This window comes from Perca fluviatilis, chromosome 17 (assembly GCF_010015445.1).
Source record: "Perca fluviatilis chromosome 17, GENO_Pfluv_1.0, whole genome shotgun sequence".
NCBI lineage: Eukaryota > Metazoa > Chordata > Actinopteri > Perciformes > Percidae > Perca > Perca fluviatilis.
In genome coordinates this window covers 8,093,843-8,238,021 of record NC_053128.1, presented here as the reverse complement: position 1 = coordinate 8,238,021, position 144,179 = coordinate 8,093,843, and the positions used below count along the sequence as shown (strand labels likewise).

Sequence of the window (144,179 nt, the reverse complement as noted above, 5' to 3'; positions counted from 1 at the left end):
TAAAAACTGTTCATGGTGATTGAGTCGTCCTGCAGCCAGCTCCCGGTCCGGCAGATGGTCCAAAATAAAAAGCCCCCATCCCCGTCGGGAGACAACGGGGTGGCATCACAGCTGAGGGACATCAGAGTCTGGGGTTATAATACTTAACCAAAGGTTAATTACAAAAAAATACAACATTTTGTCCCCTTTTTATATTATAGAGTAGATGAAGAGAGCGCAGGTTGCAGCCGTGAGGCCAGGGAAAGTGTACGTGCAGGCAGCAACGAGAAGGAGCGATTGGATTGGATGTTGCTGATGTTAAAGCGCAGTCATTGTGTTTGTTTTATTTGTTTCATAATGACACTTGAGTTCATGAGTTTAATTCATTTTTTATTTTGTATTTTCGGGTTTACATAGACAGACAGATAGACAGACAGAATTCATGTCCTTCCCCCTCGTGTCTCGTCCTGAATTTTACCCATTCTCATCTGGACACCCTATCTGAGGACGAAAGATGCACCGGCAAAACCCCTACTCAAAAAGCGATATTACTAAATTTCATTTCAGACATTTTTTTTTTTACTATTTTACTCATATTTCAATTCAATTTCAATTTTTTCAATTTTTTATTTATTTATAGTATCAAATCATAACAAAAGTTATCTCGAGACACTTTACAGATAGAGTAGGTCTAGACCACACTCTGTAATTTCCAAAACCCCAACAATTACAGTAATTCCCTCAAGAGCAAGCATTAGCAGTGGCTATCGCGACAGTGGCAAGGAAAAACTCCCTTTTAGGAAGAAACCTCGGCAGACCCAGACTCTTGGTAGGCGGTGTCTGACGGGCCGGTTGGGGGTGTGATGAACAGTGGCGATAATAGTCACATTAAAGGTCACAGTGACGTCGAAGGTTATCGTGGAAGTTCATGTCATAGCAGGGCACATCGTGTCATACTGAGTAGTGCTGTCCCCTATACCGGATCCAGACTACTCTGTGCATAGGAACATCACAGCAGGGCGTTGCGGGATGTAGCGTGGCGCTGCAGAGCATGGGTGGATGCAGCAGGATGCAGCAGGATGCGGCCGGGATTTGCAGAGAATCACAGAGCATAGCTCTGCGAAGAAGAAACATAAGGACTCCGGGGAGTAAACTCCCCAGAGCTAGATTAGTAACAAGCAATTCTGGGACAGGATGCATACAGAAGTAACAAGTAGAGAAGAGAGAGCAGCTCAGTGTGTCATAGGAAGGAAACAGCCTCCCCTGCAGTCTAGAATTGTAATAGCATAACTAACTACGAGGAGAAGCAGGTGGGCCGGGTTCGGTGGACGCTGCAACTCCTCACTCCCTAACTATAAGCTTTGTCAAAGAGGAGGGTTTTCAGTTTACTCTTGAATGTTGCGACGGTCTCTGCCCCTCGAACCCAGACTGGAAGCTGGTTCCACAGAAGCGGAGCCTGATAGCTGAAGGCCCTGGCCCCCAGTCTACTTCCAGAGACTCTAGGAACCACGAGTAGCCCCGCATTCCGGGAGCGCAGTGCCCTAGTGGGACAATAAGGTACTAAGAGCTCTTCTAGGTATGATGGTGCTTGACCATTTAGAGCTTTGTAAGTCAGGAGGAGGATTTTAAATTCGATCCTAGATTTCACAGGAAGCCAATGCAGAGAAGCTAATACAGGAGAAATATGATCTCTTCTCTTAGTTCTCGTCAGAACACGTGCTGCAGCATTCTGGATCAGCTGGAGAGTCTTAAGGGACTTATTTGGGCAACCTGATAATAAGGAATTGCAGTAATCTAATCTAGAAGTAACGAATGCATGGACTAGTTTTTCAGCATCATTCTGAGACAGGATATTCCTAATTTTGGCAATGTTACGAAGATGGAAAAAGGCTATTCTTGAGGTTTGTTTTAAATGGGCGTTGAAGGATATATCCTGATCAAAAATAACTCCCAAATTTCTGACAGCAGTGCTGGAGGCCAGGGCAATACCATCCAGAGTAGCTATATCTTTCGAAAACGAAGTTCGGCAGTGCGTTGGTCCTATCACAATAACTTCCGTTTTGTCTGAGTTTAACATCAGGAAGTTGTGGGTCATCAAGGATTTTATGTCCTCAACACACGTTTGAAGTCTTGCTAACTGACCACTTTCATCTGGCTTAATTGACAGATATAATTGGGTATCGTCTGCGTAGCAGTGATAATTAATTGAGTGTTTCCTAATAATATGGCCTAAAGGAAGCATATATAAGGAAAATAGAATTGGTCCAAGCACTGAGCCTTGAGGAACGCCATGGCTAACTTTGGCGTGCTTGAGGGTTTATCGTTAATGTTAACAAATTGGGATCGCTCAGAGAAATAAGACTTAAACCATCTTAGTGCAGTTCCTTTAATTCCGACTAAGTGTTCTAATCTCTGTAACAGGATTGTATGATCAATAGTGTCAAATGCAGCACTAAGATCTAGTAAAACAAGAATGGAGACAAGTCCTTTGTCTGCAGCTGTTAGAAGGTCGTTAGTAATTTTCACCAGTGCCGTCTCTGTGCTATGATTCTTTCTAAATCCAGATTGAAAATCATCAAATAGACTGTTGCTATGTAGAAAATCACATAACTGATTAGCAACCACCTTCTCAAGGATCTTGGATAGAAAAGGAAGGTTAGATATAGGTCTATAGTTTGCTAAGACCTCAGGATCCAGGGTCGGTTTTTTCAGAAGAGGTTTTATCACAGCTATTTTAAATGACTGCGTTCTATAACCTGTTAATAAGGACATGTTGATCATATCTAGTAGTGAAGTGTTTACCACGGGTAACGCTTCTTTGGAGTCCTCGTTGGGATGGGGTCCAAGAGCAAGGTAGATGGCTTAGCTGAGGATATCTTTAACATTAATTGTTGAAGGTCTATAGGATAAAAGCAGTCTAAGTATAGTCCGGACTAGTCGTTGTTCTAGCGGTCCTGTATTTAAAGATGAACTGTTAGAAGTTGAGGGCAAAAGGTTGATTAATTTTATCTCTAATTGTTATAATTTTATCATTGAAGAAGCTCATGAAGTCATCACTACTCAGAGCTAGAGGAATAGATGGCTCAGTAGAGCTATGACTGTCTGTCAGCCTGGCTACAGTGCTGAAAAAGAAACCTTGGGTTGTTCTTATTTTCTTCTATTAGTGAAGAGTAATAGTCTGATCTGGCTTTTCTTAAGGCCTTCCTATAGGTTTTGAGACTTTCTTGCCAATCCAGACGGGATTCTTCCACTTTGGTGGAGCGCCACTTACCCCCGAGGTTTTGGCAAACTTTTTTCAATCTGCGAGTTTGTTCGTTATACCAAGGAGCTGTTTTCCTTCGCTTCATCGTCTTCTTTTTGAGGAGGGCGACAGAGTCCAAGGTCGTCCGTAGGCAAGTCGCAGCACCGTCCACAAATGCATCAACCCGAGAGGGACTGAGGTTAACATAGAGGTCCTCTGTTATTCTAAGGCACGACATAGAGTCAAATGCTGTTGTAATATCTTCCTTAAATTTAGCTATAGCACTGTCAGATAGGCATCTAGTGTAGAAGCCTTTATCTAGTTTAGTATGGTCAGGTAGCAAGAATTCAAAAGTAATTAAAAAACTTTAACCTAAGACTTTGGTAAACTCATTTCAAGCACCATAATAATTCGTACAAAACGATCAGAAGTTACCTCCTCTCTTCTCTTCTCTGGATTTTGGCAGCTGGACACTCAGAGGATACCGTTTATACACTGAAAGTATAAAAGTGGGGCAGATAAAAAATAGATTTTGAAAAGTGAAAATTTCACCACGCCAGGTGGAAAGGATGCATGTGGTTGAGAGTACGCCATGTTCAAACTTGCGTTATTCCTAGTTCAGACACGTCAAGCGGAATTTGGGAGTCGGGCCAACAGCGTTCTTGCTGACATAGCGAGGCTCTAGTGATTACACACAACTGTTAGCCTCACTTTAATGTATATTTACAATAAATCCCAAATCGAATATCTTACCACACTGCCTTTGTTCATTTTCATTTCATGTAGGTTTTTCAAATCAATGTCATTTTAAGTTTAGCAAGATTTCTACTTGTAAGAAGCCAAGAAGAAGCCATCTTCCAGTGACAATCATCTTCCAAAAATATTTTAATCTTATGTTTAAAACACTGGGGAGACGGTAGTTCCACCAGTATATTACCAAAGGGCTTGCCTTGATAATACTGTTCTCCATAAGATGATTTTCAGGTAAACGTTTGGCGTTATTTTTGATTAATTGATTAATCTAAATGCTCAATTTCTCACCTAAAGAAAATCTAATATAAGTTTGGTGACCAGGACCCTCCGTGTTTTTCGTGAAATAAGACGTGCTTTCCTCTGAACCGTCATCCCAAGGGACGATTGTTTGCGATGACGACGGCACACCCAGACCAGCTGTCAGTCGGATTTCACAGCTCTGGTACTTTTGTCGGTTTGGAATTTGGATGTATGTATATGTTAGATAATACATAGAGATTTCCAATAGAGGGGTGGGTTGGTCAGTTAAAAGACTTCAGATACAGCTGGTCTCGTGTTTCTTCAGTCATGTTTCATGCCCCTCCTCAATCCTCGGAGCAGAAAAAAGTGGCATTATGGCAGTCTAGTCTGGATCAACGGACGTACATTTCCAGGATAAAGCCTGAGATCCTGCGTGTCTGCTCTCTGTGGGCCTGATTTACTGACATTAGCACAGTTTGCGCTGCGTCTGTTTATGCGAGTTCGGTAATAGCGCACGCTATGCTTCCACAGTTTGCGTAGTATTTATCAACCCTGACACCAGTGGCGGATCTAGAAAATTTTACATGGGGGGGCAAAGGGGTAGCAAGAGATCTTGGTAGGGTGGCAGGGGAAGACGGTACATGGAAACCCTCATACATAAACTGATATGCCCTACTACGCCCCGCAACGCCCTGCTATGCCCTAAACTGCTATGCCCTAAACTGCTACAACTATTATTTCTATTCATAGTTCCATTATCTTTTTTGTTACTATAATTACCATTATTATGAATCATAATTCTCTATATCTGTATCCATCTGTATGTAACCAGCGACCACCAAGACCCTGGATATGTCTGATGTTTCTGTTGCACCAAATGCTTGCTCTTGGGAGAATTGTTGGGTCATTGTAACTTAAAGAGTGTGGTCTAGACCTACTCTATCTGTAAAGTGTCTTGAGAAGAGTGAACTGTTGTTGTATATGTAAATATTTACATATCTAACCCTATAACATATACAACAGAATGGAAATAGCCAAAAACTGAAAACACATCATGTCACAGGACATGTTATGTTACTGTACTGCAATTTATATGTAAGGAGAATATAAACCAACCATATGGTCCAGGGGTTACTGCAGCCTCCTCTTCCTCTCTGTCATCTTCATCCTCCTGATCACTCTCTGCCTCTGTCCCTCTCTCTGAACCTGCAGCCTCCTCTTCATCCCTCACAGTCAATTCTTCCTTTCCCTCTTCTCTTTCACTCATTTCTGCATCTCCTTCTGTGGTCTTCTCCTGCTCTGACCTGCCTGGTCTCTCCAGTTTACTGCCTTCTCCTTCTTCATTTCCCTCCTCCTCTTCCTCCTGTGCACTACTCAGGATTTTCTTGGCTGGCAATATCCCCACTTTTAGGCTTCAGCTAATATCTCCAGCTACTCTGGCCTGCAAAAGTCAAGATGTGAAAAGCTCTTGTTATTATTGTATTACATTACACTGTAGGGCCCTGTAGCTAATAAGTAGCCTAAAAAACATAACATCAGACGAGATTTATTACATGCACACATCAGTTATGTTTAGACTAGCCTTCTTAATCCCGTTGTATTTGTTGTTTTCCCAGTTTGACAGTAAAGTATGTTGCCTGGTTTAATTTGTGCAGCCGTATTGCCGTGATATGTGAGAGGAAGTGGATTTTATAGTAGCCTACTCCTTAACTAATCAAATGATCGGTCTCAGCGACCACTGTGTAGTGTGTTGTAACGTAACGCCACCGAAACGGCGACCCTCTGTAAACGTTATGAATTCAAACATGCCAGTTTGTAATATTCTGTATTATGCTCTTCTTGTCTTTACTGAAATCAAACTAATCAAACAGCAGAATGCGCTTACAACCCACGAGGGAGCAATTTGACTTTTGGCTAACAGACGCGCTGTTGTTGATACTGACTCGCCTTTAGCAGACATTATAATTATTACAAATTTAACTTTAGATGAAACGTGTGTTTTAACTTCACCTGGGAAACAGACTTCACTTTGAGAGGCTCGGGGAGGGGGGGCAGCTCAGTCGCTCCAGTCTTTGCCGGGATGCAGGGCCCCCACACCGCAGCAGACTCGCTGTGTGCGAGCCTGAATGTGCGAACGGCGCTCTGCACGTTTGATGCAGGGACGTAGCTAAGTATTTGAGGGGCAGGGGGCTAAAATTACATCTACAATTATTATTTATTATGAATTAATATAAATTAATTGTTTGTTTCAATGTTTTAAGAAGCCTGTGCACATAGTGGCAGTTTGTTTTTACAAGCAAAGTTTTTTGAATGCCAAAGTTAGGGGGGCAGCTGGGGGGGCAAGGCCCTACAGTGGGGGGGCAGCTGCCCCCCCTTGCCCCCTGTAGATCCGCCCCTGCCTGACACCCATCAGGCAATCAGCGTCTTTCTCCGCCCACTACACCGTAAATTGCGCTGTAGCAAAGCGGTACTGGTGCTATGATATGGCTGAGTGCAGACTGCGATATTCCCACTGCTGATGCTATGACTGTTTGAAATGATCCTGATGCCAATATTTGTAATTTAGCGAGGAGTTTAACAGCTGCTGGAATGGGATGTGAACGCTGAGTGGGAGATTCAATTTCATCTTTGATTTCTTCCAGTAACTCTAATATTGCATGGCTGCTTGATCTGTAACGCTAAATGATGTTGTGTTCACTGACAAAGTGTGATTCTTGTGTTAAAAATATTTTCAGTCTCACCTATGTCTTCGTCTGGCTCAAATTACTGTTGCTATTTCACCAGCGCCATAAAGGTCTACGAGGAAACTCGACTGCGGCTGGTTTAGACCTGCTTTTAAGAGGCGGAGAATTTCCCCTGCAGAATAGAGGCGCGCTCTTACAGACAGTCTTTGTAAATACCACGGAATATATAATTAGGGGGACTTTGCGCTTATCCTCCCACCTTTTGGGTGGAACTCCCACTTTCCCCACGACCCTCCCACGAACGCATATTGAAAGCGCAACTTGTCTCTTCTCGCTCATGTGGCAGACAATCTGCGATTTTACCTAAGTGCGCCCTGTTTGTAAATAGCCCGCATCGGTTACGTCCGTCTTTGCGACCAATTAGCGCCTGGAAACAGGCGCAAACGGCTTGATAAATCTAGCCCTATGTGTTGCCGTTCTCAAAATCCCTTTCGCTACGGGAAACCACAATAGCCTTCGAGCTAGCAATCTACCAGCTAAAAAAATGGAATTTGAATTGTGCAATAAGGCTGCTTGGTGCATTTGAGGAATGATTGTGAAGATTTACAAAAAAATATGTTTACTGCATTTACTTTCTAACTGGAACGTTTTGGGACTGATTGGAGGGATTAGTGTGGACGAAGTACACAGCAATACACTGGTAAGAGCAAATTAAGTTTCACCATGCATCCAGCTAATTTAAATAGCTCATCTTACTGTATTGTGTGAACAGTTATCTACATATAATATTGCATGTGACGTTTTCTTTTGCGGGGCGCAAATGTTCGACCAAAACAAGTTCCTTCCCGAGACTATTTTGCAGAGGCACTGTCCATGGTCCGGAACTTGGTGCCACCCAAGAGGAATGTGATTGGTTTACAGCAGACCTGGGCAATGTACAGCCCCCGGGCCACATCCGCACCTTTGGGCGGCCCTAACCGGCCCGCAGGAGGTCAATGAGAAGTCAGCAATCAAACGTAAATAATTGTACATCATGCATGGAATACACCTGCATTGCTTTTATTTTGAAGGAGAGTGTATTTTGTTGTTGCTTTTTTTTTTTTGTTCGAACGTATGCAGCTTCTTCTTCTCTGGTTGCAAGTCGCTATTAAAAATAAGTAGAAGAAGAACGGCAATATGTCTGACCCGGACCATGGATGTATTAAGAGAACGGTCGGACCCCTGTGTCGGCGAGCGGCGAACTGAGCACACGAGAGACGTTAGCGTGGACGTGAATGAGCCGTTATCCCTCAAAAATGTGAGCTCATGGGATTCCACAAAATCTGCAGAAACAGTAAGCCATTTTCTGAAGGGGAGTTTATTAAAGAGTGTTTGGTGGACTCTGCTGCGCCAATATGCCCAGAAGAAAAACGAGACGTTTGGGAACGTGCCGCCTGACATAAAATTAATATTGAGCAGAATTGAGTTCATCCCATTGGTCCGGCCCTCCACAACAGTCCCTGTTTCTCGTGTGGCCCCTTGGGGAAATTAATTGCCCACCCCTGGTTTAAAGAAATGCAAACAACCCAAAGGAAGGAGAGAGGTCTGGCAATGAGAGACTAAGGATTGATCAACCTTCACCATAGCTGCCGGTTCATATGAAATGGATGCTGGAATACTACCCCAAGTTCACACGATTCAACTCCCAAAACACCCTCGACGGTAAGAGCATGGAACACTTTAAGCATTTGGATCGTTCTTGCCTAAACAGACAAACGGACAATACTTTTTGTTGTTCAAGAGTCCATGGTTCCTATGGTTGTCGTGGACTCGTGACACATCCAAAAAGTATTGTACAGACAAGAATGCAGATTGACAATGGCCTCATGTAAAATAAAAGATGGCGCAGGATTTCTTCCTCGCACACCAAGTTGAGTCAGCAGTGCTCTCAGTGCTGCCACAGGTGGCCAGAAGCTACATAGTAGCAACACTGATTCAAACGGTTGTCCCTTTAATTTAATCTTTCAAGTAGCATGTTCCTAGGACTCCATTTTAATGACCCGAGTTTTTCGGGTAGAACCTAACCTATCTTAAGTGTTGACGCTTGCGCAGTATTCCAGTTGCGTTCGGTAACTAGGGTTCGTAGAAATGCGGTTCCTGAAACTGCAGCTTTCTTTACTGCAGAAACGTAGAAACTTGTGTACCGTGGCAAAGTGGTATAATGCTTCTGTGTAGCAGCTAGCTTCATTCATACTGTGCGATATAGACGTTTGCTGTTTAAGATAATACCCACTGTCTTTATCCAAATCAAGAATAATGGAGAAAAGCAGTTTCTAAACCTCCTGGTGTGTTCAGTCCCAGCCACTCAGCCGCTAACAGATTGAAAGTAGCATTCTGCGATCAATGTAACCTCATCAGTATGGGGCAGGTGATCTCTGCCTCTCTGTCCCATTGTCCACTTTGCTCATTATCTCACGTTCAAACACATATGGACACAGTGATGGGAAGTGTTCACTCAGGAGTTACATGTTTGTGTTCATGCTGGAGATGTATCCCACATATCTGTGTTGGTATGTGCATGTGATGTTGTGATACGGAGAGATGGGCAGAAATCACCCACTGCGGTTTGTGTGTGTGTGTGTGTGTGTGTGTTTGTGTGTCACAGGACCCTGTCATTCGATTACAGGTCACACTAATCTAATCATCCAGCTGTGAGCTCACTGTGCAGGCCTTTATGAAAGGGACTGTAGTGCTGCCGAGCACAGACCTCAGTCTGTCACCACGTTACCTTTTGCTCAATGACAAACTTTGTCTGGGCCGACTCTGATAGCCTGCAGCTGTTCCCCAGACTGATTATTGTGGGAGGGAGCGGGCCTTTGCTTCAATTTAGACACCTCACCCGCTCCGGTTAGGCATGTTAGTGTAAACAAGGAGTCACGCCAGATCTATCTGAAACCTGGGGGATGTCCAGGTGTGATTGAGGACAGAGGCGTCTCAGAGATAAAGCTGTTATCAGTGTGACTTACAGGACTGGACGGGACAAGCCACTCAGCTCCCCTCCCTGAAATCATATTGACAGGAAATGCAGCTCCCTCAGATGAACTCTGAGGCGTTTCGTCTGGTTTATCATTCTCGGCGAGGGTTGGCAGCTAATACAGATTTTCTCAGGCTAAATCAGCTGAGCTGCTTGGGGTAAAAGAGATCAATACTTTTCATTTTTAACACAGAGGGAGTATCGACCGCCATGACAAGGCCTCTTCAGTGGGCCCGGAGAGGCTTTCTGCGCCCCCGATAAGAGGCGTATTATTTTAATCATCATCATCTTTCATCCGCTCCTCTCTTATCTGCCGCCCTTACACAGGAAAATGGCTGAGGAGAGGGTGGCAGGGAGTGCTGCCGAGTCACAGATGCTAAAGCAGATTGTCTGACTCATCTCTGAACCTGTGACTTCTTATTTTGTACGCTCTTTGTGGAGTTACGGCCGCAGCTAATAGGATGACATGCTAATGCCAGGTTGTGAAAACGTGCTGGCATTCATTTATGAACACAAAAGCAGCACACAAGACACTGTAATCATAGACGGTAATAGAGAAAAAAGATGGATGCAGGGCTCCACTTACTCCCACTGTATAAAATAGAGAAGCCATCTTGTAATTTTGGAGCCAGAGTCTTCCCAATAGCGATCGAGTGGTGGAGCCGCGGTATCAAAGTCCCGCCCATACACCCTGCTGACAAATCGCGAGTCAATCACGGCTGTCAATCGTGGCGTTTCACCCAGTTTTTATAGCATCTAATAACTATTAAAAACCAACTTATCAGAAAAATGAACACTTAAACAAACCTCAGCGTGATCAGAACTACCTAAAATGACAGTAACCATTTTTTGGGAAAAATGTGTTTGACGTGACCTGTACTGCAGGCAGCCACCAGGAGGCGATCCAGATGTTTTGGCTTCACTTACACAGGCTGTGGCTAGTTCTCATGTTGTTAAATGGCCTCCACGTTTCCTTCACTTGCTTCCTTCTTCACGTCTTAGTCCGTCCCACCAAGGAAGCATGGGAGAGACTGGGGAAATCATGTGAGGACAGAGGGAACGAGGGAAGCGTCACATGTCCTTTCCTGTGAAGCGTCACATGAATTAACCAGCTGTATGGGCGGAGTTAGCAACGGCCTTCAGCTGCACGGCTTCTGGGAAGGCTGCTCTCGTGCATCCTCGCCCGTGTTGTAGTCAAGACCACCTCATGTCTTTATTTTCGTGGATTTAATGTGTAACTCTATGTTGTCTCGCACGCTTTATGCCTTCTCTTGGTCAAGTCGTTGTTGCAAATGACAATATGTTCTCAATCGGCTTACCTACAGTACAGGCCAAAAGTTTGGACACACCTCATTCAATGTGTTTATTTTATTTTCATGACTATTTAAATTGTAGATTTTCACTGAAGGCATCAAAACTATGAATGAACACATATGGAATTATGTACTTAACAAAAAAGTGTGAAATAACTGAAAACATGTCTTATATTTTAGATTCCTCAAAGTAGCCACCCTTTGCTTTTTTTGATAACTCTGCAAACCCTTGGTGTTCTCTCAATGAGCTTCATGAGGTAGTCACCTGAAATGGTTTTACCTTCACAGGTGTGCTTTGTCAGGGTTAATTAGTGGAATTTTTCCCCTTATTAATAAAAAAGCAAAGGGTGGCTACTTTGAAGAATCTAAAATATAAGACATGTTTTCAGTTATTTCACACTTTTTTACAAGTAAGTACATAATTCCATATGTGTTCATTCATAGTTTTGATGCCTTCAGTGAGAATCTACGTAAATAGTCATGAAAATAAAGAAACACATTGAATGAGAAGGTGTGTCCAAACTTTTGGCCTGTATTGTGGTTAAATAAAGGTTAAATAAAAAATAAAAAAATAATCTAAGAGTGTAGACTAGAGTGTATCGAGACCATGTCAAGACCAAGACTGTGAGGGGTTGAGACTGAGGGCGTTTTCACACCTGTAGTTCGTTTGCTTTGGTGAGGTAGTGAACTTGGAGCGATTTGCCCTCGGTCGGTTTGGTTTGGTTTCACACCTGGAAAAATCCAAGCGTACCAAAATGCGTCATTACAAATCAGGCAAGAACGTCCAGCCCTCTTATTGGTCGGATATGTCTGGGGGATGGAGCAATAAAGTAAATACAGGAAGAAGGTCCTGACTCCTCCTTCGCTCTGCCGGCATCTGTCTCCAATTTTAGCGGCAGCTGGTTTGACCACGGAGATGCGAGTGACGGACGGCGAGCTTGACCGCGGTCTATTTCTGTGAGAGAAACGCTGCAAGCTGCTACAGTCTGCTGCTCTGCTGCATCGCAGAATGCTAAACACACCTGACTACAGGAGACATTAGCTCAGACTTGTGGAGTATATATAGTTGGTGCGGTCCGAGTATGGATAATGTTCTTACCACAAACGAACCGCTCCAGAGTTGGATTGAAAGCGTACCGAGACCACCTCTTCAAGCAGGTCTCGGTACGCTCGTTTTGGTCCGCTTTTGGTGCGCACCCGAGATTGCCGCGTGCTCACCTGCGCAAACGAACCGCACCAGCGGGGCAAAACGAACTCTAGTTCGATTCAACCGAACTAAAGGCTGTCGGTGTGAAAACGCCCTGAGTCAAGACCAAGACCAAACCAGTGCCAGAAAGCCGGAGCTTCTCCTGTCTCCCGCATTTACTTTCTTTAAAGTGCGTGTTAAGAAGGGCGGGGAGAGGGGGGGGTTAACAGTAACAAATTTCAAAGTAGAAATGAGTTACGTTACTGGTTGCATTTCAAGCAGGGAGTTTTACATCCATCACAGCAATGATCTTAACACATACAATTAGACAATGCAGAGGCAATTTAGTCATATCCCTGCAGTTCTGGTCTTGAAATAAAATCCTGAGTCCTTCATCCGAGGCGGAGACGAGACCGAGTAAAAACGTGGTCGATTCCGAGACGAGACCGAGACCTCCGAAAAAGTTGTCTTTGTCTGATCTTGTGACTACAACACTGATCCTCGCTCACAGCTCCTCAGAGATCCCTCCTCCATCCTAGCTCCTCCAGGCTGAAATAAGAGCTTTGAGACGGCCTTCGCGAAGGAGGGCCAGAACGACTTCCGGTTCAAGCGAGAGTCGAAGAGCTATCAAATAAGAGACTTGGGATTCACATACATTTACCCCTGAATGTAACACACTCACGTGTAAGCAATAATACACAACTAGGTGTCCTGCTTCTGTATTTAAAAAGGCCCCCAGCGAGAATCAACACTGCCACAACGCCGTTTAGCAAGGCACTGAACCCCCACTTTGTGCAGAGCTGCTGCTGACACAGCGCTTTGACCTGCCAGTGGATGGGGGCGAGTGAAAAATAATTTCAGTGTCACCATCAGCTGTAATAACAGAGAGCTATGTAAACACTTCACGGCCCCGGGACAATGTAACAGTCTTATTATTGTTATTATTATAAGAAAAACATAAATGTTTGTATTCATGACCACATCCGTATCCATGCACACGCTGTGATGAAGCCACAACGTTAGACGGTACTGAAGCAGATCACAACAGCCGAGTTCCATCACAGAGAGACAAACAAACTGGATATTGTAATTTTATTCATTGACCAAATTGGCAGATGAAATACAAGCCATATTCATAAAGTGGCAATAAGAGGCAGAGGCAATACAAAGCTAATGGCTCCGCTAGCACAGCAGCGTTTATTGTTCCACTGCACTAATAGACCTCTCAAAGACAAACTATTGTTCAGAACCGGCCTTAATGTTTGCAGAAAATCACAGAATTATTCTGAGAGATGAAATGATGTGAACTTCAGTCGGGGGGGGGGTATTTTTTGCATTTTTCCTAAATGTAAAGTTTTCCAAGTACTGGATGAACACCAAAAGCCCATGAAACCCATTCAAAACCGTTACTTGTCCTACTACTGCATGTGAGATTTATTTTTCTCTGGCGAGGACAGACTCACAAAGTGGCAGCTCAAAAAACATTTAGGGGGCAATTCAGCGACGCTCAACCATATCTCTCTCTCTCTCTCTCTCTGAATGAGGAATGAGGGATATGGTGCGGAAAACATCTGCAGTTCTCTCCAATGTTCTCTGTGTCTCGGCTGCTCAGCCGGCCGTAGCTTCAAAAATCGGCTCTGCTTCCGTACGGAAGAAGCTATTTTTTTTTTTTTTTGCGAGTTTATTTAGTTTCGCTAAGAAAACAGCCGAGAGAGCTTAGCGAAGTTGCAGATCGCACCCGATTCAACATAGCTCGATCAAATTTGGGCCAAATGATCAAATGTATACAATGTAACGAAAACATGAACCTTGGTCCGGACCAGACTGATCTCATGAAGTGGCGACACGACACTTCGTATGCCATTTTGGCGTGTTATCCAGACGCATAATCGCTTTTTAGCGTGTTTATCAACGCAAATCGCCCGCCATTGACCTACATTGCGAGCAAATTTTCGTCTTTGCAAGTAGTATAAAAGGGACGTAGGGCCGCGTAAAACACAGGACTTTCACCCGTGAGAGCTGGGTTTGCGTCCTGCGTGTGGCGATTTTCAGCCGTTTTTATTCTTTTTTTTTTTTTTTTTTTAAGCCTTCCCCAATGTTTCTTTCCTAAACCCAACCGTTTATTGTCGTCCTAAGCGTGTTTTTGTCATTTTTTGTGTGTTTTTGACGCTTTTTTGTGTTACTAAAGCCTTTCCCTGTATTCTTTTCGTAAAGCCAACCTTTTTTTCTTCTTTTTTTTAAAATTTTTTTTGACACGCGTCACATTGTTCTCGCGATAGTAAGTCACGTTCTCGCGATACCACGCAACGTGGCGATGCATGTTTACATTTGCTGTATACAGCGTAGACATGCACGTGGATAGCTGAAAATGCTACAGATAACACGCCATTTGGCTTTATGAAAGTGGCGCTAATGTTTACGCAAAGTCATAATGCCATGTTGTCCGGACCATGGTTGGGACTTTCAGGTGTGAAAAGGCCCTGAGACGGAGATTTTACCCCTGGAAGCACAACGATTTGATAATACTGCTGCTCTGATTTTTTTAAACCCAATCTTCCTTCGTAGATGTGATAGACTAGAGTTCAGTTCAGTTCAAGTTTATGACCCAGCTCACTTCAGTCCATTATGGGAGTCTATTGTTTTTTTTTTTTTTGTCTGTCATGACAAGGTTACAATAACCAGACACCTCAATGCTGTGGAACGTTGATTACCTTGAGCTATCGCTGCCAGCTCCCATTCAGCCTTTCTATGAATCACGTCAGCCGCGTCCATTGTGTGACACAAACCAGACACGGAGAGGAATCGACTCACTTTGTATATATTTCTGCTGTCAGGTAAATGTCAAATGTCTAAGTGTCCGTTTCTGTGGGAACAGAAAACAATTTACATTTTTTTTAGAACGATGACTTGCTTTCTTGGGCCCAAAAGGGGACGACGTCTTTAACTTTTTGCCTGGATTCGTTCACTTCAAAACATGAATAGATAAAACTGCAACGATATTAGTCGAGAGACCTCTCTTCTGACCCCTGTTTCCACTCCAGGCAGCCACTGGCAGATTTACCCAATAAACCTTGCTGACAATTCACCAAGCGAGGGCTTTCACGATTGTAAAGGAGATTAGCTAAACAAATACCTTCACCTTTAGAGGCTAAATCTGTCTTCAAGGAGACTGGTGAGGGCTGAGCTTCTGTGCAGGGAAATAAAGGCAATGAATGAGACTAGCTACTGAGGGCATCCTGTGACTTGGAAATCACAAGTTTCATGTTTACAGCAATCTGTGTGTCATTCACTGTTGAAGTGTCCTTGAGCAATAGCTGAAAATAAATAAATGTGATTTGCTGCCAGGAGACTCCCCTCCTCTGGTATGTATGACCTTTATTGACTAATGCATAAATATGTATTTATTTAGCATTGCAAAGTGCTTTACAACCTCTCAAAATAAATACATAAGGAAGGGGAAGGGATGGTTAGTTAAAAAGTCTAACTGTTGTTTTCTACATCCACGACGTTCCGCTTCCCGGGATTGCTCCGGGACCACTGGAAATTCCGCAGGATGTCACTTCTTCTCGGCCGGATATTCGTTACCTTCCGCTTTAAATAAATAAATAAATAACGATAGCGGATGTGACAGTAGACAGATTGTTCATCCGATCACCTGCCAGGTATGTTTTGAAAGTGCCTGCCCTTTTCCAAATGGTTTCCAGGGATGATTCCTGAGGTTATGTATAGATAGATAGATAGATAGATAGATAGATAGACTTTATTAATCCCAAACTGGAAAATGTCTCTCTGTTACAGCAGCAAGTTACAAGGAACTACACACATACAGACAACAAACCATCTGGCTCATTAGGTCACATTACATTTCTTTATCCAATTTTTATCCAAATCAACTTACAATAAGTGCATTAAACCATGATGGTGCAAACTCAGAACAGCAAGGACTGAGTTCTTAATTTGGAGGCTAAAGGCAAACAACAGTTACCTTCACCTTACCTTGTTCCCCCTTTTCTATCTTTAGTGTGTTTCCCAGTCACACCTACTTGTATCATATCTTTACACAGGCGGTTGCTTTTTTATGTTGTTGGTTGTTGTTTTTTTCCCAGCAGAGTTGACTGTGAAGACACAAAAGATGTTTTGTGTCGTTTGGAAGTTTCCCAATTTGTATTGTGATTTCCTCCTCCTCGTATATCTTTTCTATGCCTCACTCAGATAAATGTGTTCCATTTTTGTCGCAGAAAGTAAGAAGCTCCGCTTTTAATTGTCACATTGATCTGCCTTGAATGGTACTTCACTGGCGTAGTAAGACGGAATCATCTGCTTTTGTCTTAAAGGGGCAGTCTGGCTCTTGAATTATTTGGAGGCGTAACTTTGAGTTAAAAACTTCAGTATATACATTATTATTCTTTGCGTATTCAGGGCTCTTTTGGAGGCTGGTGGGGGCCAGTAGGTGCGGCCAACAAACAATTTGTCAAATCACACATTATCACTCACGTCGAGCTTTAATCACAGGATTCAAGGCAAATCAAAAGTATATGTATGGGAAACAATACAATTCCGCATAGCATGCGTTTCATCTCATATTGTTGCACTGTTTCTTGTGAAAGGATTTTTTTTGTGAACCCTCTTTCAGAAGTCTAAGATGTTAACAGAGATTTCTCGACTGGACTCAGTGGCTAAGATGCAGATATTTTCGCTGCTTTCTTTCTCCACTGAGTCCTGGCTGTGCCGCTCTGCTGGGCTGGCGCAGACGCCTGTGATCCATCATTACCAGCCACGGGCAATGCAGAGTCACCTCAGCCCCACACTTCTCTGCAGGCCGTCTGCTAATTAGGAGAGGCAGAGAGTTGGGAAGTAGCTGCGGAGTAATAAAATCTACAAGTTACGCGTGAGCGCCCGACACGGAGCAGTGGTATTTTAGATTTAGCTCTGTGAGGGGATGTTTAAATATGCCGTTATATCAAAAGTTTTGTCCTGAAATAAGGCTTCCACTTCCACTGGAAAAAGCACAAAATGACTAAAAGAAATTAAAAATGTTTTTTACTGATTTTTGTGTGGGTGGGTGGGTGCTGATGACACACATGTTGCGAACACACAATTCCCAACATGTGTTCATGTTACAAATTGTATGTTTTTTATGTTGTTAAAATTGTGAAAAGTTTAATCCAGGAGATAACATGAGCTGGAAATTAAGGACATGATGACACAATTTTCATGTATGGACACCATCAGGTATAAGGTACAAGTAAATATTTCTCGTCATGTATGTTTCATATCTGTATGCAGCTCTGCATATTGGTGAAATTGCAGTTGAGCACTATGAGGCTGTGTTTTTGTGGGTACATCTCATCAAACCAGCTGCCAGACACCCATTTATTTTTCCCCAGAGCAGAGAAATGTCAGTAAATGTTGATGACTGCTTTCAGCTGATCTTTGGAGTGACACTGTCTGTGTCGCCCACATACCGCTGTTACCACATATCCCACCAATCGCTGAAATGCCACCGGTGCTACGCCTGGCAGCTGGTTCCTGTTGGCTGTCTGACAATTTCACAATAATTTGGTTGCTCGTAGGATGCCGTGCAGGAATTCTTGGCCCTGAGCCACACTTTGAAAGCTACAGATATACAAATGAGAAAGACTAGGGGCTGACAACTCCTATTTGGTGCTCGTTGGATTTGATTGAATACTGTTTCAATCCACATTTGTCAGGTCTAAATGTTGTAATTCAATAAAATCCTGGGATAAAAATACAATCTGCTAGCACTTTGATCCTTCATTTACTAGCATTCAGCGCTCAGAGGCATAGTGCAGTGATGTATTCAGCATCACAGAAACAACACTATCTCAATATTCTTACACTGATTTATATATGAAGGATCTACAGCCGTATATTATATATGAACTACATGAGGATTTAAAAAAGAAGTACTTTCTGTTGAGGCAACATTCAGTGTGTGCACATGTTACTGCCAGCTGAAGTTCAGGTAAAACTGAATCCTAATTGGTCGGCTTCTGTTTGATGTGAAGTGGGGTGGCACAGGGGTGACCAATAATCAGTTGGATTTTAATCAGCATTTTAATCAGAAAACAGCATAGAAAATCTGCTTAGAAATATAGGGACTTAAACATCCCATTCATTTCACTTGTTTTCAATTTAAACAAATTGTATATTCAAATACAATACACATTTTCTATAGGTTCAGTCTTCCACTTAAAAAAAAAAAACAATTTCAATGGTGGTTCCATGTTATTAGAATTTTGGATCTGAGGGGGGGTGCCACCCCATGCCCCCACTTCTAGCCCCGCCCCTGGCTCCTGACATCATCAAGTAGATTACGCGGCCATTCTGCAGCTCCGGTATCAGATTGGGTTTCTCCTGAGGAACAACAGAGTCATCCCTGCTTCAGGGCGGTATTACACACAACATGGCCACATGGATGTGGACGTGTGAACTTGACGCCCATATGTGATTGTTGAACATGGTAATTTGAACCCGTGGACATTAATCTGCTGCTTAAACAGCCTCCGATCTTCTGGGAAGACTCCTCACCAGATTTTGGAATGTGGCTGCAGCGATTTGCTCTCATTGCCATTCGGATACAGGGATGTCACAACCATTGGGCTAAACAGACCGAAAAATGCATCCTGTAAAGAATGGGGGGGGGGACATAAAAGACTACGTTTACATGCAGCCAATAACCCGTTCAAAACCGGAATATTATCAATAACCCGGTCGCGCAAGGCCATGTAAACACCGGCAAAAACCCGAATATGCTCATATTCCGGTTTTTAAAAACCCGAATATGCTACCTGGGTTACCCCTTTTCTAACCCGAAAGTTTGGTCATGTAAACGCGTATTGGCATATCCCCCTCAAAAGGAACATTGATTTGTGTTCTGCGCATGTTCTATTCGCAAGGAATCTTGGTCTTTTGAGTAGAGGAACTTCTTGTATGCGCCAGAAAACATAGTTATAATAATAATAATTATATACTGTAATAATATAGTTATATATATGTCAATGCAGAAAACCTGCACGCAGTATACCGGAAGTAAACAAGAAGTAGAGATAAACATGGCAAGACGCAGCACAGCACCACACTTTTGGAGCGAGGAGGAAACCAATTTCTTTATTAGTGTGGTGAAAACCATGAATATAATGTCTTTTGTTGACGGCAGAAAGTACGGAGATAGTGAGATTTATAAGAAGGTGACCGAAAAGTTATTGCGTCTTAATGTTGTCCGTAGGCTACGTCCAGACGCTAACCGTGCGTCGCCGTTTACGTCGGGATATTGCCAATTGATTACAAATTCCATGTAGGAGTAACTCTCTCTGCTCACGCATGTAAACGGGTTATTCCGAATGTTTCAGAAACCCGAATAGTGACCTTAACCCGACCATAACCCGAAAATTGACAGCTTGTAAACGTAGTCAAAGACACCAGGTTGACCACGTTAGCTTAACTAATGTTAGCCTTGAGTTAGCGTAACGTTATTGTTAAAGGTGCAGTAAGCGATGCTTCGCGAAGACTGTTGAATTATTTGAACTCAACTGCCAAATAAATACAACCCCTTTTGGTATTTTTTCTAGTAGAACGTGTTTACATGCTTTAATGTTTAAAAATGACCTGTCTTCACCCTCTGTCTGAAATGCTAGCTGCTTCCTATGTCTCTTATTTGATATCTCCTCGCTCCTCCCTAGAACCGGAAGTCGTTCTGGCCCTTCTTCCAGAAGGCCGTCTCTAAGCTCTTATTCCTGCCCTGAGGAGCTAGGATGGAGGATGGATCTCTGAGGAGCTATGAGCGAGGATACATGAGAGCAGCCTTCCCGTGCAGCTGACAGCCGTTGCTAACTCCGCCCATACAACTGATTCATGCGATGCTTCAGCGGAAGCACACATTTCCTCGTTTCCTCTCTCGTCACATTATTTGATGGCTTCCTCAGTGAGACGGACTAAGACGTGGCGAAGGGAAGCAAGTGAAGGAAATGTTAATGCAATTTCAGGCCCTGAGACATACCCCCTCTGAGCGCATTGCTCCCATGTTGGGATAAGGTTTGGCTCACTGGCTCACAGTCTGCATTCCAGTTCATCCCAAAGGTGTTGGGTGCGGTTGAGGTCAGGGCCCTGTGTGCAGGCCAGTCAAGTTCTTCAAAATCAAACTGGGAAAACCATTTCTTTATGGACCTGACTTTGTGCTCGGGTGCATGTTGAAACAGGAAAGGCTCTTTTCCAAACTGATGCAACAAGTTATAGGCGCAGTTGTCCAGAATATTGTTTACTGTAGTATAAAGATTTCTCTTCACTGGCTCTAAAGGCCTTAAAATCATGGAAAACAACCCATTTAGTGTTTTTCCTTAGTGTTCATTTTTGCCAGATGAATCCCTGTGCAAGGTTTCTGTGCTTAGTAAGATGTATTAAATGAAACATTAAATAATAGGACTCTGACTGCAAACCTCTTAAGCCTAATGGATGGGTTCACAAATACATTTCAAAGTCAGTTTTGACATGTGGTTTATTTATATGAAGATTTCATTTAGGTTGCATTTTATTTTGTAGTAAAGATTTTCACCAGGAATCATTTTAGAAAAAGGCTCTGACACGGGGTGCAAAGTTGAGCCCTTAATTAATGGCTCAAAAACTTTACATTTATATTATTTTTTTAACGTAAATGTATGCCTGTCACGGTTTGAGAGTAAAAAGTAGGACTCAAAGGCAGGAGGCCAGTCAGGCAGGTTAGCAGAACAAACAGCGAGCTTAAATAAACATCAGGCTGAATCCAAAAAAAATACAAGCAAACTGGAAACACTTAACACTAGCAGATACACTGAGAGCCAGGAACAAACACAGCCAGTCAGAGCCAAGTGAGCACTAATATACACAGGAAAAAAAAAAAAGAGGGTGCTAACGGGGGACAGCTGATGTGACTGACAAGGAACAGGTGAAACACATCAGGGTGGGGCGGACCATCAAAAAGTAGGAGAAAATACACAGGAAGGAAGTAAAACTAGACATGACACGAGAAGAACCTACAAAATAAAACAGGAAACTAAACAAAAATCATGACAATGTCTTGCTATGCAATAGAGCCGGAAGGATTAGTTAATTAATTAATTTGTCACTCGCAACAATTTTATGAATTGAATAGTCGTTTCAATAACTTTTAGGCATAAATCCGCTTCTCAAATGTAAATATATGCCGTCTCCTGAGTTTCTAAGTGAAAGGCAACTAGGCTTGCTTTAGTTTCTTGAAGATGTATACGTGCTAATTATCCGTGTCGTTTATGACAGTAAACCAAATATCTTTGGGTTTTGGTCGGTCAAACAAGGCAAGCTGTTTGAGTATGGCAACTTGGGCTTTATGAAATTGTTATGGGCACTGTCTCCCAATGTTCTGATATTTTATAGACAAAGCTAATACTAATACTAATACTAAATAATACTACTATACTACTAATACTCATAATAAATAAATAATCATTATTTGCGTGTCTTGTAGGAAAGATGAGGTCGTTTCACAACTGTTCCTCTGGTTATGTTTGAATCAATAATAAAGTCACTTATATGAAAAGTATCACATACTTGCATCAACACTCCGTATCTCAGTGTCTTTGCTTGCTCTACCCTGAAATTGCGCTTCAAATTATTAGATGTTTCCATTTTGAATTTGGGGCTGGGGGGGGGCTATTCCTCAGGCTGACCGCAGCACAAGTCATTTATTTTCAAAAGGCCGCCATCTTTATTGAAAAGTGTCTGTTTAGTTTTCACACAGATATTCCCAGAGGGGGATCAGATATCTGTCGGAAGCAGAGCCAGACAATGTATCCCCCCCCCCCTTACCCCACCATGACCCTGCCAGGGTGCACTCATAACCCTCCAATACATGAACCCTCCCCACCCACCTCATTTATCCGGCAGACACATGAGCTGATGAGTCCTTTCGATCATTGGCTTACAGATCAATTTTACCGTGCTTGGAGCAATTTGGTTTTGCCTGTCTGATCCACAGCTCCTGATTTCCAGTTATGATCAAGTCCCAACTTCAGCTTGAAATGCCTCAGATCAAAGGCTAATGAATAAAAGCCGGCTAAACTAACTTCCAGGGCCTTTTCATTCGAAGAACTAAGAGGTTTAAGTGTGTATAATTAATCACTTTGATAGAAATTAACATAAAGAGCTACTTCAAAGGGTAATTTCTAGCCAAGCTGATTTCTGCTTTTGTTTACAGGTCCCACATAGTGTACGGGAGGTTTTCCAGGGGTGGGGGGGCTGGGGCAGGGGGGCACTGGCTACAAAATCCTCAATGTACATACATTTCTTTGGCAATTTTCTTCTTTATTCCTCTCCCCAAATCTAATCATGGCTCCTACGGTTTTAACAATAAGTTAATTTCAGGCTGAAGAAATTGTGTTATGGGAATGGGAGTGAGCGGATTGATTGAAAGGGCAATGAGGGCCGATCAATGAGCGGATGAGCGCTGGACCTTTAACTCCACAGTGTGCGACTCCCCGAGGCAGGTTTGGCTCCGATTCTGATAACACCCTCTCATTTAGTCTTTGGGACGGACACCCACAGCTGGGACTCTTCCTAGCTCTCGATTGAGGTTGCAGAGATCTGATCCTGGGTCTGCAACAGTGGCCTCCACATGAACTGTATGAACCAGTGCCATGCACAGATTCAATGACCGAGATTCAAACATAACTGGTCCAAGGGTGGAATAAAAAGAGGGTGGAACTCTTCCTCCTTGCGTAATTCACAAAAAAGGCATTTAAGATAACCATAGGGACACACACTTGGGTCACTGGTCAACAGGGGCTGATATAGAGACAACTCGGGGTCATCAGAGGGGCATTTGAGGTGAAATGTTGGTCAACCAGAGGGGTGTTTGGGCTGACAAAAATGGGCTGGCCAGATGGGCACTTGGGGTTATTTTGGTTGACCACAGGGGCACTTGGGTTGGTCAGAGGGCATTTGGGCTGTCTAGAAAGGCACTTTGGTCGACCAGGTGTAAAGAGAGGCACTAAATGCAACCAACTTTGGGACAAGTTGGGTGACTAGAGGGGCATTTGAGCTGAATATAAAAGCACTTGGGGGCACTATAGTCAACCATGTGGGGATTTTGGCTGACCAGAGAAGCATGTTGGCCAACCAGAATACTGTTCTGTGACAGGGGCACCTGGAGAACTTTGGACAACCAGATGGCCACTTGGGCTGACTAGAGGGGAGTCTTGGTTGTCTACAAATGCACTTGGCTTGACCAGAGGGGTACTTGGGCTGATTAGAGGGCATGCTATGGCTGAACGGAGGGGCACTTGGGCTGACAAGAAAGGACAACTCATCCACAGGGTCATATGGGAGAATTGAAGCCCATCAGGCCCTTTGGTTGGACACAGTAGCACTTTGTTCAACCAGAGGGCCACTTTGGGCAGCAGAAGAACAGTGGAGGCTGAGCTGCTGGAGATAGGTCTCTCATGGGGCGAGGCACAACTAGCAGCTAATGATAGTGATAGGTGGAAGAACATTATCAATGCCTCATGCCTCAAAGGGGACCGACGGCATAAGTAAGTACAAAAGGCACTTTGGGGCCCTTGATAATAGAGCAAAAATGAGGCATGACACTGTCCCATTACAACAAAGACATACACATGTACATATATAAAGGCTACATAAAAGGGGCACTTCACCACATCACCACTCTCTGTACACGCCACTTGTATAAATGTACAGATCTGGTGAGCACCTCCCCCCACCGACATAGCTAGCATTCCAATGTCAGCAGCCCTCTGTTTGAAAGACTTTAAGCAGGGCAGGCTCCACGGGTCACAGACATTACTTACCTACATGCAGGGAAACATCACTAGGAAAACACTGATGGCGAGAAGTTTTTCCTCCATAAAAACACACAAGGTGTGTGTGTGTGTGCGTGTGTGTGGCCTTACACTCTCTCTCAGGCTTTTGTGTGCCAGTGTGAGTTTGTGTATTTGTGTCTGCAGAGGTCGTGTATACAAAAAAAGAGTTCAACCAGGTGCCACACACAGACGTACAAGTGCAGAATGGACAGGAATAATCCAGACCTCCCACGTCTTTCTGGCTCGAAGTCAGCCTGTCATCGTGCATCTTCCTCACACCCCTCCTCTCCCAACCCCTATTTCACCTTAATTTGTATATTTTTCACCACAGCCAAATCTTTTATACGACACTGTTCTTCAACAGCTACGCCCTGTAGCTTACGGGGCTGCATGCAAGGCCAGCTGGGAAGGTTCACACTGGAGTTTTAGACAAAGCGTTGAAGAAGGAAAGACACGGTAATAAACTGCTTCCTTGGGGGAGAGATAAACATTTACTTTTCCCTGAGGAGATGGCAATAGCATTACGAGCAGGAGGAAAACGAGGGAAAGAACAAAGACGCAAAAGTAAAAGGAAGTCAAATGGACAGTGAGAGTAGAAGAGAAAGATAGAAAGGGAAGTACATGACTTATCAATCTGTATATAACACACAACGTATTCCAACAATGGCTGACCTGTGTCTTTAAAAAAAAAAAAGAAAAATCTAAAAATCTTTTGAAAACTAGCAGAGAGGGGCTTGTAGAATGTTAAGTGACCATAACCATTACCAGGCATTAATCTGCAGGGCGGACAGGTTACTAGAACCCACTGTGGGCTTTGAGAAATAAGGAAGAAGCATTGCAAGCTTTGATTTGTTATGGAAAATTGAAATAGAAGCCCAGTCGGATCTCCCAGGAATTGCATTTCATGGAAAATGATTGCAATATTTGGATCTGATATGCAACCAAAACCTCTGGCATGTAGGAACTTAACCAGAGCAGTTTTGTCCTTACTTCATCCTTGACCGTAGCATTAACCAGCTGTCACTAATGTTACATTTATAAATGTAATTGTAGATCCATTCACTAGCAAGGACCACGCCACAACAATATGTAATTTAAAGATATAATGAATGCTTGATTATAGTGAATGTTCAGAGCAAGGGAATAGATTTGGATGGTGGGTGAGATTGAAAAGAGATGTCATCTGATTGGTTGGTCTGGGAGGATGTACTGGGGTGGAGTGAGACTCAGTGTGTGGGTTCCGTCTAAGATGCTTTTCATCCGAGCTGATTTCGAACCCCCGGACATTACCTAGAATGAATAGTAAGGGATGAAGGTAGGAGGGAAGGGGGGATGATGGGATGAGAGTAGGAGGAACAAGGGGATGAAGGGATGAGGGAGGAGATGATGAGTGGGTCAGAGTAGGGATGAATGGATGAAGGGATGAGGGTAGGAGGGAAGAGAGCGTAGGAGAGAAGTCGAGGTATCAAAGGGGAAGGGAGGGTGGGTCGAGAATGCGGAGACGAGCAGCACTGAGTGGGTTGGCTTGGAATATAAAGGCTGGTCAGTGATTAGAGGTGTGGTTGAGGCGTGGCCCTGCTCCCGTACCTAAGATAATTCATTAACTTCTTTAAATTAGCCTCTGAAGCCCAGTTCAGACCAAAGGTTTTGCAACGAGATAAAACGACCCGTCTCAGCTTGACTCAAGCCAGCTGATGTTGCGTCTGCGCCTCAGCTGCTCGAGTCTCCAGAGGTTTTAGAACGTAAGGGACGTCCCCTGTTTCTACCATACAATGATCCATAATCCAGTTACAAACTGTTAACGGTGGCTCAACGTGCGCCCGCGAGCACGTACGGTCGTGCGAGCTAGAGAGTGACTAAAGAGAGGGAGCGCCTGGGACAAAGCCGTGAATCAGACCAATTAAGCGTGTTTTCGCCAATTCATCACTAGAAATGGAACTGTAGCAAGCATCTCACTATCACTTACGTTATCCACATTCATGTTTAGACGCAACAAATGATATAATTAGCTACAAAAAGCCTGGAATTCGGAAGTTCAACGAGTCGTTGCTATGGAGATGATACACCGTCTCGTCACGTCGCATCGGTATGAACTGGCAGGTTTCAGAACGCCGCAGACCGGCTCGTTGCAAGTTCTTTGGCCTGAACTGTTACGGAAGATGATTATTATGACTGTATGCTAAATGGGTTAATGCAATACAGTTTATGATCCTTTTCTAGAATGGAAAGAAGTGAATGAACACATGGCATGGCTCACTTCACTGCTTGCAACTTCAAGACCTACAGTTTACCTAACCAAGTAGTTCCTTCAGCCAGTAGAAGCTGTGTTCACTGGGAAAAAAAAACACTAACTGAGATCCTGCTCAAACGTCTTCATAAATGAACGTAATCCAGACAGCGTGTGTTCCCTGGATGTTGGGCGTACAGTGTAAAAAGATACTTTGACACCAGAGACTAGGGTATGTGTCCCGCGTCCTGCATGCGGTTTGGTTTAGGCTACTAAAACAGTATGGTAAACACACCTTGTCTCGTGCTTCAAGTCCACTGTTAGTTTTGACACCTGATTTGAGTAAGTTTTCTTCTTTTGGCAAAAATGTGTGTTTATCTTTTGAAAGGAAAATGTGATGAGGCGATATGCAAACTTGGCTGCCGAAGCAAAGGACCAGGGCTTGAAGGTAAACGTGCGTCCAGTGGAAGTGGGCTGCAGGGGCTTTGTAGCTAGTTCCACCAGAAGGCTAGAATCAGAGGACAGGCTCAGCAGAAGACCATCAAAGACCTCACAACTACTGCTGAATGAGGCAGTCACTGGCTGTGGTTGAAGTCAAAGGAGACCTGTATGTATGCCAAGTGACTTCATAGAGCCTCCAGTGCGACACACACCCAGGTCTGATCAGCCTCAGATGGGCCAGCCTCGGATGAGGGTGTATTGTGATTAAAGGCCGAAACACCCAGTGAGGCCTGGGTGCACAACTGATGATGTGTCGTACTGGAGGCACCAGGAGGTCATCCCCCAATCCAACCCCTCTCAAGAGGACATCTCCAACAACAGTGCTTGTGCTGAATATCAAGGGATTGTAACATCTAGTCCTAGTAAGCATACTATAGTTTTTTTTTTTTTAGTCAAGAAAAACTAGACAGCTTTCTTTGTTGCGTACAGTTAACATGGTTAACATGGTGTCCTTTATGTCTATGGCGAGGTTATTCCTCCTTCAAATAGCTCTTCTTCCAGTTAGTAGCAGTATTTAGTATGCTATGGAGCCAAATTCAATAAAACACATGTCAGAAGAAACAAACATAAAACAAACACGTAGGAGGATGCCAGGGAAATGTTTTAAGGCCCATCCATGTCCAAACACCTTCAACAAACTTTTTCAGGAAAGAAAACAATAATCCTGAGGAAAAAAGAAAATCATAATTTAGAGGAAAGCAACATACTCAGAGTGTTCTGAGAAATATCCTTTGATTTATTGCATTTTATTTTTTGCAATTTTGCCTTTAATCATCCTCCGTACGAACTTAATATGGGTCTTTATACAAAAATGATAAAAGAGCTACGGTGAAGCCTTCATTAAAACAAATTAATCCACCAAATATAAGCAACTCAAGTCATTGCAGCAATTATTTAACTTGTAACAATTTATTTACTTCTCAGTACATGAGAGGAATATTGAAATGGATTTTTCTTTGCAGAAGAAAACAACTGCTAATGGAAGAGGACTGAGAGGCTGTAATGCCTGTGCGACAGAATAAACACTCAGCGGCACTTTGATGGCGCTGGTTTATTACAGATTGCATTCATAAAGAAAGAAAGAAAAAAAAATCGGAGCAATCTGCAGCTCTTATCGCTGCCGTCACTCTGCTCTCCGGGAGCACACGTGTGATTCAACGTCCTGTGGCAAAAACAATCTGATATACTGCCTATTAGGGCTGTGTATTGGCAAGAATCTGGCGATACGATACCTATCACGATACATGGGTCACGATTCAATATATTGCAATATATTTCGATAATGTGCGTAAGGCGATATATTGGGATTTGTTTATAGTATAATTTAAGAAAAACTAATATTTAAAAAAAGACATGATGTGCATAAAAGTAAAAGAAGTTTACTTTAGGTAAACAATTCAGTAAAATGAAAATCAAACTGCCAGTTTTAGATTGTAGTTCCCAGGTTCTTAGTGAGCTAATGTTTATATGCTAAAGTAGCCAAAGTTCAGCCATAGCTACATTGTTAGCTTCTAGTAAAAAGTCAGGCACTGCTAGGCAAGGACACTAGTGGTGCGTCTCAGCATAGCCATCTAGTGGTACGGGGTTTAAACACAACATAAATGTGAACCACTGTCTTACATGAATATTTTTTAACCTAAACTAAAAAAAAAAAGAAATTTAAAAAACCAACAAAAACAAATCGATATTGCGTTTTTGAAAATTGATACAGTATTGCGAAATAAAATATTGCGATACTCAAGTATATTGATTTTATTGTATTGAAACATGTTTCTGCGAACTATTTTAGTACAATATGAGATCGTATTCTGAACAAGCCGCCATGACAGTCTGGCTTTGAATTTCCGGAGAAAACAAACCCATGTGATGCGTTCGTCCAATCAGCTGCCGGTTTTCATTTTTTGGGCAACAATACAGATTAGCGCCGCCTGCTGTTATGGAGACGTATTACGTCTCCTCTCTTTGGTGTGTTCTGTGGCACTTTTTGGACCAACTCCGGGAGACTGATCAGTCCGACTGGCTTTTCTGTCGAGGGTCGGCCGTCTGGTTGCTGTGTAACTCCCATAATACGACTCGCAGGAGCGTATCATAAAATAGCGCCCCTAGTGGTGGCAGGAAATACAACCTCATATCTCAACCAGAGAACGTAGCTTGCTGGTTTGAACATAAACATTTTTAAACATAAACGTTGCAATTTTAAACACGTCTTTAACGTTGTGAAACGGTTGCAGTTTGGTTATGTTTAGGCACAAAAACTACTTAGATAAGATTAAGAAAAAGGTCGTTGTTTGAGTTGAAATCAGACGTTACTTCATAAAAAAAAACTTGCCACGGCCAATTTATGTTTAGGCACCAAAACTACTTGGTTAAAGGGTAATTTTGTTTGTTTTTGTCAACCTGGACCCTATTTTCCTATGTTTTTGTGTGTAAGTGATTGATAGTAACAACAATTTTTGAAATTGGTCCAGTATTAAGCGTGAACGCTGTAACCGGCAGACACAGACCGAGCTGCAATGTAACCTTATAGGGAAATGTGCATTGTCAAATTTGTCTACTAAAAGTGTTTTTTTTGCCACAGAATGGCTCAGATTATTATTCTAAGTGTCTGAGAACAGTATGAAAAGGATCCCTATGGAGATAGACCTTTAAAAACCTCTTTAAGACCTTTCTGTTTAACCAGAAACAGCTCTGAGGTCGCTAGCGCTAAACCCAACAGACTCCATTTAAAAAAGCAATACTTGTAGCGTGTATAGAGCCAACATTTTTTCACATGTAAATCTGTAAACTATGTGTTTTTGTCAACCAAAATTAGAGTTGAAAAGTGGAAAGGCAACCCTTTTCATAGATTTATTTTGTTTCTGTCGACTTTGAATGAAGCGTATTTTACGGTGCTAAAATTATTGTTTATTTACATGGAGTCTGGTGGCTTTGGCGAATTCAATTAAAAAAAAAAAGGATCTTACTCTTTAACAGAAAGATCGAACTCCTTAGAAATCCTTTCCATAATGTTGTCAGACACTTAGAATATTAACATGAGTCTGTCAATGTCAAAACAAGCACTTTTGTGAACATACATACATACAAGCTGCACAATAGCCCTGTTACCCAACATTGTACCCTTTTTGCTGACTGCCGACAGCAGCGAACTTGCTTAATACCGGACCAATGTCAAAGATTGTTGTTCCCATCAGTCACTTAAACACAAAAACATAACATAAAATCAGACGTGACTTCACTTCCTGATGGTTACGCACGCGGAAATTTGGCCCCCTTATATTTTCTCATCTTACTTCCTGCTCTGCCCTCGTCATAACTACTACGTCCACTATATGGTGTCGCCACTAGAAACGTAATCATAGATCGTAATTGCTGCTTGTACAAACGCGGTCTGGGAGCGTTTTATGGGGGAGGACAGTCTCCTCCGCGCATGTGACAGTTGACTCAAAGGGCCATGAGAAACATTAGGATGCACCGCTGTGCTGGCAGCCCCACTGACCCTGATTTATAATAAGTCCATTGTCTTGGGGAACACAGACGTATATCAGGCGCAAATGAAGTAGGACAGGCACTTTAGCTGGGGAGATGAGGTGATTATAGCTCATGGATTAGTCTGCCTGGGTGAGGTGGATCATCAGCCTGATACACACGCGCGCGCACACACACACACACACACACTTTTGAGTGTGTTTGTGTGTGTGTGTGTGTGTGTGTGTGTGTGTGTGTGTGTGTGTGTGTGTGTGCACTCGCACACGTTCATGCATGTACAGGACACACGGCACCCAACAGACAGTGTGAGGGGGATTTACTGTAAACAAAGCCCACAGGAAGATGATCATGCTGCTGGCGAGTTGGGTTCGGTCCAAATGATTTGATGAATGGTGGCATACAGCAGGTGCATGTCGCTGCGGTTTACATATATTTTTTGTGTTTTTTAGTAGGGTTCAGGTATGGACCAGTGGTGGAGGAAGTATTCAGATCCTTTCCTTAAGTAAAAGTATATCTATCTATCTATCTATCTATCTATCTATCTATCTATCTATCTATCTATCTATCTATCTATCTATCTATCTATCATTTGATGTGATATCTACCCAATGCCCTTTCTATTCCACTTCATTTTGCAGGTGATGACCCCAGAGCTTGCGTGCTGGTTAATATATAAAAAAACCTCATCAAAGTATCCATCCATTTAAGTGTTTCTTCTACAGAAGCTATTTCATTTGGTGCTCTGAGAAACCTAATAGTTTTTGAAATAAGTGTAGACACTGTGGCATCAGCGGCCAAACAGATGGATTCTGAACCATGCGAGATGGAGTTCAACGAGCCTGTTTAGGTGGGAGTAAACCAGGCCGTTTGTGAACAGGAGCCACAGTTGGAGGAGCGGCGGCTGTTCATTGTCTCTGAAAAGTTTACAACCGTCCCGTTGAGCCCAGCGGCCCTGAGAAGCTCTCTCTCCGTGGTACTGTTGTGATGAGGAGGATTAGTTCAGCAACCAGACTCAAGTGTGTCTGGATCTGCACTCACTCGCTAATGGACAATCTCCAAACCCCACCGGGTGATCTCTATGTAGTCTAAAATCATTTTTAGGGGGAGACCCTACAGGCAAAATCATCACTTTGACTTTCATATTTGGAGTTTTGGGGCTATTTTGCTTCCATAACATGTCTTCTTTCAGACTATTTGGAAAAAAACATCAAAAATACACATTAAGGCCTAGATGTTTATTTTACCACACTTGTGCCTTTAGATCTCTCCTAAATTCCCCAGAAGTTGGCATAAGATAATGCTTTATTTATCCAGAATACTTATAATAAAAACCTAATTGTTGTAATGTCAGTAGTCCAACGCATTCTCATGAACATGATTGTATGATATTGTAAGAAAAGTTATGCACGCTTAAACTAGAAGACCTCCGACTGGTCACGGGACATCGGCTACAGAGCTCCGTGCTACAGAACGGCAGATGATAGCTGTTTAAGTCGCTACAGAGCTCCGTGCTGTAGAGTGGCAGATGCTAGCTGTTTAAGTCGCTACAGAGCTCCGTGCTGTAGAGTGGCAGATGCTAGCTGTTTAAGTCGCTACAAAGCTCCATGCTGTAGAGTGGCAGATGCTAGCTGTTTAAGCCGCTACAGAGCTCCGTGCTGTAGAGCGACAGTTGCTAGCTGTTTAAGCCGCTACAGAGCGGAGGTTGCTAGCTATTTAAGCTGCTACAGAGCTTTGTACTACAGAGCAGCAGTTGCTAGCAGTTTAAGCCGCTACAGAGCTCCGCACTACAGAGCTTGGTGCGGCCACGGTGCTCCGCATGATGCTCCGTCAGGTCAGCGTTAGTTTGTGGTTCAGTTACCCGAGAATAGGTGACTGCGAAGCGGGTGCAGAGCACCGCAAGCTGCCGTTCATTTCGGCGGAGATTACGGTTAAGTTTAGGCAAGAAAGAGTGAGCGTTATGCGGCGGTGAAAGTTGAGTTTTGGCACCAAAAGGACAAGTTAAAATTAGGAAAAGATCGTGGTTTGAATAAAAACACCCCCAAGGAACACGCATTTCCTGGGTGAAAGTCTTTAGTTTCCCCCGGTTAAGGGAACTCAACTCCCTGGCTTGAAATTCGTGCATGTTAACGCCCACCCAACTACCCCGACCACCTCCCTACGTGGCCAGCCCCGTTCTTATACAGCTGCCGTCAATGTGTTGCACACAGCAACCAAAAAAAATTGTAAATCATATGAATTACAGTGCTTAACTTTTCGTAGCTTTTCAAATGTATGGTTCATGAGAACAGGCTGCAGTAATCAACTGGGGGAAGTGTCATGCTGATATCTGTTAATTAAATGTGTTACCCTATTCACCTGTAGTGTCAAAATGTATGGAATTTTACAGTCCAAATCTTTCAAGGCTCTGTTCTGAAAATGAGACTCAAAATCAGACTCTGAGCCAGAAACCTCCACTTCACTAGCACTTACATACACCAAACCTAGCAGTTTCATTCCTATCTATATTCTCAAGTTTTCTTTTTACTTTGTTCATATATCATTCATAGGCATTTATGCAACAATTTATACCTAAAACGTGGCGATTTTATTTATTTTTTTATGGCTGCTGACAGTATTTTCTGATTTATGGAGTGATAGAAAGGGATCTCCAAAATCCCCTCTGTAAAAACATTTGACTCCAATATGTCAACAAAATAAAAAAAATTTTTTGAAACTGGCTTTATCCAATGTATCCTGCTCTGGAAATGTGCGCGCACATTTAACAACAAAATGGTCTAATTTGCATATTTAAACATAATATTTCAAACTTGTAATACAAAAAAAGATTTGTCGTCATGTAAGAAATCAACTGGTGAAGTTTCATGGTGATATCTGTTAGTTAAATAACAAAAAAATCCCCTATTCACCTGCAGTGTCTCCCCTTCAAATCCCATCCAAACTGAGAAATAGTTCAAACGTACGGAAGAGGATTAGGGCCACATGTGAAAAAATGTATTTGAGTTCTGAGTTTAAAGTCAAAATTGTGACTTTAATCACAGAATTCTGAGAAAAAAAAAGTCAGAATCCTGAGATTAAAGTCAGAATTCGGACTTTAAACTCAGAACTCAAATACATTTTTTCACATGTGGCCCTAATCCTCTTCCGTACAAATGTTTCCTTCTTTAATGAGCAGCGTATTCTATTCCTGCAACAACAAAAAAGACCTCCTCAGACAATTCATGAAGGTTTTCCCATCACCACCACTACGTGGCGCATTGAGTCATGAACCCAAAGCAGTGCACAGCTTGCTGGAGACCTACAGCCCTGAAACCTGATGGAGGCAAAGTTTGAAATGTCTGTGAGACTAATGGGAGGCCAATAAAAATGCTCCAAAACGTAGTGACGCAAACTAGAAGAAATGAAAGCTGTTTTGTGCTGACATTAAACTGTGTGTCTGGTGTGGTCATTTAGTGCAGAATGGAAATGTAGTTTTCCCCCAAACAAGAGAAAACTCGGCCAGCTGACATATTTTACTGGTTTCAAGGCAATGTTTGCCAGTTAAACAAGAACTGTCAGGAAACCAGTTGGAAACTAGTTATTTATGGCAGGCAGAACACTGGGAGAGCAATGCATTTACTGACAACACAAATCATTACAGTAAAATTCATAAAAAGGAGTTCATTTGCATTAAAAACAACTTGAACTTTGGTTCAGTCAGACAACTCACGTTTGAAATGTTTATTATAACAGCAGAACATTGTGTGTGGCGGCCAGACTCCGACCTCATCACTCCCCGCAGTTTGGGTTTACATGAGATATTGGCGAGTGATGATAAAGTAGCTTCCCCCCCCCCCGGCTGGAGCCTGCAGGTGGATGCTGGGGCTGTATATATTTATACTGTATGTATGGAGTGTGAAGTGTTGTCCCAATAAAATCAACTTTAACCCTTGTGTTGACTTCGGGTCAAATTGACCCGTTTTCAATTTTTGTTTTATATCAGAAAATATGGAACGTAGAAATAAGCGCTGAAAATGTAAAGAAGAAAAATTTTACAATTTAAAACGTTGGAAAAAGCAAAAACAATGATGGGAAGACCGCACAAGATTTGAACTGGACAGATTGTACGGAAAAGGATAAGAGACAATATAAAAAAAATGTATTTGAGTTCCAAGTTGTTGTTTTTTCCTCAGAATTCAGACTTCATTCTAAGAATTCTTACTTTAAACTCACAATAAGTCTTACTTTCCCCCCTCAGAAAATTCTGAATTCTGAATTTAAACTCAGTGTTCTGACATTTTTCACACTGGCCCTCATCCTCTTCCGTAAGATTGTGATCGTTCCATTACAAGTGGAAATAAAGTTTATCCTCCGGCCTGGGAAGCACAGATCTCCCCCCCCCCGCCAGAAGGAGGGATGTTGTTTTTATAAACGAAACGCCCGTCATTCAACCCCCAAAGCCAATCAGACTGCGCGCAACCGTGAAACTGTACACTGCAAGAAATATCTGCAGCAACAAGCAGCTATAGTGCTGCAGCGGGCGGCTGCACGAGAAACCACATGGATGGAATTCATCATGAGTGCGTCTCTGCGCGTCTATCAAATGCATCCATTACTGCACAGAATGGTAACATTTGAGTTCCTCTTTTTAAAAGGGACATCTGTGCTTTGACCGGGTTATCTGCAACCTGTGAAAACGTGAAGCATCGCAAAAACTTGAGAACAAAGCAAGGCTGATCCATGATCCATTTGCATGATTCTTTGATTTCATTTCATCCCTAAGATTCAAACAAACAGTCTCTAAAGATCAGAACGCCACAACTGCAACAAAAAAAAAAAAGGCGAACATTTCTTGCAGTGTGGCCCTGGCTGACACAGAAGGAGGGAGGAAGGGGGGGGAGAGAGAGAGAGAGCGGTAGAGCGTAGGGTGAAATTGGTGGAAGCTAGGGGGTTTGTCCGGGAGAGAGCATGGCCGCAGGAGCCGGAGCGCTGCACACTTTTGGTTCGCTTCCTCCACAGTGATAACACACCGCTTTCTCGTGCGCTCTCGGGTGATGCTGCGGAGCCGCGCGCCAGGGAACATTTAACCCGGAGATCGTGTGCGGGTGTCTGTGTGTTTTACGAGAAAGGGCTTTTTTCCATTTACTGCGTGCGTTGTTGCTCGGCACGGCAGAAGCGCTCGTGCTGCCGAGGGTTCAGCCGGAGCTGAAGCTGCTGCTGCTTTAAGTCTTCTTATTCGTCTTCTTTTTGGAGGTTGATTCCCAGCGAACAGGAGAGACTCTGAAAGCTGGAGAGCGCTACGGCACAAGGACTGCGTTTCTGCTCTCTTTATCTTTGTATTGTGGGAAATTAATTCTCTGGTTTTTTTATTAGATTATTTTTTCCGCTGCGTATAGCTCCTCTCTGGGAAATCCAAGGCGAGTTGGAGAAAGTGTTCGCTGCGCCGCGCGGAGTTGAGCCGGAGGAAGATTGTTCAGGCAGAAATAGTGTGGATTTCCAGCGACTATATTCACTACTTGAAGTATCCTAGAACTGTTATATTTTTTGTTGTTGTTTCATTCTAAGCGAGTGGAGGAGTGAGCGTGTGGTGCTAAGTCGTTGACCTGACTGACAATCCGCAGACTGAGCAAGAAACGAAAGAGAGATATTTAGGCTTTTATTTCTTAGTTCCTAAACACCGAGGAGGGAGCTTCTACATCTGTGCGGGAATAAAACGCGTCAAGTGGACATTTCGCCAAACACTTCCAGCAGAAGCCTTTACAAAGCCGAGCCAGAGGAGAGAAAAAGAGAGCGAGAGAGAGAGAGAGAGAGAGGCTGGAATCAACCTTGGCTTCCCCGGAGTTCCAGAGCCAATATGCCGCAGGTGGAAATGATCCTCCTCTTCCTCACACTCATCTTTGCGATGTGTGTGTACGGCCAGGACCCGGCTTCCAAGGTGGTGACGGACCGCTACGCCGTGTACTGGAACCGCACCAACCCCAAGTAAGTAACCCCGCCGAGTGAGCACCGCTCGTCCGCAGGAACGCGCCCGGCACACGGGCGCCCTCCGCCCGCTGGAGGCGGCGGACTTCACCCTTGGCGTTGCCCGGTTGTTGCTGCACTCTAACCGGCTTGCAGCAGTTTGATTGTTGAGTGACTGGATGTGCAGTGTGTAGCCTGCACTCTGAGCCCCATTTAAAGACATCACAAGTTACCCACTTTAGAGGCTAAGCAAAACGCCACTTCATATAGCCTATTCGCATATTTAAAGAATATTCTGTTATTACGTCAATTTGCAACAAAGCCGTATTTTGATTTAACATTTGCCTTGAGTTATCACCATTGTGAACTCTTCTTCGGCGCACACACGCGCACACACGCGCACACACACACACACACACACACGGTTCAGTATTTGTTATGTTCCCGCTTGACTACAACCTTTATTTGTTTTTGTCTTCCCTGACGGATTGTTGTCACGCTTGCAGTTCATAATCCTCCATATCTGAACCAATGTTTGTGCAACACCGTAGCGGCATACATCATGACCTGACAGAGGGACAAGGCACTCTCACACAGGGCTGTCCGCTATTACGCACCATTACGCGCTATTACGCATTTGTTGTTCATTGTTTTTTCTGCACGTTCAGCTCGGGAAATGAAATATACGAGGAGGGTTGGTTACAAGCGCCGGCACAGATGCATTCGGCTGAGCTGGGCGCCGCGGCGTTGAAATAACGCCGAGTCGCTTGCAGTCTGCTGCCATCGATTAGAAATGACAGAATTGCTTTTGTGCCAAATGGAGACTCATCCTGTGAGACTCTGTAGATATGTTTTTGTCTTTGGATATATATATATATATATTTTTTTTTTTTTTTTTTTGTGGAGTTAAGAGTTTCTGTGGCTTATTCTGCTGTCACAGTGACACAGTGCTTTGCACAGAAAGTGCTCATTGAGTGTTTGGTTACTAAAAAGTGAAAAACTTTAGGTTGCTTTCCTGGTTTAAATTACTACAAGTCTAGTCTGTTCATATGAGCCCTGATCCTTCTAGTTATAATACTAAAGTGCCATTTCTCTTCCTAGACTCCCTCCTGAATGTGTCAGGACACCTCCCTGGGTGACTCAGTGCCATGGCCTTGGCACTGGAGCACTCAGTGATATAATGAGTGTGTGTCACTTTGTTTCAGTTGGACAGGAATTCTCTGCTCTGGTATTAGCTGGCTACAGTTTCGGCATGAGTCAAAAATAAAATAAAAGAACAAGAAATGATATCAACATTTGCTCAGGAGCGAGAAACTGGTCTGTTGGGCTGACAGGGTGTTAATTATTTGAATGCAAATGTTGTGGTGGTGACATCAAAGGCTGAGGGAGTTCCTGCTCATCCAACAGATAGATATCTGAGTCTGATAACGGCTTTCTGACCCACTCACAGGCTGCACGTTGTTCTGGGTTTTTTTTTCTCTTCTTTTTTTCTCTTGGCTTTCAAACCGAAAAGTCTTCAAAATCATACTACGATATCAATGGTTTGTTCCCTACCCTCTAATACGATCCACAGGAGCGTTTCATAACCTAACGCCCCTAGAGGTGACAGGAAATACAACCTTATATCTAAGGGCTGCATGTATTGAGAAAAGAGACAATAACATTGAAGAAATTGTTGAAAAAAAATCTCAAAAAAAGAGACAAAAACCTCAAAAAAAAAAGTTTTCAACGTCAAAAGGCTACAAATATCAGAAAAAGTGACAAAAAAGGCGAGGAAAACTCCAAAAGAAGCAACACAAACATCGAAACATACATTTTTTGTCCAAACAAAAAAAAAAACTTGAAAAAAGCAACAGAAATGTGGAAAAAAGCAGCAATAACTTTGGAAAAAGCCCAGAATGGATAATTGGAAATTACGCCTATGCTTATATCTAAACCAGAGATAGCAACGGTCACGGTTTTAAACACGTCGTTAACGTTATGAAATGGTCACAGTTTGGTTAGGTTTTGGCACAAAAAACGACTTAGTTATGTTTGAAAGATTGTGGTTTGGTTTCAAATTAGACGCTTCTTTCTACGTAAAGTTGAAAGATCTCGCCGTGTACTTTTATTTTCAAACAGGACTCGGACCCCGGTCCCCTGGGTGAAAGTCCTGTGTTTGTTTGACCCATCCACCACCCCAACCTTCCATCCCAACGCGGAAAATTTGGCGCTCTTACACTTCGTCGCCCTACATCCTGCTTAGCTCCCATCATAATTACTACGGCCACTAAGTTAGTGCCGCCACTACAAATGTAAATATGAGTCGTAATTGCTGCTTGTACAAAACGACTTACGTGGGCGTTTTCTTTTTTTTCTGGGGGAGGACAGTCTCTTTCAAACAGTTCCCAGTTCCCAAGTCTGGTTTCTTGGTTGCCATGCTCACCCATCCAAGGGTCCCTCCCCTCCCCCCCGCCCCACGCTGGGGCAGACAATAAGGGGGTACACAGGGGTATTTCAACTGCGGCCAAAGCACAGCGTGGTGCTCGGCCTTGTGAGAGATCCACACATGCTGAGGTCACACACTTGGTAGTAACCAGGCGAGTTGCGGGTTAAGCAGCACAGAGGGGACCGTTGTCAGGGTCAAAACCGGGGCAGTACCGCCTGCCATGGGGCCCGGGTGACGGTCCCGGCACGGCACCCCGCCTGGGCTTTGTCTCTGCAGAATGAAGGCTAAATAAATGAGTAACTCTAAATGACTGTCTCCTTTTCTCATTCATGACTTTAATCTAAACCTGACCCCGGCTGTATAATGTAAGAGAGGGCCGTGCTTAAAGCCTGGGGGCCCCCCCTTGACCTGCAGCAGAACCTAACAGTATTCCATACAAGCTCGCAGGGCCCCGGGGTCCCTGCTGTTTAATGTAACCATACTCAGTATTGGAGCTCAGGGAAACCTGCTGTGGTACAGTCCCAACTTCCAGATGAGCTTTCTCACCGCCCCCTCTTCTGCCTTCTCTGCTGCATATTTGACCAAAGTGGGGAGAAATGGCATCCGGAGCAGCAGTCCATACTCAGCCATTCATGAAATCCCCTGCAGGAGCTCTGGAATTGAAATGGGAAGTGAGTCGTGAAAAATAGAAATGCGATGACATTTTCGTGTTTTTCTATTGTTTCAAAGGGGGCTGAAAGGAACCTTTTCTTGTTGTTTTAATTCAGATAAACGTGCGTCCATGTTTGCTCTGCTTTCATCTTCCTGCCCCGATGCTTGTTGCTGATTAGGATCAGACGAGCAGGACTCTGAGCGGAGGAGAGGAGGAGTACAGTACAACCCTGAGGATGGCTCAGCTTCTCCTGGAGTTTGAAAAGCTTCCACATTGACAGCAAGTAGCTGTGCTTGTATAAGCTACCTAATGCAATTAAATGAAACTCCAGTATCTGGGGGCCTTGTTAGAGAGAAACTGCTGAGACACCATTGATGTAATGATCCTTAGTTGTTTTTCCGATGGCAGATCTCTCCAACATCGAACCAAAAGGGCTTTAGATAATTGTGCCATTTTGGTATTTATATGTCAAAGAGTAATTAATTTAGTGTAGATCCTGCGGTGAAAGCTTTGGCATTGTTCGGTCTAACTCAGAGTCAGTCCATTAGTCAAAGTGTGCAAATAGTTGCTATGCAGGTTTGGAAAGTCTGGGAATGCTTCTAATTTAGATTTAGAAAACTTTCACAAATTTAACAAAAACCTGGTAAGAGTACATGGCTAAACACTGAAGTGATTCCTTTTAGTTGTAGACTTCAAATGATTTTAGATACATTTATGGAAGAATAATGAGGTGGGCGTACTGCAAAGCAGTGTTAGCAGAATCTAGTTTATAAATCATACTTTGTTCCCCTTTCTAATAAGGTGTACTTTATAAAAAAAATTGTAACAAATGGATTTATTCATGTCATTGAATCATTTATTTCAGAACATGTAGAACAAAACCAATTTATAAATAACTTATTGACACTAACATCTGCAGACTTGCACTGTCTGTTCAGAATAAATCAAAAGAAAGGGATCCTTTTTTCCGTTGAACTGAACGATGACTCCTAAACCATGGTACGAACCGAACTGTGACTCCTAAACCATGTTATGAACCGAACCGTGACTCCTAAACCATGGTATAAACCAAACCGCGACTCTTAAACCATATTATGAACCGAACCGTGACTCCTAAACCATGGTATAAACCAAACTGTGACTCTTAAACCATATTATGAACCGAAACGTGACCCCTAAACCATGGTATGTACCGAACCGTGACTCCTAAACCATGGTATAAACCAAACCGTGACTCCTAAACCATGGTATGTACCGAACCGTGACTCCTAAACCATGGTATGTACCGAACCGTGACTCCTAAACCATGGTATGTACCGAACCGTGACTCCTAAACCATGGTATGAACTGAACCGTGACGTCTGCGTACCGTTACACCCTAATAGTTATTAAATCATTTATAAATAGATCAGAGGTTGTGGTGGAATTAGCTCTTTGCTAATGTCTGATCTATGAAGCATTAATAACTGATTTATTAACCATTATTAACCATACGTTACAACTTATAAACCCTTTATAAAGTATGCCATAAGGCATAGAAAGCTGTAAATGTCAAAAAGCTGTTAATGAATGGATTTTAGTACACCCACAATCAGACACCACTATATGCAGTATTATATATATATATATATATATATATATATATATATATATATATATATATATATATATATTTTATTAACATTAATAAAGCCATTAGTTACAGTTTAAGACTTTATCGTGTGTTTTATCAGATTTGATTATAGCAATCCAAACATTTGTCCTTTTTGTGTGATCAATAAAGTGCTATTAACACCGGTATCAACCATTAATAAAGTCATTAGTTACAGCTTTATTAGAAAGTGGCAACGATACAGAAGCCTCCCAATGAAGACAAGAAATCAAAACCCATAAAATAAAAGCTGTAGCTTTCATGGTTGAAATGCTCATGTAAGAAAAATGAGTCACAGATGTTCCTTGTCAGCTTTGCCGTCTGTGTCGGCAACCAAATGATGGAATAAAGTGCATGAGTGGGGTATTTACTGCTGCTCTGACAAGGAGCTATTAGCGAATTCCCTGCTCACCAGCTATTTAGCTGCTTCATTAAAACCCACGCGGGTCCATATGGTCCGCATGCAGGCGTTGCCCTGGCCCAAGGTGTTTATTTGTTGCTGATAGGCGGGATCAACGGAGAATCAGGGCCGAGTTCCGTCCCTAATCTCCCAAGCTGTTTGTGTCTCCGACGCCATGGAAACTGATACCCCTCGTCATCAAAGAACCTCATTGGGTGGGACTAAGGACCTGACAGCTGGGGAGAGGGGGATTCCAGCATTCAGGGAGAGCACTGTCACCCCAGGGGTTTCCTTTAATCCCTGATAATGCCCATCCAAAGCCTTCCCAAGCAGATGCAACATATTTCTCCATAAGACAATCAAAGAATCGTTTCAGTGGCCTGTTTGCATTTTGGTTCTAAGTGTGGTTGACTTACAGCAGTGGTTTCCAATCCTTTTTGGTCTGAGGTACCCCCACAGCCATGTCAGATGAACTCACGTACCCCTTCATCAGTTCCCAAGTTATGTTCCAAATGGAGAATGTCCTCCCCCAAAAAACGCTCACTTAGGTCGCTTGTTCAAGCAGCAATTACGACCTATATTTAGAGTAATGGCGCAGGCTAGTAATTTTGTTGGGAGTAAAGCAGGAAGTAAGGTGATGTACTATAAGAGCGCCAAATTTCCATGTAAGGAGGCAGGTTGGGTTGGTGGATGGGTCAAACAAAACATAAGGCTTTGGCTTCAGGGTTCAAGTCCTGTTTGAGAATCAGAGTAAATGGCGACCCTAACGCCTAACGTAACCGGAAGTGAAGTAATATCTTATATCTTTTTCTGAAACCCAACTAAGTAGATTTGGTGCGTGAACATAACCAAGTAATTTTTGTGCCTAAACATAGGCAAACTGTGACCTGTTTGACAATGTTTGGCACGTTTAAAACTGCAACCTTTACGTTCAAAACCGCGACCGACATTCTCTAGTTTAGATACAATGGCGGTGTCCCATATAAGACTGTAGGAACAAACAACCCAAATCTTCGGGCGGTTTGGAGGACTAATCGTCCAAATGTATAACACTATTCATTATATCAAAGTGGTCATTTATTTTTTTATACAATTAAACTGTCAGTATTAAGGTTGGTTTGGTCAGCAATTGACTAAAACTAGCATACTGGGCTACTACTACTTAAAACAAAGTTGAACATTGACCATCCATCCTTTAACTTTTAGCTTTATTTCAACCATTTATCCAGTAGGCTACTTAGAACTTATCATTTGAACTGTTTAGCCATTACTTCTGGCTATTTATTTCTACCCTTTAGTCATTACTTTTTGCTACCCGTTTTAAATTCTGTGCTCGCTTGCTAACTTGTTTTCTCTTACGTAAATGCAACATGCAGTGTTCTTACAGTTCACTGAATGTATATATTTTTTTAATCAAACCATAATTCAAAAATTTTCAAATTAGTAGCTACCCGACAATCTTGCCCCGTACCCCCCCCCTTGGGTACAAGTACGCCTGGTTGGGAATCACTGACTTAGAAGACCTCTCTGATGATCCAAACTGTCTCTTTCCTCTCAGTTTTCAGACATAATTAATTGCTTTTGGTTGAGCCTATAGCTCAGAAATGGTACTTAAGGTCCTTGACTTGACGCTTGCACACATTTCTTGTCATGGCAGAACAACCTCCGCTATTTCCTTTTCTTACTCTGCTCTCTTTTTAATCTCCACTTAAAGAAACAATAAACCACTTTTCACTCGGTGGACAGCTGATGTTGTGATAGTTTCCCAGTGGCATTGTGAGTTGCCCCGATCGCATTGTTCCCAGTGTTTACCCTCGCTTTCCCCTCTCAGCCTTTTCCCCGGCTCCCTGCCGCTCGGTTCCGCTTGGATTAAAAACCAGGCACAAAAAGGCAAACCGCGTCCAAATATTGACTGGACCTCAGGACCGCAGCCTCTCTCCCAAGCGCCATTGTTCCGCTCAAACTCAGCGGCCCATGGACGGCTTTTAGCTGTGCAGAGAGACGGGCCGAGAGCAGGAGACGGGAGATGATGGTTGCGGAGAGCGTGCATATGTTATCGGAGGTGGGGCAAGGGGGATTGTAACAGGACAGGACAATACAGTCGCTGGGGGTGAGAGAAACTTCCTCCTAAGAGGCCAGAGGCTACGACAGGGGAAACAGTGTCCAGGCCGCGGAGTCCCAGGGTGGGGTCAGAACCAATGTTTCCACCCTGAGGAAGTGTCAATCTCTAAAAGGCATCAAAGAGAGCCTGTCTGAATGTGATTTCCTGCAGAGCAGGGTTCAGAGAACTATCAATAAAGTGAGGATGAGAGGCTCCTTATCTGAGGTTTACCTTCCATTTTATTACAAAGTGCAGCAGCATTAAGCCTGCTCGCAGCACTTCAGTCTCTCAGTGCTTGAAATGAAAAGAGCGTCACATCGCCAGTGGTGGAATGGAACTAAGAAGATTTACTCAAGTGCTGTACCTTAAGTACAAATTTGACTCTTTTCGTGCCACTTTCTACTTTTACTCCACTACTTTTCAGATGGAAATGTTGTACTTTTTACTCCACTTCATGTATCCGACAGCTTTAGTTACTGGTTACAAACTAAGATTTTTGCACACAAAACACACGTAGTTTATAAAATATGTTTTATTTTAAATTAAACAACCCAACAATACAACAGACTTTTACTTGTAACAGAGTAGTATTAGTATAACAGTGTGGTACTTTCTCATATTGTGCCAGTTTGCTACCACTCAGAGTACTTTAATCAGTCGTGCCTTACGGAATGTACATAATAAGAGTGAGCTCCATAGACTCAGCTCTCCGCAGATTGGGGGGGGGGAGACAGTTGTCCTGTGGAGACACCCGACATTCCCCCATGCTCTCTACGACCCTGCCTGCAGAGAGAGGCCGCCCCCGCCTTCCCTTTACGCTCTCACTAATAAGGCGAGGCCCTCAGGCCGACGGGGCCTGATTGACAGGAAGCAGTGACGAAAGGTTACTAATAAGTGTGGACGCTTTATTGGTTCGCGGCAAGTGTTTCTCTGCATTTCTGCAAATGCACTGGCGGCTACAGTCATTGTGTTGCAGGTTGGTGCATTTTCTTTTCGTTTGCTGTTTTTTTTTCCCCTTCTTCATCACAAGCAATTTCCATGTTGAAAAAGGTTTTGAGCCCCAAAAGTATTGGTTTCCTAACATAAGAGCAACAAATCATCAAAGTGCAGCATGATCACTTTATTTTCCGAATCCAGCAGACGTCAACTTGTTTCATGAATTTTTCTAGAATTTAGTGACCGTAATCATGAACGGAATGGAATCGAGACAAATTCGACTTGAATTTAGAAAATCTGACGTCAAGGTGAACGAATCGACCCACGCAGTAGGACCCTTTCATCAAGGTTCCCGGTACAAATCAACTAGTTTCGAGAATTTTCTAGAACTGAGTCTCTTTGGAAGAAGATTGAAGTATTGACCGGGGTAAATCGTTGAACTGGAATCAAGAAAAAAAAATAATCACACTTCTAGAAAAATAATCTAGAAAATTCCATTTAGCAGAAGCCAAAAAGTCTGCCAGTGCAGCATGATAACTTAAACATGATTCCATTTCAAATCAACTACTTCAAGAATGTTTTTCGAACTTTTTCGTTTGTCGGTATCTTGATAGAAGAAATAATATGGGAGATCACAGCTTTAAAGAAAATTTATTTATGTATCGGCTTTATTTTAGAAATCTTTACTTAAAATGTGTAAAAACAAATCTAGCAGTGAAGCCAGATAACTTCCGTCCAATAAAAAAAAAACTTGTCACCAGAAAGTTCTAGAATTGATTGTCTGTATCTTGAAAGAAGACAGAACAAGTCAAATTGCTGCACAAGAGAAAACAAACTTGAATCTGACTAAAGTCCACTCAAAAGTGAAGAAAAAAAATTCAAACACTAAAATGTTTCTTGATCTAGAGAACCTGAAGAAAATCTGGCAGCGGTATGATTTTTCCAACCTGTTTTTCAATACAATAATAAACCTGTATGACAGAAGAATGATTCCAGAATTTAATTATCTTGAAAGAAGGGAAATTGCGACTTGAATGTGAAAAAAAAAAAAAAAATCACCAAACATATTAGACAGGTGGAAACAGGTTAAGATAATCGTTCTGTATTAGCAGATTTCTTAGCACTTGTTGAAGAAAACAACTTTTATGACTTGATGAGATTGATAGTGTCCTGATCAGATACTGTGTGAGCTTGCCATCCTGGGTTTGATATGCACGACAGTCAATGAATGGATTATAGGGGTGGACTTTCCAGGTCTAATCTCACAGTCTCACTCCACTGCACAGAGGTTCACTTTTCTGCCGTTTGAATCTTTTCGTGTGTGTGTGTGAATGCTGTTTAAATGTGAGTGGTGAAATGGCATCCCCCGTGTCTTTGTAGGCACCGGTGAGGGTATTAGCAAAGAGGCTCTAAGGGGCTTAAGAGGTCAGCCCTCCCTTTGTGTGGAGACACAAAACACTTCCTGTGGGACCCTTCACCCCTCTGTGTTCTCCCCCCAGAAAGCCAGGCCCTGCCTGACCATTCACATTAATCAGCCTTAGCTCCTAATGACTGCAGTAAAGCTTCGGAAAACGGCCTCTAAAAAAGCTCCTAAAGAGCCACTAAGCTGCTAACAGACAGGGCATGGCTGCTGCTGTTTGTAGGGCAGCACACAGTATCACAAAGAGTGCAGGGCGGCTGCTGCTTGGCCATCGCTACAGCCCCACCACCTCAAAAAAAAGTGAAAGGGGAGTCTTTCTTTGGTTTGGAAACTAGAGTCCAAAAAACAGTTTGACAGAGAACGCTACAGCTGCACTGAAAACAAATGTGACCAATAAATCTCTTTGTGTCATCGGCTGTAGAAGTCTTTGTTTCAGTCATTTTCTACATTTTGTCTTGATTCTAGTGCGACAGTTGGCCTTACTTTATGTCTTTTCTTCCAGAAATGTCTTTAAACAAGTTGCTTTGTATGGGAGACAGGCTGGAATAATGTCAACACTCATTCTCTGTGTGTTATTAACTTTTTTTTTTTTTTTAAATGGTGCATTTTTCTACATTTAGCCTTCATTCTAGTGCAACTATTGGCCTCATCCTATGTTTTTTCTTACTAGGAAAAGTCTTTTCATCTTTCCTCCAGACATTAAGGAGTCATATTAGACAACATGACTTGATAATAGGGAGATTCTTTCGCAGTGTAGATGTTAAAAGGTGCATTTTCTACACCATTCTAAAAGTAGAGTCAATATAAAGAATTAGTGGATCTAACTAGGCAGCTGCAACTAACGGCTGTTTTCATTGTCGAATTATTCTGTTGATTATGTTCTGGATTAATGGATCAGTTGTTGTGGTCTAGAAAATGTCAGGAAATGATGAAAAATGTCGATCAGTGTTTCCCAAAGCCCAGGATGAAATGCCCTGAAATGTCTTGTTTTGTCCACAGCTCAAATAGATTCAGTCTACTGTCACAGAGGAGCGAAGAAACTAGAAAATATTCATATTAAGAAGCCGGAATCAAAGATTTTGGACTTTTTGTTTTTTTCACAAGAAAGGACCCAAACCCATTAATGAATTACCATTAGGGCATTGGGAACTAGCAATAGCTATGAATGCTGTGATGCTGTACATTGGAGATGTGCTGCACAAATGTTTATGTCTAAGCATCTGCCCCTATTCAAATAAACGTGAAATGAAAATGAATGAAAAAAGTGGCCGATTAATTTAAATACTTGATGACTATATCGAATGATCTTTGCAGCTCTAGATTCAACAGCACTGAGTGAAAGAGGTCGGCGGTGTTTTTCTTTTGCATGTTTGGATTATTGTATGTAGGTGATATACCTCTCTTTGTTGGATTATTCAGCTTCACTTTGGACTCCAAACTGTTAAAAGTCTGCGGTTTTCGACTCGTTAGCTGGGATGTCAGTACGGGGAAGGCTTCGCTGTCTCTTCTGCTCTAAGACAAATGGGAGGCAATAAGAACATTGGCACGTCTGTAGATTGAAATCATATATGATTGCAGCTGAAATGTCAATTGGCTCCAAGTGTGATGATTTTTGACAGTGGGTGGCCAAACCTCAGAGTAAATGTTTCTGGAAGTGTATTTGGGTCACCGCGGCCTCTGGAGGGACGCCTGAAACTAAAGAGTATGTGTTCCTCCTCATCAGGGCCATATTTCCTGATCTTAAATGGCTGATGGCTCTTGCTTAGCTCTTTGTATATCTTGGAAGAAATTACGACAAAAGCTGACGTGTGAGCGCTTTGCTCTTCCCGACGATGTTTTTGTGTGAATTGCGTGTGATTCACAGCGCGGGCCCGTACGATATAGGCTAGGTTTGTCTTTCAGCCACGTAGGCAGACCCACACATCTCTTATGAGGCAAAAAATATGCTTTTGTGGGAGACGGCGCTGCGGTGTAATCGCTTAACGTTTCTCCGGTTCAAATTACTCGTGGAATCATTTGGGGTAAGATGTAGAGCGGGGCGATATGGAGAAAATCAAATAGCCCGATATTTTTGACCAAATACCTCGATATCGATATGGTGGCAATATTCTAGTGTTGACAATTGGTGCTTTCACAAAATATGCACAATGAGATTTATGATAATCATCAGTTATGTTGATTTAAAAACTATGTGGGCAAAGGCAAATAATAGAACAGCTACAACAGTCTGGTGTGTTCAGAAAATGACATCACTTTACTGTAACGCAGCCTTTAAAACCAGGAAAAGACACCACTTGTGTCATATCAGGATATTACGATATCCAAAATTTAAGACAATATCTAGCCTCATATCACGATATCGATATAATATCGATATGTTGCCCAGCCCTAGTAAGAGGGTTTTATGTGATGTAGCAGTGGAAGAAGCATTCAGATCCTTTACTTAAAAGTACTAATACCACACTGTAAAAATACTCTGTTCCAAATAAGTATAGACCGGGGCTGTTTTTTTTTTTTTGGCAGTTTGCAGATTGTCCGTATCAGCGTTTTATATGCCTTATAACAGATAAAGTTAATGAATTCAAAAGTGCTCTACTTTGGCTCGGCTACAGCTCTGTGTCTGTCCCTCTGCTCCAGTTCCACTCTCCACTGAGTCTGACTTAATGTCCCGCCCACAACACTGTCTGACTCTCTTTGACTCAGTGTTATGTTGAAAGTTTCTAATGTATTAAATAATTGCTTAAAGCATTTAAACTAAGTTGTGTGTCGGATTTTGTAACATTCCAAAAATCTTGATTTTGACTTAAAAGATTTGAATTTTCACTGTAAATGCATATCGGCTCCAAATATCGGTTATCGGTTTTCCGTTAATAATCGGTATCGGTATCGGCCTTGAAAAAAACCAATATCGGTCGAGTCCCCGGTTACAAGTAAAAGTCCTGCATTGAAAATGTTACTTAAGTAAAAGTATGAAAGTATCATCAGGAAAATGTACTTTAAAAGTATAAAAAGTAAAAGCACTTCAACGCAGGAAAATCCTCCCATTTTAGAAACTGGAAAGGATCCAAACAGTTGTGTGTGTTTAATAGTCTAATCATTTCAGCTGCACTTGTAGGCCGTTATATTGTCGGGTAGTTTAATTCATAATAAAACATATTTTATGAACTACATGCGTTTTGTCTGCAAAAATCTTAATCTGTAAAGTAACTAAAGCTGTCAGACAAGTACAGTACTTGAGTACACGTACTCCGTGACATTCCACCACTGATCTGATGATGGTTTGGAGCTGAACCGCAAAAGAGGACAAAGTTTTTTGCTTGTTTTCTCCGTTTTTTCAGCCACCCTGGGTGCAGACTAAGGAAAGGAGGGAGTGTGTGGGGGGGGGGGGGAATTGTCATGATTGTGTCTGCGTGTGAAGAACAGTTGTTGTTACATGAACTCGCCGTGACTTTGCGGGACCTTTTTTCGTGTGGCTCTCCGCTCCGTTGGGACTCAAAGTGTTTCCTCCTGTTGGATTTCAGCACACTTGGTGCCCTGGGTATCCATGAAATATTCAAAAAGCTGTTGTGTGATCACACGATATAGATAGAGCCTGGACAGACCTTCACACGCAACCTGGAGAAATCCAGGTCAGGGCCGCCGCCACTTTAATACAGGGGTCGACATTATGTCGGGCTTTTATTTTATGTTTCCTATTAATTTTTTTTTAACTAAATCTTTTCCTGGCCTGGCGTTGCCTTGATGATGAATGACTGCGATTAAATAGTTTTTTTTGTTGTTGTGGTATTTTATCATCGCACAACTTGAGTTGCAGGGTCATTAATTGAAATCTCAGACTGCCAACATGTGGAGCTACACTTTCCACGAGGACGTGGCTGACTTCTCCTCCTCATCGCCTTCCTCTTTTCATTGTGCTGCTGCTGCTGCTGCTGCGTTGGTGCGGGGAGCACAAGGCAGCCATTTTCCAAAATTCGGCTCCATTTTGTTTCAAGGAATATAAAAAAAGTAGGTTACGAATCCTGGGATGTCACTTGAGCATTCCCTGATCTTTTCTGATCTGACGCTCGACTACTGCAAAGAAAACAAAATCCCCTTCTTATACAGACACACGTGAATGACTCCATAGGAACTCATTTATGCCTGTTAACGAGTTATTAAAGTCGGATTTTCCTAAAAACTGGAAAATATCCATGTGGAGTTCAAATATTTCGTTCTTTTTTTCCTCAATTCTAGTGCAGTGTCATGCTTTTATTTTCTTCTTTTCTAGTTTCAAGTCAACCCCAAAATTTTTCATTTACATAGCCCACCATCACAAATCACAAATTTGCCTCAAAGAGATACAGACATTAATTTCCAGAAAATCGTCTTCCTTGGAAGTTCTTGTTATTGGTTTCTATTGGAATTAGGCTGGAAGTGAGAATTCTTTCTGTGCAGACAGACAGCTTCCCTTTGTGTGAAGAAAATTGAAGAAAACTTTGTGGCCTTTTTTTTTTTTTCATCTTTTGACATTGTATGAGCAGACGGATGAAGGCTGAACTTTGGGGGCAAAGCGAGAAGCAGCACTGCCAAAAAAATAAAAATAAAAGATGTACTTCCACAAACACGCTAAAATATTGGGGACTTTCTGCAAACCTATGCTAGTTTGAAACAAAACCAATCAAGCGGTGAGGAAGACTAAATGACTTGATTTTCCCAAAACCGCTATATGAAATCCGGCCATGACAAAACATCATCTCATCTCAAATGGAGCTGCGAAGCCGAATCCATTAGTTGTCAACTGATGAATTCATTGCCAGCTACCTTGATGATCCATTTATCAGTTTGAGTCATAAAACAAGTAAAGATTCTGTGATTCCAGCTTCCTAAACGTGAATATCTTTCCAGTTTCTTCTCTCCTCTGTGACGGTGAACTGAATATCTTCGAGTTGTGGACAAAACGAGACATTTCAGGACGTCACCTTGGCCTGATCGTCACCATATTGTTGACATTTAATAGACCAAACAACCGATCGCTTAAACGAGAAAATAACTGACCGATTAATCGACAATGCAAATAATCGGGATGAATAAAGTATCTATCCATCTATCTATCTATCTATCCATCCATCCATCTAGTTGCAGCCCTAATCTTCCAGGATATATAGTAAATCCAGGATGAAGGTTGTGCAGGTTGTTGAAGCTACGTTGGGTCTGACAGAGTCATGACACATCAACCCTAACCCTAACCCTAACCCTAACCATCAACTTGTCATGACTGACTATATTTCTATTTAAATCTTAAATCCCAGACTATACTCATATTGCACGATTCCCTCTGTGTATATTTTTTTGTAAATTTGTAAATTCTATTGTACTGCATACTTAACAGTATTTCTATTTTATATTTCTTACTGTCCTGTTTTTTATTCTTCATATGTTTAGATGTTACGTGAGTGTTGTACTTTGAGAGCAAAGATTAACCGGAGTCAAACTCCTTGTTTTTTTACGCAAACCTGGTCAATAAAGCTGATTCTGATGACAAAAAAACCTCATAATCTCTAATCTCATAAGCGTTTCTGACTTTATGACACGTTTATGACAGTGTCATGTCACTCTTATGTAGACACCTTCAAGTAAAGTGTAACCAAATAATCTATATAAAAAAAAGTTGATCATCCTTAAGTAATGTGTTTTACGGCTTCGCCTACCGAGCTCTGATTGACCTACTAACACATTGATGGCGGTCCACGCTGTGATGTGGTAGTTTGTGCGTGGCGTCCTATAGGAGCTGGCACCTTGGCTCCAGCGTATCACGCCGCACGGGCAGACGCTGCCAGCGCTATAGCGCTGATGATCCTCTTTTATGTCTTGGCTCCAATCGAGGGGTGGGAGGGGGTGGGGTGGGGGGCCGGAGTTATTCTAGTGCATAATTGATGGAGGAGTTAGAATAGCAGAAGTAATGCGATGAGAGGGTGCAGCCGAGCGGAGCGAGGGATCGCGTGCGTGGGGCTGCAAACATTGCAGGGGACGAGAGGAGGGCATCTGGCGGAGAACAGGTCCCAGCGCTGACAAGACACAGAATATGTCAGCGCTCCCTCGGCCAATCACAGCGTTCCTCTTTCCCCGCCCAATCAGATGCGGCTCCTCGGAGGTAGAGTACTACGTTCCCATGAACCGGGGCAAGAGACTTCTAGGAGCTCTTGTCCGGCTTCTGTTCCTTTATGATTTGTGGTTTTTTTTTTATTTTTAATTTATAATTTACTTCACTTTTATTCCAGAAAGCACATACAGGTTATGGCAAGGGCCGCACGGTGTGAGGAAAAATATGCGATTTAGTGATAAAAAGATATAAACTTGTGATGAATAAGTGTACTCAGTTCTGGATTTCTGCCGCTTGCAGTATTCAGCTAAAACACGACACGTTTGAAAAGAAAGAAAGCAAATCCTGTCCAACATTTTATTGAACAAACTGAACATTGAATAAACAATAAAAGACACTAAAAAAAAAGCAATGGCAGTTGCATTTTAATGTGGAGTTTTCGACCGATATGTCCTTTCAAATAACACAGAAAAAAAAAGAAAAAAAAAAATCGGTCACAATATTTCGCAGCCTTTTGCGATGTGTTTATTGCAGCAGTTGATGCAATTGATCTCTGAAGATATTGTGCAGCCCTAAAAAATAACTTAACAGGACTATGAGATTGTCTATCTATGACTATTGTTTTTTAGCCTAGTTTTGATTTACGAGACAAAAAACAGGTTCTCTCTACAGGTTTTGGTTACAGAAGATATTCCCCCCTAAGTAGTAAGAGCGAGAGAGACTGAGAGAATGACGGTTAGATTTTAAAGTGCAGTTTTCTGCTGATATTTTCTTTCAACCGACACAAAAAAAAAAATCTCGAAATGTCTTTCGCGATGTTGATATCGCGATGGTGGTAAAAAAAAAAAAAAAAAAACGATATATTGTGCAGCCCCCTAGTAATGACAAATGAAATATTGTTCTCAGTAATAGTACAACAGAGATCTGACATGTTTCAGGGGCCAGATATTATTTGTGGTTCCCAATCTGATTGGGATGTATAATTGAGATAATCACATTTTACTGGAGATTCCTTTAAACTGGAAAGGAATGTTGTAAATTACCAAGAGGGGTGCTTTTTTTTTGGGAGATGGGGGCTCAAGAAGGCTTTCTTTCTTTCTTTGTTTTTTCCCTTTCTTTGTCCCTGTAGTGGATTCTTACACGTCGGGCTCTGCGCTATCAGCGACGACAGGGTGGCTATCGCACCTAGACGAGCACCTACAAAAGAGAAACTAATGGCCCGACGAGCTCGTATTGTCCGACTCACAAAAAGGCGACCCGTCCCCCGTCCCGCTTCAAAGAGACTGACCAACTCTGAGGGAACAAACCCCCCCAAAAAACACAGGAGATGGGTTTCAGCCATCAGCCAACCTCGCCCAGAGTTTCACTCTGATTCAATGTCATGAATAAAGTTAAAAAAACAATAAAAAAACTAGAATGTCTGAAATTAATAATTTGGAATCTAAAATGATTAGGGGTAGAAAAGGTTTAGGGTTAGGGTTTAGGGTTTAAGATTAGAAAAAGGTTAGGGGTTAGGGTTATACAAAATATTGAATCACTGCAAAAAACAGTAAACGGTATATGAGTGAATTTGTTTAAGAATTGGAAGATAAGTCAAAAGAGTGAAAAGAAAATTAAAAACAAGCATTTCAAAAGAAACAAAAGTCTTTGATTAGTACTAAAAAACAAGAAAATCCTCACTTTACTCTGGTACTGAATTCATCCCTTCATAGTTATATTAAATTGTTATGACTTACAAACACAAGAGCACTGCAAAAAACTAAAAACTACTTCAAACCAAGCCAGTGGTGGTGAAATGACGGCACTCGTTTTCAGTAGAAGAAATTCATTTTGGGATTTTCTAGAAACGATAAAGTCAGTATTGTGGAATAACACAGCATTAAGTCAGAAAAGCCGACTCAAAACACCCAAATAACCTCATTAGCAGATTATTTGTGCATTTTCTTTTAATGAAATATGCTTCTGGAATTAAGCAAATTGGAAAAACTGGAGTTTTTTTTGCACAGTAATCAGCACACCTCCAATTACATTTGGTCTCCTATTTTTATTATTATTATTATTATGATGATTATTATATTATTATTATTATTATTACACAGAGATAATGACTCCTACATACAGTGTTTGTTGTGTATCCATTAGTTTTATATCCTGCCCTAATGTGCAAAATGTACAATCCGACCCAGCTAATGGGGAATTTATTGTAATTTCACGGGCACTGAGCGTGTTCTTTTAATTACCCAGAGTTCAGCGTGCTACTGTCTGAAACCCAGAGCTGTCCAGCGGAGCACTTAGAGGCCACTGGACCGCCACGGTGCCTATATTAAGGTCATAAAACCCCGGCTCATGAAGAAGTTTTATTTGTTTCCTGAGTGGGCCGGTTGCTCAGGTTTCCATCCCAAGTCTTTATAGCTCCGTGCTCATATTTCTGTCTCTGGTGGAGCTGACTAGTCACTTTTTAGTGGACTTTTCGCAAGTAGCAAAAAGCGTGGTCACCGAAAGTTCACAAATTATTATTTTTTTTTATTTTATTTTCGTTAATGGGGGTTTTTCGGCTTTGTTTTTTTACAACTGCAACTTTGGAATCTCTGTGGTACAGTATGTGGTGTGGTTTTACGACAGCGGTTAGAATATCTACATGACAGGGAGAACACATTCAACATAATTCATAGCTTAATATTTAAATGTTAAGGAAATCCCCCCCGCCCCAAAGGATGCCTTTTTGTTAGTATTATCAGAGTATCTTTGCCTGCATCTACACAGCTATTATGATTATTCATATGTCATGGCTAACGCACAATTCCTTCATTTGTATTCATAGTTAGGTATTTTAAAATGCTAATTTAAAAAAAAAAAAATATCTTGAAAGTAGAATTTGTTTCAAACAAAGATGTTATTTTGGCCTAAACATAATTATACATCATACTGTTCTTTGAAATGAAAATATATCAAAATCATACAATTATATTATACAATATAGTTTGTATCTGCATAGACGCATTTGCCCGAATAGGTCATATTGTACGTCTCCAGTGTGTGACATGTGACATCACAGTTCAGCCTAAAATAATTGAATTCTTAAATACTGTGTTCAAACTGACAGATAGGTATTAATTCAACCGCATTTTCACATAACAAACGATAAATTGGCTTCGAAATTTAAAAAAATGTCACGGTGAATGTATAGATTTTACATTTGTGATCATTTGATTTTGGATTTTTTTTGCATGGTTGTAGCTATAGTTCTGGAAATTCGTCCGATGTTTAGTCCTATGAGTGGTGTGAAACAACTTAAAAAAAATAAAAATAACCACTAATTGAAAAGCGAGCTGGTTTGTTGCGTGGTTGAACACGGTTGCGTTGATGCAGCCATGTGTCGCTGGCGCTGAGTTCCACGTCTGTCACTTCCCCTCAGTTTGACCGGTCTGAGCGTGTGTGGTTATGGACTGCAATGAAAAGGGGGGAGGGGGGGGGGTGAAGAATTGATCGAAGAAGAAGAAGAAAATGGGCCTGAAGTGTGTATGTTGAAGTCCTGTGACTGCTCATCTGGGTCACAAGGTTCTTCCAGAAGAAGAAGAAGAAGAAGAAGAAGAAGTGGTGGTGGTGGTGGGGAGGTCTAGACACGCGATACACGGGGGGGTTAGAGAAACACGTCACACACGTTTACCATCCACCAAGCCACTCCTGTACGGAGGCAGGCCCCTTCGAAAAATTTGCCCAGCAACCCAGCAGTGCGGTGGGATATGTGTTTGACACACTTTTTTTTTTATACATTTTTTTCCCAATCCGAAATCGCATTATTTTCTGATTATTTTAAATAACAGTGAAGACTCTGTCACTATACTCTGTATTGAGATGATTACAATACTTCAGATACATAGTCCCTGTGTTGAATTAAGAGTTTGAGGAGCAACTGTGGAGGCTGAAGCCCCAGCTGAGAGGTTTCTTTTTTATTTCTTTTACATTTGGTGATATCAAGTCTCTGACATTTGGAGCCTAAAATATTCCAAAATTAGGTTACACATCCTCCACACTACAGTGAAAATGCATAAATCTGCAAATTTGTTCCAGCCCCCCCCCCCACACACACACACTAAAAAAACTAAAAGAAGAAGGAAAAAAAGAATACCAGGGGTGTGTCCTCTCACAAAGTCACCAATCAGGATGAACCCGTAAGCCTGCGGCAGCCAATGAGCTGTGGAGGCAGGGAGCAGTGCTTTCATTGGCCCGTCGGTCGAGCCACGGATAACCATAACTGTGCCAGATACACCAGGGTAGAAATAACCCAAAATTCCTTGCTGCCTGAAGGGAGCGAACGCTCTTCTTAATGCAGCATGCTGAACTCATGCTGCACCAGCCTGCTGCTTTCTGGGGGACGCAAACTCAAATGCCAACAACCATCGGAGATAATCACTGTCTGTATGGTGTCTATTCGTCATGGCAAGGACACACACACACACACACACACACACACACACACACACACACACACACACACACACACACACACAAACACACACACTTGTGTCCGCCACAGTATGAATGTTACAGAAGGTTACAGGAAGCTGAGTTTGCTTGCTCTCTTTCTTGCTTCCTTACCTCCTCATTATGTCTTTCTCTCTCTCTCTCTCTCTCTCTCTCTCTCTCTCTCTCTTCTTTTCCTTTCAAGAAAGCTCCCAATTTTTTTTCCCCCCCAACAATCAACCTCAAACTTGTGACAATTCAAATAACTCAGAGTTAAAAAAAAAGATTGAGCACTACATGTTCTGTACAGTTTCCTTGTTAAAGAAATGACTATACACACACACACATATATATACACACACACACATATATATACACACACACACACACACATATATATATATATATATATATATGTAAAAACAAACAAAAAAATGTCTGTTAACTATACAATTTCAGATTTGGTTTTTAGCGTATATATAAACCCGCCCCAAATTGGTATTTGTGTACATGCTCAAATTTGTTATACACACCACAGAACAATATCCCAAATTCTATTATTGTGTCCCCCCTCCCGAACCCTTTAAAAAAAAAAATGTAATACCAAAGTTTTTATACCGTCTTTAGAGTTTGCTGTCCAAAAGCCAAAATCTCATGATACTCACAAATTGCCCAAATGTGGTTTAATGCTACCAAATTGTCTGTTATTTGGTATCCTCTTAAAACTTTTAAAAGCATCAGACTGTGCAAATGCAGTGCAAAAAAAATCTGTTATATACGACACATTTGTTACAGGGCCCTTATTAAAAACGTTCTTGGCATTATCCAGACATATGTTGTAGTTCATGCAAATCACCTATATTTGCTTGAGTGTCTTAAAACGGTGTCATTTAAGATAATCACAAAATTTGTTACAGTATCAGAATCCCAACATTTAGAGAAGCAGCCTCAACATTTGTAAGAATTCCAAAATGTGCATATAGGGCCCAAATACGCGGCCATAGCGCATGTATATAGCCCCAAAATTTGCTGTACTGTCCCAAAAATGTCCCAAACTGTGAAATTTATTTTTCACAGGATCCCCAAATGTGGTACAGTAAATCTGACATGTATTGTTAAGATCCCAACATTTATATGTTATATGGCTTTAAATGTATCCTGAAATAGACTATAGTGCACACAGATACTAAAATCCAGAGCAGTGGCCCTACAATTCGTTATGTTTGAAAATCCCAACATTTTTTAACAGTGTCCGAATATATTTGCAGAAGTTGTAAGTAGGGTTGTAAGCTTCTTGTCATGATTGAAAAAATACGTTTTAGTGCACACAAATACTACAGATTTGGTGTAGTGTCCTTAAAAATGTATTTGTGATAGTCACCAAATTTGTCATAGCACCACAATATATATATATATATATATATATAGATAGTCGCTGTCGGGCAGAAACCTATCGCCGTATTTCGTCATTTTAATTCTCTTTCATAGATGAAGGTTATTGGTCACCCTTTACGTCTTTCTGTCTGTCTTTTTACAAATATTTAAACAGTGACTAGACGATTTTAAGGTGAATAAGCTCAGTACATAGTTTTTAAATTAGCCTTCTTTTTATTTCCTGAAAAACTAAATTTTTGGACATTGGTTTTCACTATACAACGGCAACGGTATATTTTATATATATATATACACACAGTATATATATATATATATATATATATATATATATATATATATATATATATATATATATATATATAATAAATATATAAAAAATATATCGTTTTCATACCGTATTTTCATAAAATAAATGCGTTATGGCAACGCAGACTCCCACTCATTGTTTTCAACCAAAATGTATTTGTTATAGTTCCCAAAATATGTTTTGTATAAAACCAACATTTGTATAGCCCCAGAATTCCGGACATGTAGGAGAGCCCGCTCAAAATTTGCTGTAGCGCCCCCCCAAATTACAAAATGTCTGCCAAGCTAGTGCGCTAATAGCGCCATCAAGACCTACACCTGTCAGATAATCATCTTAAGTTATTTTATTAATGACAAACAACTAACAGGGGACACTCCGAAACGCTCCACGTGTTTTCTGCCCACTGCCCCTGTTGCCCTGAGCTGCGTATTGATTCGGCTGGGCTAACCCCGGGGTCCAGATGTTTTTCATCCAGCTGCTGACTCCTGCCGCTATGCTATCACATACGATGATGGCGATTAAAGCTTCTCAGACTTCACAGCTTTGTTCTACTCCCTCCAAAAAGAAAAATCCACCTCAGCTGACTCCTTCACTCTCTGCCAGGTTTGAGCTGAAGTCACTTCCTCCGTTCCTCCATGTGTGCAACATACAACGAGCTGGCGTTCGGCCTCCGGACAACACTAATGCTGCAGCTAACGGTTATTTTCATCGTCCATAATCTGCCAATTATTTTCTCGATTCATCCGCTGATCGCTTGGTCTATCAAATGTCAGAAAATAGTCAAAAAAAAATGTCCATCCCAGTTTCCTCAAAACCCAAAAGATATTCAGTTTAATATGATATAAAACAGAGAAGAGCAGGAAACCTCCATATTGGAGAGGCTGAAAACAGCATTTTCTGCCATTTTTGCGTGACATTATTACTTGGACGATTCATTCATTATCAAAATAGTTGGTGATTATGTTTTTGTAGAGACCGACCAATCAATATGAGTCAACTAATCGTTCTTCCAGCTTCAAGTCTTCCTTCAGAATTTGGACCCGTGTTGTGAGCGAGGACCATTTTTTGTTCTTCTTTTGAGAAAACGCTTTTTTTGGTACATAAAAAGGTTCACATGCTGCACAGATGAATGTCAGCGCGTTGGGGACTTTAATTTGGCGGTGTGCTCTGTGGGTGCAGACACACATTTAATCTGCTGTGGAAAATGAGTCTGCAGACTTTGGGAAGACAGTGTGGATCGCACGCACGCACACACGCACACGCACACACACACACTTTACAAACACAGACAGGCCACGCATACCTTCACAAACACACACACACTGATGCAGACTTGTGAGCAGGGTGTCATATGTTTATCCTGTAAGTCAGCTGTTTGATCATAATTTGTGATTAATCAACCATGAGAGCTTTTGAATTAAGTGCAGCTTTTCATGTCAGAGTAACTGCAGCCTAATCCGTCTGGCCTTTCCCAAACGCTTTATAGTTTGAGCAGAGCAGATGACACAGAGCGGGGTGGCTCAGTGCTGGTGCTGGTTATAGAATGCCTTAGAACTAGAAAAGTCGCCGCTTTTAGTGCCAGCCGTGTCTTGAGCGCAATAAATTCCTGCCCTAGTGATGAAATATGTATCCAGGAGGAGATTTTATATCTCGGAAGCATCTGCATTCACATTCAGACAGTCATATCTACACGATCTGAGCAGGCAAGTCTCGATGCCACCGTGGGTCATCCTTAGCGCAAATCGGAGCCACTACAGACCATTAACTAATGGTCAGTATTTATTTCACACACACATACATTTCAAGTAAACAATATCTCACAGCATTGATTCCCAACCAGGGGTATGTGTACGTGTAGCTCAACTTTAAAAACAATTTGAAATTATGATTTGATTGGAAGAATATATCCACATATTAGCATTAAGTCAACTGTGAAACCTTAACACACTGTGTTGCAGTTATGTAAAAGTGTTTGAAAAATTAGCAAGCCAGCACAGAATGGTAGCTAAAAGTAATGTACAATTGGGAGAAGTAACTAGCTAAAAGTAATGACTAAACAGTTCGAATGATTAGCTAAAAGTCATGGAGAAGCAGTTAAAATAGCTAAGTTGAAATAGTTAGCTAACAGTTGAAATAGTGAGATAATGGTTGAAATAGTGAGATAATGGTTGAAATAGTGAGATAATGGTTGAAATATTGAGCGAACAGTTGAAATAGTTAGCTAACAGTTGAAATAGTGAGATAATGGTTGAAATAGTGAGATAATGGTTGAAATATTGAGCGAACAGTTGAAATTGTGAGCTAACAGTTGAAATAGTGAGATAATGGTTAAAATAGTGAGCTAACAGTTGAAATACTGAGCTAACATTTGCTAAAAGTAATGGCTTAAAGCATTAGTGGGTAACTTTTTTATATTAATGAACTTTTGTTACATTCAAGCCATTGCCAAATGAGTTTATACAAAGCTAATTAAGACTATCAGCTCCACACAGCTCTCTCTGTATTTCTCAGCACGACTATGTTCAGAAAATTGTGTCGTCCGGCGACTTTCGCGTGCAGAAAATCGAATATAATTACCTCTTCTGAAGAGTCCATGTTTTTTATTTTTATTTTATAAAGATTATTTTTTGGGCATTTTAGCCCGTTATTTGACAGGACTGCTGAATACATGAAAGAAGACAGAGGGGGGAATGACATGCAGCAAAGGGCCGCAGGTCGGAGTCGATCCCGGGCCTGCTGCGTCGAGGATAAACCTCTATGGGCGCCGGCTCTACCAACTGATCTATCACGATCACAGAAGGCTTGTATCACGTGGATGCGCCGACAGTTCTTCATGGGGGAAGACAGAAACTACCGGTATAGCTTTAGAGTAAACGTTGATGGATAAATTGTTTAAAAAAAATTCATCTACACTTCAAGCAATAGTGCCTAGAAGGGTTGTAGTAGTACAATTGCTGACTATACCAACCTTATTGTTGACAGTTCAACTGTATGAAATAATTAAAAAGTATCCACTTGTATAATGAATGGTGTATAAATATATTTGGAACACATTGGGAATCGATGGGCTCTGGGGGTATGTTAGACTGGAAAGGGTTGGGAACCACTGTCTCACAGCACAGCTTCCTTCTGTCTGTGGTATCTCAAGTCCAGCACGCTACTGCGTCTTAAAGCATGGTGTAATTAGGCCAACGAGCACCAGCTGTGTCAATTAACTCACCTGGCACTGCTCTCATGAGCTATCCCCACACCTGTCTCCACTGCACCACACCCACCTCCCCAGCAAGGACTCTGCACTCTATAATAATCTATCATCTATAATACATGTCTCAGGTGTGCGGGTTTAAAGATCTGCAGTAGGCAAAGACCAAAAGCAACCGAAATCGAAACAGAAGTGATTCAACATAAGAGGCTAAAGTATGTGGAATATTGTTTCACTTAGACACCTGAAGTCCTAAAAGATCCACTCACGTTTAGAATGTATGTAAGAGAGTTACTCCATAAAACAGACAGAGGCATGTTATAGCTTTCAGTTTTACTTTGAAACCATTACCAAAAGCAGGTAGTCAGGAGTAACAGGTAGACTAATACATGCCAGGTGTGCTATATGATTGGTCCGTGTCATCAATTTGACTGATAATATCAAAGGACTACTGTCTTGTACCCTTTTCTACCAAATTTAGCGCAACGCAGTTTTTTTAAATCTGCCAAATGCTTTCTTGCTTCGTTTTTCTTTTCTTCTGGTCGTGTTACTTTCGATGGCATAAACGTGCCGGAAAACAGGATTGGTAAACTGTAGAAGGCAGCATTGAGCCCAGTGAAAATGTTAAGTGTTTACTTCTTTTTTTTTTTATGTCTGTTATCTGTATTTCAAACTAATTTGAAATCATGTTCGAGTGCTGCTCGGGCGGAGGCCCGAAGGAATTTGCGATCGACATAACAAAAGGAAACGCGGAAGTTACAGACAAAGGCGAAAACAAAGTACCGCGCGACAACTGCAGACTCATTTGTCTCGGGAAGGAATGCCGACTGTAACCTTTCCCACTAAAGATAGATGCCAGATGTTAGCGGGTGTAAGTGGCTTTTTGTCCAGTCGGTGCAGGTTTCCTCCACTAATATGGCGGCAGTCTAACATGAAGCAAATACGCTAACACTTAGCTAACGCCGCTAACATAGCTATCATTCTGTCCGGCTGATTAAACAAAGCTGGTCTGTTTGCAGTCCAAATAAATTGCCACTTCGGCGTTAACCGCTGCAGTCTGCGTAGCCCAAATGTTTGTGCAGCTCCGATCGCTGCGTTCTAGTTAATCGTCGCTTTCAGTTGGTCAATAATTGTTGTGTTCTTTACGTCCAGCCATTTAGGTAGAACACGTTATTTCCCGCCTTTATTTTTGTAAGAAAAAAAAAAAATCGGGAATTTATTGATGAATTTAAAAGATCAAGAAATCGAACCTAAAAAAAACAGACTGAACATCTGATTCCAACTACATGAGGCGTATTCGGAACGATGCTTGCTGCAAAAGGACGTTATATCCTCATTGAAGCAGAAGAAATGACATTAGGGTGCGTTTAGGTTTTAAAAAAGAATCTGTATATTCTTTGGTAAAGAATGTGTAAAAAGAACAAAGATGAATGAGTTTGAGGCTGGACTCGCTAAAGATATAAGATTGTGCCGGCGGAGTAGGCCTATTCTTCGATCCCTGCCTAGAAGAGCATCAAGTCACAGCTCTGATCCAGATATTTGCTTAGACAGCGACGTGTTGGACACATGCTCCTAGCTTGTGTTTAGTTGCAGCCTGAACTAGGGCTGCACAATTAATCGCAATTTTATTGAAAACCGCAATATGGACAAGTGCAATATCCAAATCGCAGGGGGTGGGCGTTGTTAAAGGCACAATATTTGTCAAACCATTCTGAATTAAGTATTGTGGTGCTTGCAGACATCCCAGCCAACTAATCGTATCCTACAGACTAAAGATTTTTGTTGTTGTTGATACAGGTCCTTAAATCACACTATAATCATATTATATGATATTTTTCAATGAAAATAAGTGGTACGAAAATGATCATTCCCTCCAATATCGCGAATGATATCGCAATATCAGTCAAAATAATCCCAATTAGATATTTTCCTCATATCGTGCAGCCCTAGCCTAAACAACGCCTTTCCCGTATGTCTGCATGTCTGTCTGGTTTGTGCATGCTTCTCTGTATGTTCAAACGGAACTCTTATCATTGCCATTAAAATGCCTTAAAATGCTTCGAACTCACCCTGCATGGCATGCCCTGGGCACGCTGTTCCCTCCCCACAAATGTTTCTCCTACTGCCCTCTTGTTCCGCTCCAGAATGGAGTTGACGCGTGTGAAAGCGAACGTGATACCGGGGGCCCCGAGAGTTCATTATTCGCCGCTATGTTCTCACGGGGCGAGTGAAAAATCACTCCTTTGTGCCTTCGGAAGAAAGAGCCTTCCTCTGACCTCATGGTTGCGCAGTGTAATGTCAAAAGGCCCCCGAGGTTTGTGCGGTGTGGCCACACCCACTCTGTTGTGGAGCCGTCGTGGAATCCGACCAGGGTTCCCTGTCCCGGGAGAGAGAGAGAGAGAGAGAGAGAGAGAGAGAGAGAGAGAGAGAGATGTGGGGGAAAAAAGCAGCCTCTTGTAAACAAATGTTTGGATCCCACATCGTATACCGAACTAATTGGACCTTGGCTGCACAGAGGATCTTTTCTTCTTCTTCCTCTTCTTCTTCTTCTTCTTCTTCTTCTTCTTCTTCTTCTTCTTCCTCCCAAATCCAAATAGTGCATTTTCTGCATTCTCTGTACACTGTCCACTTCAGACCACACTCACTCTCCAATTAGGCTCTTTCTTTTAACCGATACGGTAAAGATGTCTGCCATGCAGCACTGTGCAGCATCAGACCAGTCAGAATTAGAGGTTTCTTGACGCTCAGCTCAGTTCGGGTCCCCTCTCCTCTGCTTGTCGCGTCTTTCAAAGAGTTGACCGACATCAAACACGTTTTTTTTCAAAGCGGGCTGTAGAACGTCGTTCCTTAAGGGGGCAGATCGCTGGTTGATCTGAGGAGGCGTTGGCAAAGCTTCCCTCTGAACGCTAACAGATGACATAATGACCCAGAGGAGCCTGCTGCCTTTCGGGTGTTAATTGAAGCTGTGTGCGGTGTGATTATATACATGTGAGTCGGTGTATCTGAGCGTGCATTTTTGCCACATAATCACCCCTCAAAGACACACACACAGAGATGCAGAACTCTCTCTATTATCTTTATCTACCTAGTCTATATTAAGACTTGAAAATCTTTATTTTAACACAAGTAACCGACTTGTTCCATCTTCAAACGAGCTGAATTTGCGACACAAAAGTATGAATTTCCTTTATTCCGGTGCACCAATCTGCCTTCGTTTGTCTTTTTTTTTGAGATAGGCTACTCAAATTCAAGAACCTTTTATTTTTTCCCCCCTTTCTTAAAATACAAGATTATTTTGATAAGACTAATACTTTTTTTGCAGCAGCTGCCCAATCCTGTGGTATGTTCTGTCCTTAAGCATCCTAATTCTGACCCATATCCTTATTATTCTTTAGAAAAGTATTACAGAAAAGACACGATATTTGCACTTATTTTAACAATGCAAAAGTTTCCGCCTCCGATAATATAGCAAAATGGCTCGTAAAGATTGAGATTTGTTCTGCAGCAGCTGCTAAAACATTTGGTACGTTCCCCCACCGCTAACAAATCCAGACCCCAACCCGGGCCGCAGGCACTAATGGACTTTTCAGAGTAAATCCTGGTAACCGTGTGATATACGATAGTGTGCTTTAATCACTCATAATTATGACACGGCTCGACCGAAACCCGGGCGCTCTCGTAAGGTTGATTTTGGATGTGTCTCTGATGTTCCATCCATCTCCTCCGTCTCTCCGCCTGTATCCCACCTCCCCAGATAGCGCGGTCGTTGTTAGCCAGGAATGTGGAAACGCCACATTTCTGCTCAACTTCATGGGAAAAAACACACAGCTTTTTCTGTCGGGAGAGGAAGAGCCGTTAATGGATTAAAGTGGCCGCTGTTTCCCACCCGGGGGGCCAAGCCTCCGTCGTGCCCCCCCCCCCTGGGTTTTATTCCAAAGCCCTCCCATCTGCTTGCAGGCAAATGGGCATGGCTAGCGTAGCTCAGCTTTAGACCCTGGTCCTCTAGCCATGAACTTGGCTTTCCTTGCCCCCTCTTCACCCCATTCATGTCACCAGGTCCTGGCAGTCTTGTTGGGCTTCTTTCTTTTTTTTTTTTTTTTTGAACGTGTTCACTTTGGACGGCGATGAAAGGAGTCGGGGGAACACGGGATCTTAAATCACTTAATGAGGGGAGACAGGCAACGCTTTTGTCCGGCTTGTTCTGGAGCTGTGTCCAGCCAAAGGCCTCTAACGGGCTCTGACACCTCGCTCTGCTGCAGACCCCAGTGTGTGTGTGTGTGTGTGTGCGTGCGTGTGTGTGTGTGTGTGTGTGTGAGTGAGTGAGAGTGAGAGACTGTGTTGGTGCATTGCCAACATTGCTCCAGCCCGCCTGGCTTCAACATTCGGACAATTTTTTTTGTTCTACATCTCAGCCTTTTTCTTTGCATATCCTCACCAGCTCGCAATGTTTATTTGGTCTCTAGCATATTTATTTTTTTATTTTTTTGACGGGGGGGGTTGCGGGAAGCATATTTGTGTGTGTGGTGAGGGGTTAAGTGGGAGGCAGAAAGAAGCCGCATGATGTGCTAGGCAGCGGTGTCGAGGACAGGGTCGCTCCCTGCGGGTGTTTGGCCTTGGCCCACAGTTAGGCATGTTGCTGACGGAGCCGCAGCAAGGCATGAAGGGAAAAACCCCAGACGAAGGAAGGAAATAAACAAGTGGCAGATAAGTTTGGCGTGTTTGTGTTTTGGCTCTCACCTCGGGCCTTGAACTTTCTAACGCACACTTCTGCCCGATCCAAACTCACAAATATGTTAACGATGGGTGTAAACGATCATTAAACATTTTCTTTTTAATGAGCCACAAAAGTACCAGAGCCTGTTTTTTTTTTTAAGGTTTATTCTCTTAAGAGTTTGGTTGTTTTCCACTTTTTTTTCCCTCTCTCCCTTTGTGAATTCTGCACTCCCACGTTGTTGGCAGAACGTGAAAACTCTCACGGCAAAATAACGTCACGCATTTATGACCTGGGAGCGTTCACACATTATTTCAAGATGTTGTGCTTGCGCTTAAAGTTTTAGTATTGGATTTATCTTTTTATGTTGGTCACATCTCAACAGCAAGGAGGCTTCCATGGTTTCTATCACTCAGCTGTGCTCATATGTATGGCCTGTATGAAATAGGGCTGCACGATATATGACAAACATATGCGATACCGTTGTTGAATACCGCGTTAACGATATTTCTCGCGATAAATCAGCAGATATTAACGTGTACTCAGCTTTGCATTCCTGCCGCTTTCAGTATTCTGCTAAAATACGACGCATTGCTTGTTGAGTTTAAAACAAATGAAGGGAAATCATTTCCGACGAACAGAATATAAAACGGACCACTAAAAAAAAGAAAAAAGAACCATAGTTACGTTTTCGACCGATACGTCCTCTCAATGAACACAAAAAACATTATTTGCAATACGTCGCAGCCTTTCACAATGTGTTTATTGCGTCAGTTGATATCGCAGGGTGGATAAAGAGACGATATATTGTGCAGCCCTAGGTTTCCCTTCTGACAGAGATGTTGTTCTCCGTTTCCTGCCCAGGGACTACAGAAGCTTATAGCTCACTGTGGTACTCTTTACTGGCTATATTAGCCCATATGCACAGCCCCTCCCTCCCCCCAGCATGGACTGAGGTCTGACTTAATACTTGAACAATGGCTGTAACCCTATTACTTCAGACCTCTAATATTGACTGTTGATTTGTGTCTATCCTACTGTCTACTTTATTCCCTTATAAGGCCCATATTTAAACTTTATCCTTGCACTGCTATAGTTTTTATATTACTATGTCTACATTATTCTCTTACATTGTCCATATTTAATGCTGGTCTCTAGACTTTATCCTTGCACTGTTGGACTTATTTGCATTACCTACCACCACGACACACCCTCTCATAGAGCACCTTACCATGCATACTGAATCCCAGGGCCAGTTCCTGCCCTGTCACTGCAAGCCTCTCATGCTTATACATCCCTTATAGTACATTCATGTGGATTTTTTTATTTAGTATCTTTTCTTTTATTGTCCATATTATTCATGTGGATTTGTTATTTTATCATCCTGTTTAGGATGTGTGTGTTGTGTGTGATGTCTTTAAGCTACTGGGACCTTGAATTTCCCCTTGGAAATCTATCTATCTATCTATCTATCTATCTATCTATCTATCTATCTATCTATCTATCTATCTATCTATCTATCTATCTATCTATCTATCTATCGCTAAGGAGCTGTGCATTGTCCCTGTCAAATAAGTAAATACCCCCCCCAAAAAAAACAGGTTTGGTTAAAAAAGATATTCCCCAGACACAAATAAAGCCTAATTCGAGTACAGCTCAAACTGTATGAGAGGCTGTCTGGATCAGACTGTAGTAGCACCACTGGCATGATAAGGATCAGGAAGGCCCGGGCAGTCAGGGGTCAGCTTTGTAGTGGAGGCCTCCACCCACCCTGTGACATCACAGTCCAGGAAATCCCCCCCTCCTCACATCAGCCTCCCCCTCTCTCACCGACGCCCACTGCTCCACACTCCTCCAGCCGGGAGATGAGCTGCGTTTGTCCTCCACTGCTAGTCAAGTCTTATTCACCACCACTCCATTTTCACTAGCGCACTGCTCCCGACGCTCGCCCACATTCTTTTCTGACATTTCAAGGTGTGTTATCAGCAGCTAGTTTTGGATTTGACACTTGCTCTCTCTGTCTTTCTTTCTCACTCATTGTCTCCCGGCACCGTCTACCGCCCGCCGCCCGCCGCCTCCCTCTTCCTTGTCTTTTGTACATGCTGCACACACATACATTTTTCACACACTGACTATGTGGCAGACTGGTGTTCAGTTACAGGTAGGGTTGGGGCATTGTTTTAAATGTTAACCCTTCTGAAAAACCAAAACCTGCACGTGTTCAATTTGGAACCGAGGATCGCATTCAAAAATTTCACAAACGATTCCAATTTTTTGTTGCTGTTGAAACTATTCCAAGTTGGAACCGGTTCTCGATGGTCAATCCTAGTTACAGGACACCCTTCGGTGTTTCTCCCCTGTCCCCCCCCCCCCACCGATGTGTAAATGAGTTTTGGGAACTCGTCTTCATTAGAACTGGAGTTTTTCCGAGGCCAGTGTTCCCTGGCACCAAACCAACCTTCGGTTGAACCATTAACATATCAGCTGTAAACAGTTGTCGCTGCAGAGCTGCTGTGCATGTGTGTGTGTGTGTGTGTGTGTGTGTGTGTGTGTGTGTGTGTGTGTGTGTGTGTGTCTGGTTGCGTGTTGATGTTGCTCACTGAAAAGCCAAGATTTATATGGCGTTCTCAATTTAGCTTCACTGCAGCCGCTCCTCGGGCTGTTAGACCTCACTGTTCTTTTCAGCTGGCTCAGGTCCGGTTCCTTTCACAGTCCTCCAAAACGAGAAGAATGCTATGAAGTTCCCATGGTAAATCACATTCACATTTACATTTTAGGACTCATCCAGAATGCAACGAATGCTATGGGAGAGGCTGCGTTCAGACCCACAAAGGCACTGCATTAAACAGCCATTAACAGCTTGCACTGGTGTTAACACAAACCAGTAAGCGCAGTTTAAAAAATGTATATTAAACAGCAACACATTTCACTGCAGTTTATACTTCTTTGAGGCACAATTTTACAACTCTGAAAAGAAACAAACAGAGGCAGAAGGTTTCTCTGCCTTCTTAGTGTTTGAGAGACAAACAGTAGAACTAGCTCATGATTCAAGAGAGCCTCATTGTCATTGTCTCCAATAATAGAATTATACTTGCAAATCCAGTCAGCTGAGAGATAAGACAACCGCAAATAGAAGAAAACAAATGTAAATGAGACAAAAAAAAATCAATTTACGGAAAAAGGAAGCACCAATATTAAAGTATCAAGAGTTTAAGAATAAAAAAAAGCTATACAGGCTATACGCAACAATGCCTTCTACTTGGATTTCGACTTATATTCACACTGTATGTTCATACTGTACTTTAGTATGCTGACACTGCACTACAATAGCATTTGTACAATCCATTGTTTTAGCAACATTATCTTTATTATTATCTTACTTTTTCACCTAATCTTACTTTACTTGCACTGTATCCATGTTACTAGAAGTTACTTTATATACTTATTCACTAGCTCTTTTCTTACTCTTACTTTTACCTTAAATCTGACTGAGGGCAAATGCAACGGAACAATTTCCCTGAGGGGATCAATAGAGTATTCTGACTCTGATGTTCATTTGGGTTATTGAATTTGATTGGTCAACGCAGCGTTTGCAGACGACCCTGGACAGCTCTCGCAACAAAAGTTGAGCCAGGTTCAACTTTTTTGCGGACGATGAGGTTGCATTTCTTGCTGCTGTGAATGAAGAAGCTAAGGATGTTTTTTGATGCAGTTTGAACACATATTTACACCTCTTGCTTAATGCGATGCCCAATGGGAGACAGAGCGCATCGCTTCACACCCTGGAATTATCGGTCCGTAAGTTAAGCTAACCCATGTAACGTCGGACACAATAGCTTAGCGTCAGGATCCCACAGTCTTCCCATTGTCTCTGCTGATTCCTCACTTCTGTATCTACTTTTGGTTTTCAGTGGTTGTGTGTTCTTTACATTGTTGGTAGTGAGTATCACCACACAGCGGCTTTTGGCATTTTCCTGTTGTTTGTTAGCAGGCCCATTCACGCAATACAAGTCAATGGAGAGCGGAGAGTTGTCCCCCCCCTCCCCCAAAGATGTCTAAATGGTAGGTTAAAGTCAGGCTGTTTGAAAACTTCAGTTAGATGTCCAGTTGATATATAACGGTTGTTTAAAAGCATGTCAGCGACCATATTTCATGGTACTGTATAGTAGATTTAATAAACTGTTATACTGCCTGTGCCAAAGAGTTGAGCAGGGAGATTTTGCTTCAGAACAGAACACATTTTGGATTTTATGGAACAGGGGCACAGAATTAGAGATGCAAACGTTATTGATAAATCCGGCAGCAAACGCTGTTATATTGTTCACTGACACAGTTAATCAAGCATTTGCCAAGATTAAAAAGTATAACCTTTGACCGTTAAAACTTCAATTAAAAACGTAAACAGCTTTTGTATTTATTTCATTCATTTCAACGATCTCTAAAAAAAATGTTTGAGTTTCATTTCGCAATAAAACATTGTGCATAACTCCTGATTGATCTTAATCTGTCGACGGAAAACACAGAAATGTGTGAGTTATTTATTGGGTGATTATGTGTTCCATACCACATTTAAGTACAGGTAAATGAAAAACAACTGTGGAAACAAACCTGTAAGTTGAATCACCGGTGCAGGTGGAAGCGTGAAGGATACCGAGCCCAGTTTCCCGAGCCACTGGTCTTTTCAGGATGTTTACTGCTCTAAATGACAAGTTTACGTCGAAAAGAAAGCACATACCGACCGAAACCACAGTCTATCCAAGTAGTGGCTGAGAAACAAATTCCAAAGACTGTGTCATTGCCAAACAGCCCACTCCTGCCAGTCCTGCCACATCTGTGCCTACTCAAAGTCGTTTCTGCTACATTCCTTCTACCCAAAATCTGGGAGACATGTTTTCAATCACAAGATCTTGAGTTCAAAGACAATAAAATCCGGACTTGTTCAGGCTCTTAAATTCCGCTTTTTCTCAACTTGTGTGATAACTGCATGTGAGAAATACCTGAAGCAGTTTGGACTTTTTTTTTTTTTTTTTTCAGACCCCCTTAAGGGTCTACACTTTAGGACACTTTCAGTTGCGGAAACAAATAACGAAAAGGGAAGAAAATAGCCGTTTCTTATTGCCAGCAGCCGACATCAGAAATTGCAGGAGTGAACGTCATTGTGCTCGGATAAATATGGGTTCACGCTTGTGTGACCCCGACTACAAACAGACATTGTGTACTTTGCTCCGCGGCCGCTTTTTTTGCATGCCACTTTTGAATGAGCCGCGCCGGCTCGCGGAGGCGCCATGAGAAACCCCCGACTTGAAAGCCGTCGTCTGCACACCAAGGAAATTCTGCTGACACCTAATCACAAAAAGAGAAGGAGTGAAAAAAAGAAAGAAAAAACAGCCGGAGCCCACGGCGATCTCCGCGGGTTATCTTGAGGGAGCGTAACCTTTGTGACATTGATAGGATTGTACACAAAAGAAGGCGCTTAGCTTGTGCGCACACCAACACACACACACACACACACACACACACACACACACACACACACACACACACACACACACACACACAACTCCACCAACTTTTTCCTTTCACTTGGCTTCCTTTGGGGTGTGCGTTGCCGGGCTCTGAAGCAGCAGAGGGCATGGATGTCAGGTCGCCCTCGGTTGCTGTTCTACTCGACTCGCCATAATGGACCCTTTTTTTTTTTTTTTGCAGACTGAAATTGATGGGAAAACTAATCCCTAAAAATAAAACCGAGGCTCTGTTCCTTTCTCCTCTTTTCTCAGGCTCTCAACCGCACGGCGCCTTATCAACACCTAATATCTTACACGTAGTAAATCCTCCCATAAAGATCTGGTTCTCTTTACCTCGCCGAGGCGGTCACAGTGCACCGAGCAGGGAGTTGAAGTCGGGCTGGAAGGCAACCAGTCTCTCTCTCTCTCTCTCTCTCTCTCTCTCTCTCTCTCTCTCTCTCTCTCTCGCACTTATTCCTCAACGTCTTTTCTCTCTCCTAACAGCATCACAGAGCTTTACTCATGTCAGGCCAAACATGCGATTGCCTTTCCGTCTCTAGATGGCCTAATGTGATGGCCCAGAGTGGACAAACACTTGATTATTTGAAATCGAGGTGACGTTAGTTGTATCCGATTATGAATTATTAGGGTTGGGCATCGTTTGGATTTTAACCATTCTATTTCCGATTCTTCCTTTCTATTCCGGTTCTCATCGCTTCTCGATTCTCTTGAGTGATGTCTAGGTTAAAGTCTCTAAAGGCTGTTTGAAAACTTTAGTTAGATGTCCAGTTGATATATAACTGTTGTTCAAAAGTATTTTAAGCGACCATATTTCATGGTGCTGTATAGTTGATTTAATAAGCCGTTTATACTGCCTCTACCCAAAAGGTTGACCAGGGAGATTTAGCTTCAGAACAGAACACATTTTGGACTTAGTGTAACAGGGGCGCAGACTTAAGAGATAGAACAGTTATTGATGAATCCTCCCATGAAGATCTGGTTCTCTTTACCTCGCGTGGCAGCGCAACCGGTCACTCCTCTTCTCTCGCACTTATCTCTCAACATCTTTGTCTCTTCTCATCTGACAGAGCTTTCTCATGTCAGGCCAAACATGTGATTCCCTTTTAACCGCTGCCGTGGAGCAGCTGATAGCCCAGAAATCTTCTCTCTGGCCCAGGCATCCGTGAAGCAGACAGGGCCTCGACTGTTTATTTGATTTACTATCTATAGAAAGCATCTATTTCTGGGGGAGGTGTAAGGCCAGCTTGATGAGGTGTTTAAATCCCTTGATGGGCTGGGTTTAACTTTTCTCCGTTAGGGTGTCACATTTCTACTGTTTTTTTTTTTTTTTTGTACGTGGGCATGTGTGGGACAAAGGCTCCAGACAGGGACAGCACCACTTGGGACACTAGTGTGGCGGGATGAAAAGGACAATGTGAAAAATAATTCAAGTAAACGAGTTATTAGTATTTACACACACACACACATACACACACACATAAGGTGTGAGACTTCAAACCCTGCACACCGTCTCACCTGCACATGCGTGTGAACGTGTGAATGTCGGATTGTCTGTTTTGTTAAGTTACAGAAATTGTCATGCCCAGACACCCCCACACACCCACACACACACACACACACCTAGTTAAGATGTCATTTATGACTGTTCAAACCATCAAACTAGCACTTCTGATGCAGCGTACTGGCGCCTAATAATACCATTTCATACCAATTGAATTGGATTTTTTTCACAGCTATCTCTTGCGTCCATTTCAAAGTAGTGCATGAGGAATTGGAGACGTGCGTGGAGAAAGGGAAAGGAGAGGGGTGGTGGGGGAGAGGAAGAGGAAGGATTGAGGGGACACCTCGGAGACAGCAGAGCACAGTGAATCCACTCAGATCTTCATCTCTGCGTCAACATTTCCACCGAGACGCTGAGTCACTCGCAACAGAGAGTCTGAGGTCCCGCCATGGGCACCAAATCAAGACCTAATCTCATGTCTGCCGCCACTTCACCCGTACTGCTCAGCCTCTGTGTGTGTGTGTGTGTGTGTGTGTGTGTGTGGGATGATTTGACTCTGATGTGCGTTGTTGATATCAGTGGAAGTCCTACCCGAGTCATCACCTGTGGCGAATAATACAACAAAACCGGCGTGATTGGAGTTACCTGAATGTTTCCGTGTGTGTGTGTGTGTGTGTGTGTGTGTGTGTGTGTGTGAGTGAGTGTGAGTGAGAGAGAGAGAGAGAGAGAGAGAGAGAAAGAGAGAGAGAGAGAGAGAGAGAGAGAGAGTGTGTGTGTGTGTGTGTGTGTGTGATGACCCTGTGTGTATTTATCACAGTGATCAGCCTCTGGTTGAGAGATAAGAGGACAAACAGGCGGCAGGAAGTCACTCAACACACACACACGGAGCCAGACTCCGCACGCCACGCGCACGCACGCACGCACGCACACACACACACACACACACACACACACACACACAAGGGATTGACTCTCAGCGTGGATGGATGATGTTCGAGTGTTGGTGTTTTTATGTTTTTTGCATGGTTAGTGCACGAACATGAGCTGTAAGTTGCACAGTCGAGCGGAAGACAACCCGAGGGTTAATTAAAAACAGAAATGGAAGTGGATGATTCCAACATAAAGCACTTTTCTTTTTTTTTTAACTAATAATAAAAAAATAAATCGATAGGACTTGTATAAGTGAGCATAAGTGATATAATGGCGCCCATGCATCGAGGCCTTATTGGTCCCTCTCTCTCTCCGCATGTCATTTAGTGCCCTGATGCCGGCAGAGTTCACTCGGTCTTGACCTGCTTGACCCTCCGTTCTTCAGCCGTGCACAAAAAGCCTCAGACGTCGCTCATATGATCGCCGCCGACAACGCACGCCCCACCCTCCTCCCTCCCGTCCTGCAGCCATTGTCTAAATGTCATCTGGCAAACAAAAAAACGCCTGTTCATACAGAGCCGGAACAAAACACAGCATCCTCCATTCACACTGCGACTGTCAAACACTCCCAACAAACTGCTCCCCCCCCCCACCCCTCTGGCTGTCTAATTTCTTTTTTTCATATTGTTATCGGGGGGTGGGGGGGGGGCAAAGAACTTCTCACCCCAGATCAAAGAGGGTATCATAGCAAACATGGCAGAGATCCTACCGAACCTAATACCCATCCTGTGTGTGTGTGTGTGTGACTGTGTGTGCGTGCGTGTATGATTTGTGCACGCAGGCTATAAAAAAAGGCCATTGTGGCTTTGCCAGTGTGCCTAATTAGTGTGTACACAACTATGTCAGCAGTCCTGTGATCTCCTCTTGTTCCACTGTTTGTGGGGCTCTATTGTGAGCCGAGTGGGAACGCTGAGGGAAATGCAGATTTGTGTGTGTGTGTGTGTGTGTGTGTGTGTGTGTGTGTGTGTGTCCTGTAGGAGTGCGTTATCAGAGACACACATCAGCATTCCTGCCTGTCTGGTTGCGGTTTCGTTTTCGTGTCACCCGCGAGCTCAGCGTCTCGGACGCCTCTTGATTTACGGCGGCTCCGGGATCGGGTGGCGCTGCTGCCCAGTGTGCCAGCCCTGGGGGGGCCGCCCCGGAGTAGTCAAGTTCAACCCGGTTGTTTTACTTTATGCCCTCTAACAACTTAAACTTTACGTCCTTATCAACTGGTCCAGGGACAGTGTTTTTTTTTAATTTTTTATCATACAGCTCAGGGTTGGGTTTTCCCAAAGGTACCTGAAGGTCTCCCATGACTTTTTGTTTCGAGACATTCTCTTGAGTTACTCAGATAACGCTTGTATTACCCAAAAGACATGTTTTTGAAATGCAATTTTTCTTACTGATTATTCCTTCTTTCTCCATCGAAGTGGGCTGTTTAAAAAAAAAAAGTCGTTTCTAAGTCAAGGTTGATAGGAAAAGTGTAACAACAAGTTAGAGGAACGTTATTTTCACAGGTTCAAAGTTGATATTTAGAATGAAAAGTCATTTTAACCGTCTTTATGAGGCATTTGTTTTCCTGTACCGAGCTGTGTTGATGACTTAACAGAGGTCTACAAGGGCCTCGCCGTACATACTGTACACATGTGACTAGCACACAAACTCAACATCTTTGCATCTTGGTTAACCTTCTGAGGTCTAAGGGCATTTTCACATATCTTCTTGAATTCTCCTTTTAAGTGTTTTTTTTTGTATATAACCTGTATATAACAAACTCAACATTCTGTATAGTGACGCCCCAAATTGTTCCAGAGCAATTCATAACTATAAAGAGATAATTTGGCGGAAATAGTTCTCAAATCTCTTGTGAAAACGTACCTACGCTCAGGTGTTTTGGGGCTTGAAATGAGTTTCCAGAAGTCTCGGGCTCACAAAAGTAGCGTAATATATGAATAAAATAGTAAATAAATGTCTAAATTTTGAAATCCGAAAAGCCGGTGCGTCTTTTGTCCTCGGAGGGCTAAATTTGGTTCTTTGACGATGAACTTAATTTCAAATTCAAAGAAAGACCTGCGAGTGTTTACGCTGTACGACGGGGGAGTTCGGCTAGATCACTCCAAAATCTATTATGCTTTTTTTTTTTTAATAAATGGAATTTTTATACAAGCTCCAAAGTATAGGATGTGTCTCTCTGTAAGAAAAGGAAAATGACAAGGCTTTGATATGGAATTGCGCGGAAATGCATTAAGCAACGCTCAGGGACAACAGGTAGCAACGCAGAGAAGACATTTTTCTTTTGGTGAGACTTTCAGGCAAAAAAATAAAATCCTCTGAAGGGTCCCATTGTAACAAAGCTCTGTGAGTTCAAACTGTTGGAAGATTAACTTTGACTTGATCAAATGTTTTCTGTTCCCCCCCCCCCCTGCCCTGTTTGCGCAGATGAAAGAGCTGACTGAATAGGCTTTGTACTGGATGAGGGATAAGACTATTGTCTGGATTGAGCTTTTGTCAAAATTGCCCAAGGATTTTGCAGTTTACCTTGTCGGTGTTTCAGTTGCTGGGTTTCCACCACGGAGACAAACGGTCTGACTTTGTGTTCCTTGAATTTATTTTGATTATTTCCTGTTGCAAATGAAGACCTTTTCATCAGCTGCAGGGTTTTAATTACAGGATGCATTTAGAGAGAGTTCAAAATGTCCAATATGGGGGGAAGAAAATCATTATTTCCTAGATATAGAGGCTCCGAACTGCAACAGTGTTATTTTGGCCACATTTAGGGCATTGCTGTCAGGTACAAACCATATGTCTTGTAGTGTGGGATTTCGTATGGTGTTTCGATAAACTGAACCATTACATGCTCAAAAGAACGTAAAACATTCTGGTGGTGTATCTGGAATCAAATGGGAGGCGGAGTTCCAATTCTTTGAAAAGCACTGTTGTTATCTTAATGTTCTGCTATATGGATAACAGTGATCCGTGTGATTCGGATTTTCTCAGTCGATAAAAATCTTGTTTTAGGCAAAACTTTCCATCAGAATAAAGCTCGATTTCCTGGAAACACTTTGAGATGGATGCGCCTTGTTGAAGCCCGGCGTGGCCCTGCTCTTGGGAAGAAAAAATAAAAATGAAGAGGACGTGCCGTGTCGTAGTCAGTTACGAAGCCACAGGAAGATAATGCTGAGGTGTGATATCAGTCTTTGATGCTTTGGTATGGCTGTCTGAGTGTGTCTGAATGTGTGTGTGTGTACCCTGCTTTATCAGCACACAGACATGTAAGGGGGCCTGACCTTATCACGGTGTCTCTGCCTCCTCCTGCATCCCGTCCTCCCCTTTCTGCTGTTGAGATCGTCAATAAAACACACACACACACACACACACACACACACACACACACACACACACACACACACCTAAACAAAGCAGATCAGAGGAAATGCTCCAAAAGCGTTCAATACATCCATCAGTGGCGCTCTTTGAAAGGACAGGATTCCCCCGTGTGTGGTGACCGGTCCAGACAGCTGATATCGATAAAACGCTGGACGTCAACATGGTGGAGGGAGCGGGATGGTCCCATCATTGACGTGTGGTCACTAAGAACAGTGACCACATGGGTGTGGTCTATGGTCCTGTACAGGTCAGTACTGTACTGCAAATATGGTGGGAGTTAAGGCTTATTTAAGATCCCTTTACGTACAAAAATAGTTCATTTCAAACAATGTAACCGTGACTGCCTACAAACCTTCATGTGTCCTTTTGGCATAGATGTTAAGTATTACATTCACTTACAAGCAGGGCTCTAGTACTCGAGTCTGGACTCAGACTCAAGTCTGGACTAAAGAAGCTTTTTCTGTTGTCTCGGACTCGTCTTGGACTCGTTGGTATTTGGACTCGGACATGTCTCGGACTCAGCCATTGGACTCGCCAAATATTCCAGTTGGTCTCGACCGAGTCCAGCACTACATGCTTTTATTCTAAAGTAACTTCCTCCTTCAAAAACAAAGCCATTGATGAAGCGCGCTCGTTCAGAAAACAGGTACTAGTTTAATTCTAAATCCATCTAGAACAGGCATTGAGATTGGTTGTCTTATACCTCAATCATCAGGTATCAATCATTTTCATTTGGGCCACAGACACAATGTCAGAGAGCACTTGTACTATGAGGTCTTCAGGACAAGTAGTAAGTTCAACAATGGGAACATTTCCGTTTTAAATTTTATGAAAATAATGTGACCTTTCTTTCTACGATCTTGACGGTCTGTCATTTGGACTCGGTCTTGACTTGGACTCATACTTTTTTTTTGGACTCTGCCTCGACTCGGTCTCGACTAGTCCTGGTCTTGGAATTGACAAAAGGTGGACTTGACTAACAGCCCTGCTTACAAGGACCACAACATCAACCAGATACGTTTGAACAATTTATTAATGAAAGATGATCGGTACGCGAGGCGCGAACTCGTGTGCTGACTGCGTTGTGGGGTAGCTTCGGTAGGAACTCCACCGTAGCACCCGGCCACGACCAACCCCCTTAGGACCTGAAAACAGAAACAGGGTGGCACAGAATGAATTGAAAGTATTTTAAGTATGTTTTTTCTTGACAACAACAATTACAACAACAACAGGGAGCATATTGGATCAGTTAAAGCTTTAGTGCGTAACTTTTTGATATTAATGAACATCTGTTACCAAATAAGTTGCTACGAAGCTAATTAAGACTACCAGCTCCACACAACTCTTTCTGGATTTCTCAGTATGGCTGTGTTCAGAAGATTGTGTCGTCCGGCGACTATCTCGCGCAGAAACTCGAGTCAAAATAATGACCTCTTCTGAAGAGTCCATCATGTTTTTTTAATCCTCTGTGTCCTCCTTGGCTACTAGCAACTGCGTGGAGGAGGAGGGGTGGGGGGTGGTGGTGCGCGATCACGGAAGGCTTGTATCATGTGGACGCGCCGACAGTGTTGTTGTCGTTACTTAGAATTCCTCATGGGGGCGACAGAAACTACGCACTATAGCTTTAACATAAAAGGGTAGTACATTAGGCTTAATACTACATTCAGACATAATCTCTCCAAGGATTGTTTTGATCTTAGAAACTGTGAGCCAATACATACATTTTTTATTCCAGTACTCCATATGTATTCCAGTGCCTTGGTACAAGGTTTCCATTTTTAAAATGTTCTTTGAAAATCAGTTTAGCTTCTTTTTTAAATCTACATTTGATCCGTCAGACAGTTTTTTTATGAATAACAAAATAAATATTGCTTTAAATTGAACTGACATGGTGGAGATAATGTTTCATTGGATATTTGCTAAAGGCTTTAAGTCAAAATCGGTGTTTGGTTAAATGGTTACAGTGAATCATCATACGTCTCGACTCACAAACAAAGGGTCCGTGCCCTAAAGCGCACGGCAAACATCTGATGATTTCTGCCTCATTATATTAAATACATCAGATGTACAGAAGCCAGAGAATGTTAGCGCTGCCTACCCCCCCCTCCTGTGAACCCCTTTGGTAAAGGGATCAGCTCTTATCATCGCACTGGGGACGCGTTGGCCGTGACCTTCCAGCTCATTTTCTTTGGTATGACTCTGTGCCATGACTTGAGGTTCTCCGATGTCTCGCAGGCTTCCCAGAGCTGGATGAAGCCTGCTGGAGCGTTTGATTTAAGACCGTTATTTTCGCCCAACACTTCTTCTCCACCAGAAGCGAAGGCCTTAATTTATGTCTTTACTGTTTTTTTTTTGTTTTTTTTGCTGTGAGACTGTGCGGTCTCAGCCCTCATCTGTTATACGGCACGGAATGGAAGTCATTCTGTAAACCCCTACGCACGTGTGACTCGTTTGGCTAACATGGCTATTAGCCACAGTTCATTCCTTTCTCTCTCTTTGCTGAAGGCCTACCCAGAGACAGGGGCGGAGCCAGATGTTGTAAACATTCTCGGCTCAGCCCCAAAATCTAGGTGGGTGTCCGGGGGTCATGCTCCATTTACGGCAGCTATATGCACTATTTCTCAAGCCATTTGATAATAGAATGTGTAAAAATCTGTACATCATTTGGGATAAAAACATGAAAGTTGCCAAGGAAAAAGAAGGAACCTGTAGAGCCGACATCCTGTTTGGTATCTAATTGTTCTCCAATAGAATAGAATAGATCTTTATTGGCATTGTTTTCAACAACAAAACACAGTTTAGCAGCTCTCAATATGACAGGTAAATCACAGACAAACAGAAATAGAAAATTTAAATAGTAAAATATAACAATCAATATAAATAAACCCAGTGAGATGGCACTATGTACATAATGTTATTGCGCTTCCAGTTTTTGGGGGTTTATTGCACACAAGTCTCTTCATCTCCAACTGCACTCCAACTGTCTAGGGCCACATAATATGAGGAAAATATCTAATTGCGATTATTCTGATTGATATTGTGATTGCGGTATGATTAATGATATTGGAGGGAATGATCATTTTGGTTTCATTCTCATTTTCATTGAAAAAAAAAAAAAATTAAAATGATTATTGTGTGATTTTTGCGAGGATCTGTACTAAACAATTTTCTTTAGTCTTTAAGATACCATTTGTAGGCAGGGACCTCTCTACAGCCCCACTATACCTAATTCAGAATGGTTTGACACATTTAACAAATATTGTGCCCCCCAGCTCCTTGCAGATATTGCACTAGTCCATATTGCATTACATCAATTGTGCAGCCCTACATCTGTCTTCATCATTCTGAAACTAGACCATAACAAGGATGACTAATCTTCCTTCCTGCCAACTAAAGAAAATGGCAGAAATTGATGTTACTATTTAATAACGTACAGTAGATAAGGTAGGAATTTGGCGTAAACCGCATCAGAGAGACTTGAGGGGAAGTAACAAAACATTGGAGTTATTTTAAAACCGTCAAAGATTCGGGGCTTTTCGAGAGAACGTTGGGCTGGAGCCCCAGAAGCCACCCCCCCCCCCCTTTGCTCCGCCCCTGCCGAGAGACACATAAATATCCTGAGTGGAAAACTAAAAGCGAGGGCACATTACTCCGCTATAGCTTCCTGACCACCAGCTGCCCAGCTAAGCACTTTTTGGTCAGGACCAAGTCCTTGACATGCCTCATGACCACTGACACCGTGTTGCCGTGGAGAAAAAAAAAGGGGGACGTTCCCGGGTGTCACTTGGTCTTGATCAGCCTGAGATTTACAGTGACCTGACCCAGGGAAGGCCATCACGGGGTGGCTGGAATTATCCCAGGTTGACTCCTCCAGAGAAGGGTCAGGGTGAGGGATGCAGATTTATATAGCCAGAGCTACATGCTGCACATGCTCTTTCTCCATTTAGCTAATGGGGCTGCTGTCATAATAACTATCTTTCAGGGCAGGAAGAGTTATTGCGTCATTGTCTCCCTGCTCAAGTGGTTTGTGTTTTTTTCTTGGAAAGTTGTGCGAGCTGCGAGCCTGGCCTGTAAGGAGGGTTGGGGTTGGCTATAATGTACCGCCATGTGGTTCCAATTCCTGCAAGAGCCACTGTCCAATCATGTGTGGGTCGTGCAGTTTTGGGAAGGTTACTTTGGAAATGTAATTGGTTACCGATTACAAGTTACCGTATTCAGCCCTTATGTTGTCTTCCGGTCGACCATCCAACCTTTTTGTTTTTCTGGGTCCAAATTTCAAATGAAACCTTTTTGGGCGTCTTTTTTTTTACATTTTTGTGGTTCTTTCCCGATGGTTTTGTCACTTTTTCCCACAAGTAGTTTTTGACCTTTTTGACATTTTTGTCACTTTGTTCAGCATCCTGTTATTTTTTTTCCAAATGCTAATGAAATTGAATTTTAACACCAAAATGCAATGAAAGTAGTGAACTGATCTTTAAATTTTTTACTTGTGAAGAGTAATGGTTGGATGGAACCTTTCAGGTTATGTTTTTGTGACAATTTGGTTGATATAGAAACTTTTTGAAAATGGGTCCAATTTGACCCGAGGAAAACAGGAGGGTGAAAATGTAGTACTGGAACTTTTTAAACTACTTTATCAAACCACCGGAAATGAATGGGGGCAGGGTAGCCAACAGTTGAAATGAGAAACTGCCATAGGACACGACATAGACATTTGAAAAAAAATGGCGGAACAGAATGCAGATGTATTTCATGTATAAAACGTTTGACTCTGAGCTGCCTCAACTAATATCTCCGAGCACTATTCTTTATCAGTCTTTTACCCGAAACATGTTTTTTTTTGTTTTCACATTCTAAGAAAATTGGTGTACTACTCTTCTGTGGAAGAAAAATGACACACTGTCATTTTAACCAAGGAAAAAGCTATAATCACGTTAGCAGTCAACAACTACAGCTCCCATAAGGCTTACACGACATGCCAGTAGCTAAAGGGCAACACACACCAGCCGTGTCACTATGTGTCATGTCATTTGACGCCCGCAGTGCATGCACACACACACACACAAAAAAAAAAAAAAAAAACACAAACACAAACACCAAATAGTGCCATAAAGATGTAGTCAAGGTACATATGCCAAATGTGATCAAATTGTTGCTTTTTCCAGATTTCTGTGACAAGATGGTGGAGCGGCTGGTGAGTGGGCTTACATAGAAAACAACAACAGGCCCTGGTGCTGTGATTCATGTCAGCCACTGCTGCTGTGTGTAGTCTTTAGGTCAGGGGATGGACACCTGACAAAATAGCCATAGCTTAATCTCAGTTGAAATGAATAGGGCTGGAACTAACGAATATTTTAATTGTCAATTAATCTGTGGATTCATTTCTTGATAAATCGATAAGTTGTTTGGTCTATAAAATGTCAAAAAAATGTCAGTGTTTCCAAAAGCACAAGATGAAGTCCTCAAATGTCTTTTTTTTTTTTTGTCCAAAATTTTAAGATATTTAGTTTACTGTCACAGAGGAGCAAAGGGTGTCGGACTGGGGGCTGCAAAAGGGACTGAGTACCCAGGGCCCTCATGTGAGGAGGGCCCCAAAAGATGCTGGAATGAATAGCTGTGGATGCGGGAAGGGGCCCATAGGGAAAGCCTTTCTACAGGGCCCAGAATGTTGTGCTAGGCCCCCAGCAGAGGAGTGAAGAAAATAGAAAATATTCACATTTCCGAAGCTGGAGTCAGATAATTAGAATACTGTCTTTCAGAGAATAGCTTTTTTTCATAAAAAATTATTTAAACAGATTATCAAAATAGTGGGAGATCAATTTTTATTAATGAACGACCGTTACATTTAAGCCACTGCCAAATGAGTTCATACAAAGCAATCAGCTCCACCAAACTCTTTCTGTATTTCTTAGTATGGATTTGTTTACCAAATGGTGTAGTCCTGCGACTTTCGCGCGCATTAGCTGGAGTGACCGCTAAGAAAAGACCTACACGTTCAGCAGAAGGACTTAAATCCAAAAAAGAAAAGTGACCCGCGGCGTCATGACTTCCTCCACTTCCACTGTCTACTTCCTCACTCCTTATGGGGGTCTACAGAGACCGCGTATTTTTAATTTTTTTTACAGTGTGTTCAGGGGACAGTGAGGAGATGTTTGCTGTATGTGACCAAAAAAAGTTGTAACCTAAAAAACGCGTGACTTAGAGCACCTTTTAATAGTTGACAACTCATCGATCAATCTTGCAGCTCTAGTGCTTAATATATTACTAAAACATTTTAAGTGATTCGCTTTATCAGTCAGTCAATCTTGATACAGTAACTACAGAGGACAGCCTGTCGCCTCACGCGGCACAAACGGACGGTGTAACAACAACAGCGTTAAAGATCCATTACCGCTTCATGCGGTGACACGGCTTCGCACGCTGCCAGTCCATGTCTCGGCCAAGTCGCCGCGCAGTCCAACAGCCAGATCCCCACAGCCAACATCTGTGCCACATTCCTCTCCTATTCACACAAGTGTAAAGAGACAGCGGCGCGTTAGCCTCCAGCTAACCCCGAACACTACCGATTAGCAACGCCACGCTGGCTAACGGCACAATACACAGTGTTGAGAGGAGCCCAACAGGCCGTGCGCTGTGCGCTGTATGTGGAGCAGGTGTGGCAGGAAAATATGCACGCAAATGCACACACACACACACACACACACACACACACACACACACACACACACTCATGTGCACCTTCAGATTCATCATTGCCTCGTCCCAAACCCACACAGACTGCACACACATGCCAGATGGGTGGTTATGGATCAGCGTGGGCCATGTGCCAGCGAGCGGCACGGTTGTTAAGAGGAAAAGAGGGTGAGGGAGGAAGAAGGAAGTAAAACTGCGAGGGGAAACCTAAACCTCCTGGGAGCCATTCGTCTCTCCGGCTCCGTGTATCACATTAGGAAGAAGATAAAACTTTATATTGTCTTAGATGAGATTTTAACTTTGTTTTAGACCGGGGCTCGCCCCCTCTGAATTAATGGTGGCCTCCGGACAAGCATCGAGCTGATGCGCCGTTAAAAATCTCCGCCGAGACCCGTGCTAATGAAATTCTTTCAGGCGGTGTGACATCTCAGGTGCAGTCTGCTAAACGCTGAGGGATGCTGGAGTCCACAGCTATTTCATCTGGAAGAATAATGGATAGTGTCAGGTACGGAAGAGGATTAGGGCCACATATGAAAACGTTTGAGTTCTGAGTTAAAAGGTCAGAATACTGAGATTAAAGTCAGAATAAATATTCTCACTATTTTCTCAGAATTCTGACCTTTTCTGTACATTTCTAAAAAATAAATTAAAAAAAAAGTTGGAATTCTGAGAATAAAGTCAGAATTCTGACTTAAAAAAAAAAAAAAATTTAAATGTACAAAAAAGGTCAGAATTCTGAGAAAATAGTGAGAATTCGGACTTGGAGGCCCTAATCCTCTTCCGTAATTGGGGCTGTACCCGATGTCTTTATTTATTTATTTTTTCTTTTTCTTTTTTTTTTAACTCAAAGCTTCTGTTGAGCTTTTCGAATAAAGCTTTGAATGTCTGTTGGCGTATGTTATGACGTCATCACCCTGAATTTTTTATTCTTCTCCAAAGTCCTCAATTTGAGTGATTCATCGGATAAAATGGGTTAGTTTTTTGTATTACATCAACTTTATTTAATGAATATAACTCATCTGTTTGGTCAACATAAATCCATGCAGGCAGCACGCTAATCCAATGAGGGCATAAAATAATGATAATTGCGCCTTTTGGCCTATAGCAACATTATGCATCATTGCTCTGGAGTTCTCGGAAATGTTTCGATCACACGACTCTGGGAAAAATCCTACACAGTCAATACCGGAATCTAATTCCACAAATAGCATTATACTAATAATATTAGTGTGGCCTAATCTTAATCTGCAACTGGCAGGAATAACAGGTTTAAACTGAATTAATGCAACAACAAAAAACTGCTCAGGTTTCACACGTTTCGAATTTGAATGTCATTGTTGTAAATAAAGCTACGAAGCTTTGAACTTGTTGGTATAGCACATCCATACTGTATACTTCAACAACGTTTTTGGCACGGTAAAATGTGTCTGTGGCTCAGCAGATCCGTAATCTTGTTTACGTATTCTTTGAAGGATCGGGGCTTTATTGGCATTTGCATTCATCAAACCCAGTATCAGCTTCCTCTTATTGAATCTAAATCCTTTTAACCAGTCTAATTCGGTTTAGCTGAATTAACATTTGCCAGGGACTATAAATAACTTCAACTGACAAGCTGTCATCATTTCGGTTGTTGGTTATGAATGCAGGAACGCTGCAGTTTGGAGAGCTGTCGCTTTGTACGTTGGCTTCTTCTTGTAACAAAGGAGGAAGCTCGCACAAACATCACCTTAACCCTTGTGTTGTCTTCCTGTTAGCCATTGCAACTTGTTGTCCTCCAGGGCTTTTTTCAATGCTTTTTTTTTCACCAATACACCACATTATTACCGCTAGTTTTACACTTTTTTTTTTTTTTTTTTTTTTTTTTTTTAACTAATCGTCAATAAACGTCATGGGAAATTGTTGGGTCTCTGTAAATGATAGAGTGTGGTCTAGACCTACTCTGCCTGTAAAGTGTCCTTAGATAACTCCTGTTGGGATCTGACAATAATAGCTAATTTCAGTTGTATCTCCAGAGTCTGGCTGTACCGGACTCTCCCGGTGATTTATTTGAATTATATATATATATATAGTAAAATATATATATATATATATATATATATATATATATGTATATGTGTATGTTTAAATATATATATATATAGTTTTGTACCAGTTTTGTTAATTGGGGTTTTATTTACTCAAGCATTATACATTTTAGTATATCAAATTGTCAGAAATAACAGGAAAATCCATAGATTTCTGTCAAATAAGGTAACACAGACTATTACTTTACGTGGACCGATCATGCTTACTGCTGTACGTAGTCTATCCCCCCCACCAGAAGCCCATTCTGAGTCAGGAAGAACCCAGCTACAGGCACCCTGGGACACACACACACCCCAAAACACCACAGGGTCATCACTACTTAATCATACCCACACAACCTGTAACTACATTATCTAAAGTACAGAAGACACAGTAGTAGAAGAAGATATGAAATGCTTCTTCCAAATACTGGAGGTCTAATTGAGTTAATCAAGAAGTAATTAACATTAAGGTTACGTTAATCAGCTGATATGTGCTGCATGTGATATTCATCATCATATCCATATTAAAGAGATGCCAGCGCCACTGTCTGCAAAGGAAATGGAGCGCAGGAGAGATAAAAGCTTCGATAAGACATTCGGTAGCATCTACATTGAGCCAATCCAGGTGTCCACACAACGTTCCCCATTTAGGAACTCTGGCTTCTGGGAAAGAACAATGGATTTGTAGAAAAAAAGGGTATACATCCCTCTAAAATATGAATCACAAAACATATTGTCTTTCTATCTGTTCTGATTCTCAGGCGTTGTATTGGCACCGGAGTCAGAAAACTTCCAACCGTGCCCAGCCCTAGTAACAGATGACAGTGTGAATTTATTGCTTCAATTTATTTTTTTACGACCGTGCGTTTTTGTGTGTGTGTGTGTGTGTGTGTGTGTGTGTGTGTGTGTGTGTGGAGTGTTTATTTAGGCAGTAAATCCCCAGCGGCAGGGCCGAGCCTGGCAATCCGGCTGTGTGTCAGGAGGACTTACTCATCGGTGTTTGGGGAAGGGATTAGGAGGGATGAGAGACCTACGTCCACACAAAACAGGATGAAGGGAAGAACTGACAGAGAGAGAGAGAGAAAGAGAGTGAAAGAGAGTCCATTTACAGTACTTACAGCAGACATGTTCTCCTCCTGTCTCTTCTTCTCTTTTGTTCTCCTGCGCCACTGAGTGAGTGCTTTTATCCAAAGCCCCTCGCCGTACCACGCGTGCATACATTTTTAGCATTGGGTGGCTGTACTGGGAATGCAACGCCAACCCCCCCTCCCCCCCACCCGCTCTCATCACTGCCACCCTGGCCGAGGCGGTACCATGCTCTGCCAGTTGAGCTATGCGAGACCACACACTTCTTCTCTCCTCGTTAGTCTTTCTCTGCAGACGCTTCTGTAAATTATTAGAGCAACGTCCTGCTTTTTTCATGACAGCTGCCTCGGTCACGGTTACACCACATGTCTTTTGTGTGTGTGTGTGTGTGTGTGTGTGTGTGACTGTTAGCACGGTGGAGGGCTGGCTTTGTGGCGAAGGGCTTTAATCTTCTCATAGCAATAGATGAAATGACTGGGTGTAATGTTAAAGGTGTCGTTCATATTGATGGAACCCACAGAGAACTACGGTAGATGGTAAGTCTGAGAGTGCAGACCTCTGCCAAGGCCCCACCCCCATTTCACAATATTGAAACAGTGTGAACTTTCCCAGCCGGGAAACTCATTTTTCCAAATATTCCGATATCGCATCAGTGCAGCACGTATGCAACCCAGTCTAACCAGTCCTTCCAGAAAAATGCGGGGTTTTTTGTGATTGTTGCGGGCAAAAATCCTTGATTGTGCGGCACGCTTTCTTAAAAAAATGCGATGGAATATGCGGGATATTTATGCAATTTTATGCAATGAAATTGCGGGAACTTGCAAAAATTTTGGGAACTTGCAAAAACTGCGGTTTGATGAAAAGAGAAAAATACAGTGATTCCCCCAACACCCTGCTTTTCGATGATGTTCATGTCGCGTAATTATGTCACTTCATAACGTTCCCATGGCAACAGGGGGAAATGGCTGCTCTTGTGTGAAGTAAACGCATCAATTTTCAACTTAGAGATATTACGTGACTTTTTTTCAACAAAAATGCGGGGATTATGAAATCATGCAAGCCCCGCATATTTTGTGTGGAAATCGGCAATTTATGCGGCAAAAGTGCGGTGTATTTGAAAAAATGCGGGCCCCACATAAATATGCGGACTTTGGCTGATTATGCATTGAATTATGTGATCGCATAATCGCGTTTTTCTGGAGGGACTGTCTAACTCCCAGAGCATCAAAAAACTGACTCTTCAGGTGGTCACGTGGCTTTGCCGTTAGTTATTGACGCAAAAAGTCTCCTTTGGTGTCTCAGTCAGACGCGGGGGGGGTTGCAACTAATCGCAGATGGCGTACGTGTAGGCGCAGTTAAACGGAGCGGGTCCTCACAAGATGACGCCCCCCCCATACCAAAAAACAAACAAACACACAACTTACATGTTCTGTGTTCATTTTTCGTGATTTGGATCCACTACGGCAGTAGTATCACCTCTGCAGTCAGTTCCCGGCAGCTCGACGGAGCTTTATAGCGTCTTTCAGCTCATTAGTTCGGTTTTCAAGCTCGCAACTTTACTGTTTTGGTTCACTCTCACAGCTCTCATGGCATTAGGTGGCATTTAACAGCACAAAAAGCTGGCGTCAAATGATATTTTTGACTTGTTTGCTCGGTGACTCCTCAATGAGTTAAAAAGGCAACTGTTCGCTACTAAGTTCGCCATATCAACTTAAAAGCTGACAGAGGTGTTGTTGCTTTCGCTAGCCCCCAAGTGGTCAAAAAAATTGGTTGTCGCAGGTGTGACGAAACAAATAGTAAATACTGTGACTCAATAATCTCGACTCAACATCCACTTGCCAGCTTTCTCTGACCTTTCCCACCCAGATGAGCTAGTTCCTGTCAGCGATAAAGGTGCGGTTGAAAAGCTCCAGCAAAGCTAATAAGCGAACCTGCAGTTGTCCCCACCCCCCAAAAAAAGACATTATTCTTTTTGACAGGAAATCCACGAGATGCACTTTTACCCCCCATCACAGTCCCGTCCCAGTGGTGTCTGATGGCTGCGTGTGATTGACGGAGTAGAGGACTCTGCCAACATGCCAAACAAATGGAAGGCATGTTCGTCTATTTCACTCTGTCTACCTTTCCCCAATCACCTCCTCCATCACTCTGTCGCAGGTCCTCCACAGCTCACCCTCCCGAGCTGTCATGCCCAAATCAGGGGAACAGATGAGAAACAAATGGGTTTTGTCTGGCACACATGAGCGAGGGAGATACGCTTATCAGGGCTTCAGTGGTGGGCTTTACCCAACGCACCTCCGCTGCCGTGGGCCACAGCTGCCCCCTCAGCTCCCACCCCCCCCCCCTTCTTCCTCTCTACCTGCCACTTTATCTGAGGAATGCGGGAATGCAGCGAGGCCAGGGACGGAGGGAAAGAGAAAGAGGGATAAAGCGAGGGGAAGGATAAAGGGGAGAGTCCCCAGGTGCTGACAGGCCTGCTCTTCACGCCGACACCTTCTCCTGAGCCCAGGCGGATTAGAGCCTTAGCAAAGGGCCAGGAAGCCCCACCTCCATGACTCCCACCCTCCCAACCCTCCCCAGTCCTCCCACCTCTTCTGCCTTAAACCAGCCAATGTTTGTTACTCTTAGTGGTACAGGATATAGCAATAGACTGTGAACAAAATGTAAATAACGGACGAAGCTTCCCAGTCTGAAAAGTGAAGTGCCTTAAACCTGCAATCTATCTAATTTCCAGCAGGGTGTGAAAGAAGTCAATTTCTTTCTAAGTCTATGATAAAATGGCCCTACTTTTCACTTGATTTATTACCTCAATAAAAAAAATTATAATTAGTTTATGGCCACAATCGCTAGTTTCAAGTCTTCTTCAATACAGCATTAAGTTTATTTAGTTTGACAATTTATTTTAAAGCTTAAGTGCGTAACTTTTTGATATTAAAGAACGTCCGTTACATTCAAGCCATTGCCAAATGAGTTGCTACAAAGCTAATTAAGACTACCAGCTCCACACAACTCTCTCTGGATTTCTCAGTATGGCTGTGTTCAGAAGATTGTGTCGTCCGGCGACTTTCACACGCAGAAACACTAGTGAAGATAATGACCTCTTCTGAATAGTCTATCATGTTTTTTTTTATCCTCCATGTCCTCCTTGGCTACTAGCAACTGTGTGGAGGAGGGTTGAGGGTGGTGCGCGATAACAGAAGGCTTGTGTCATGCGGACGCGCCGACAGTGTTGCTGTCATTACTTAGAATTCCTCATGGGGGCGACAGAAACTACGCACTATAGCTTTAAAATGGTCGATAAAGCTTAAGTGGCATGGCTACACGCCAACCTGTCGGTCATGATGGAGGCTTAGCAATGATAACCATCAGTACGTTAAAATAGCTGTGAACGTGTTTTCGTCTTAAAGTTTGACCCTCTCACTTTGTCAAAATGAATTACAACATTATGGTCGCCTAAAGATGCCTTGTTCAGTGTTATGCCAACCAAGCTGGCTAGCTTCCGCTACAGCTAGCTGGTAACTTAAAGGAATAATTTGCAGATTTTCTGGACTGCTGTACATGCAACTTTCCCTCTTTAACGTTTAGCTTAGCGCAGCGCCATTGCAACCACGAACAAAACTGGCTTGGCTGCACCATCCTCGCTCGATGGTGTTTTTTGCCCCCAACTGCTCCTTCCGGGCAGCGCTGCGACCGCTGCCTTCAAGGCACCTAACCCTAACCTTGACCTTAACCCTAACCCTAACCATAACCAGTGCCACCCAATGGCACCTTCCAGGCAGCGCTGCCTGGAAGGCACCGTTGGTGGCAAAAAACCCAGATAAACACCATCCTCCCCAGCTCTACCCATTCGCCAAAAAACGTCACATTTGGCTGCAAAAAGCAAGATGCCCACACCCGTACCCCGCAATGCAAAGCTTCAAAAGGGCAGTCTACAAACCAAGAGGTGACATCACGGATGCTGCGTCCACAATTTTACAGTCTATGGATGTATCGCAGCTGTCACAATAAGGAAAAACATCTTTGTGCTTGGCATTCTGGGTGATTTTCAGCGACAGGAATCTGAAGCTACACTATTCTTGTTCCATTTGACCTCCTCTTTAGGTTTTTGGATACTCTTCAGTTTGTCTTTTGAATCATTACTGATATCAGAATTCCTTAGGTGCCGAATCATTGGTTTCCCCTGCTTCGGTCCCTCTCAGGCACATGTGCGTTTATTTACCCCCCTGCCCGGTGATGTCAGAGCAACCTTTTTGGACAAACACTGGCACTCTGTGCTGAGAAATCCACCCGGGGGCCATTTAAAAACTCATCGACTGTAATATCATCCTATTGTGCGGCGTTGACCGTCAACACCACCCACTTAGCGCGCCCGCGGATTGCGCGTATCGGCCATCGCTGGCACCAAAATCTGTGACATGTCATTTGCGGGACGGTCCCGCTGACCGCCGGGGGCCACCCCTGACGCTCTCATCCATTTACGGCGAGGCAGTGAGTGCTTCAGTCATGACGAGAGGCCTAGAGGCAGAGCTGGCAGAGCCCACAAGTGTCTGCGAGAGTAGGTTAGTGAGTGATTGAACGCAGCCCTCTGTGATGTGTGTGTCAGAAGCAAAGTACTGTGTTGATTATTGCGCGACGAGCACGCTGACTGAATCGGATGAAAGGAGGCTCATTTGCGACTTGCGAGATCTCAGTGTGCGTGCGAGCAAATGTCTCGGGATATGTGTGTGTGTGCTTTTGTATGCATACATCTGTGAACTTTACTGCGGTGTTAATGAGAAGCAGAACAGCCTGAAGGTGTGTGTGTGTGTGTGCGAGTATGAGCTCTCATCTCCGGTGTCAGATCATCGCCTCAAAGAGCGGAAGCACAGAGGTGAATATTTATTCCAAACAGGGGGAAATTCCTCTTTATTAAGACAAATACAGGACGAGACAACGCCGGAAAGAATTCCACAAATAAAGACCTTCCCAAAGATTCATTAGCAGTTATTAAGATGTACTAGTTGTTCCCATTTTAATCATCTGGCGCTTGATCCTCCATCTTGTTTGCTCTGCGTTACATGTCAGAACAACGGAATGCAGACAAACTGTCTGACAAGTGAGCGTTTTTTTTTATTTTTTATCAAAGCATCGATTCATCACTTGGAAACATTAAAGAGGCAAGAATTCGTCCTAATGACGCTGCCACAGGGACTTTCTGACAACAGTTTATATGGAAACATATGGTAAAATCTAAACAGGAGCCTGCATACAATATACAAAGACATGGCAAGACATACTGTGCCATGCAGAGTAGACTATACATACACCGCTACGTATAAATATTCATTATTCTGTAACAGCGTACTTATTATAGGTTGTGTAAACATTTAAGTTGACAAGAGCACCAAAAAGTCAATTTTCTCTGCTCCTTTCGCCCATTATCTCCCGTACTGGTTCTCCTCCCTCCCTCTGCGATGACGCCAAGTGAGCACAGCTGCGTTGTGACCCTGCAGCCGGGTCCTCCATCTCCTCCCAGAATCCCCCTCTCCGTTCTCCTTCTTCTGTTTGTACCTGGGCTCGGCTGAGTGTACACCGTCTCAGAGCGAGTACAGTGCTTACAGCACGCAAAGGCAAAAACTGGTGTGCAGGAGCCAGAAGTTTGACTTTGGTTTCAAGAGGAGATTTGATCTCGTAAATATTAGGGCCGGGTTCCAAACTTCGATACTTTTAGGCACCGACTAAATTGACTTCATAGTAAGGAGTATCGAAAATGCCTTTCTCATTCAATACCAAATTTCAATACCTGAGAAGTGAGCCAATTAGCATTCAACATGGTTGTACCAAGATCTAATAGTTCTTGTGATTTGCTGTCTAACGCTACACGCTGTAGAGGCATCAAGTGTGTGTGTGTGTGTGTGTTGTCATATTTTGAACAATACCCATCATAATACCCACAAATGTACCGTCTATAGTCTGGCGTTGCCAGACCTATCCCCACAGGGCTGCAGAAGAAGGTATGGCAACAGGAGCATGCACTCCTGGATAGTCGGAAAAAAAGAGTTGGAGTTGTTTGCATTTCTTTAAAAGGCTTTTTTAACATCGAAAGCAGGGGACTACAGATGAAAAATAGCCTTTTGGCTAATTCTTGGCTTTTTTAACCCATGGGAAATCATGCGTTGTATGAATTTGCGCTGTCCCCTTTCATAAATAAAACTAAACTCAAATTCAAACCAATCACAATCGTCGTGGGCCGGCGCTAAGCTCCGGACGCAGCAACGGTGGCTCTCCTAAACTAGTCTCGGGAAGGAACTTGTTTTGGGGCAACATTTGCAACCCACAAAAGAAAACGCCACATACAATATTGAATGAAGTTAACTATTCGCACAATACAGTAACATGAGCTATTTAAATTAGCTGCATACAGGGCTAAACGTCATTTGCTCTTACCAGTGTGATGTCGTGTGTCCTGTCCAAAGCAATCTCACCAATCGGTCCCAAAACATATTCTTTGTAAGTGTTTACAATCATTCCCCGAACGAACCAAGCAGACCTGCATTGTTGCACGATCCAAATTTTTCGTCAAAACTTTTTTCAGCGTGTAACGTTGCCCAGAGGTTAAAGTTGATGCAAAGAAAGCACAAAGTGAGCGACATCCGGTGGAACTTCCTCGACCCCAGAACTATTCGGTAAATGAACCGTAGTCTCTCCAGACTACAGTGCATATAATGCTCAGGCTTTGGTATTGGTGCCAGTAGAAGACCTGAGATTCAGTGCTGGAATTGAAACAGTGACACCAATTTTTTTCATAAATGATCCTCCATGAAAAAAAATGAGGAGGAGACAGAGATCCCAGTCTGATAGGTGAGAAAGGTCAGAGAGGTAATTTGCATTCCTCTCATGGGCTGTCTGTCCTGAAACCTGCTTCACATCTGCTGCCAAAGCTGAAAAGAGCAATGTTATTCTTTCCAATTAAGAGCCTCCGACACACACACACACACACACACACACACACACACGTCACTGCCGCCACTGACCGCTGTCACTCACCGCTGTGTGTCCGTCTGGCTTTTGGCTTTGTCCACCCAGATTGTATTACTGCCACATTTGGCTCAATCATCCTGATCAAACCTTGAATTTAGGACGTATATTTGTCCTATTACAGATTCTATTGTCATTATATATTTTTGACCTATTACAACTTTTTCTTCCTTTTCATCTCATTTTTTTGTTTTGTTTCTGAAAGTGCATTATTTTACAAAATATTATTCTTAAGAACGTAGAATTTGAAAATATCCGGCGTTGGCTCCCCCGGTGGTAGTATAAAAAAATACAAAAATTGGACATTCAGTTTTTTGAAAGTTGAAAGCTGTTATAATTACATATACGTTTATATTTTTAAAATATCAACTGTAAAAGAGCACATATTTTGGTCACTATACTCTTTAATCAGCAATTTCTTTCATTTTTCAACAAATGTTATCCTGTATTTTATTTTTTATTTCAACTTTCAAATATCGATATCAGTTTAAGCCTAAAAAAAATTCTAGGATACAGTATAGAACCTGAGTACGTGTACTCAGTTACAGTGACCACGACTGAATTGCAAATAATGTTTTGAAGCCCAAATAAAAAAAAGGTTCCTTATTAAAGGTGCCCTGCCATACAAAACCATTTTTACTTGCATTTTTTGAAATCTGTTAGGTCCATATGTGTTTGGGTTATGTTGTGAATGTGAAAATGAACTGCTACCTCCTCTGTCAGCTCTAGCCACTGAACAGAAATAAGCGGAGATATCAGGCCAATTACAAAAGCAGGTCAGTCTGACGTGCTGTTGCCTGAGCTCATTACTATTCATTAGCTCGCCCAGTTGGGCTGGGTAAAGGATTCTGACAGCCAGGCTCTCATTGGCTAGCTGTTAGCCAATCAGATTCATACAGCTTAGCTTGTTGAATATTAATGAGAACTGGCAGAAATCGAGCTGAGTCTTCCTGTAGGCTTTCTATACCACGCTAGAATGGCTTGAAACAAGGAAACCAAGGCATTTCTTCCACAAAAAAATGTTACAGAGTCCATGGTAGAACTTCAGACATTACCAAATAGTAATGAAATATGTGTTGCAGGGCACCTTTAAGGCCTTTGGTGACAATTAGAAGCCAGGTCTGGATCCTGGATGTTGCCGGTTGAGCTTGAGTGATTTGTCTTCCCCTTTTTACGATGTCGCATTTTGGAAACAAAGTATTGCGTCTTCAGGCTGGAGCGGCCACAAACCCTCCAATCAGCTCCGGCTCTTGTCACCTGTCACCCTCTGCGTGCTAACAGGCCTTTGAGAGCCTCTTCGGGCCGGCCCGGCACACACTGCCGGGCCCTGTTGCGCTGTCCGCTGACAAGTGTGGAGGGACGAGAGCCAGAAGGCACACAGGAATGCAGCACACACTCTCTGGATGTGTGTGTGTGTTGTGTGTTTCTCTAATTCCCTGTACTGTTTCAGAATAGAAGAATTGCTCTCACTAGCTTGTTGAAGGCTATTCTTGTTGTTTTCTTAGTCTGTTCGCCTCTGGCTTACCAGCGTCTGTTCCATAATATCAACCAGCGTGCTGAAAAAGCCCTTCACTTCTTTTTATTTTTGAAAAATCTCAGACCACTTGCCCTGTTGCCTATTCCACCTTAAGCATCTTTTTAACAGAGGGTTTTTATTACTCTATATTACCTAGTTCATGTCAAACACACTAGGTGTTTGAATAAGGACTTTTTTTTTACCCTTGTGCTGTCTTCCTGTAAACCATGCATTTGTCGTCTTCGTTTTGCCTGTTTTATAAAGCATTAAAGTATACTACACTTATTTTTCAGAATGCATGGTCAATAAACATCATTCATATTAAATTATACCTATCTTTTGCTTAAAAAAACCCAGAAATTATGAATTGTTTTGACTAAAAGTTAAGATCAGAGGAACCTATGTTGATTTATAATCACAGCCTGTTTCGTGTATTGGAACAATTCAAGCTATTTTTAGGCAATTCGGTTGAAAGAAACCCATATTTGGTATATAGAAACTTTGAAAACAGGCTGATGACTAGTTAGGTCAGTGACATACATGTAATTAAAGTGAGAGATAATGCTTATTTTAATAAAATGTCCATCTTTATATGACTTATTAAACCAATATGCTGTTTGTATCTGTGTGTGTGCTGTCACTCCTGACCTGAGCTTAATCATATGAGGGATTATGGGGATTTGAGTCTTTACCTAGCGTGAGAAAATCAACCTAATCAGTCTGTCTGCCTCGCTTGCAGTGTTGGACAGCGTCTCATGTCGTATGAACGGCTTACAGGTCCGGACATGTCACACACACACACACACACACACACACACACTCATATTATAGAACAATGCTGTCAGCCAGGGACACACTGTTTAACAAAAGTGTGTCCTACGACCTCATACCACCCCTACAACACACACAAACACACACCTAGTCAAACACAAAAGCGGTCAGTAGAGCCACCTGTGTGTACGGCGGTCATTCCTGAAGCAGTTTGCATTACCTGACTGATGATCGCTCAGGCTGTCAGAGCAGCAGAAACGGCTTTGTTGAGGCGGATTAGCCGACTGCAGCGCAGGGCTCAAGTTACTCCCTGGGTTTAGGCTCCGCTAGCGCCTCATGACAGAGGAAAGGTGCACACTGTGACCTGTAGGTGTTAAACTGAGACCTCTTCTCAACTGTGATGACCCGGCTCTGCCATTGGGACAGGCCGGATGTGCCAGATGACATCTCAACTCTCAGAGCTCCCCCCCCCCTCATGTGAGTGACCTCAAACAGCAGTCGATGTGAATGTAAGGCTGCGTGATTATGGGAAAAAAAAAAATCACAATCACAGTGATTATTTTTACAATATTGAAATCACGCTTATTTAACACGATTACTCATTGACTTTTGGAAAGAAGTTGCATTTATTGAAATTAAAGGTCCCATATAATGCTCATTTTCAGGTTCATACTTGTATTATGGGTTTCTACTGGAACATGTTTGCATGCTTTAATGTTTAAAAAACACATAATTGTTTCTTATACCGTCTGTCTGAATATACCTGTATTCACCCTCTGCCTGAAATGCTCCATTTTAGCGCCTGTCACTTTAAGCCCAGTCTGCTCTGATTGGTCAGCGTTTTTGGATGTTCCACATCAATGCTCTTGGCACCTTTGCAACGCCATTGCAGCCAGGGAATGACTGTAACAGCACTGTAGCGATACTTTCTACGTATATATAGTATAGTTGTGACATCATAACCGTAGGAAAGTCCTGATGGATCGTTTTAAGGCACCGTTTTTGAAATACAAGGTGTGTATTTCTCTGTGGATTGGTTTGTTTTGATAATTTAAGAGTATTTATATAGCACCTCAACCTGCTTTATAATACAAAAAGAAATGAAAATCTCCCTTTTTACAATATGGGACCTTTTAAACAACTGTGAAAACACTTTGAACTGTGGAATTTCCCTTCATGGTTTTCCTGAAACTTCTTTTTCATTCAAAACACAAGACAAAATATGTGTCTGCTTGCAAAGTGTAGAAGGGAAAATAATTCTGGATTACATAGTTTTTGTGATCGTTAGGAGCCAGAATCCAAATGGCGATTGAAATTTTATTAATTGCACAACCGTATGTGAATGGAGTGATGGAACGACTCTGCTTTTGTGTGATACTTTGCTCCAGAAAGAGTAAAAACAGTATGTACAGTTTGTATCCATGTAAGCAAAAATATAAAGTAGTCCATTTCAACTGAACTGTAGGGCTGCCGCCTCTCGGTCGATTACTCAACTAATTGGTCATTAGGATCTTCACTCATCCAAGAAACCTTTAGTCATTTTTCTTGGTCTTTTTATACGGAATGAGCTATTAGTCAATAGTCATTAGAGGAAAACTAGATTTTAAGAGATTGATCTTTGAACAGGAATTATGAGGTTAGGGTCCTGAAGTTTCCTATTGTTTTTTTACAAAGGGACTGGTATGTAACGGTTAATTCTTAGGATGGCTTCTAGAAAAGACAAAGTGATTTGGTACCAGTCATAGGGGAAATATATACAATGTTCAGGTGGTATATGGCAACATAATTGGCCATTCTTCCAGTCTTGTTTGTATGACAGTTTTTAAAATAAGAGAAATGGAAAAATAACACTGACAGAGTTCAGGAACAGTTAAGTGTATAAGCCTCTGTTGAAAATGTTACTAACAGTATATATATCTGTCTACGCTGAGTTATGTAGTTCTTTTGTAGGAAAACATGAAATATTTCCAAATATTTGTGTCTCTGTGATTATATCGGCTTTGGTTTAACCGCCTAAAGCCTCTCTGTCTGTGTAATTGGTCGTTGTGCCGAGGGTAAACACTATCTGAGAGGTGTTGAGTCTGTGAAGTGTTTCGGTGTGTGTGTTATCATGGGGAGTGCTGAGTGCAGTGTGTGTGTGTGTGTGTGTGTGTGTGTGTGTGTGTGTGTGTGTGTGTGTGTGTGTGTGCGCGTGTGTGTGTGTGCGCGTGTGCATGATGACTAATAGTGGTTCAGAGTGATTTTAAACTCTGGCCTTCTTACCCAAACTGTCTCTTTCACCCACACAGACGTTTTCTTTCAGTGGTCGTTATTCACTTGGTAGTTTTTGGTAACTGGATGTCAACCAATCTGCAGAAACACTTTTTATATTTTATTATTTATACAGTCTTAGCCTGGAAAAGTGGCGGCTATTCTTGACTCTTCAGGATTATTGCCAACTTCCAGTGAATTCCATATGTTTGAGTGACTTTGGTGTGTATTTGAGGGATATCTCTTACTTTTCAGATTTGAAATTAATGATGCACTCATGTTAATTTAACTCTGATGGTTTGAGGACATTTTGGAGGTGTTTTTTTATTTTTGCCTTATTTTGAAAGGCCTTTCGGCCCGCCTCGGCTTCAGAAATTGCCACAGCACCATTCTTAATTAAACCTGAAAATTAAAAGCTTCACAAAGGCTTCGGGGAACCGAGGAGTTTGGGCACCATGGACACAATTTGTTTTTGATTGTGGCCTTCAAAATTCGCCAATATGTGCAAAATGTCAAACTAGGTAATCAAAGTTAGGCAGGATGGAAATATGAAGTGCACTCCAAGTCAAATTTCAATAGTCTTAGAGGTTTAATGCTGTTTAAATGTGCACGTATGCGTATGATTTGGCAAGTTGAATATCCAGATGACAGAGCTCACCCAACTTGTATTGTGCAGCACTCATTAGGTTTTAAATATCCTCGTACATATTACGAAGCAAATGATAAAAAGGTACATGACCTTGTGACAGCCACGGATGTTGAGTGTTTTAAACCATGCTGGTGGCATGTCTCTATGGATGGCACACTCGGCCCAACACTTTGATCCCGACTGATACATCTCAACAACGCAACCGGTAGTTCATAATCATCTGGATTAACAAGAGAAGGAAGGAAATGCGACGCTACTAAGCCAGGGTCAAGCATTTGTTGCAGTTTGCGGTGGCGCGTCTGCACTGTCCCATTTCCTGGGAGGTGCACGTCAGGCTACAGCGTAGGGTACAGTGTAGGGTACAGTGTAGGGTACAGTGTACGGTCCGTATCTACGCCTACAGTGTTTCCTTTAGGATTTTTCTGTTGTATGATATTACATCTGCAGGATAATTTAAAAGGCAACCGCGACTACATTGTGCATCTGCCCTATTTCTGATGTGGTGGCAGAAATTTTGCCATGGCGGGCAGCCACTACAAAATCAACATAGAGGAAACACTGGCATACCTACGTGTGTACCTACGTATGTACCTACTGCGTGGATTCAACCCAGAACCATTAATCAGGCTTTAGACTTGTTTAAGAGTAGATGAAATGGGTAGCAAGCCTCCACGGGCTCTATCGTAAAGGATTAAGCCTGTGGAGGCTTTGTATCTGGTCCCCTATTGACATTTAGTGCACTCTGTACAACTGCAACATGTCCATCTTCCATGCTATGACTAACACAACGCTGCCATGACTAACACTGCAACGTTCATACGGACTCTTTTTACAATCACAGTAAACACAAACCTGCTTGAACGCGGTGTCAGCATTTCTTTTGTATTAATATCATTTGGGCCAAGAGAGTCACGCATCATTCATGACAAGCGGACAGCGGCGCTACATCTCGCTGCGATTTCCACTGAAACGTGATCACCAGTGTATTGTTAAGTGCTGCCCCGCCCCGGTCTAATAACATCAGCGTGGGTCCAGCTCACAAACACAGCTTTGCTAATTGGTGCGAAGATGGAAATGTGTGGCAGCTTTGATAAGCGAAAAGGTCTCTCCCACCGCTAATCTGCCCTCCCTTCGGCCTCCAGCGGCGAACGACAGGAAGGATGTACTGTACATTAGGGGCCAAAGTACTCAAAGTTGTAAAAAAGTAACGACAGCGGCTGCTGATGCGGGGCGAGGCAGCTCCGGCCCAACTGTGTTTTCCTACACACTCCGCTATTTGAAGACGCCGTGTGAGTGCTCGTATCTTTTTACAACGTTCCTTAATGGTTATGGATGGAAATGATGGCACACATGATGACGCCGCTCTTTTCCGCAGGGAAGATAATGGCGGTTACATGCCATTTAGGACGGGAGAGCGAGAGAGTTTAGTGATAGCAGTGAAAGGGCAGAGAGTGGGAGAAAGAAACAAGGGAAGGGGTTGTGTTAAAACGATTAGAGATGCAGGGGTTAAGATGGCAGCGCGGAGAGCAAGTGGAAGAAGAGCAGGCGGAGGGATGAAGAAACGGGATAGTGGTGTAAAACGAGCACAGAGGAAGGGTTAAGATGGCAGGTCCAGCCCTGCTCTGCTCTCTCTCTCTCTCTCTCACTCTCTCTCTCCCCAGGGGGGAGATGAGAGATGAGAATGTCTGTCATTCAGTGAAGGGGAGTATATTTATCCAATCCTCCACCCCCCACTGTCTCCCACTAAATATCTTACTATCCCTGTTCCAGCTCTTTCCTTTTTCTCTCTTTTCTCTTTAAATCTTTTATTTTCAATTTTCAACCTTCTCTTTTTTTCACCCTAATATCTCCCTTTGTCTCTTTGTCTTTAAAACTCCCTCGGCCCCATGCCAAGAAGCACTGAATTGGAGAACTGCAAGTGTGATAAAGTCAATGCTGCGGTACTAATATGGGTGTATTCTTTTTAGGGGTGGGGGGGGGGAAATAGATAAGCATAGTATCACGATCATTTCTGTGGCAATACTGTTTCGATACACGGACGCCACGACACGGAAGTATCAATCTTTTATTATATAAATAAAATTGAAAAGAATTTAACTTTTTGGTATAAGAATAATCAAATCAATTGCTTGCTTTTGGTCCACACGATGGAACATTAAAGTAAGATGAACAGAGATTTTGTTTTTGTTTTTTTAGATAAAACTGATGTTTTTGGGGGAATAAATTGAATTTGGAAGAAATAAATGGGTTAGGGTTAGGGGTTAGGATTAAGGGTTAGGGTTAGGTTATAAGGCAATATATCGCAGAATATCGCATTTTGTTTAAAATCGCAATAATATTGTAACGTGACATAAGTGTTATGATAATACCACATCGTGGGGCCTCTTGTGATTCCCACCCGTATTGTTTTGTCTGATAATAATTTATAGTAATGTCACAATATGGCAAATGTGTGCAGAAACACATATAAAACCATTGTCTTAATCATGGTATTTTTGGCCTCCGTTCCATACGCTGTTCGAGCTCTGTTGCCAAATCTTGATTTCTCTTTTTTTTCCTCCTCCTATCACAAACAAGGCCAGGTGCCAGCAACTGTCAGAGTGAGAAAGAGAGGAGAGAAGTGTTGCAGTTTGAACAGCAGGCTAGTATCTCCACTCCAATAACAATTACATCAAGTGGTGTGTTAAATGAGGTGGCCCACGGTTCAGCGGCTGGGGCTAATCTGTGCAGTCTGCTCCCTAAAACATGGCGATAATGACGGGCACAGGGGAGGATTCGGTTGCCTCGAAACGCTTAATTTAACGCAGGCACGTACTGTACATGTCAAAACACACACACACACACACACACACACACACACACACACTGTGTGAAAAAAGGACGTTTCCGACACTAATATGGCTGAGGCTAACTGATTATTTTCATTGTCAATTAATCTGTCGGTTATTTCCTTGAATAATGGCATGGTTGTTTGGTCTATAAAATATCAGAAAATAGAAACTAGAAAGGAAAAAAAACGCGTTGAAAAAAGTTACAATAACTTTTACAAAAAGAATCAAAAACATCAACTAATGGGGGAAAGAAAACGACAAAAAAAACATTTAAAACGTTCTCGGTCGACAGGAAGACAACAGCTCTAGACACTAAGACAGTCAGAAGTCCGAAAATAGATACACATCTGTTGTAAGCGTCCTTGCCGAAAGAAGCCGTCTGCCTGTGTTCTCAGAGATGGAAAGCGGCCCCTGGTGAGGCCATCTATCAACGGCGGCTCTCTCTCTCTCTCCTTTATGGCTCTCTCTCCATCATCACATCCGGGCAGTAAATCCTTCCTCAATCTGACATGTAAGCTGCTGACATGTGGTTCCCATCCAGCGAGTTCACAACTGGCCTGGATTGGGCCGAGGCGATCCGATAGCCGATCTGGGGTCCGGTTGTGAAGTTCAGAGAGGGCGCGCGTGGATGGAGACGGGATATGTGTCAGGTGTTGCAAAACACATCGAAAAAGAAAAAAAAAAAAAAAAAACAGGATTAGGCCCGTGATGATTCTTGGATGTGATGTGGATGTGAGTTGATTCAAACATTTGAATTTGTGTTTCTGTATGGGAGTGGGCTTGGTTTGGTTTAATGCTAAATCAGCCATTTGGAGAGCAGCTGGTCATATTAGTTCATGGGGCCAGTCCAAACCATCAGACCGGTCTGTTTTTTGTCCCGGGGGCCAGATTTCTGCTGCTCTCTGTGGCCTTTTTGGCTCTGAATAATATGAGCTGTGTCTGCAGAGTGCACGTACAGGTGGCCCCAGCCGATTCGTATGTGTGCTTTTTTTTTTACTTTACTTTTATTTCTCCAGGGACATTTGTTTGTTGGCAACGCCCTGCTTCAGGCTCAGACTTACAACGCAGTATAGAAGAGTGGTTCCCAAACCTTTACAAGGACTCCAAAACTGACACAAATTAGACCATTAGACCACCGAATTGATAGTATTTTGTCCCAGGGTCCCCAATCTGATTTTGCTTTCAGATGATAAACTGTATAAACCATCTAAGAAATAGTCATACATTCTGTCATTGTGTTTATGGATGGAATTATAGTAGATATAGTATAGATTCCCCTTTTTGCTTGGGACCCCCTCAAGGACCCCTCATGGTCCCCAGACCCCTCTTTGGGAATCACTGGTGTAGACGATGCTAATGGGTCTAGTGTTGGATTCTGAGGTGGATTTATTTATTTTTTTTATTTCCAAATTGGTAAAAAAAAATAAAAAATTCTCATTCATTAAAGGGCCGGTTCACCCAAATTACAAACATATTTTTTCTCTCTCATCTATCTAGCCGTACAGGTAGTTTACACCTCTCTCTGAGATGTCTGCCTCCACCCCCAATACAATGAAGCTGGATGGCATTTCTTAGTGCTCCTAACATTTCTGTAAAAATATTTACTTTATTCATCTCAAAAGCAATGTTTGCGTCCAGGAACGATGTTACGGTTACTCGGAATAATCCACAGAGCATAGGCCTGCTCGCAGATTTGACTGGAACTACTTTCTTTCAAAGAAATAGTCCCTATGAAAACAGAATAGTCCTAACATTTTGTAGGTTGAAATGACCCTTACAGGTCCTACAAATCTTTTATATATATTTGTGTCGGCAAAAAGCAAAGTTGAATGTCGGTATGTTTTAGATTTTCAAAACGTAATTATTTATAACTCCTGTTACTTTGAATATTTGAAAAAATGAAATCCTTCTAGATTGGATAAGGGATTGGGGAGGATTTGGATTTGATAACTAGATGTAATACTGGATTCACATGCAATAAAATGAATTAACTGTCTGGCTGAAGGCCCTTGTTGAAGACGTATTGTTTGTTATTCTTCCTCCGTATCACATATCCCATTCAGTCAGGGATTCAAACTAGCAAATCCTTAGTCATATACCTTTAGCTCCCGCTGCCTCCGTGTGGGGTGTGTGTGTGTGTGTTTGCAGGTATTCACATGTGCTTGAAATTTTGGAGCACCTCTCGGGTCTGTTTATGCTCTGTAGCAGTGGGGAACCCATTTATATGCATTAAAATGCGCCCGCTGGAGGTCCTAAAAGACGGGTCATTACCCTACTGACTGTACGCCTCGCTGTAGCCTGCGCTGAATATGTGAATGAGGAACATGGCCTCCACTGGCGCTGACACAGGAATGCTACAGCCGGTGTGAATATGAAATACAGCATGTTAAGGTGGAGCGTGTGAATCTGAGCCCGGGATCTCTAAAAGGCGCCGTGTGTGAATCCGAACTATGGCCTCTCTTAAAGGCGGTATGTGCAGATCTGAGATATAGTCTCCGGTTTTGCAGGCTGATGGACGGGACTTTGACAGACATTCTGTGTCAAGGGGAAAAGGGGAAGGGGGGGTGCGATGGGGTCTGGCGCAGGGGAGGCGGGGGGCAGATTGAGCGGACCAGGTGGTACGGCTCGGCCACTGGCATGCGTGGCACTCGGAGGGCGCGTCTATGTTTAGCCCTTACATGATGTTACATGTGCTGTTTTTTCTGGGCCTGCTGTTGGATGTAAAGAGGACAGCGCTGTGCTCCTACTCCCACCGTAGGCCTGTACAAAGGCCACTTTAGACTAGGGCTGCACAATATATCGGTTTTTTTTTAATCATCGCGATATCAACTGGCACATTAACACATAGCGAAAGGCTGCAATATATCACAAAAGACTAAGAGATTTTTTTTTGTCAGTTCAAAGAAAATATCAGTGGAAAACTGCCCTTTGGAATGTAACTGTCATTCTTTTTTTAGCGGTGCCTTATATATTCAGTTCAGTGCTCAATTTGTTCAATGAAAGAATCTCGAGAATGATTTCCCTTCATTTGTTTTAAGTAATTTAAGTAAGGAAGTAAGTAAAAGTCCTGCATTGAAAATGTTACTTAATTAAAAGTATGTAAGTATCCTCATGAAAATGCACTTAAACGTATTTAAAGTGAAAGTACTCAATGCAGAAAAACCTTCTGTCAACAGTTCTGTCATAAGATAAGTGTTTAATCGGCTATTCATTTCAGCTGTACTCATACATTGTTGGGTAGTTCGATTTGAAATAAAACATCACATTTTATAAACTACATGCGTTTTGTGCACAACCATCTCAATGTGTGAAGTAACTAAAGCTGTCAGATGAATGTAGTGGAGTAAAAAGTACAATGTTTCTCTCTGAAATGTAGCGGAGTAAAAGTAGAAAGTTTTACGTTCATGCTGTTTTTTGGATGCTTTTATATAGGCCTTAGTGGTCCCCTTATACTGTATCTGAAGTCTCTTTTATATAGACCTTAGTGGTCCCCTAATACTGTATCTGAAGTCTCTTTTATATAGACCTTAGTGGTCCCCTAATACTGTATCTGAAGTCTCTTTTATATAGACCTTAGTGGTCCCCTAATACTGTATCTGAAGTCTCTTTTATATAGACCTTAGTGGTCCCCTAATACTGTATCTGAAGTCTCTTTTATATAGACCTTAGTGGTCCCCTAATACTGTATCTGAAGTCTCTTTTATATAGGCCTTAGTGGTCCCCTAATAATACTGTATCTGAAGTCTCTTTTATATAGACCTTAGTGGTCCCCTAATACTGTATCTGAAGTCTCTTTTATATAGACCTTAGTGGTCCCCTAATACTGTATCTGAAGTCTCTTTTATATAGACCTTAGTGGTCCCCTAATACTGTATCTGAAGTCTCTTTTATATAGACCTTAGTGGTCCCCTAATACTGTATCTGAAGTCTCTTTTATATAGACCTTAGTGGTCCCCTAATACTGTATCTGAAGTCTCTTTTATATAGACCTTAGTGGTCCCCTAATACTGTATCTGAAGTCTCTTTCCTGAAATTCAGCCTTGGTGCAGAATTACAGCTACTAGAGCCAGTCCCACAATGAGCTCTCCTTAGTATGTGCCATTTCTGTGTCTGTAGCTTTAAATGCTATTGAAGAGGAGAGAGGGGGGGGGGCAATGTGGAGGGTGGGGGTGTGGCCTTGACCAACTGCCATGCTTCGCTTGTTTGAAAGCCAACTCGGGGGCGGGCAAAGCAGAGAGAGGGGAGGTAACCTTGCTCCTTATGACCTCATAAGGAGAAGATTCCAGATTGGCCCATCTGAGCTTTAATTTTCTCAAAGGCAGAGCAGGATACCCAGGGCTCGGTTTACACCTATCACCATTTCTAGCCACTGGGGGACCATAGGCAGGCTGGGGGAACGCATATTAATGTTAAAAAACCTCATAAAGTGAAATTTTCATGCCATGGGACCTTTAAAACATTGTCAGTACCTTGTTTGACGCTTCTTTCAAAGCTTTATCCTGCCATTTTCTAGGCTTTCAATGCCTTTAGTCACTTTTTGTCAACATTTTTGGCGCTTCTGTCACTTTTATGTCATTTTAGTCAACCTTCTTTGACGTGTTTTTTTTATTAAACATTTGAATTGCGAAGACCGCTGCGTTGAACCGTCCATGTTATTTTTTTGGGGGCAATTTTCTTGAAAGAAACCCACATTTCTGATACAGAAAACTTTGAAAAGGGGTCAGACTTGACCCGAGGACAACAGGAGGGTCAAGTACAGTACTTGAGGAAACGTACTTAGTTACATTCCACCACTGGCTGCAGCTGCCTACGTTGGTGAAGGAGCCTGGACCTGGCGTGTCCTAGTAGAACCTTGAGAGGCTGCCTGTTGTCAGCCCCCGCGCTGTGCTGCCATGTCTGAAAGTTACCAGATCCATTTTTTTCCGTTGAAACGCATTTACCGCGAGTGACACATCCCTGCGCAAATGGACACCGTGTTTTTTCTTAAATTTTCTGTCGATATTGTTGCGTAGGAATTGTCCTTGTTAAGAGGTTGTGCTGCGTTGGGAGCCGTTGACACTCGCTATGTGATGTTGGGCCATACAAATAAACTCAGCTGTCTCACAACCAAGTTCTCACACACACACACACACACAAACACACGCACAGACCTCCTAGCTCTTCTACGGGACCTATGGGAGTTTTAAATCAAGGACGGGCTCGTTCCCACTCCCTTCTTTCTCATCCCTCGCATGTTCTCGCCTCACTTTGGCTTCTTCTTCCTTTGCGTTTCTCTCACTCGTCAATCTTTCACTGCCATTTCTACCCCCTCCTTCCTCTGTCTCTCTCTCTCTCTGTCTCTCTCTCTCTTTCAGACCTTGAATATAATCCTCTCTCAGCCTTTCTCCCCCCCCTTCCTCCGAGCCTTGAGCACAACAAATTTTTCCGAGCCCGAGTTTTGAGCATTTCACCATCTCCCCACAGAACGCCTATTACTCAACCGAGTCAGCTCCACCGCACTTTGATGTGTGTGAGACCTCACTGGTGGATAAGTGCTGGTGTTGGGGGGTGTGTGTGTATGTGTGTGTGTGTGTGTGTGTGTGTGTGTGTGTGTGTGTGTGTGTGTGTGTGTGTGAGAGAGAGGGGGGGGGGGGGGGGGGGGGGGGGGGGGGGGGGGGGGGGTTGGGTTTTCTTTTTCTTTTTTTTTTTTTTTATGTTATTTTTTTATTTTTTATTTTTTTTTTTTTTTTTTTTCACCGTCCTCCCCAGTCAGGGTTCAGAGTGTGTTGGGCCCGGGGCGGGGCCGCAGCTCCCTGGGGTGCAGTAAAGTGATAGGGCAGTGCAGGGGGGCTCGGATCCCCACACACCCATGGGGAGGGAGGTCAGGGGTCGGAGTCTGGGCCCTACCGAGGCCAGGATCAGGGTCCGCGTTAGTCAAGCACGCTTCAGGTGGAATGCACCGCCGCTTAGGCTAGCTCGCATCTGGGTTTCTGTCTGTGTGTGTGTGTGTGTGTGTGTGTGTGTGTGTGTGTGTGTGTGTGGGAGGGGGAGGGATTAGTCTTTCCTCTGGTTGTTAACGTATTCTTCCCTGTATTCTCTTTCTGCGATACGGAAGCAACTACAGCAAGAAATTACTTTTTAAACTGTTACAAATGAGTTTTGGACTGCGGCTGAGTTGCAGGTTCTCAGGTGTGTTTTTTTTGTTTTTTTCTCTACGCAGTCGATTGTCGCTTTCTGCAGCGACCCAGAACCCAGTTGGGTCGAAACGTTGCATTTTTATATTAAATATGGGAGTTTAAAGCAGTGTTGCGGACATTACATTATTTTCGTTTTAAGTACTTTCATTTGTCCTGCACCTGCCAGAAGGTGGGATGTGCACACAGTTACTTTTATAAAAAAAAAAAGCCATGCTGAATTTGCCAAAAAATCAACGTCCCCATTAGTTTGTCCAAAAAAAAAACGTCGGAATAGAACGCACGCCACCACAGACAATCTTTGTTACAATATATATGGATATTGCGAAATGAAATTACTGATAATGTGATGGAAGGTTTTATCCATATCAGGGCTGCTCGATTATGGAAAAAAATATAATCACGATTATTTCGGTCAATATTGAAATCACGATAATTTAACACGATTACTCGTTGACTTCTGGAAAGATGTTGCAATTATTGAACTTAATAAATCAACAGTAAAAAAAACAAATACAACTGTGAGTTTACTTACAAAACGTAATGAGCTAAATAATAGTTTTTCTCGATTATTCTGTTTTTGTGATCATTGGGATCCCGAAATGCACAGCCCTAATCCATATTGCCCATTCCTTGGGGGGGGGGATTTAAAACATACCTATCTTATTTAAAAGAAAGGGAAAAAAAAAAAATAGGCAAGAAGAGGACAAATGAAGACAAAGAGAGAAGGGATCCAGCCTGAGATAGACGTGAATGAAGCATCAAGCATTTCACAGCGGGTTGTTTTTAGACTTTTTAAACTTCCCCTTCCTAAGATGGACGACAGCGAGGTCAGTCCGCCACCTGGGCCCAGACACTGACCAAACACTGGCTCCCAGGCTGAATAATGGGCTGTCGCTAACCCCCCTGACCTCGGCTCAGAGTCTAAGGTGTCAGATCGATATCAGGCGGGCACGGCGAGCGGCTCGTCTGCCGGGAGGCATGCTGGGCTCTCCGAGCTTACCCCGGCTGTGTGTTTCGGGCGCGGGCGCCCCCGTTAAGTCGAATTAAAAACTCATTATCATCGTCACGATGTGTATACAGTGATCTCTACAGCAACCTGCAGATTCCTCCTCAGTGCACATGTCCGGCAGGGGGCTGATGGGATATATTTAAGTGGGGTAATTTTAACAGGCGCTGCTCTGGGACTCCTGGAGTTCTGTGGCATCATGGGTCGCAGAGGAGTGTGTCCCTGTGTAGTATACACCTGCAGTAGCCTAATGCAGATATTGTTCTTAAAGTATATTATTTCTTTTCTTGTTTGCCAAGCAAATCTATTATGTTTACATTCTTGCCTTTTCATGGTCATAGTTAATATTTAATATTAAGCTATTGCACTGTTCAATCACTGCGCTGTTTTTTTTAAAGTATTTTTAATTGGGCGTTTTACACATATAACGTACAAAAAATAACAAGGATGGGATTAAAGTAACATGTCATGAGGAAAGGGGACAGACAGAAGGCCACGTCAGCCGAATGCGTACAAATTATTTTCGTTCAACCCCCCCCGGGGGCAATGGGATGGACAGACCCCATATGGTGACATCACAGGCCTCATCACCCCCTGTTTGGCCCCATAAAGAGTTCCCCCTAGAGGCTGTCATCAGGAACTGCAGCTCAGTATAGTGTGCTGCAGTCTTAGTATAAAGTAGTATCTGATATTTACTGTACGTAAGTATCAAAAGTAAGTTTTCTGACAATAAATGTACCTAATTATAAGAAGGAAAATAACAAACTGATTATGAATATCGAAATGTCTTCCCGTTGACCTTTGGACAAACTTGGAAAGCAAGAAAAAAAAATTTGTCTTCTCGATAGTATCCCTCAGAGGGTTTAAAGGTTTTACAGATTGGGTTATTGCTGTTGTTTGTGGTGCCATTGCTTCCAACTGCTCTCTTCTATTTGTGGGTCAAAAACCATATATATATATATATGCATGCAGGAATACCCCAGTTACTAAAGGAGTTATCTTGGTCTTATAACTAGAGTTGGGTATCGTTTGGATGTTTACGATTTTTAATGCCGCACCGGTACTTTTACAACAATTACGATTCCTAAACCGATTCTTAAAAAACTGAAAAATGACATCAAAGAATGGCTTTTACGTCCGTTTTGGTGAGCCAAAATATGAGAGGAAAGTGAGAGGAAAATATGGCATTTGAAAAGTAGCCTACATTTACGGCAGCTAGCTCACGGTAGTTTCGGAGCGAAATAAGGAACCGAAATTTGCGTTCCAATCCGGTCCGATTCCTACCGGTTGCGTAGGAGCCGGTTCCATAGTGGAACCGGGTTTCGGTACCCAACCCTACTTATAACCTGCGTATGAGAACTCCGACTTTAGCCGAGGTAAGGTTTTTACGTGGCGTTTGAGCTAACCGGGGTATTGCTTTAACCAGAATATGATCAGGTTTTCAAACTGCATGTTAACACACTGAGTAGGGTGTTGTTGTAAACTGCCGTCATGGCAACCTGAGTAACCATCTTTGGCACAGAGGGGGTTGATGACTCGCTCTGTCAGCCCCATGGGGTTTTACACTGACTGAATGACGGAGCCCTGTTGTGTGTGTGTGTGTGTGTGTGTGTGTGTGTGTGTGTGTGTGTGTGTTGACTGACACTAACCCCTTTCTGCTGTTGCTGCTTTGACCTTTTTGACAGCAGAATAGCTCTGTCAGTAATTAACCTGGCCCATCCATGTAAGCCAGAAGGAGAATCTCTTGTCCTTCTCAGTCCGAAATATTCATCTTAAAAAGGTCCATGTCACTCAAAGTAGTCACGTCTGATTGCCTGCTGTGTCTCATTTAGTACTCAGCTGGAGAAACCTATTACTTTTCAACTGCGTCCAGTTTTATTCAGTGAACAGCAGGTCAGCGTACAGTTTCAGTCTTTTCCCTCTAGGTTTGTGGAAGTCTTAGGGGGCACGTATTCGGCAGGGGGGTATGGAGGTCCTTCCCCAAGAAAATGTTACGTTTGCGGTACAAAATAAGCAATTCCACGTCATTTTGAACAATTATTATTACCATATTTGCGTACAAAAATTAGAAAAAAAAGCTAGAGAAGATGATTAAACAACAGCCAAAAAGCTTAAAGACTAAACTTGCTAAAGAAGTCCACCGGGAATCAACTACAACCTGGCAAGAGTCATTCACTTAGTTTAAATTTTTCTCCGCTTGGATTTTACTGGATTTTGACTTCATTCGGCTGAGGTGGTGTGGCCCAAAACGGATTTGGTGCTGCGCCTAAGCATTATAATGGTAGGAAAAACCCTGCAGTTTTTTATATATATATATATATATATATATATATATATACACACACATATAATAATATATAATAATAACCCCATATTAATAATAAATGATTGTTTACTTGGATTTAATAGGGGCACTCTACCGACTTCATACATCATGAGTTTACTTGTCATGGTTAGTAATACTAAGCCTGCGAAAACCCTGATGACGTCATAGTGATGTCATCAGGGTCATCTTGAACTGGCCATTAGAAACAGCTGGCATTGAGTTTGAAAGAAGTGGGCACTTCCCGGGCAAAGGGGTTCTAATGAAAGAAATAATGCTTTTTTTGGAGATAGGGACTAAAAAGTCAGAATACCTCAATTTTGACCATTCCTTTTTTTTTATATATATCTCGCTTTTGTGAGTCCCCTAACTAAACTCTGAGGTGCTAATTTGCATGCAGCTCATTTTTAAAGGAAATTCCTACTCTCATTAATAACAATGACATGACATTTTATAGGCCTACTGTAGTTCTTTCCTGGAAACTTCCTCAGAAACTATTAGGAAATGATGGACCACAAAACTAACGCCTCACCTAGAGCGCTTGTGTTTTGACAACATTGAACATTTGGAAGAACGTGGGCTTTTTAAAAAAACATTTATGAAATACAGTGTTTTGGTGGCCGGGTTAGCTCAGTTGGTAGGGCAGGCGCACATGAACAGTATAGAGGTGTACGCCTCGACGCAGAAGGTCCAGAGCTCGAGTCCGACCTGTGACAATTTCCTGCATGTCTTTTCCCCTTTCATGTCTAGCTTTCCTATCCATTAAAGGCGGAAAATGGCCAAAAAAAGTCTTTAGGTTTTTTGTAGAAACACAAGGTTATATTTTTCCAAGTAGGGTATTGAGAAAAAAAAGAAAAAAAAAAGGATTGTTTTGCCATTTTCCTGTTTTTCTCACGCGTACCGGCACACAAGGCACAAAGACAGCAGGGCATAATTAGCGAGAGATTAGAATATACACAGAGCTTTACATAACACGTTCTCTGTCTGCATGGACTCCGTACGCCTGGCACACACACACACACACACACACACACACACACACACACACACACACACACACACACACACACACACACACACACACACACACACACACAGCAGCACACTGCAGCTGCACCGCAGGACGACTTAGTGATTGGCACAGTCAGGACCACCAGGGTCCATGAACACAACACCGTGCGCTCTCATTCTTCCCGTCTCTCTCTCTCTCTCTCTCTCTCTCTCTCTAGCCTCTGTTGTATTTTTTAACCTTCCGAGGTGCCTTCCCACAAACAGCAATGTGTTTTCAATCTGAGGTCAGTTATTCACCTCCCCTGGTTTTTGTTCCCAGCAGTTAAAAAAAAAAAATGTAACAAAAAAAATGAAAAAAACATAGAACTGTCTATACTTTACAGACTCCATTTTTCCCATCTCTCTGCTGTCAACGCCCAGTCAGACCAAGCCCCCTGGCAGACACATTACGCGTTTAAATACATTCTGTGTGTGTGTGTGTGTGTTTGTGTGTGTGCGCGTGTGTATGTGCACGTTTGTGTTGTTGTAACTCCTCGGACAGATGTGTGTATGTAATTAGCCAACTAAGTAATAATGTCTTGGGGGGGGGAAAAAGGGATGAGTGATGGAGGATGGAGATGATGGGTTTTTTGGGGGGGGGGAGATGGACAGACCCCATATGGTGACATCACAGGCCTCATCACCCCCTGTTTGGCCCCATAAAGAGTTCCCCCTAGAGGCTGTCATCAGGAACTGCAGCTCAGTATAGTGTGCTGCAGTCTTAGTATAAAGTAGTATCTGATATTTACTGTACGTAAGTATCAAAAGTAAGTTTTCTGACAATGAATGTACCTAATTATAAGAAGTAAAATAACAAACTGATTATGAACATCAGTGGGGCTTCCCTATAGTGAAGCATAGGATTCAGGGTCTCCACACTTTGTTAAAAAGTCGTTTCTTTTTTTGAATCTTTCGCTCCAAACGAACAGAGACATTTCATGCAAATACGGCCACAGGTGTGTAACGTTATCTTCATCACCCCGTCGTCGCGCCTGTTACGTTGGCGGCAGAGCTTGCACCGGATGCTTCCATTATACTTCTTCTTCACTTTTTGGCCTATAGGGTTTAGGCACTTTGCAACAAAATAGGCAGTTTTTTTTTTTTTTTTTGCAGTCTTAACAGATTTCTTCAGATTTTATTAGTAAAAGTTTCCAGAAAATATGAATAACCGTGACAAAGTATTTGTACTTGGCAGTATTTATACTGTGCTACATTAAAACACTGGTGTGCTGTTTAAAAAGACAGCGGGTTTGTGGAGGAGTAAAATGAGGGACTTGATATAGAATCAGCGTGAGGTCTGTGGTTTTTGTGCTCTCTTGTCTTTCAATGCAGACATTATGAGTGTGTGTGTGTTAAGAGAGAAGCTTCATGTGTTCCTGTGGCCTAAAAGCATCCCCTCTTTTCTCTCGATGTGGATTAACCCTGGGAAGCTGCCCCTTGTCTGACCCAACTGCGTTCATGAGGAAAACGACAGGAGGGCTTTATCTTATTCACCTCCTCCCCTTTTACTTTCCTCGTCCCTCTTGTTTGCCTGCATTCTTCTTTTTTTTCCATCTCTTTTTATTTTTTGCTCCTCTTCTCAGGAAACATCCAAACCACTAGGTTTCGGTTGAATGACAAATATCTTGGGACTTTTTGCAACATTGCTGCCCATAGGCGCCGATTTATGTTTTCCTCCGTGGGTGCTCAGTCACGTCCCCTTTAAAAAAAAAAAACGTAAAAAAGTAGTCCAAAAATGTTTGCATTTCAGAACCTTAGGAAATGGACAGCGGCCAACATGAAAACACACGCCTATTAACTCGATAATAAAGCCGTAAAGTAGGCTGTCTTTCAACTCAGGACAGCGCCACTTCTCACAAATACAGACAGGACTGGAGATGAGAAGTTGAACTGACACGATCAGCTTCGTGGGAAATTAAGAATCAGTGCCACCTGTCTAGTAGTCACTAAATAGGCGTTTTCATCCGAGAGACGCTGTGATTGGTGGATAGGATATGGAGCAGGGGACTGACAGCGTCATAACCAATCACACTATGACGGACGCTCCACACAGCAATGTTTAATTTTTAGGAGACCGTTTTGGGCTTTAGCAGAAAGGAGGGAGGGACTGAGAAGTTGTCGATGTTCAAATTGTTTGCCTAAGTCCTGGATCGTCATAATCCTACCTACGGCACCTTTAAAGCTACATTGTGTAAGAATTTCTCCCATCTAGCGGTGAAATTGTATATGATAACCAACTGAATATTACTTTCGAAAAAGCTTCAAAAAATTGTTGAAAAAAGCGACAAAAAGTTTTTAAAAAGCGCAAAAACTCAACAAAACGTCGGAAAAAAGTGACTAAAGTGTCAGGAAAAGAGTCAGGAAGAGCGTAGAAAAACTAAAAGGTTGCATGGGCGACGAGAAGACAACACAAGGGTTAAAACAAAATGGTATTACGTCCACGAAATGTACGGCTCCATGTACAATTTTTCCTGGAAAGAGCTGTGTAACATATATAATGTATGTAATACAGATGTGTTAGTGAGTTTTTATCCAGTCGTGCAACGTTTAACCCTTGGGTTGTCTTCCATTCGCCCAGGAATAGTCCTCCCGGGTCAAAACAAAAATCCACACTTTTTCTGATGGTTTTTTTCGACACTTTTGGCACTGTTTTCAATATTTTTTTGGCGCTTTTATTGGCCGTTCCAATGCTTCTTTTCACTACCATGTATACACACCACTAACGCCAACTTATTACCAGTTCTACCTTTCTTTTTGGAATTCATGCTCAATAAACGGCATTTATAGGAAATTATAGCTAATTCTTAAGTTAAAAAAAAGTTATTTAGACTAATATTTAAGGAAGGAAAATCACAGACTGGTGTATGTCAACGTTTAGTCGGGATACTGTTTCGAAACATGTCAGTTTTTTTTTTTTTTTTTATGCAAAAATATTGAATAAAACACCCCAAAATTCATTGAAAGTAGAGATCAATATCTTCTGTTGTACTTGCAAATGTGCGTTGTTTGGAATAATTGGGTAATCAAAATTAGGTAGAGTTAAAAAGAAACCCATATTTCTGATATAGAAGTTTAGAAAACGGCTCAAATTTGACCCAAAGACAAAACAAGGGTTAAAAGCACTTGTTCATTATCCAAATTTTGGGATATTTTAGAGTGAGGTCTACGGGTCTGGATGAACTCTACGACTATGCGTACGACTTCCCTCCCTCGGCTGTCTTCTGCTTTCTTGTACCCCCTTGTCTTCTTCCTTTCCTTTTCTTCTTTCACTTACTCCCACTCTCCTTCCTTTCCACCCTTTCCCTCCTCTCTTCTCTCCTTCCCATTAGCTCTCGTTTCTTTTCCCCCACTATGTCTGTTTCTGTCTGTACTGCCTCTGCCTGTCCCTTACCTGTGCCAGGCCACGGAGTCACACTACCACAACAGAAGGGGATGAAGAAAGCAAACAAGCGAGGGAGTTTGCTGCAAAGAGGGATTATCCGTAGATGTGTGCTTTGTTAAGAGCTCCAGTTACTGATAAGTCATTGATAAGCCCCTCCAACTGGCCGCGAGTTATTCAGCCAATCAGGGATCGTTAATCCCCGAGACAAATGGATTCAGGGTTTAGGTGCTTTTATTTTGCTAATGGCTCATTATGACACATTTATAACTGACGCAGAACTGCTGAACCGCGCTGTTGTTCTTTGGTCGGATCGTTTTTTGTTTTTTTTTCTTCTTTCAACTTCCTTCTATGAAAACCCCCCGAAGCCTGGTAGAGCCCTAAGAGCGTCCTGCTGCTCAGAACAATGCCAGAAGGAAAAACACAACTGTTGAAATTGCCTCGATCAGCCCTGTGAAGGCTTAATGACTCACTAAATAGCCTATGACAACAAAGCCATTTAGAGAAACAGACAAATAAATCCTGCTGGTAATGAAAATGAAGAAACCCTGATGATTTGTAGCTCGGTAAATGAATGACGCTTTTGCACGCTTCAGTCCAGAACACGGCAGGAGGGTGGGGGGGGGGGTTGCTGTTAACCATACGACGATATCAGCCGTCTATTTCTACCCTCTTAATACGACCCACGGGAGCGTTTCATAAATTAGCTCCCCTGGAGGTGGCAGGAAATACAATCTCATGTCTAAACCACAGAACGTAACGGTCACGGTTTTTAAACACGTCTTTAACGTTGTGGAACGGCTGCAGTTTGGTTAGCTTTAGGCAAAAAAATAAATAATACTTAGTTATGTTTAGGTACCAACACTGGTTACTTAAGTTTAGAAAAATGATTGAGGTTTGGTTTAAAACCAGACACTATTTCACTTCCAGTTACTGTTTATTTCATATTAACATTTAATGCAAAAAGTTTAAATAAAACTTGCTGTTTACTTTGATTTTCAAATGGGACTAAAACCCTGGTCTCTTGAGAGCCAGTCCCCTGTTTGTTTGACCCATCCACTAGCCCCAATCTGCCTCCTTACGCGGACATTTGGCGTTCTCATACTTCGTCATCTCACTTCCGGCTTTGCTCACGTCATAACTTTTACGGCCGCTATTTGGCGCTGTCACTAAAACACGTAAATATGAGTCGTAATTGGTGCTTGAAAAAACGACCTATGTGGGCGTTTTTTTTGGGGGGGGAGGACAGTCCCTAGTGTACAGATAGTAGAGATCATAAAAAATATCCGCAGGACAAAGTGTCTGGTCCGGGTCCACATAAAGGAGAGACCAGAAGACGTTGAGAGATGAAATGTCATCTTTTCCAGCACATCTTGAGTCGGAGCTGTGCGTTTATGACTCTGAGTCTCTTATCAATATTTCATTTCTGCCACTCAAAAACCTCCTTCTCCAACCTCTGTCTGGCAAACATCTGGATCATCTGTTCTCTCGCTGTGAATTTTTATCGTCTTCTCCAACAAACACGTACAATCCACATTTTTTGATTTAGGCTGCATATGTTTGGCCTTATTTGACACTCTTGAGAACTGCCATCCAAACGCATCTCTGGTGAAGTGATCATAAACATATTGGAAGACAGATATGCTTCCAAGGCAAAGAAAGAGAAACTGATCGGCTAAAGTACATTTGCAGGCAGACAGGGATGCACTTATTCGGCACCTAGACTCGACCTGAGGAATACGTCTTGCGTTACACCTCACCTACACTTCCTGCTCCCTGGCTGCCATCCGCAATGCCTTTTCTTTTAATGATTGTGAGACACTCACAGTAACCCTAACCCCTAACCCTAGCATATTTTGTAAAGTGTTCTATAGTAATTTGTCTGTCTTGGTTTATTGACTCGACCTGAGGAATATTAGTCGCGTTACACCTCACCTACACTTCCTGGTCCCTGGCGGCCATCCGTAATGTCTTTTCTTTTAATTATTGTGTGATAACGCTCACAAAAACCCTAACTCTAACCCCTAACCCTATCATATTTTGCAAAGTCTTCTATAGTAATTTGTCTGTCTTTGGTTTTTTCATGGTAGGAAGCTTCGCACCACCTTTCCAGCGTGAGCTAAAAAAAGTTCAATTGCAGCTACAACTAACGATCATTTTCCTTGTCGATTGATCAATTAGTTGTTTGGTCTATAAGGTGTCAGAAAACGGTAAAGAATGTCGATCAGTGTTTTCCAAAGCCGACGCTTGAGGCCGCCGACTGTTTAGATTTTTTCTGCTCTGAACCATAGAATGTTTTTTACTATTGAGTGCAGAAGTGAAATCCAATCAGGAGTGGTCACTGGAGACTGATTATAGATACGTGTCCATGCCAGGATCGCTGTCCACACTCTGGACACTATCGGGATGTATCTGAAGACAAATATCCGCATTATCATCACCTTCGCAAACTTTGTTTCCCACCTCTCTCTCACAGAAAGGCTTTACTTACAGACTCTTCTTAATCCTGACAAATCGTATCCGTTCCTCCTGGGTCAGGTTTGATTGACAGCCGCTGACACTCCCGAGGTTAGAGCTAACATTCAAGGCTTAGCAAAGACAGGGGAGGACAAAGCAGGCTACCCCACAGTGCTTCTGGCTGAGGACATGATACCATAGAGCCGATTGACCCCTGGTAGTCATAATATCAGCAAGCGGCTCTGAAACTAGAAGCTGAAGGAGGCCGTGCTGTGCCTGCCTGGAGCCGAAGCGCTCAGCTGGTGCTAAAGGGGGGAAAAAACTGCGTGAGAAAACAAGGGCTTTGGTTCCACGTTTGGCCAAACTATATTCAGAGAGAGAAAAAGAGTGGTGGACTGTAACTTAGTACATTTACTCAAGCAGGGGCGTGGCACAACATTCTGGGCCCTGTAGAAAGGCATTTTCTATGGGCCCCTCCCCGCATCCACAGCCATTCATTCTAGCATCTTTTTGGGCCCTCCTCACATGAGGGCCCTGGGTACTCAGTCCCCTTTCCCCCCCCAGTCCGACGCCCCTGTACTCAAGGACTGTACTTCAAGTACAAGTACCTCAAATTTGTACTTCAGTCTTTTCTTTTCATGCCACTTTCTACTTCTACTCCACTACATCTCAGAGAGAAATATTGTACTATTATATTATATTTTTACTCCACTACATTAATCTGAAAGCATTATTTACTAGTTACTTTACAGATTAAGATTTTTGCCCACCAAACACATGTAGCTTATACAATACAATGTTTTATTATAAATTAAACTACCCAAAAATGTAACGGTCTATAAGTCCAGCTGAAATGATTAGACCATTAAACACAGAACTGTTTGGAACGTTTCCAGTTTCTTAAATGTGAGGACTTTTCTGCATTGAGTACTTTTACTTTTAATACTTGAAGTACATTTTCCCAATGATACATACTTTTACTTACAGTATGTAAGGACTTTTATTTGTAACAGAGTATTTTACAGTGTGGGATTAGTGCTTTTACTTAAGTAAAGGACCTGAGTACTTCTTCCACCACTGCTTAAGACCCCAACACACGCATCCGCTCATTTGTGGCCAATGCAAACCCAGTAGGACGCCCACTAATCCTGCAGCACATTTACAATCTGTGTAACTGCAACATGATACCCCCAGCAGGCCTCGGCGAGCACACACCTCCCTTTATGCTACCCATGCCTCTCGAAAAAAAACATGTACACTACGTGTCAGCGGCAACAGCTGCGTCTGGATCCCTCCCTGCCTGCCTCACCTGGCCTCCGATCAGCTGATTGGTACTCCCATTCCATCGGCAAGGAGCAGGAGTATGCAAAGCTATGCAAGGTAGCTTTATGTGTACAGCACGTTTCAGCAACAAGCCAATTCAAAGTGCTTTTCGTAAAACATTAAAGAGCAGTTCCAAACAGTTAAAATACAATAAGACAGCTATGAAATACAAGAATAAAAGTAACAGTGTAGTGTAATAGTGTGTTCCATTTACCTCAGAACTCGGAAGCCGACGCTGGGAATGACGTCACACCCGAATTGAATGCGTCAGATTATCATTGTTTTCATTAGCTCTAGCCAGGTTAGCCATTGTTAGCAATGCCACTTTATAACTAGTTTTTTTTGTGTGCATACAAACAGCGTAGCAACATGTCCACAGATAGAAGATGGACAGGACTGTGTGTACGACTGATTTAGTGAGACACAAGTAAGACAGAAGTGCTTTTAACTATATGTTACACCTTTCACGACGGAGCAGCCATGTTGGATTTTTAGCTTGTGGGGAACTCTGTGGTTGTCCGAGTTCCAAGCTCAGAAATTCGAGGTCATGGGGCGCGTTTCCGACTTTGACCTCGGAAAATCCGACTTCCGAGTACAAATGGAACGCACTTTAAGAAATGAACAATTACTTTAAAAGTGGCAACGTCAAACAGAAAAGTCTTCAGCCTTGATTTAAAAGAACAGAGTTTTAGCAGACCTGCAGTTTTCTGGCAGTGTGGTCCAGATATGTGGTTAGTTCTGACTCTGCATGGGGACCGAAAGCAGACCAGTCCACGACGACCTGAGAGGTCTGGATGGTTCATAATAAACAGCAGAGCCCAAATGTATTTTGGCCCTATTCAATGCCGTATAATCCAACAGTAGTATTTTGACATGAATTCTTTGGGAGACAGGAAGCCTATGGGTAACATCTGATCCGTGGCCAGAGTGGCTCGGTGAAACGTGCTCTGGCGAATTCCCCCCGTATCGGATCATCAGCCTGCTGCATGCTCCAACACGGTCTCTGGCCTGTCTCCCCTGACGGCCCTCACTGTGTCAATGAACAGAGCTGGAGTATTGAAGACATCCGCAGTATGTCAGTGATACTGAACCGCGGGCCATTAGCAGCTATGGAGACCCAAGCAGCCGGCCCGTCCCGAGCCTAATCTGTCTCCGCTAAAAGCCTCAGAAATGCAACATTATACGGCGCCGATGGGAATATGTGTTTCCAATCACACTGCTCAGGAATGAATACCTGGCATATCGCGCCGCTGCAACTTTTTTTTCCCGCCCTTCTCCTGTCCACTCGGTTTACAGTAAACACCAGGCGAGAGAAAATCTCGGGGCTCTTTAACGGCGAGGATTGAAAACAGGCCTCATTTTCCCAGACTCTGAGTTTTCCCACAAGGGGCTTCTCCATCAAGCTGTCACATTGGGCTAATGAAAATCTCATTCTACAGAGGGATCCTCCTAAAGCTGCTAAAGGCACATGCTAACCAGGGGATTAGCCCTGTAACGCTAGGGGACTTCAATTTCAGCACCAGCATAAGTCATCACTGCCAAGCACCAACATAGATATATGGCTTAGGACTGACTAGCGTGTGTCGTAAGAGAGTTTCTCCAAGGGAGGTTGTGTTGCAGGGGGATCGGTGGAGTCTCACAAGAGACTCGGGATGATTGAGACTGACGTGATGAGATCCTGTAAACAAAACCAGAACCGTAGCCTGGATGTGTCTGTCACAGTCCGGGCCTCAGTTATCCAGCGCATACGGGCACTTTTTCTTCAGCTGTGGTTTCACTGAGGGCACTTTCACTCCTAAAGCTCAGTAGATTTGGGGGTAATGTTGCAACATTGTTGCAGTTTTTATTTGGTTCGGTTTGCGTTGAGACTGCACTTTGTCAAAACACACCAAAAATTGTTAAGAAATGTCACATGGAAATTTTTTACGTTATTATTGGCTAGAATATCCGAGTGAAACTCTCTGACACCTTCTGGTCTCAGAAATAATGGGGCAACACAAAATTTGCGTCTTGGGTTTTGAATAAAATGCCTTAATTGTCGTATCATTCAAAACTGACACAAAAATAAAACATTATCATTCATACATTCCAGACGATAATAAATGAATAAATAGATGAATAGATAAATGAAAAACGGTATTGAGAAATTGCACATTAAGAACATTGCATACTGGTTCAAAAACATTCAACTTGTGAGTTTTTGTCCATTCAGAGTTCTGATAGCTGTGGGGAAAAAAAGCGGTGTTTGACTCTGTTAGCCTGAGTTTTCAGTGTTCTGTAGCGCTTCCCAGAGAGAAGAGCGTTTTATGGTTTTGTCTCAGTGTTTCTAATATTTTAGAAGAAGGCAAACAATGTGAGCAGCTGAAAAGACAGCGAGTGAAGGAGAGGAATTCCCTGACGAGAGAGAGAGATGATGATGTGATGTCGCACACTCGAGGAGCGATTCATGGTCATTATAGGTTATGGATCTGAAAGTTGTTTGTCACTTAAATCATAAAGAAGTCTGTAAATTGAGTGTGAAATTGCTGAAATTGTTTGTTGGTTCACTTCCTGTATTTGGATCGGATCGCGTTCTCGCCTGAACTCTAGAGCAGAGATCTTCAACAGGACCCCTAGGGGGTTCTCAGAGCTACATTAATTACATTAATTGGTCCACCAAATTAATGTACGTTTAAAAAAAATATATATTCACTAAGGTAGCCATCCACAGATACAGTTCATCTTAAGGATTCATTGTGCCATATGTATATGTTTAACATTAAAACACTATTTCTAAAATCATGCCAACAATTCTTCTTTTTCTAGCTTAGTATTCTGTGCAAAAATGGCATGTATAAAGGCTTTAGGCCGCCCACACGTTATTGTAGGTCAAGTTTAATATGCAACTTAATTTTTTACAATTTTAATACAATTTTACAATGTAGTAGGGAGTCCCTGTTCCATCTCTCTTTCAGTTAAGGGTTCCTTGGCTTAAAAAAACGTTGAAGACCCCTACTCTAGATCACTTGGAAGCGAACCGGGATGCCCGTTTTCAAGCCAAACAGAGTTTGGTTTTTTTGGTCGGCACCGGAGTTCGAATGAGCTTTCACACCGCCCCAAACGAACCGGACTAGCCGACGAAACGCTCAAGGCTTCAGTTAAAACGGACCAAACTGCTTAGGTGTGAAAACAGCCTAAGATAACGTAAAGTATCAGCTGTTGTCATCAGGCGTTGGAGCACTCATAACTCTTTGGAGAACGCATCAAGGCGAGAGACAAACCAAACCAACGTGTAACTATCCTCCCAATTAAGACAGCTGCTATCGATGTACCCTTGAGCAAAGCCCTGCTTCAGGGGATCTCAATGTTCGATGTGTACAAAACAAAAAAAGCAGGCTTCAGCAGAGAGAGCATGCATGCTCAGCATATTTTCCTTGGGTAAATAAATCATTAAAAAGGTCAAGATCAGAGATCGCATGATGTTATTGTGGGGATTATCCTTGCATACATAAATGCGGAACCATCGGCTCACCAATAATAGATTCGTCGTGTTATTAATATTGCTGACATACAGAAAAGTGCCCTCACTATGGATTATGAACAATTACATTTGGTCATATAAGCATAGGTGCTCACAAGCTTCTGTGTGGAAACGCAAACATGATTTTATGAATCTGCCTTTCAGAGCTGTATGGTGCCCTGTTTACTTTCAGTGTTACTCAGCCAAACATCCCTAGTTACAAATTGATCGAACTGTTTAAGATGGAAAAATTACGGGCATTGGCTTTATTATTTAATTTCACTTCACCACGTCTTCTATTTCTTTAGTTCATATTTTTTTCTATTCATTTAGTTATTTTGATGTGGGATTTGTTTTAAAATGTGTTATCTTTCATTTTTGTTATTTGAGACAAAATACAATTGATAAGGGGTAGTTTTGCACAGTTCATAGAAATAAAGGAACATCTTTCATGTCATTTGTCTGCAGCTCATTCTGTTAAAAAAACAAATGGTCCCAATCCCATCGTGAACTTAAAATCGTGCATCGTGAGTTGAGTGTATTGTTACATCCCTACCAAACACACTGTGTGTCTCCTTTAGGTCTTACAAATGCAAATGCATTTCTTTTCTCAGAATATTTGCAAAGGCAATGTTGTCTTTGCTAGAAGTCTTCTCATTGCCTGCTATTTGCTAACACACTGCTGCGTTCCATGGCATGTCAATCAGTGGAATAGTGTAAAACCATTGGCAGGTATATGTATTGCATCACCCATATGCCCACACGCAAACATGTTGCTCCTTAGTGCTACTAGTGATCAAAAACTACATAGGTTACCTTTAAGTGACCATAATAAGGACTCTAGACTTGACTTGAGATTCCCTGATGACTTGACCTAAGACTCTGAGAAAGATAAAAGGTTAAAAAAGGTGCGGAGGAGAGTCTGGCTATTTCATGCATGCTCTGGAATTATTGGCATTTCTTTAAATCAATCACAATCTGCATTGGTGGCGCTAGGTGCGACACGGAGCCCTGTTCCCTCTGCAAAATAGCCTCGGGAAGGAACTTGTTTTGGTGGAACGTGTACGTTAAGAAGTTGTTTTAGTTGTGCAACAGAAAACTCAGATTGGACATCCGGCCGTAAAGAAACGACATCCGGCGGAATTTCCGGCGGCATCGTAGCAATCCCTGAAGTGGAACGTCGTGGATATAGACTAGAATTGGCTAAACCCCAGAAGTAGAAGTGCAAGAGGCAGATTATTTAATTAAAATGCCCAAATTGGTCACAGTCATGTAAAAAGACTGGAATTGACTGAAATACAGATTATGAAGATTTGACACTTTAACTCCAAAACATTTCGGTATTTTCACGCAGATTTGATGTTTTTCTGCACAACATATTCACGTGTCACCCTTTTCTCTCTCTTTCCTCCAGGTTTTACCGGGGTGATTACCACATCGACGTCTGCATCAACGACTACCTTGACGTCTACTGCCCGCACTACGTCGGCCCGGTGTCTGACGAGCGGGCCGAGCGCTACATCCTCTACATGGTGAACTACGACGGCTATAGCTCCTGCGACCACACCGCCAAGGGCTTCAAACGCTGGGAGTGCAACAGGCCTCTGTCGCCCAACGGACCGCTGAAGTTCTCCGAGAAGTTCCAGCTCTTTACTCCCTTCTCTTTAGGCTTTGAGTTTCGCCCTGGCAGAGAGTATTATTATATCTGTGAGTATGCGCTTACCTACCCTGTTACCTATATTTATAGAAGTGATTGTACTTTTGATACGGACAAAAATTTACAGACACATTTCGTATCCAAAACTGCCATTTACTGAAAGATTTTTAGTATTTAGAATTTATTTATTTAGCACATCTCAAAAACAACAACAACAATGATACATATAAGATACATTAGGGAAAAAAGACCCAGAAAAGGGGGGCTTGGCAAGTTGGGTTTCCTAGAATAATTTAACAATAGGTAGCATAAAAGATAGTGTCAGGATTTAGAGAAATGGCGGACCTAAAAATGCAGAGACAATGAGGCAGTGTTCAGTTCAAAGATTTAATGAATAAAAAGGGTTACAACAAAAAGAGTCCTGAAGTAAGCAGGCAAAAATATTACCAAAAAATGTTGAGGAAGCCGAAAGACCAGGAATCAAAATAACTGGAACACCGAGACAACCGGGTTAGACATACACACACACACACAATACAATGATCTGACAACAGACAAAGACAATACTAAGACTAAATACACAAGGTAATGAGGGTGAAACAAAGGACAGGTGACACGAGGGCTCAGGAACAGGTGTAACACATCAGTGTGGGGCGGACAATCGCAAAGGCGGGAAAACACAAGGCAGGAACATGGGAGAAAACAGACTACAAAATAAAACAGGAAACTGAAACATAAAACATACACAAGGATGAAAACAGGGTAAAACGCAACAGAGAACACAAGACACAGTAAACAAGGAAACGGGGAATAAATGAACACAATAAAACAGGAAAAACTATAACAGAAATTCGCAACCATGACACATAGTCTATGAAAAAGAGACAGACGAAAGGAACAATCAAATGAGGAAATAATATGAAGATTATAGATACAGTAAAATATTTTTCACAGATTTTTTTGAACGATAAGGAGAAAAGTTTCTGTAGGCTGGGAGGGAAGCAATTTCCATATCTTAGAACCTCTGTAAATGCTAAATTGGGATATTGGTGATTCCCATTTGAAGGGGGCAAAGCTGGGCAGCTTTTTGAGTGGGAAAATTGGGATATTGATTGTTAGGGGTAAACAAATTGCAAAAAGGAGGAGGTTGTGTTTTGTTTAAAGATCCATGAACAAATCGGGTAACTTGAAGATCGTGAATTTGAGAAATGTCGTTAATTTGAAACATGTTTTACTTGTTGTTTGATTAGATCATTACTGACTTGAATCAAAATGGTGCCAATTTTACACCCTTTTCTTGTGACAGCTGCAAGAAGACATTTATTATATATTTGACAACTTTGGGTTCTTCTGTCAATGGAAAAAAGTTCATATTTCTCAAAGTAAATTGTAAATTGCCCAAAAAGTATTGATTTGATATCAGTTCTGAAACTCAGGTATCAGCACTAGCAAAGAGAGATTTACAATGCTGCCCAGCTCTAACTGGGAGTTATATCAGAAGATCCATTTCCTTGTCATCTTGCAAAAACAAAAACAGCAGCAATGTTGGCGTTCTGCTTTGCAAGTCCTTGGAATGAGGGCCAAGCCAAAATACAAGCCAGAGGGAGCAAAATATCTCCGCTTTCGAGGTCTCGTTTGAAATGTCTTTTGTTGCTGACTGGCTGAGCTCAGCTTTCACTTCTTTGTGAGAAAACTGGGGGAAAACAAACAGCTGGGAAGTCATGTTTTCATAAGTGAAGTCAGTGCCCTGCAGGGGCAGAAGATGACTTAAAGAGATACACTGCTCTCCACGGTAGATTTTTGGTATTTAGCTGAGACAGGTCAGAGGAACTTTATAGTAAGAAGTGCAAGAGTCAGAGAAAGGAAACCAAATATTGGCATTACAACACAGTACAAAATATAGATATCAAATCCAAAGAGACTGGTGAGAGGAGAGGGAAAGTATGGAGAAAGTTGTCTGGTTTTTGGTACAACTTTTCAGCCTTGCTTCTAGACCCAGAGTCGGTATTTTGGAAAGCTGCCTATAACTCTAAATTAATTCAAAGAAATACACAGTTTGGCTCATCGGCTCTATCTCAGAGGATGTTGATTTGGGTTGAAATGGAAATAAGGATGTTGTATCTGTTAGCTGGTCACTGAGTCAACACTTTGGACCAATGATTTCCATCTTGACACATATCTTTGGAAACTTTGCAAACTCAGCTAAGCTGAAAATAAGTATTGTGGGTTTGCAATGAAGCTCAGTGGAGTTTAAAATCATAAGGAAGATTTTTTTTATATAATTTAGTAAGGTTGATGATAAAATAATAGTCACTGGAGAATTTGTTCTCCTCATGTCTTTCAACACTTCCGTCCTCGTGCAAGTTAAACCAGATCCAATTTTTGTTGTAGTATTTTGTGCTGTGATGGATTACCCTGGACTTGATGTTTCTGTTGGATTTTCTGTCCATTGGCCAGTTTTCTCGACTCCGTTGCATAAATGTGACTGTATTGTTTAGGGGAATTGTGGTCTGCTTCTAGCCGTGCCAGGGAATTGTTGATGCTGTTGCAATTCCTTGGATGTCGATAAGAAAAATCACAGATTGCCTAATTCTGCTTTATTTGTTAAGTTGGCTCTGGTTGATGTGAAACTAAGTGAGGACGATGTTCTTGTGGACTTTGATTTTGATTGATCGTCCAGAGAGAGAAAGGCACAGAGACAGCCCATATGGCTTTGAGCAGTTTGAGGCCATATGGGCCATCTCTCGCTGACTCAGATTCATGACTCATTCATCAGATTCTTGTTCGCCAAAGACACCTTTTTTCCCCTCTGAGAACACGTGATCTGAGCACGGGATAAAGTAACATAAGAAAGAGACACCTTTGGGAAAATCTCAAGGTTTTACAGTCAGAACATTTCACATAATAATCATATTTGTCCTCACATTGTTTAGAGTTGTGTAGAAAAGAAGAGCTGTTTCCGGAATTTAATTGTTTTCTTTTAATAGAAACCTCTGTGTTCCTCCACATAGAAACACTTGGTTCAACTGAATATTGTAATACTATACGTAATACTATAGATTTATGTTGTGGCCATCAATTGTATAAATACTTCAATTTAATGTTTTGAGAAATAATTTTTTTCTGTCGGTTTGGTATGATGAATGGCTCTAACTACTACAATACCCATGAGCCTCAGCTGCTCTTGCCGTGGAGAGACACTAGTCAGAATCAGTAGCAAAGTCAGAACGCTTCATTGTTCAGTGATTTAAAGCATGTTTGACTACTTTTTTTGGTCCCTTGGGGGGTAAGAAGAACAAGCTAAAAACACAGCATTGACATGTAATTAGCTTTTAAAATGTTAGCAAAGAAGTTACACATCCAACAGACATGGAGCTAAATTAGAGTTAGTTGTGATTTTAGCCACCTGAAAAATGTTAAAGTTAAATAGTCACTCTTATTTTAGCTGTGTTTCAGTCTCCAGAGGGAAATATCTGGCTCTTTAGCTGCTAAATGCTGCTACACTAGTCACGTTAGCTAGTTGCTAACTCTGATAAACCCAGTGTACACTATCTGCCCAACACTAAACGACAGACAACGTTTTGTTCACTAGAAACAGCGGTTTCCTGCAGCTGAAAACAAGTTTAATGTGAGTGAACCAAAAAAGTAAAGTTGTGGGTTAATAAAAACAGCAAAGCCATTAGCTAAAAGAGGCTAACATGCTCCGTAGAGCTGAGGGGAACTGCACAGAAGGCTAAGTGATAAATCTTATAGGATCCCTATTCAGAGTGACACCTTTACACACAGCAATTTGATTCATTGTTAATATATAAATATTGTCGAGTGCAGCTTTAAGTTTCGAATGTTTCACTTAAACAGTGTAATCCTTAACTTTAGCTTGCTGTTAGCGCTGCGTAAACACAATTTTAGGCTTGGTGATTAAATTTTTTGTACCCGGAGAAATCTTTTATGTCCACATCCACATCCCTTTGACTTTTTAAAGAACATTTAGTTGCTCCTTATCTGTACTGCTTGAGTTTTATGTCCATGCAAGCCTAACATTGTCTCTGCAAAAAAAAAAAAAAGTATTTGCTTTCTTTATTTTATTTGAATGCTTACAGTGTGTCGTCATTACTTCACTCAGACTTTCTTAATGCGTCTTTCTTGGAGCTTTGAAGCTTATAATGGCATCACTGAGAAGTATTGCCATCACACATAAAAAGGTATTATGGATACTTTATTTTTTTTTTCACCCAGCAGCATTGTTAATGTTGCATTACAGTAAACTATGTTTTATCAGCTGCTGGTGTCATATCCCATGTTGACTTGCGCTAACAAAAGCTCAACAATACCTGATAGTTAATACCAGTGTTATACATACAATAGGGTTTCAGAATCTGTTCAGTGGGCATGTAAATGACACATTGAAGGGGTCATGTCTGCTTGTCTGAGTGAAGACAGACACTCCTTTGTCCTCCTCCTGTGTGGTGATCATCGTTCGCCCTCAGGCAGGGAGAGGAAGAGAGGGCGGGGCCACGTCAAATAGATGACACCTGCAGTTGGCTAAGGGCCTGCCCGTCTGGCAGACAAGACAAACACCCGGAGGGAAGCCGCCCTGGTGTGGGATCAGTATTGCGGCTGGTCCTGGAAGGGTCAAAGGTCACCGAGCTTTCTCGTGGCCTCAGAGGGCGGCATGTTTTTCTAATAGAGCCTCGGTGGAGCGGGGAAAAGCCTGATCCTAATCTCAGGGGATAGAAATCCAATTTTCAGAGGAGACAGTTGAGAGTCTGGCTCTCCCTGTGTGAGAGAGATGACTGTCTCCCTGTAAAGCCCTTGTGCTTCAAACGCCTGGGCCCTGCTCCGTACAGCCAGTGCAGATCTACATCGGTAATGACATGAACCCCTCCAGCACAGTGCCCCGACAGCTTCCCTTTCGCTTCTTGCGGCTGATGCAAAGACAAAAAGGCTTTGTTCCCCAAGATAGACCGCTCATCACAAGAAAAACATCTGATCTCACACTATTTAAATCAGGATCTGTCTAATTCAACTCACAGTCACAGCAAATCCCAGTGGTGGAATGTAACTAAGTACATCTACTCCAGTACTGTACTTAAGTTCAAATTAAAAGGTACTTGTACTTTGCTTTTCATTTCATGCCACTTTCTACTTCTACTCCACTACATTTCAGAAAAAAATATTATACTCATTACTCCACTTACACACATTAATGTGACAGCTTTGGTTGCTAGTTACGTTTCAAAATATATGTAGTTTATAAAATACAATGTTGTAATATAAATGAAACTACACAATATAACAGCCTACAAGTACAGCTGAGATGATCACTCAGTTGATTGACAGAACTGTTTGGATCGTTTTCAGTTCCTAAAATGTTCGGATTTTTCTGCATAGAGTACTTTTACTTGTAATGCTTTTGAGTACTTTTTCCTGATAATTCTTACATACTTTTATATAAGTAACATTTTCAATGCAGGACTTTTACTTGCACCAGAGTATGTTTACAGTGTTGTATTAGTACTTTTTCTTAAGTAAGTAAAGGATCTGAATACTTCTTCCACCACTGCCAAATCCTGGCCCCGACCTGTTTGGTTTAGATCTGTGATGTGTGTTGGCGGTCCCCGAACGCGCGACAGCGACGATGGCAAGTCCCGCGGAACATGACTAAACGTGTAACATGTGTCTGAACATGTGACTGACAGGTTCACTGCTGTCATGGTGAGGTGGCGGCCGGGTGACCCATCTCTAACACCGGGTTTGGGGTTGGGGGGGGGGGGGTGTTTTGTGGGGGGGGGTGTGGTTGTGTTTGTTGGGGGGGGGGGGGGGTTTTTTTTTTGGTGGGGCAGGCTGTTTGTTTCGAGGATAGAAAAGCCAGACTCTGACCTCGGTGGCAGACGAGAGAGAAAGAGGAGAGAGACAGTCGGGTAATTCGTCGTGTGGGGAGAGGAAGCGCGTGAGAAAGGGAGATGAGAGAAAGACAGGGTGACACGATGTCAAAGAAAGATTAAGAACGAGGGTGAGAAACAGAGAATGAGGGAAGATAGGATTCTGCAGTGTGCACGGCTGAAACTGTGACATTTTATTAACGGACAAGACAACATTGTGGAGGATGAAGGATCTTCCGCAGATCTATAGGAGACGTAAGAGGACTAAAACACAACAGAACATGTGCTACTGACACTCCACATTAAAAACCAGATCAAAGCACTAACAAGATACTGTAAGACGAGATAATGCATGATGACGAGACATGACAAGGGTTGGCTGACTGTTCAAAGATTTTTCGATACCGGTATCTGTACCAATACCGTGAATTCAATTGCCGTTCTTGAATGATACTTTTTTTCATACCAATTTCATCGAATCCATTTCATCAAAAAGACAAAATGACACCATTACACATTACAGTACAAATCGTTTTTATACATTTTTCACCTTCTCTAGGTGACACACACTGTAGTCAAGCCTCTCGAAATATAGTCTCGCTTTGCCAGACCTTCCTCCACAGCGCTGCGGAGGAGGTTCTGGCTAGTCCACACGGCATTCCCGGGATGGGACAAAAACGTGCTCTGGTATTATTGGTATTTCTTTAAACCAATCACAATTGTCGTGGGCTGCACTAAGCGCCGGACAGAGCCACGGTGCCGCAGTAAAATAGCAGCTTTAGTCGTGCAAGAGAAAACTCAGATCGGACAGATAGTCTAGCTAGCTGTCTGGATTTACCCTGCAGAGATCTGAGGAGCAGTTAACCATAGTCCTCAATTCTAACGCAAAGAAAGCAGAAGGTACCGGACCAATCCCTGAAGTGGAACGTCGTGGCTATAGACTACTCAAAATACAACAACACACACATGCGAGCCCTGTCTCTGTGCGTAATGTAGTGTTTTTCCTGCGTGCCTCCACAACTTGTAACGTTAGACAGCCAATCACCAGCATTATTAGATCTTGGGAACCAGCATGCTGCGTTCTTATTGGCTCAGTGACACTGATGAGATTTACTCCTTCAATTCAATTCAATTCAATTTTATTTATAGTATCAAATCATAACATAAGTTATCTCGAGACACTTTACAGATAGAGTAGGTCTAGACCACACTCTATAATTAGGTATCCTTAGGTATTGAAATTTGGTATTGAATGAGGAGTCATCTTTGGATATCCGATACTATGGTGGCAATTATTTCACTTTCCCTAAAAGTATCAAAGTTTGGTACCCAGCCCTATACAGTACATGACACCCCAGGGTGCATTATCCTGCTTGTACCATGGAGGCTTACCGAAGGGAAACAAGAGCGGTTCTGTTGTATTGAAAGTTCAGTGGTTTTATACTTTAAATTTGGCCTCTTTGCCGTCTAAAAAACAACTGCAGCTACGGTTACTGCTAATTTATGTAATGCAGGCTAGTTCTTCTAAATTTCTGTGGATGTCCACTGCTGATTGGCCAGCAGATTTGCCTGTTGCACCTAATAGAAAGTCTGGAATCTGCACTTTAGACAACCTACGATTTAGTTTTCGTCAATTGTAACTTTCATAGCAGGTAGGGCTGGGCAATATATCAACATTATATTGGCATTGACGTATGAGGCTAGATATCGTCTTACATTTTGGATAAAGTAATATCGTGATATGACACAAGTGTTGTCTTTTCCTGGTTTCAAAGGCTGGATTACAGTAAAGTGATGTCACTTTCTGAACTTACCAGACTGTTGGAGGTGTTTCATAATATGCCCTTATCCACTTAGTCATTGGTGATTAATTATCAAAACTCTCATTGTGTAAACATTTTGCAAAAGCACCAATAGTCAACCCTACAATATCGCTGCAATATCAACATAGATGTATTAGTTCAAAAATATCGTGATTTTATTCATTATTATTTTTTTCTTCATATCGCCCAGCTCTAATAGCAGGGTTTATACACGGCACTGACCTTTCACCATAGTTCCAGAGATAACTGCGTCTCAACGCGGTTTGGGTATACTCAGCTTGTGTTTGGACATTAGGAGCAAGAAGTTCTTCATAGAAATAATGACAACAGATTGTTTGTCGCGGCACCTGGTGACTGCGAATATCAATGTGTTGCCATCTCACATATGCAGTCAGTCTGTTTCAGCTGCGAGTTAATTGCAATGCAGTGGGAGACATATGTATGGTTGCTATGGCTACTTGCAGTTTAATATATCTTGCTCACTGATTTAGTGACTGTGGTAAAACATTTCCCTGGCTGTTATGGCTGCAGGCTAATAGAAATGGTCATCAAAAGAAAACATATCTATATCTGTATTAGTGCTGAAATGATTAACTGATCCAGAACATTATTATTGTTAACCATCTACTCATGTACCAAGCCCAAATTCCTTTTAAAATGTGAGAATGTGCTGCTTTTTCTCTCTTTTATATCATTTTAAATGACATTTGTTGGCCTATGGGCCATTGATCGGGATAAAATATGCAATTTGAAGACGTCACCTCCCACTTTGAGAACTTGTGATTGACATTTTTCACTACTTTGTGACATTTTATAGTCTAAACGAACAATCCTTTTATCGAGAAGTAATCAAGAGATTTTTTTGATACCTAAAATAATTAGTTCTTTGAAGCCCTAATCCCAATATTTTCACAAGCTTAATAAAACGTCCTGGATCAGAGCTTTCTTTTGCCCTCTAATGTGTCTTGATACATCCGTCCCTCAAGATGTTCGTGCGAGAGTGCAGAAGTAGACTTTTTTTTTATTTTTATAGCAGTCAAAGAGAAAAGCCAAGGAAACAGAAGGAGCTTGAGAGATGTAGAGAAAGACAAAGACAAAGACAGGCTTTGGGCCAGTGGAGTTCCGAGACAGAAAGGGAGACAGTGAGTGAGTTCCAGCCACCGTCGGGGTGTGAGGTAAGTTACTCGATACCCGCTGACACAGACAGAAGCGGCGTGATTGACACCCGTTCTCTCTGGTTTATTTCCTCCCTCTGCTGCTTCACTTCCAATATTCCTCTCATGGTGACGTTTTTAAAGATGGATTTTTATCTCCTCTCGCAGCCGCACGGCATCTGATAAAGTGCCTTTTTGAAATAAGAGCCAGAGTCATCTGCGACAGTGGAAACACTGACATGGTTTTACTTTTATCAGGAATTCACCGCACGGCTAGAATCCATCACGCCGAGCGTCTGGGTGGAAGGTCGGAGGACTGTCTGAGGACAAACTATATGGACATCATGTATACAGATGCAACCCCAACTTGTGGGACAATGGGCTTTGTCCCGATTTGATTCTTTCATGATACATGGGTGCCGATTTGATTTATATTGCGATTTTCATTCATTGCGATTCGATAGTATTGAGTGTTGAGATTTCCTTTTCCTTCTTTAACAGAAACAAAAGTTGAATAATACACTTCTAGAGACAATATACCATGAGACATTTTCTAAGAAGAATGCACATCACATGTCAGTCTGGCATTTATTTCACTTTATTCATTTCACTTTCAAGAAGTACATCACATGTATTTTCTGCATTTTCTGCTTTCGCTCTCTTTTGCTGGAAAGGGATATGATGTAGTCGCCATTGACAGTACCATACAACCAGAAAATAGTTAGGTGAAATATCGATTCTGGGGAAAAGAATCCATTTTTGAAATTGTTATCACAATACACACGTGATACGTTATTCCCCGAATAACGAGCACGTACATACTCAACACACGGTGACAGATATTCTAACACACTCCAGGTTGTGTGTGTGTGTGTGTGTGGTCAGATTAAGAGCAGTTTGAGAGACTCGGCTGGCAGCAGGAAATGAGTGAGGTCACAGTATCGAGTCCTGTGAGGAAAAGTCTAAAAAAAAATGAAAAAGAGAAAAATTAATAGTGGGATAATTAAGGTCAGACAAAACCTAAAAATGTTCTTGACAAAAGTGCAGACAGAAGTTGAAGTCACTCCGTCACAGCTGTAGACACCATCAGCGCTCTATTAGCGACTCGGTCCCCTGCACTACTTGAAAACGAATTAGTTTTGTTAGCTCTACAAAACAATCACAGCAACCCCTACGAAAGGAAGGTTTTAATCTTCGCCTTTCACAACCAGTAACACAGAGGAAATGAGATTTTGTAGGTGAGCATAACAGCATGCCACTCATCTGCAGAAATGACTGCCAGTGGCCAAATTAGACTTGGAAATATGAGGGTGACATTGAGTTGTTTCATATGATAAAATATGGAGCAGCAGACTTTCATATCAGGATGAGAGGGGCGATAAATCTCTTCAGACTGTATTTAAAGCAGAGATAAGTGCGGAATGCCTCTGATGGAGAAACAATGGACCTTGTCAGATTGGTCATTTCTACTAGTTAGCTGATGGTTATGAATGAAGGTAGTTTTTTTCCAGAGTGAAGAGGTCTCAGGTGAAGTTTGAAGCGAATGAGAATGGAGAATACCGAGTGGGTTTGCAGCAGGGCTGCATGATCGCAATATCAACTGCGGCAATAAACACATGGCGAAGCTTGCAACACTTTTGATTTGTGTCCCTACTTTGATTCAAAGGCTTGTACATTAAAGCTATTCCCCTTTATGTTGTACGTTCAGTGCAATATGGAAGTGAAGGCATTTTCGTCAAATTAAAAACCAAACTATGAATCATCATGATCTCATTATTGAGCAAAATACGACAACTGCCCTTTTAAACCATAACCACACAACCCTAGATTAGATCAAGGAAGGTATTTTGAAATGAAAGTGCTGGGTACTGTGTCTGAAGTGTTTTGTTCTCAACTCCTGCCTGATGTCTCCACAGCCTCCATCACTGACGAGAAGGGAAGAAGAAGCTGCCTTCGACTCAAAGTCTTCGTCAGGCCTCAGAGTGAGTCACTGATTGTTGTGTCTACAATGCCCAGTTTGCCATTCTGTTGTGATCAGGCTGTGGACTCGTGACGTTTTGACTGCTCTAATCTTCGCATATCCTCTCTCCTCTTTGTTTTTCAAAGACAATTGTGTGAAAAACTCTGGGACCGTGCAGGAAGGGGTCGATTTCGAGGACAACAATCACAATTCTCTAGAACCCAGAGGTTGGTAGGAATATGCAGTACATAATATTTATTGTGTGTTACGTCTGCTGATGATAATCTTTTCTTTTTATTTCCTTGAGAATTTTCATTCATTTTGTACGTCATGATTTCATTGAATTGACGTGACATTTAGTATAGAGCACACACTGTATACTCTTAGAATAATCACGTAGTCATGAACTTTGAACTGTATTAGAACAGTCATTTCTAAACGCAGACAATAACTCAGCTAAATACTCTTAAGAATTTCTGGGACAAATGTATAATCTGCCGATGCATGGCAGGCTGTTAATAAAAAAAAAGTGTTTCAAGCCTTTTTGCTAAGCTAAAGTCGACCTTACACCAAACAATTCCACTGTCGCAGACACATTTTTCAGTATCAGAATGAAATCATGAGTCCTGGAGTTGGCGCACGCTCCCGTCGTCTCAGTAGTTTGGTGCAAGGTGGTCATAAAAATCGTAATAAGAAGTCAGAGTCACTCTTTTTCCCATCTTGAAGTTCCGACAAAATCAAATATGTTTGATATTATTGTTAAGTCTTGCTAGTGAAAAGTCAAATCAAGGGAACGTTGTCAACAACCAATGGGTGCGCTTCCTCCTGCACCAAACAGGAAGCAGCAAACAGGCTAGAGCCAGTGTTGTTTATGTTTGCTATGGCGCCGTGCTAAGCTAAAAGCTAAAGACGGAAAGTTTTAGATTTTCAACCCTTTTGAAGCGCGTCATCCCACAAAGTTTTACAGGCGGGTAAACACGGACCTCCGGGTACTGCCGCCATTCATCTGCATGGACGGCAGAACAGAAAATCTGCAAACTTTCTCTTAAAGTTACCAGCTAACGCATGCAGTAGCTAGCTAGCTTGGTTACGTATTTCAAAACACAATCTTGTTGTAGCCTTGCAAATTGTCACCCTGCAAGATTCCCAGTCTTTACATATTATGACAGATAGTCTTTAGATGTGATATGGGATCAGACTTTAGTCTTTTTAAAGTTTTTTTTTTTTGAGTTTTCTAGTGTATGGTAAGCATAAGCTAACCATCAATGATCATTTTTCATCTCTTTCCCTTCAGACGGCATCGGTCACGAGTCGCCAGAGCCGGCGAGAAGGGATGTGAACTCTGTCGGTCGGCGCCAGACTTCCGTCCTGCTGCTCAGCTTCGCCCTCATAGTCCTTGCTGCCATCTTGTCTTTATAGCGCCCAGCCTGAGGAATCCCCCAGGAATGGATTGTCCTGATTGGACCACAGGCCGCCCTACCCTGCAACCCCTCCCCTCAAGGAGCACTTTTAAAAAAAAATAAAAAGAAGAAGAAGAAGAAAAACACTGACATCTCTCTATGTGAAACGAGAGAGGAAGGGACTTCGACGCTGAAGCCTTTTGTTGTTTTTTGGACTTGCCAACATTGAGTGGTTCTTGACTTTCTGGTGGGTGCTGATGGACAAGGCGCCCCGAGGTGGAAGAGGCCTAGGTCTTACTTTTCCGCCTCGCTGCCGTCCACAGTATGCAGATTTTCTTTGTGTTAAAGACAAGCACACATACATGCTTACAGGCATAGACACACACACACACACACACACACACACACACACACACACACACACAGAACACAAACGACACAATCAGTACACTCTTTGGCTTGAATGGTAAAGAAGCACAGCAGGATCCCGCAAACGTTTACAGACATTTAACATTTTATTAGTGTTCAGGAAAAAACGTCACCTAACCCCTTGACATACAACATGATTAAATCTCACATCAAAGTGGAAGAGGTTTCGAAGAAGATCCGGGAGCGAAGCATCGCGCACAGGCCAACGGAAAGGAAAAGGAGAAGGATGTTGTTGCTAGGAGACTGGTGCCAAATGTGTGTGTGGCGGGGAGGGGGGGGTACGTGGTGGGCCTTTGATGACTTAACCTTCCTCTCAGGTTAAAAAGGAGTCGGATGTCAGACTGCAGAGGACCCATGTTGAGAGTGAAAAAAAGAAAATTTAAAGAATCGCTCATCTTTTAGTGTTGGGATAGAGCCGGTTTAACGATCGGTTAATGTGTTTTTTTTTTTTTTTTTAATAATCACCTAATTCAATTGTAGCAGCCATCACGGGTGTACAGTAAAATATTCGAACGGAGCGTAGAAGTGCGTACGGTATTTTGCCAGGCAAAATGTATTTTCCTATTTATTGTGAAGTCCTCGTGCTCTCTTTCTGTTCTGGTTTTAGTCTGCAAAGTACAAACAGTAGAAAAGGCAATAAAAACAACTCCACTTACCCATTAAGTTACTTCACATATTACACCGTTTTTTGATACAATCATACAAAAAACACTGAGTACAGTTTATGTATCTGTTTGCTGATGATGGTCTTTTAAATGTTTTTAACAAAGTCCAGGAAGAAGAAGAAAAAAAAAAAAAAAAGTCTGATGTGCTATCAGGGTGTAGAAATCGTAGAATGTTTGTGTTTGGATTTTGTCATTAAAAATGTCACAAATGTAGTTTTACTATTACACTATTGCTTTTGTGGATCACTGTCATAACACGACTATTGTATATAGAGACAAATTTCCTACAAAGTTCAGGGATGTGTCCATGCCTAACATGAGGTAAAAAAAGGGTTAATCTCCCTTCAGATAAAGCAGCACAAGTTTTGTGTGGCGATAGATGTTTCAGTGAGACAGTGACGGAGGTGCAGAGCAGGTGGTGGTAGTGTGTGTGAGGGCGGAGGGGGTGGGTGTGCGATTCAGTTGCCCTCTTTGATGTCGTGTAAAGTGGCGTGTGTACAGAACATACACCGGGGGGCACCCTCCTACCGGTTATTTCTGGAATGAAAAAAAACCGACCACCCGCAGAGATGGAATAAACAGAGCGAGGTGTCCTGTTCTCTCAGGGCAAACTGAAACTTTCAGAGCAACATGTGAAGCGTTGTAGAGCCTCTGCTGAGATCAATGGTCATGATTTCCAAGCACAGACGCGCGGTAAACATATATTTTCCACTAGGCTTGTTCAGATTGGCGATCCGCTCGACCATCGACCATTTAAAGGGACTTGATGGGTATTGTTTTTTTTTGGTATTGAGGCACTTAATTAGCGCTAGGCGGAAAAATAAATCAAATATAATTATGAATATTAAATCAATATTATTGACCAAATACATCAATGTCGATACTGCGGCGATATTGTAGGGTTGACTATTGGTGCTTTCACAAAATATTTACACAATGAGAGTTTTGATTAAATAATCACCAATAATGTGGATACAATGACTTAAGTAGGTAAAGGCGAATATTTATATATATATATATATATATATATATATATATATATATATATATATATATATATATATAACAGCTAGTAAGTCTGATAAGTTCAGAAAATGGCGTCACTTTGCTGTAATGCAGCCTTTAAAACCAGGAAAAGACAACACTTGTGTCATATCACGATATCCAAAATTTACGACATCTAGTCTCACATATCGATATAATCGATATATTATCGACATAATATTGATATATTGCCTAGCCCTAAACTAAATTGTTCAAATATGAATCTAAAATCCATCTTGTGTGATCATTATGGTCACTTTTAGTCCCTGTGCTCCTTAATTTAAAGCAACGTGCTTGTGATCCTTTTTCCAATCCCGACAAGTGCGCTGTGCAATCTGCCAATAACCCTGCATCTCCATTCTCCATATGCAGTATATGCCTCTTCACCACAGCTTTCCTCTGCTGTTTTTCCAGACGGGAAAGCATCAAATCCACTCGTGAATGTATAAAAATGCCTGTAATTATCAACGGTTGACTTCAAATTAATTTTGAATTATGCATTTCATTCGTTACGGACTCTGTCCGATGCAGCAGAGCTACTTTTTTCCTGTTTTCTAATTCGAGAGGGAGAAGTGATCATACGTGATCACATGCAATGTGTTTTAATGAAGCTGAATTCACAATATAGTAGCTCTCATTCACACATTGGTCTGTGTCTGTTGTCAGACGTCAGAAGTAGCGTGGAATTTGATCACGGCTCATAAATGCCACTAGGGCTGGGTATCAAATTCAAGACTTTTTAGGCACCGACAGAATTGCATCTAAAGTATTGAGTATCGAAAACTGCCTCGTCATTCAATACCTAATTTCAAAATATAATAATAAGTAAATCTCATCAGCGCCAGAGAGCCAATAAGCATGCAGCATGATTCTACAAAGAAGCTGGAAAATTTGTGCTTTATAAAACTGATATGGAAAAAAGAATAGTTTATGAACCGGTATGGAAGTAGTAGCGGTATGGGAAATTTTTTAACAATACCCAGCCCTAAAGTCTACCTTAACCAGCAGTCATTACCAAGTTATTATTTTACTTTTCACTCCATTGTCTGACTAATTTCTGATTAATGACAGCATCCAGCCTCCGATAATGGCAACATGCATATGAAAATACAGAGGGCCCCTTTTTTCTCAGCTATTTTAGTTTAGTTATTAGTTATTCACAGCAGCAGTGAAAGCCTTCACAGAAATCACAGGCTGCATGTTTTACTGCTGAAAAAAACCCGTAGTACCTTCCTTGATAGAGCATGAGAGCCACTCTTAGGGAAAATTTCAAAAATAATCTCAGACTGACATTAAAGTTGTCATTTTGAGATAGAAGTCATAATGAGAATAAATTGATCATTTTCAAAATTCATATCAAATTTCAAAGTCATATCAGTAGAATACAATTACATTTTGCGTAATAAAGTGATGATAAAAGGAAGATAAAGTTCTAAATTATCATTTTACCAGATAATAATGATATCAATATAGAGGTTGTGGTATGCTGCCCCCACCCCCACCCCCACCCAAAACCAGGATCCTACAAATCCCATAATGCAGTTCTTTTGTTAGACCATCCCTGCCTTTCCATGCCTTTCATGCTCCACACCACCAGTCTTCAAGGACAACCCTAATGACATCATCAGGGTTATTATTTTTATTTTTTATCCAAGGTTACCTTTCAGAGCCACAGAAGACATTACGCAACTTTTTGGAGTAAACCGAAGTTGATGTGTTAAATCCGTCCAATGCCCCTTTAAAATTGATCCTTTATAATGATCCTTTATCCTCCGTATAGAAATAGTTCCATCAAATTCTGTATTGCTGTTTATTTATTTCTAATTAGTAGCATTGCTAGCTTCACCACTCAATACTTTTATATTGTGTACTACATTCATTCATTCCTTGAATGACTACATTTGAATTCCATAATCTCAGATTTGTTCATTTGCTCTTTTCTCTGTGTCTCAGACGAAAGCCTAAAGAACGTTCACATATCTTAGTACGACATCGAAATTAAAAACATGTAATTAAATCTGAGGCAGGGAGAAAAGAACTGAATATAGCACAACACATTTTGTCCCACAGATTTCAAATTTGAAGGAATTAATGAAGTATTTTGAACGTGCGAATGATTCAGCACAGGAGTCATTTTTCCATTCGAGGGGCCACACATGAACACTTTATTAAAAATGGTTTCCTCCTCACACCTACCAGCCTCCATATGTTTTAGTTCACCATTAAGAGTCCAGTGTCACTGTAATCATTGCCTCTATAGCCACGCCACGATGAGAAAGAAAAAAAACAATCAGTTAGTTTTGTGGATACTGTGTATCCAACAATTAGTCCGTAGATACGTTCGCTTTTTTCACACCTGTTTTGAAGGGCACATTAATGTTCTTAGCAAGAAAAAAAAAAGTTCAATGTTTGATATAAAAAAAAATAATTGCTTTGTTTCATTTTGTATGTCTTTTATATGAAACAGGAAAAAATATATATAACAGGATCAACACCGCGCACCCTCTTGTATGTAAATGTTTTTGTGCAAACCACGCAGTGTGCTCGGGTTACAATCATGGATCAAAGGGTCTGAAGAAAGAACACATGCATCTCCAAAAGCTTGAATATCATTTTACCTTCTCCCCCACCCCAAAAAAAAGAAAATTGTTTATTGTGTTGTTGCATCAAAAGTGTCTTTAAGGGGCAGGGTTGTCTCTTTGTGAATGCTTGTGGTCTTTCGCTGATCTTTCCCTCCAGCTGTGTCCGAGCCAACCTGCGGTTAAGATCACCGTGGCGACGCAGGATGCGGGAGACGGCGATTGGCTTTTATTGGTGTAGAAAGCTCAATGTGTGTTTGTTTGTGGCAGCGGGAGGAAGTCTGTTTTCCACCTCGAATTGTGATGTTTCATGTTCTGTTGAGCAAACTGTGCTACAAGGAGGGCGAGTTGTATTGTATGTCCTGAGGACTTCTTCTTCACCTGATTTTGGTACCACGTAGCCTGAAGCTAACACCGCTGTGTCCCTGTTTTGCTGCGACTGTTTTTCCATCCTCTGTATCTCAAAAGAAAGGATGTTTGCTTTTGTCGGTGCATCTAGCATTGGGAAGGGTTTTTGTTCAAAGCATTCTCATGAACTATGATGCAAACCAATTCCTGTGAAAACCCTACGAAATTAGGAGACCGCCGGTTGGTCACGTGACGCCGGCTACAGAGCCCCGTGAGCTGTCGGCCGTCTCAGCGGCCATTGTTAGTTTGCGTTCTGAAAAAGGTGACTGCGAGCCGGCAAAAGTTTAGCCGACAAAAAGTGAGCGTCATGCAGCGACGACAGTTAAGTCAAGGCAGCAAAACGACCAGTTACATTTTAGGTCAAGGATCGTGGTTTGGAATACAACGCTTCAAGAGAACGAACACGCGTTTCCTGGGTGAAACGCTTGTGTTTCCCCCAGTAATGAACACGGGTTAACGTGGAATGCTTACCCATTACAGTGCTTAACTTTTCGTAGCCATATTTACAACATGGTTCATGAGAACAGCTTGAAGCTAACACCACTGTGTCCCTTTTTCGCAGCGACTGTTTTCCATCCTCTGTATCTTAAAAAATAAATAAAAGGATGTGTGCTTTTGTCAGCGCATCTAGCATCAGGAAGCTTTTGGTTCCTTTAGCCACAGTTGTGTTTCCCCAACTAGACATGAATGTGCCACAAAACTGCACATTTTCTTTGAACATTGTAGTTAAGTGTGCCTTGTGCCTATCTGACCCCCATCCTCTCCTGTACTCATCTAAAACTATTCTAATGTCTGTTTCTTGCTCAAATCCCTCACTAGAGTTTTCTACAAAAAAAAAAAAAAGGCAATTTCTTTGTAAATACCACGTGTCGGAGCAGCTATGACTAACTACAACAAAACGAGAAAAAAAAAAGATTTAATAAATATTTCTTTGTCGTTGTAATGATCGCCCTCTGGTTTGTTCTTTATTAATCACTATGCAAATGAGTGACGGGTTGTGAAATGGGATGAACACCATAGGCGGGAAGGTTTTTTTTGTCGCTGGATTTTTGTCACTCGATGCATAATCACGCAGTGGAAGTGGGTGAACAGCTGTTTCTCTATGATCTGGAGGTAATTCACTGACTGTAAAAAAAAAAAAATAATGAAAAAAACAGAAACAGCTTCCATTAATCTTGCGGGAATGTGCAGAGCTTCAGGGCGCCCCTGCCAAGAAAACTCTGTCTCACACACTCTTCGCTCTGCCTCTCCCGCTGTCTGCTTCAATTCCTCACTTTCTGTCTTTCTCTTCCTCCCTCCGTCCATTGGGAGAATAAAAAAAAAAGGCCACAAAAATAAGTAGGTGTTTTTTTTGCTTGTAATAAGTACAGATTCACTTGGCAGGATTTTCTTGAAATAAGATATGCTCTTCAAACAAGATGATATATCTTTAACAAATAACACAGCAGCTTGAAAACCTCATCGGATGTCAAAAGAAGCTCGTTTCAACTGAGACTCACTTAATATATTTAAGATGCATCGTCTGAAAACAAGTCCCTACATCTCACTGAGCTATAACTTGTCAAGTGATCGTGTCTTATCCTAAGTGGTATTAGATATGTTGACT

General features: G+C 42.2%; 1 protein-coding gene across 1 annotated transcript; it reads left to right on the top strand.

The window, feature by feature from the left end:
* Positions 1-35,399: 35,399 nt before the first annotated feature.
* On the top strand, positions 35,400-139,163 carry LOC120545930 (ephrin-A5b-like). Its single transcript, XM_039780614.1, has 5 exons — positions 35,400-36,430; positions 124,987-125,279; positions 136,005-136,070; positions 136,195-136,275; positions 137,343-139,163. The coding sequence occupies exons 1-5, from the start codon at positions 36,303-36,305 to the stop codon at positions 137,465-137,467; spliced, it is 693 nt and encodes a 230-aa protein (XP_039636548.1). The 5' UTR covers positions 35,400-36,302; the 3' UTR covers positions 137,468-139,163.
* Positions 139,164-144,179: the final 5,016 nt, after the last annotated feature.

Coding starts and splice junctions, on each gene's coding strand:
- LOC120545930 (XM_039780614.1), top strand. CDS start 36,303: ATGCCGCAGGTGGAAATGATCCTCCTCTTCCTCACACTCATCTTTGCG. Junction 36,431..124,986: donor TGGAACCGCACCAACCCCAA/GTAAGTAACCCC, acceptor TCTTTCCTCCAG/GTTTTACCGGGGTGATTACC. Junction 136,276..137,342: donor CAATTCTCTAGAACCCAGAG/GTTGGTAGGAAT, acceptor CTTTCCCTTCAG/ACGGCATCGGTCACGAGTCG.